Here is a 141,337-nt window from a genome sequence, read left to right on the forward strand (position 1 = left end):
ATTGCAGCAGCACAGTAAAACTTCCTCTTTCCATTCCTGAGCCTCTCCGTCTGGCTCTTGCTCTGTCATGATACAGTCAGACAACATACACATCTGTCCCCTTCAGCATCATCTGACAAGTTAAACTGGAGAGAGTTCGAGACGAGACGAGGGGCGGAGCAGCAGAAGTTCTGCTTGAGCGAAGCCTTAAGGCAGCAGATGAGACACAAAGATAATGTTGAGTGCTTTTAAACCACCACAGAGAGGTGTGGGCTTTGCCACCTTAAAAAATCAGATGTTTACTTTGAAAGTTGGCAGGTACGACTTGACGTGTACTGAGCATTAGTAATTCATGTTCTTTCAGATGTCAGATTTGCTTTTTACTTTTCTGTCAGATTGATGATTGGCTAATCCAATTCTGGTCATGTTTTATCTTTAAACTACTCATCAGAAGGTGAAAGAACAAAGTGACACCTTTTGGGTCATACACCCGTCTAAAAGTCAGACAACACAGTAGATTATGTAAAAGTTAACAAATGGCTTTGCAGAATTTACAAACAAAATCGAACACTGATGGGAAAGAAATGTTATGATAGATTTGAATGTGCTAAAAATTCAAGAAAAGAGTTTTTTTTTTGTTTTTTTTTGTTTCAGTCCAGTATTGTTATTGGATATGTTTTAAATATTTTGTTCAAATTGTGTCATCACAGATAGACTGTTTTTGCTAATAGTACCTATATTTTTGTGCCACTTCAAGTAGAAAGAAATTTGTTAAATAAGGATTGAAACAGACTGTAACGTATATATATTTCCATTTTGTTCCGGAGCTTGTCGAAGAAAATATGATGGAAAAGTTTTTGAAAAAAAATGAGTCTTTGACAATCTCAGACACAATTCTGCGACGAGCAAATCAAGGACGAGAGGAAAAACAGTCTGTGACCAAGAATGACAGGCCTGAGAGAATGTCACAGCAATTGTGGGGCCATCACTGGCAAGAGATGATGGCTGATTGCTTTGCGTTCCATGGCAAGTCCATCCTGGAGGACATTGCGCACCCTTGCTCATCTGTGGCCCAACCTTTGGCGCTGACATTTAAAGTGTTGATTTTGGAGCACTTATGCTAATTGTTGTAATTTTCCTGATGAAGCGCCATTCTGATACCTTGATGTGGCCAAGATAGTTTTACATTTTCTATGTGCTCCTCTTTGCCATTTGCTCCGTGTAGTGTCAGCTCAGAGTGCTACTGAAAGCAGACAAAATTGCAAGCAAATTGCATCAGATTGCCAACATTGTGAAAAGGTAAATTGCTTGCAAATCTATTTAAACCACTGGCCTATTTTCATCCGCTATGGTACTTGGTATTCATGATTGCTTAATTGACGACCTTTTCTATTGTGTAGTGCTTTATGGTGTGATGGAAAACAATCTTTACCAAACCAATTACCCTTTTTTCCCTCCTCACTACTACATTAGAGCTGTGATTGCTAAAGCTAGTCCTTTGTAAATGAACTTTCTGGTTTCAGAGTATAAAGTGTCATTTGTTTGATATGATGTTGTTCAGGGTAGGGTAGTTTTTTTTGTTATTGCATAAAGCTCTACTTAAAAAGACCATTTTAGTAATACTCAATTCATGTGTCAGTTATAAGCCTTTAATAATCTTGTCCATATAAAATACTTTTTACATTATATCGCAATTTATTGTCACTATAATCATCAGCATTTATCAACTGTTTAGGCTTTTCAAAGCTTTGAATTTGACCCTTGAAATGTAGCAGTTTTATTGTAGATAGCAATGGATTTAATGGTGTGACAAATTAATACAGAAATGCGTTCCTGTTGCTGAAATTTCCCTTATTAGTCAAACATATACTTTTCATATTTACAATAAAATGATTTATATCCCATGCAATTGTGAAAGGAATAAATATTGAATTCCATGAATGAGCAAGTTACACTAGCTAAGCCAACATGTTAAAGATCTTGAATGTGCTTGTGAAAGGGCTGAAGCAGGTTTCATTAAAATGGCCATTATTTTTTACGATTATTCTTGAAGTGTTTCTTAGAATAAATGTTGGCCACCTATAAGGAGATTGAGGTGTTATTCAAATGGCAACCTTCGGTGTTGAAAAAAATGAAGCTAATGCAGAAGTGTAAAAAACTTTCATTGTGTATTTGCTTGTGGGGGAAAAAAAAACAGACTCAAAAAGACTCAGAAGTTACACATACAACCATTCAAATATTCCCAATTGGAAAAAAAACAAAAAAAACCCATAAGTTTTGGTCTGAATAGTTTATAACTTTACCTGCACAAACTGTATGCAGTAGCTGGGTCAAGAGATTTTTGTTGTGTATATAAAAAGGGCAAATACATGATTTTATGCATGGAATTTGCATGTTCCTTTTCATGCTTAAGCATAGTAGGGGACATTTTTGCTAGTGTGAGTGCGCCTTCTCAGCTTCAACACAACACCATTACCATTTCCAAAATTGTGTCTTCTATTGTTGAGCTTCAAAAATTCCCTTCAGTTACCAATGGGTCACCATATCATCTCTCATTAACCAACACATTGGAGAACACCACCATAATGTCTGGTATTTAACAAAAAACTTTGAGTCAAAAGCACAGCCACACTCAAAACTTTTATAAACTCCCAACACTAGCAAGGACAAACACAAATTGCTACTTTGCTTCAGTAAAAAACCTTTAATCCATCAAGTGCTAGGAATCATTTTCATCTATGGCTGTATCAAAGGCTTGATTGTGAGAAGGTACCTCATCGCCCAGAAAGACTCTTTATTGTACTTTAGTGTTTATATGGACTGACTGCGCTCAAATGCTGTCATTTTGCTCACATCTCCTCTGCCAAGCAGGCCAACAAAATTAACCCTGGATTAACCCTCCAGGCCTGGGTGCAAGGTAATGGCCCTTGCTAATGGCTGTGTGTACCCAGTGCCAGGTACTATTGACTCTTGCTGGCACTGTTTGATTAATCTGAGGGGCAGCGTGACAGCATGGCCATTTCTGTACAGCTGGCATCCACGAACCCCTGCCAGATTGGGATAATACTCTGCCATGCCATCTCATTGAGATCGTAAGGAGCACTACTCTCTGGCCCTGTGTCCATTTTGATAAACATGGGAACAGATCCTTCAGGAGAACATGAGCTATTAACCAGGTTCACATGGTGGCCATCTTCCATTGACGTCACACCCAGGGTTTAAATGCCTAATACCCTATTGCTGTTTGCCAGGTTACAAGATTATAAAGGTAGTAAATCTGAAAAGGTGTTTTTCAGATATTTACTAGAGGAAGTAAAAGAGATGGTTACGATTGCAGTGGAGAAAGGCTATAGTGGATAAGAGAGAGGGAATTAATGTTTTGCAAGGAGATCTAAGAAACTATGTAGCAGTACTTAGAAGGGCAGAATATCTGATCCGAGATGTAAGACAAAGGAGAAGAAATTAGTCAGGAAAGCATTTTATGAGGACTTGTTCAACTTTTTTAAAGTGTTAAGTTGTGAAAAGGGAGGGCAACTCAAAGCACAAAAGCAAGAGGTAGAGGAAGGGTGCATTAAGATCCAGAGGAGAAAATAAGCAGAAACAGGGCTTCAGTGTGGAATAAAACCTGGTCCCAAAGTAAGAAGGAAGCTGGCATTGAAGCAAGTATGTCAACAAGTGAAGGTAGTAAGATGTAAGCAGGGGCAAGTGAACTTGGAAGTGTATAGAATAGTTAAAGAGACCTGTGAAGTATGGAAGATAGTGGTGTTAAATTTCTTACAAGAGCTACCAAAGCCAGCAGAACTAAAACACTGGATGGACGGGGAACCATCTTTTAGGCTGTAAAATTGGTCTGTCTCAAGAGCATCATACCCATGGTGTGATGCACAGTCTAACTATACTGATGGCTGAGAAGTATCCGTCCAGCCATCCATTCCACCTCTTATCCGGGGCCGGGTCGCGGTGGCAGCAGTCTAAGCAGAGATGCCCAGACTTCCCCTGCCCAAGACACCTCCACCTGTTCCCAGGCCAGCCGAGAGACATAGCCTGTCCAGCAAGTTCTATGTCTACCCCATGACATCCTCCCAGAGGGACATGCCCAGAACACCTTCCTAGGGAGGCGTCCAGGGGGCAACCGGACCAGATGCCCGAGCCGCCTCAGCTGACTCCTCTCGAGGTGTAGCAGCTCATCTCCCAGCTCCTATCTCTAAGGATGTGCCGAGCCACCAAACTCATTTCAGATGCTTGTACCTGGGATCTTGTTCTTTCGGTCATGACCCAAAGCTCATGACCATAGGTGAGGGTAGTAACAAAGATTGACTGGTAAATCGAGAGCCTCGCCTGATCAATACAGCGACCGCATGACTTTAAAGAACCCCTATGAAAAAACAGGGACTGCGACGCAGCCCGGTATGGCACAGCCGGGGCCCCACCCTGGTGCCAGGCCTGGGGTTGGGGCCTATAGGAGAAAGCCTGGTGCCCGTGGGGCTCTGCCGGGCTCAGCCCGAATGGGCAACGCTGACCCATCCTCCTGTGGACCCACCAACCACAGAGGAGACCGTAGGGGTCGGATGCAGTGTGGATCTGGCGGCAGTTGACAGCGGAGGCCTCTGCGACCGGATCCCCGAACATAGCTTCTGGCTGTTGGGACATGGAATGTCCCTTAATCAACTAAGAAGTACTTACATGTTCATTTTAAAATGTTGTATTTTCTAGAGACATCAGATTTTATAACTTGAGTTATGGCCTGACCCTCCTTAGTTTTCTTTTCACTTAGTGATCAATCAGGAAATGAAAACAATTTGTTGGATTCTCTACATTTATACAGCTTACTACCTGGAAGAGTTAAAACCACATTTGAGCCTTATATTTTAGTTTTGATAAAACATTGGAAAAAGCTGTGTAAAAATGTTAGTTAGTTTTTCGTTTTGTCCTTATCCTCAAACATATCCAAAAGGATCCTGAACTTCTAACAGGTCGTCATTTATGTCCCAGATTGATTCAATTGTCATAGGACTTGAGATATGATAGTCAGTCATCTTTAAGAAAATTGGCACTTCGGAGGCTGTGACAGGCTTTCATGTAGTCGAGTAATATTCTGCTCTGGCAGCTCAGTGTTGTTGCTCTTGTATATAAACAGCTCTCATCCTTAGTTCTTTTGTGCTTTATTCTTTGCCTGAGATGAGGGACTGTAGATGTAATGCAGACAGTGGAAGAGGCTGAGAGAGAGGACTCAAATCAGTCTGAATAAGGAAACAATTTCCTTTGTTGTAGATTAGCTATTTTCAAAGACGGCCAGGCTTTTACACACATAGGATGGGTTTAGTGTGTGTATATGGTGTGTGAGAGGTGGAGGCGGGCATATAACCTCTCCTGCCATTTAAGCAGACCCAAGCTCCCTGAATGTGGATGTTGGGGAGGGGGGCTGTGAATTTTCTCTGAGTCAGGGGAAAGCTGATTGATTTCTGAGTGTGAAATCAATAAAAAGACACTGTCATTTTTGTAAAGGATGAGTTGAAAAGAGAAAATAAATTAAGACTTCCCAGACTGAGCTAGATGTGCAACATGCTGAAGCTCTGCTTTCATTAATTCAGTGCAGCCCGGTGTTTTGGTAATATTGTGTCCACAGCTTCAATCTCACAGGTGCCTCTCTGTGGCTGCAGCAGGGCCTTTATTACACTATGTATATTTGATGCAGAAATCAGACTGTCCTTCCACCCAATCTATGTCGCGATTCCTGATTAATCTATTCTGTTATTTCCAGAGGTAAATCATGCCAGGGGTTGATTAAATCAAGAATTGAAAGCTATTGTCTTTCTTGCATGTCCCTTATCAGAACTAATGCAAAGGCTGTGGTCATTTGTCTTGAGTTGTTATAAGAAATAAAAGACTAGTGCACTTTTCTCTTCCGCCAGATATTGCAGGAAGATTAATTTACTACTTCTCATCTCTTAGCTCCTCCGTTTACTGTCTGCAATGTCTCCTGTGATATTTTTCATGCTTAGATATGCTCTTTTCACTTTTTCATTCCTGTTTCACCTTGATCTTCTCATCTATTATATTACACTTCTTGGTAGCACTGAGAGGATATAGTCCTCATGGCCTTATTAGATTGATGGTTGCAGAAAACATTGCATAATATCAACTTTCAGCAGGCCATTTTTCACTGTGTGCCCCTGTATGTTTCATTTGATCAGTGCTCATGATTTGCTTCATGATCACATCTCAAGCTAGTGTCTTTGTTTATACCCTTGTGCTTTGTGTCATGTAGGACAGCATTGACTGAGGCGGTATATGCATGAGCTGTGTGTGTGTGTGTGTGTGTGTGTGTGTGTGTGTGTGTGTGTGTGTGTGTGTGTGTGTGTGTGTGTGTGTGCGTGCGTGTGTGTGCATGTGGCTTTTATCAGATGGTCTCTAATGTGTCAGTTGTTGCAGAGGATCCACTCATCACCACCCTGTCTCTGCTGTTCAGTGGGCCCATTAAGGACACATCAAGCTATCAGGAGGCAGCTCTTCAGGACTGGCAGGCATAAAATACACCCTTTGGCCTCACTCTGACTAATCTTCAGGTCAGAGGGGCTTGGCATATAGCTTGGGGGCTTAAGAACAAGTGCCGTGGAACAGGGACCTGATGGGTTGAAGACTAAAACAGTCACACATCATATGTGTGGGTCAACCTTTTCATTTTGCAGACCTCCTGGATTTTTAACAGTAAGACATCATTAACAGACATTTGCTGTTTATTTCTTGACTTCACTCATAGAATGGATTTATCTGGTTGTGTGAAACAAAGCAAAACAGAAATACCCAAGAGGTTTGGAGACATCTATCCTCAGCAATGCAAAGTAATTCTCTAAACCAAAGAGGTGAAAGGAGATAATTTGTATGTGAAATACTCATTTAATTCACATTCACTAAGCAGGTTATCAAATTAAATCAGGGCTCTGTTAGGCCTGCCACTTGGGCTTTTGGGCCAGGCTTCATGTGTAAAATTGGCCAACAAGAGATTTGGGGGGGCGCTTTGCACGCCCCTGTCACGTCATCTCTTGGCTCCCCTCAGGAGGCCGATCCCGGGGTCAGCACTTGTGGAGGGATGCCTCTATGGACTGCCACAGGGCGACAGGGCCACAACACCACCTCCAGCTGGGCGACTTATTGCAGCCCCACTCTTTCTAGCCCCCTCCTCACCTGCCTGGCCCATTCACAACACCATCAAGCCATCACATATTCATGAAGCTACGGCCGGTGCTGGAGTGTGTTTGTGAGGGATGTGTGGTGGTGGTGGTGGTGGTGGAGGATGTTGCAATGGTGCAGCGATTGGGAGAGTGCAGTTAGGGAGACTGCAGGGGGGGGGGAGTCTGCAGGTGGCTGTCACATCCGTAATTGCCTCATACTTCCCTCTGCAGCGTAAAATTGTTTTCATTATGTGTCATGCACACAGTGCCAGGCAAGGGCCCCTTGAGAGCGTTCCCAAGAGCCAGAGGGAGGAGGCACTCCACTTAAACAGCCGCTTAGCTTCAAATAAGAAAGGAGAAAAGGAGCAGAGAGAGGAGGTGGAGGAGGAGGAGGACAGGAGAGAGGGAAGGGGTGTGGAAAAAACAGAGGAAGCTCATCATTAACTGTGTTCGAACAACAGCAGACAAGTGTGAGCTCATGCACAAAAACCCAGGCAGAGCTTATCCCAAACATCTCAGTTACCGGGGGGGAGTACAGCGGCTTCAACCACACTGTGAGCTCCTGGGGGGTGGGATGGAGTGGAGGGGCTTCCGTGGGCAGAGGGGGGGAGAAAAAACAAGGAGCGGGGAAAAGAAAAGGAGAAGAAGTTTCCACCTGACTGGAGTTCCCATGGTTTGCCATGCAGGAGGGTAAGCAGGTTTGAGCAATAAACTCAGGCATTGTCAGGCAATAATGCTCAGTCAGGTCCCTCCATTGGGATTCAAGGGTGTCTTTTTCTCTGCTCCCTGCGCTGCACTAATCACAGACCTACTTTGTTTAATTGCTGCAAAAGGGAGAAAATGTGTTCAAGAAGTCATCCTAATCCCTCCCCTCTACCCCCTGCTCCCTCACAGCTCTGCTCCTCCGTGGTCCTCTGCCCCCTCACTCCTTCTTTCCATTTTTAATGAGTTGTGGAACTTTACAGAGACAACAAACAGCAGAACCATGATAAATAAAGGACAGAGCAGAGGGAGGGATTGGGAAAGGTAAGACCCTGAGGTGTTGGCTGGTTGTCTATAAAAAAAATAAAAAAACACTTCCGCTGGATTTAAATGCCTGCAACAAGTGCCATTACTGTAGGTTTTGTCTGCTGCTGGTGCACAGGAGGATCAGATGGAAAAATTAATCCTGAGGGTAGCCCGCTGGGCATGCAGCCTTAAAATAACCATAGCTGTAAAAGCATGTCAAAGCATCCTCAATAGACACAAATTCACTTCTTCTATTTTTAAATTGCAGATTTAGAAACTTACGGTGCTGTGCATTATGCTTGATGACTCCGGGGTCACAGGCGCCAGGGGGGCAACGGAGGGGATTTATCAATCAGGACTCCTCGTCTTTCTAAAGCTGAATATAAAGCAACCCATGAAGAGACAAACCAGTCCCCTTTTAACTAAAGGCTTTTCTTATTCATTAGATCCGGATTCTGGCTTCTCCCTTTACCTCCTTTTCTAGAAATCGAGCCATCTCAAGCATAGAAAAGCATTCAGTGGAAAGAGGCAAAATTCAAAAAGATCCCTGGACTAAAGTTCAGGATAATGTCAGGCAGTCACCCTTTATGACTGACTGACTGACTTAGAATAATAATGATTATTAGATGTAAATAAACAGTTAACATTATGCCACATTGAACATAAATGGAACAAATTGTGGATATACCAATTCTTGAAAATAGAACCAGTCTCAATATGAAAAGATTGACAGTTTTTTTGATTTAAAATCTTTTGAAAAAAAAAGCCTGTCATTTTATGTTGTTCATATTGTTTTGCTGTCAATCATTTTCTTGTTGTATAGATTTTGATTGACAAAAGGAATATTTAAATCTCAACAATCTGTTCAGTAATTGCAGAGACAAGTGTGAAATAACCGTGAATAAAAGAAAAGAAAAAGCACGTGAAACCTTATCTGCACAACTTTAGCTCCAATACAACATTTTCCCACAGTTATATGTATAATGTGTGTGTGATTTCAAGTCTCTTTCAAAAAAAGAAGTAATAATGGTCCACTTAAATGCAATCTGTAACCTTTTTGATAAGCTAAACTTGCAAAGCAGTATTTGGACATTGTCTTCATTTCATGATTAGTTAGGATTTCAAAAAATGTTTTCTCATGATTCAGGAAAATCATTCCTCTAAAGTCATGAGAATTATTGACTTATGAATTTGCACTCCAGGCTTTTAGTGCAAATTTTCGTTTGTTTTTTTCCTCAAGACAAAATTCTCAGTGAAAACTTCATTATAATAATTTTAGTTTGAATAAAAATAAAATGTAATATCCGGAAATGAATGTAATAAACACTCTTTTCTGAGTGAATGAAGGTTTGGATTAGAAAATCCACCCAAAGTAAACGACTTCTTATGTGACCTGGGGCAAGTCACTTAACCTCTGTCTTCAAGCCCACCACCCAAGTTTGAACAAGAGGATTGCTCAGTTTCATCCCCATACACTCCTCCTGGCCCCTCAGACCACATAATTTTGCTCAGGGTGAAAAGCCCTAAACACAGAGCTCTAAGAGTAAACAAATATGCTTTTTATATTACAATGCCCAACTATTGACTACACAGAAGTCAGGTCTAAAACCAACATTGCAAGTTGTCACTGTCTCCCTTTCTTTTTTTGTGTAAAAAATTTGCCAAAACTGCTCTGCTTTGCTTTTGAACATATAATCAGAACTTAATATTTGCTTGTTATGTTTTTTTCCTGTCCCAAAAAGAGCAGAGCCTAGTGCTCTTCTTATATTATTCACATAATCGTAGTTTTGTGATTCTACCCCTGGTTTGTCCCTTAACCTTAGTGAATCCACCAGAGACTGTTGCGAGCCAATGAGCGCCTGCAGTTTCCTGTGAATGTAGCATTATGGCCCAATCTCTTTCTCCCACCCTGAAAGACTGTTTAAATGGTTTGGTTTATTATTGGCCGAGGAAGGCTAAAGGCTTCTGTCAGCATTCGGGGAGAGGGAATCACTGCCTCTTAACTGGACAGCTGTTCCGGCCTTACCCCACTTTTCATATGGATATGTATGTTAATGACAGGCAATGGACTGGAGATGAAGAGGCCTGAGCGCTAGGCCCTCTCTTCAGCGCACTTCTAAAGCTGCCACAAAAGGAGCAGTAAAAGAGGCTGCAATGGTGAAGCTCCCACTTTTGTGCCCTGAATTAGTTCTGCAAGCAATGAAAGTGATCTTTTCTGGACGACAGGGGAAGTCTGCCGATGGCTGGACCGGCTCATTAGCACAAAAGTCTGTTGGGAGGTATAATTGACTGATGCAGATCCCCTGCCTGTCACAACACGGGGCCGGCTGTGGGAGAGAACATACAGAAAAACACCTTTCCTCTAAAAAACTCACCTAACAGTTTACATTAGAGTGGCCCTCCCCCGGCTTTAGGTGCTGCTGTGTTTACTTCCTTCATGCAAATGTTGCATCCTACTGCTTGCTGACTGCTATGGAGTACTGCTTCCTCTTGCTGTCAACACTGTTGATATCATATCAATTGACTTTACTCAGCAGGAAGAGAAAAACAGATATCTCATCTTGTGTTTGGTTGTGAGAAGTGCTCCACTTGGTGTCGTTTAGATTAGAAAAATACTTCAAATATTTAATAATTTGTTATCTTCTAATTCAGCACACATCTGAATACTATGAAACAGATAAAACATGAAACCTTCCCGCTCAGTCCAAATTTGGCAAATATTTATATTTGTGTCATATGTATTTTTTTTTAGCATGATTACTTTTAAGTTTTAAAATGGATAAAATAAATACATGTGCTATCTGGAATGTCAGACTGGGTTTTCTTTTATGCAGCCCTAATCTCTCTCTTTTTTTGTTACATTTATCGATGGAGGCTGGAGCAACAAACATGCTCAGCACACCAGAAGCCCCTAATGGCTACATCATGGTTAAATTGACTGGAAAATGCTGTTTTAATTTCCATGTTAATTGAAATGGACTAATTGTTAATATATTCTGAGAGGAAAGTACCAAAATGGAATAATTTCCCAGAAATGTAATCCATTTACAAATGGCTTTGGAACCGATCGTGGTTTCACAATGTTTGTCTGGCCATGCATGAAAAATAAATGAATCAAACATACTAAATAATTGAAGTTTCATAAAGTTATTTAACTTTTTAGCATGGCAGACATTAAGAGTATTATTTTTTGGTTAAATTCAGAGACTTGGACAGTATAAAGGAGTCCACTTGAAAACAATTGCCATTGTTTTTCCATTTTTAAGCAAAAGAATTTTGTCAAGCAGCTAAATAGGGTATTCTTCATGGTCTCCCTTCTTCACAGCCAACTATAGAAATTAGCCCTACGTTTCTCGGCTCTCACACATGGATACACACGCTTGCATGGACACAAGAAAAATTTCTTTTCTTCTGTCAGCATTCCTGGCCAACAATGGCTAGATTAGTGGACGTGAGGGCCCCCTCGGGGGCATGCATTGTGGCACAGAATACCCTCGGCAGGAACAGCTGGTAGGGGTTAATGGCTACTGAACCTCTCAGCCGGAGCCCTTTCTCTATTGTGTGTTCTGCTCATGGGAAGGAAGGGGGCCGCTGACAGCTTCTGGGGTGTGAGGAACCCTCAGAACAGCACCCGGGTCACCCCAAATGGGGAGCAGGGGCAGAGGGTGGGGGGGAAGGAGTAATGGGGAGGGGGACCTTGATGCTGAGGGTGGTAGGAGGGTGGCAACAGGGAAGTCTCTGTGGACCAGGAACCAAAAAGCTGCACATCAACACAGCCAACAGCAGAATTAGCATCAGTGTATAATCAGCAGGTTACAATAAGGGCTGGACAAAGGGAGGGGCAAACTGTACACAAGAAGGGGGAGACGGGGAGGATGGTGGTGGTGGTGGTGGGGGGGAGGGTGTGTGTGTGTGTGTGTGTGTGTGTGTGTGTGTGTGTGGGGGTGGTTCTGCAGAGGATGAGTGACATCAGGTCATGTGAGTTTTGTGTTGTCGTGGTGTTATTACAACTTGTTGTTCCTGCCAGTTTTTCCAGCTTTGTGGTAATGTATAAAAATGTATATTTTTTGTTCAAAAATATTTTAACTCCTGATTGATTATTTTTCTGTTGTTGAAGTAACCATCCACCTTCGAGGATAATGAGTCGAACAATTTGTATGTAAATATATACTGGAATGAAGAAAAAACCCGTTCAGAAAGCTTTGTCAAAGCTCTGTCTCACAAACGATGTCTGGCTTAGTCTCGTTGCATCTTAATGATGTTGATGCCTCATTTGGGCGATAGTCTGATGTGATCTTGGGCTGGGGTCACTTTCTGTTCCTCTATCCTCCGTAATGGCCCCACACATTAGTATTCAAAGCTGCAGATTCACAGGAGCAAGCAGTCATCAGATGCTGCCGCTTTGCTCTATCTCCAGTCCTCCTGATGTGTGTATACATATATGTGTTAGTGTGTGTGTGTGTGTGGCCTGTGTCCCCCCCCTGTCTCATCAGCATCACAGCTCGAGCCTTGCCATGCCAGAGGAGCCCCCTCTGGCCCTTACATAGGGACCGCACCTCGGATTTAATCCCCCCCGCTGGGCAGCGTGGAGAAGCCCTTCTCCCTGATCCATCCGAGTCTCTCACACCAGCGGCCACACTCATTAGCCGGCTGATTATGATAGTGTGCCGGTGTAATGTTTAATCGAGTCTGACACCTGATTCGCTGTGTTACAAATCCTGTCATGCAAATTGAGCCATTTGTGTTGTTTGATATGGAGAGATGGGCTATGAAATGAAAGATTAGCCCCTGAAATGAGACACTGGGGACACGTGGCCTCTGCTCCTGCTGCTGTGATTACAAAGATCAGAACAAGCTCTTTTTTTATTCTGTGCTTGGACAGGACAATTTAAATTAACACGTGTCCCCCCCCCCACCCCCATCCCCCCCCCCCCACACACACACACACACACACACACCCGCAGGAGTCTGAAACACAGCCTTTCACTGAGAAAACATCTAATTTCTGCAAAGGAAAACGGTCTTCTGGGAGCATGCTCTTAGAAATGCGACATATGATAGAAATAATTCAGACATCCTTTCAGGTTTAAAGTCCTGGAAGAAACAATATACAGTAGCATCTTGTGTAGTTAAATTTTTGTAGACATAAGCATTATATTTTAGTGTGGAATAAAATTGGCTTCAATGACAAATCTTGCAATTTCATTTATAAAACTAAACAAAAAAATGACCTGAAGCCTGCACTGTGTTGAAATGGTCGGCCTCGGTGGACATATAGGTGGGGTTAATTAAATGTGAAAGAGAGCAACTTGCCATTTTTCAATGCCCTGTAATGACACCTGTTTAAAAAACAGCTGGAGCAAAAAGTGACAGTCTGTAGAAGGGTGTCTCATGTGGCCTCACTTATCAGCCCCCGTACTGTAAACATTTCATTTCCTCGCCCTGTCACAAATGTCTTTGTTGCTGCATGTTGCTCTGGTTTTAATCCGAAAGACAAAGTCAGCCCGATAGCCCCACCTCCCCTCCACCCCTACTTTCTATTTGTCTTGCGCTTCCTCCTCCTCTCTCATCTCTTATGACAACCTTGTCTTTAGAGCTACTTAAGTTCATGTTCCAGTATTTGTTGCCCTTTATCGAGGGTGTAAAGGTCCTGTAAAAAATGTTCCTTTAAGTGTCTCGCTGTTTGTCTCTTTGTCAATCTGAGGTTACACTGCTGATGTTTATCTCTTGGTCAACAATGGATTACATTACCACAAACATTGTCAGATGCCTTCAGTCTGAAGGGGACTTTTTTTCCCCCTTCTGTGAGCATATTTGTGCAAATTAAACACTGCTATGATTTCAGTGTGTCTGGGCAGGCGGCCAGAGCTCGGCTGTGAGTTATTGCAGCAGCAGAAGCCTTTTATGTGAGTCAATTCTGCTCTCAGTGGAAATCTACCTGTTTTTACAAGTCATCTCCTCTGAGAAACACCTGTACTGAGCAACAGGCTCATTGTTTTCCTCTCAGCTACATCGTAAAGATTGAGAGATGAGGGAGACAACAGCAGGCAGGTTTGCTGAATCACTCATCCTTTCTGGCGCCACTTGGCGAGTTCCTGTCAGAGACACTTCATCATAACTGAGAGCTGTAACTTGTTAGTACCCACATTACACTTAGCTGCACAGGAAACATAAGCTCATGTTTGGGAACCGTTACAACATACAGTTATTCGGTTGGATGATTGCAAAAATACAGTTTGCAATCATTACTTGATAGGCAATGAAGGAAAAGATTGATCGCTCAGTTGCATATTTTGCTTAGCAGGAATTTATCAGAATGACAGAAGTTTTTAGATTTTGTGCAGACATTTTAATGCAGACTGTTCAATATGCATCCAGTGGGCAAAATCAGGGTATAGAAGACCAACAGACTGCCATTTGATAACACAAATCTTTATTTATACTTCTCAAAAAAAAATAAAAAAAAAAAATAAAAAAAATTACATGGTGCTTCACAAGGAAAGCAAAATATAAAAGTCTGGTCATAAAATCGGAGCATTTTGTTTAGACAAATAAATTAATTGATTTCCATTAAAATCCCAGATAGTAATTGATTATATATTATGGGGAAATATATATTTTAAAATGTTTGGCAGAAGAAGATTTTTTTTTCCATCAAAAGATACAAGCTCTCACTGTTGAGGCAGCCATACAGACCTAATGTCAGTTCTTCTCTATGTACATGTTTTCATAGGCTATTTGCCCATTCATGTCTCATGTCAGTTAAACATAGCAATGCTGATTTTATGAAAGTGTTGTGAATGTTTGCGTAGAACTTCATTTAAAAATGTTTTAATGCAGCAATGTGTTTAGTATTAACATTAACAACATCTTTTATGATAACAAGGTTTAGCAAACTGCTTTAATTCTTAGTTTTCTTTAGAAAAAAACAAACAACACACACTCCGGTCCTCTTCTGTTGGTGAAACAGAATGTTTCCATTGTGTTATTGTGTAGGACAACAATTTCTGTCAGGACAGTGAAAAACTCATATTATAACTGAGGTATAACTTATCAGTTATTTTCACTTATAGTCACCATACATTACAGTTACGCTCATCTTGTCTGCACTTTGTTGAGTGTTAAAGAGTGACTTGCTCTTCTTTCTTAAATATAAATGTTACTGTTTTCCTAAACTACCCTGAATATTGTAACGTTATTGATTAGTTGTCATGTTTGGCGGCACTTTATTGATGGCATAAGAATGTGAAAGTAGCCAGTGACCTGGATGTAAAGATCAGGATTTATTGCCCAGAATCTCTTGAACAATTTTATCAAAAGCCCATTCCACTGTGACATTTTTTTTCTCCCATAAATCAGTGAGGGGAAATCTATCAGTGGACAGTAGTGAGAGATAGATGAGCGGAGGGATGAGAGGGTCAGCAGAGATTTTTCACTGGTCCTCCCCATCACAGCCGCTGCACCACTTTTTCACCTTTATGAATTGGTCCTTTACTGACTGGCCAGGCTTCTAATTTATCCCACATAACCACGGGAAATAACGGAACATTTACACATTTCACATAAGATAATGTATTGATTGTTAAAGCACTGGCTCAAAGATAGAACAACTTTTAGATAAATGGTTCTGTGGAGATGGATCAAAGCCTAAAGCATGTTATTAATATCTTAAATTAATTCCACTTTGGCAGCCAAGATATGAAGCATCAGAGGTCTTAATACAATTCCTAAAGTTGAAGTAGCAAAAAGACAGTATGTACATCAGTTAACATTTCGCAGTAATGACAAGGTAGAAATGACATTGTTAGTCAAATAGGCGTGCTTCTTCTTAGGCACATGCAAGATTTTGCAATATGAATGGAAAATATTAAGGGTAAGACAAGAAAAAAAAATGCACATAATGGTGCCTAAAAATCCTTACATTTAATTAACTTCTAAAATAATTAATATGTGAAGAAAAGAATGTTTATATGTACCACACATTACACACACTCTCTCTTTAAATGGGACAGACACACAAACTGTGCCTGTTTGTTTTATTGAAATGAGTCCAAACAAACTCTAATGTCATTTTTCTGTAAACAGCATCTTGTTCACCCTGAAAGTTTTTGTAGTTCCTTTTTTTTTCTTCTTGATTTGAAGGATTTATCTCTTTGTCATTACTCTCAGTGCTGTGTGTTGGTGCACCAGTAGTCCATCCACCCAATCTGACTTGATTGAAGGGCCACATTTGCTATGCGACCATGTAAAGTAGAAGCCTTGAAATATCACACTGACCTTGATGTTCCTTTCTGATTCATTTATTCCCTGACACCCCATATCTTCACACAGAGATTCTCCATAGTTACAGCTCGGGCCGATGTACTTACACTGTAGCTCTAAATGTAATTCTGAAATTAATTCAGTAATAAAATGCTGTTGAATTATTCTGCAGGATCACAGTGTTGTTCGGTGTTATATATTACACTTCGTGTGATGTAAAATTGGAATTGAAATGCATTTTTATGCACAAAAGAATAATGAAAATGGAAACATCTTTGATAGAAATACAATAACAAGAAAAATGCATTCTCACCTTTTTTTTTAACTGCGCAGATTGTTTTGCTTTTTTTTAGGTATAGGGCACATTTTAGGAGTTTGAGCTGCATCAAGAAATCTAAAGGGAAAGAGATTCAAGCTGAGAATGCAAACAGACATAAAAAGTCCCACATGACTGAATATAATATTAACTTAGTATTTTTGTCAGAACTTATCTTAATTTAGAGTAGATAAACATTAAAGTACTACTTTTACAGTATTTGGTGGTACATATTCATAAAATATGGACAAATCTCTCCATCTAGACTTTCCTTTTTCTAATGTGTGACTCCAGTTATCTAAGCTGTGTTACGGTAAGATTCTTTCTGTAGACACAATTCATGTCCACACACCTTCTCCTCTTCATAGCCTCTTCATACCTTTTAAAACGTTTTTGTGGTGGAAAGGCTCCATGTTGTTGTCAGGGGACATTGTTGGCATACTTGTTTCCTGTGCCCTGCAGGGACAGAAGCAGTGAACACAAGTGCAGAGTGAACCGCCTAGTGTCGTCTACCTGTCTGATTTACTGTCCTGCTGTGTTTGAAGTAGGACAGGCGGAATTCACTGCGCTCTGCATCTTTGTGATCAGTCCTTCCAGATTACAGCCCAGGTGAGGCCCCTCGCCATCAACCACAGGATATAGGAAGTATCTGTCTGTCGTAGCCCCTGGACATTGACCCTGAACTCGCTCTCATGTTGTTTGAATGTGTAACGTCTTGTTTAATGTTTGAATGTGCAATACTCATGCTTATTCATAATGACTTATACCTGCAGTGGTTTACTGTAAATATTTGTCATCTGCTGGCTCGGCACGCAGCCATGGGTTAAAATATGTTGGTAGCGTTAGAATAGCCTGAGGCTGTGGCACTGTGGTGTTTTAAACAGTTGTTCACCCAGACGGAGCAGCGCTAGCCTGGCGTCAGGGATATTTTCATTGTTAGACCTGTTCAACATGTGGAAACACAAGCCAGCACCAGCATTTGTCTTTGCTGAAGCTCTTTTTGACAACAAACAGCAACGGTCTCTGCTGCTAGCAACGATATCTCTTTGTTTTACTGTCAGCATGCCGTTTATGTTTCAGCATCAACATAACAGAAACAGTTTGAACCTGTAAAATTATTATTCTATTTTCAAATATTGAATTGCAGTCACTATAGGCCCAGCAGACTATATAAGATTGCACATAGATGCATAAAAAAGTGCCTTCCTTGTGTTAGCAGAGCATCAGGACATAATAAATATTTATGGTTTTTCCAATTCCACAGCTTCCCACCTAATCAGCCACAAGTGTTTCTAGGATTCAGGACAGAGGATGCTGGCAGGGTTTGGCTGATTAGAGTCAATCAACAGGGGGCGAAACCAGCATTTCCTTCAAAATAAGCACACAAACAGGTTTGGAATCTTTCCTCTCTGCACATCAACTAATAGCACAGCCAAAATTTTCATAGACCAAATAACAGCTTGATTGTAAGCAGCATGTTTTTGTGGAAATGGGACACTGATTCGGTGTAGTTAGAGAGGATCCATGAGGCAGAATATAATCAGCACCTCTAAAAGTTAAAAGAACACCAGAATCAAAGAGATTGATTGGGGGAGATTTTGTAAGGGACCTGATGTATCCCAAGAACAAACACAAGTAGCATTAAAGGTGACATTTTGTCTCCCTGTACAATCAGTGATAACTCAACAACGTTGTGTGTGAGATCATATTATGAAAATGAAACAAACCTCAAAATTGATATTCAGATTTGAGACCGCCAAACACATGCAGGGACTTTAGTCTCAGGCTTAGATAGAGCTTGCAGGTGAAAATAGTATCTTTTTTGGATCTTATTAATATTATGTTATTAACATGTTAGTTCAATCTCATTATTGTTTATATATCTCGATCAATTAATTAACCTTTTTCATTTATTATTAATTTTGAGCTCCAATTACAAATGAAGGTCCTCATATGGAGGATCTAAACAGCATAGCTAAATGATGCATGAGACTAAGCTCATGGCTTTGTAAAGATAATGCATTTATATTGTTAAGTGAGGGTTTCACATGTTCTGAAAATATTCTCCATAACTCCCACTTTCTAATATCTAGAGTTTGAAATTGAATATACAAACAAACATAGTAGGCTAATATCTTCCATTTGGCCATATTGGCGACTTTGACATGCTCATGGATAAACACACAACCACTTTGGACATTATTTGCAGCACAGGAAATGTGCACAATGTATTTTTGACGTGAGGATGAATTAGGTTGTCGTAAAGGCTGAAAAGCGGTGATTTGACACTGTAAAAATGGTAGTAATGTGATGGCTGTATGTTTGTGGCGTCCTGGCAGTTCAACTCTCCCTCTACACTGTTAGTAGTTAGAAATACAGACTGCACATGTGCTAAGATAATGATATGTCCCTTTTTATTTTTTAAAGAACAAATCAGTCAGGTGACTAAAATCTATCCACAGATTTTCTATATGTCTTTTGAATATACCATAATAAATTCAACTGAACAGCATAATAAAAAGAAAATGGTCTTTTTACTGTGATGAGGTCAAAGGTCAAATTCACAGTACAACATAAGACTTCTGATGCAAAAACAGCCTTTCACAATGAAGTGAAAGACTGCTGTGAAATAAACATCACGACAGTGACGTGCATTAGCATGTGTCAGATAAGAGACTTTCAAGTGTCTTTAGTGAACTAGATAAGTGCCATTGGTATGTTCGCATCTCAATGGCCCCTTTACTCTCAAAGCAGTCATTGTTCTTATTTAAGGTTTCAGGCCTTTGCTTCTGCTATCAGATGAGTTTCTCATTGAAGAGGAAATCAGAAGAAACCAACATTTAAATGAGGAATAAGAGGCTTGTGTGTCAAGAGCTCAAATGAGCTGTATTTGTCTTGCATTTATGTATTGCCACTTCAATACATGACCTCAAGGGATAACAAGGCAATAGTGACGGTGCTCATATTGTGCAGATTAACATATGGTTGTACACACTTTTTTTTCCATTGTGGGAAATTTAAGACAAAGGCTGATAATTGCACAAACATTTCACTTTATCTACCCTTTGACATTTCGCTTTACAATTAAAATCGTATCTCTTTTTCTGAGCGCAAACACTAAACATCTGAACAAAAAAAACAAGGGTTTGCATACTTACATTAGGTCAGTGTAGGTCAAACTTTAATTTTGTATACATTCTGAAAAACAAATTGTCACGTTCTTATTGATAAGTCAAGGTCACTTAACACAGATATAACATAAGATTAAGAATATCCTTAAACAAAAATAAGACGTTGAAATACAAATAATATACAGTATTATCCCCATAACCTATTAGTTTCTCCTAAGGTAACTTTCCAATACACATAATGTTAGAATTTATTATTTTTTTTTTTTTTGGCAACATATCTGTCACATATTTCTTTATTTATATAGGGCCTCAAAATATCTGTCACTTATATATGTATTTATGTATTTGTGTAGGGCCTCAAACCCTAAGACTCCAAATAAAAGGTTTTTAATGAGTCATTCCACTTTGTTAAAAGCAAAGGTGCACAACTGTTTTTATTAATATAATCAAATTAGATTTTAATGGCTTTCAGCAGGTTTTTCTCTTTAATGATGGTCGGCCTTTCAATGTATCATCTTATTTGAGATGCGGCGTGTTCTTTGCAGATCAGTCTGGTTTTCATCACCATTATCTACCTCAAGTGTTCCTGAACTTCTGCTGGATTGACGACACTCTGTTTGTGGGGTTCTTGAGGCAGCAGCTAGTTCCAAATTGAATTACATGCACATTTCTCAGCCACAAAGGGGAGCCATCACTAATTAAAACCATGTGATTGATGACACTGACGCTTCATGCCAAAGGAGGATAAATCACTCTCACAGTCACTTTGCTGCATTGCTTCCTGTCTCCACACCATCAGCTACTGTAAGTCCAACACTTCCTCAACTGAGGGGGAATAAACAACAGGAAAACACATTATTGTTTCAGATGTTGTGTTTGTAATGTTCTGTGTTTTATAATTATGTCCTCAGCACTGTAGCTCCTCAGTCATATATGGGAAATAATCTGAGGTAACAATGTCACCTGAGAAGGCCAAAGTCAGTGTATGTGTCTCTGCATAATGTATATAAATGTGTCCTTTAATGAGTACAAAGTACTGTATATTATCTGCATTGTGTTAAACCGAGTGAACTTTGACCCATTAAAAGGCAAGTTGCCATTTCATACATTCAGCCACAGCACTTTAAGAGTAATAACTGTCTAATGACTCTAACACTCAGTCTTTGTTTTTAACACACATACCTACATGCTGTTATATTCACACTTACTTACACCTGACGATTCTGTTCTGTTGAATTTGGAGTCTTATTTCTTGATCAGAATTCCAAATAGAGGAACCAAAGCTGTGCAGCCCAGAGACACACGATGATCAACTGTTAGTGTCAAGAAAGGTGTTCTTTTTTTAAAGGTTTAGTATTGAAATCCTCTAACGCATACAATGTGTTATTATTTTAAGGTTCTCTTTGGCATTTTTGTCTCTTTTTTATAGGGAGACTAGAGACACGGAAAAAAGTAGGCACACGTCAGGCAATCATTCAATGCATACTTTTTTATTTTTGTTGTGTAGTTTATATTGTGATTTTTTTTCTCTGAAAAGGATCTCGTAACATTACTTCTACTAAATCCTGAGGCCATCTTAAGACAATGCAAACATAATTCTTTCAACTTTTAAGATATCTGAATAAATGTTAATTATTTCACTGAGTTAAAGTGTTGTCTAGCACTTTGAGATTTTCTTTTAAATATAAGGTGCGCTACAAATTTATTATTGTCACAATATTGCTGTTGTGTCTAATATTATCATTCGAATTTTAGCCCAAGTCTGCCATGATTTAAAGTTTTCAATTCTTTTAAATTGTCAGAAAAAAGTTCCCTTGCCTTTATTAACCTCTTTGAATACGTTCTTCAGTATTTTGCCACCTTCCAGGGATTTTTCCATCTTGACTTTCCTATACACTAGACTTCAGCTATAGACTATTCAATGGGTTTAAAGCTGCTGTCTTTGGCCAGGAACAATTTTGCGCTCTTAAGCTACAAGTCAGAGCCTGTCAGTGGGTTAGTTTTGTTCAAAGGACCAATTAGTGGGTCCTACCTTAGCCTGCAGCTAAAAGGCCTAATGGTGGGGGCATCCACCTGAGAGGTGCAGCGCTCTCCCTACTGGGCTTTAATTTGACAGAGGGGTGGGTGGCTGCTTCTGAGGCTTTTACCATTACACAGGACTTCATTGTGGCTGCTGACCGTTTGATCTTAAAATAATTTACTTAATGATCTCACCACGGGAGCAATTGGTGCTGCTCGATTAGTCTGCAAGGTCTAATGGACATGGGAAAGAAAGAGGAGCATGAGGAGGATGGGAAGGAGGCAGAGGAGGAGGGGGGTGACACAGTGTGGGCTAAACGCTACTGTATGTAACCTTGGGAGGAACGTCTTTAGCAAAAATTCAGAGGTGAAATTCAAGCAGTGCAACAGAAATTCATTGGTATTAAAAGTCTTGAAGCAGTTTAATGAGCAAAAATAACAAGGACGATTACAAGTCTTGGATTTTCATGGATATTTTCACCATATCAAATAAACAAAAAATATTGTAAAGAGCCTATATATATTTTAAATCAAATAATTCTGTACACTCAAATTCCAACCTGTAACAACTATTTGAAAATAAATTAAGCATTTTAAAACATTCTTTCTTAATTTTGATATGATCTAAAATACTGCATGAAGAAGAGTTAAAGAATGCCCAAAACCACAACAGATTTAGGGATTGACAGTAAAGAGAGTTGAAAAGGTCACTCCACTTCCAGCACACACTCCACTGAAAGGCCTTACTGACTTCTGCACCAAGATAACAAGTCACAGAAGAAAAAGAGGAAGGAGAAGAAGAAGTGGGGGTCTAATGCAGCCATTAGATGACAAGATTGTTACAGGTAAGTTGATGCAGTTACAGCAATCCCTCTGGCAAAGTATGAGAAGCGGAAGAGGGAGGGTGTGGTGATTAACACAGATCACTGTTATTAAATCAAGCTGGAAGGTTGTTAGTGCACATGAAGTTGTCTGTGACATGTCATGACAAAAATCTTGGTTCCTGGCAGGAAGAAGCTGAATGAATCTCTAAATGGATTTTTTTTTTTTTTAAGATACAGCATAATTAGTGTTTAATGATGACCTACAGCTGTTTCTCTTGTCAGCGTTATGACCTTATTTAGAAAACTCCTACATTATAATAATAAGAGTCAAATAATAGCTTACTACGCCTATGGAGATTGGCATTGATTGTAAGTTTAAATATGTGCCAAAATGTGTGAACGAATTAATCCACATCGAAATGTAACTTATATGCACAATCATTTGTCAGAAAAGCCAGCAGGGTGTAATCCACTTTTTTCCCCCTCTCTCTACTCTTCAGCCTTGTCAGACATTGAAGAGATTCAAATTAAAACAAACCTTGCTAACAATTTACTCTGCATGATAAAAGAAGGATGTTAAGTAGATTCCCAATAAAGACTTGGCTGCACAGACAACAAACACTCGAGCTTCCAATGTTTGCACTCTTGATTTAATGCAGAGGCTTTTATTGTGAGAAGAGCAAAGGTCAACCTCTTCACTTTCAAGTGAGAATTAACTGCACGTTCAACAGTGCACTAATTTAAAGCTGGTAGTGCCAAGGCTTATGCAGGCCTTGTTTATGAGTGGTTTATGAATTTAAGAAATGTTCCTGTATTATATTATAACAAATAAAACCTAAATAGTCTTATACTTTATTGACCCAATGTGATACTCTACCTCTGCTGGGAAGACATGTATGTTTGCATAATCAGAGTGTAAGGCCTCAGATGAATTTTAAACATTTATTGATCCATCAACACCCCAACCACACACACACACACACACACACACACACACACACACACACACACACACACACACACACACACACACACACACACACACACACACACACACTGCAGACTAAATGGCAGTAATCCTTGTGAGGGGGCCCTGCCAGAGACCATGAGGTGTGCATATTAAAAGTTTTACTGAAGCTCCACAACACCTGTGATCCACTCACCATTGAGCCCTGCATCATAAGAACATAAATCACAGCCTGTGAGTGGAATATCTCATGGAGAGCCAGCATTCCTCTGCCTGTGCTGGGATTAGGAAATCAAAAGGGCACACACGCGCTCTGTAAACGCTGCACAAGGCTCCAAGGAAGTCAGCTCGTTGAGAAACAGCCAAGGAGTCTCAGTCAGCTCTGTCATTTATAATGGTGGCAGACTGACAGAAACCTCTGAGACATTACAGCTACAACCCCCAAACCACTGACTGTATGTACCATCCAAATGAGTACAAATTATGATCTAAATGAAGCGGAAGAGCTGATGCAAATTGCAGGAAGTGTTTTTGCATGTTTCTTCTTAGTGTTTCTGATAAATATATTTCAGCAAGATAAATATAATTTTTCCTACATGGACACGCTGAAGAAACGTGGTATTTGCACAAGACATTTAAAACAATTTATGTTTAAAAAGTTTTCTTGTACTGTCTAGAAATATGTTGGGATCATCATTGCAGCCTCCAGTAAGGCAATCTGTACTGTGAGAAATCATACTATTTGATATGCAAAATCCCTCTGTATCTATCCTTGTCCTGTGTTAGTCAAAACATTGATGAGATCATTTGCATTTATGGAGTGAATGATTACACAAGTACACTTTATGAGGAATAAAGGGCCCCGCTCAGGTTAAGGCTGAGTGACAGCAGCATTGTCTGCTGAGGCTACACTTCATTTTGAGCAGCCCGCGGTGACCCCAGGCATTATGGCCGTGGGGGCAGTGCCAGTCTCTCAGGATGCTGATTAAGTGGGATAAACCAGGCCCCTCAGACACAAGTGGCCCTGCTGTCCTCAGGGGAGTCCTACCTAACCGCCTGGGCCTGGCTTCCTGCACCGTAGCCCCCCCCAAGACACATTCGCATGCTTACACAGAAAGAAGTGCGAGGATACATACACAAAAAAATCTAAGATCTTTAAATCAGATTAAGTATATTCAGACAATAAAGCACACTCAAACTTTATTTACATATCACGTTTTTAAAGTATTTTAAAAAGCAGGGAAACTGTGAATTTAGAAAAAATACAATGACTAAAGCTAACAATATATCTCAACATATTTACATTTTCTTATTTTCTTTTGGTTAGCCACTAAAACCGGTTTGCTTTTACCTATGCCTAATGCATGGCATATGCTCTAATGTGTATGTGTGTGAACTGACTCAACAATGGGGATTGCACAACAATTCTAAGGTAATGGGTGCCCTTAAAGCCTTTGTTTCCCTGCAAAGCAGCACTTAAAACAAGCCTTTCAAGATAAGCGGCCTGCTGTTGTAGTGAGGCTTCCCCGCTCCCCCAGGACACCATATCCATCACCAGATGCCCCCGGGTGTGGGCTAACAAATTTGTCCATTCTGGGGGCTTACATGACACCCAGAGAGCTTTAGCACGATTTGTTGGGATTTTGAATGATATGCTGCTAACAGAGGTCACGTAGTCACACTGTTAGGGGGAGCACACAGCAGTTATTTTTATTGTAACATTTCTGTACAGGGACTTTGATTCACAATGGGACATTTATTTTTCACACGTAGGTCACAATTAGCCAAAAAGAATTTGAAACCCAATCATTGTTTCTGTGTTTACCTGCTGACTTGTCTCATGACGGGGTGATTGGAGATGTATTATTATTCAGTCATGGTGCACATAGGTCCTATCTATCTATCTATCTATCTATCTATCTATCTATCTATCTATCTATCTATCTATCTATCTATCTATCTATCTATCTATCTATCTGTCTGTCTGTCTGTCTGTCTGTCTGTCTGTCTGTCTGTCTGTCTGTCTGTCTGTCTGTCTGTCTGTCTGTCTGTCTGTCTGTCTGTCTGTCTGTCTGTCTGTCTGTCTGTCTAGATAGATAGATAGATAGATAGATAGATAGATAGATAGATAGATAGATAGATAGATAGATAGATAGATAGATAGATAGATAGATAGATAGATAGATAGATAGATAGATAGATAGATAGATAGATACATACATACATACATACATACATACATGTTAAACTACCTCTTAGCTGTCTGATTTCCTTGTTGGATCTACATTAGGTTCTGAGAAAAGAGAAAAGCCAGTGCCCTCTACAGGACACCTTTGATGGTGAAGGGTGGAGACGCGTACAAAACAAGAACCTTTTACAAACCATGCTTTACAAGACCACATTTTGGTCATTAATTTTAAGTACATGTAATTATTTGAATCAAGAAATAAAAAGTTGAAACTTTGAGACACATTACATTCTTTACTATATCATCAAAGAGAGCATCTGGGTCTAGGGAGCCCTCTGATGCATATTTGATATGTTGCATGAAATTAATGAAACCAAAGGATTTATCTATAGATATTCTTTTTATAACTTGCAATGATGGTCAACAATAAAACTTTAATCTTAAACCCACATAGTCCTGTAGGGGGCAACAATTGGGGTGTGGACACACAGGGGTCAGATGTCATATGCACATCAGGTGGCTGTTGTTATCAAGTATTATAGAAGCCACATTTTTTATAAGCTGCAACATAAAACATAATATTTTATTGTAAAGTCAGTGATCTGACTAAGAAACACAATGCTGAAAAAAATGCTGCTTTTTAGAATGCTGAAGAGATGACTGAAAACTTTAATTCACTGAACATAATACAACTTTGTGGTTACAGTCAACGAAGAAACCCTTGTTCAGAATTTAAAACAGTTAATCAAAAACATAAATTGAGTCTCAAATAACACATTTTCTCGCTCAGAGCTGCTGCCTCTTGGATTGACTGTCCTGTCATGATGGAGGACTGTTCGGTGATTCAGTTTAGAAATCAATGCAGTATCATCAACGGAATTCTGTTGACGCTGTCTGTCATTGATGAGCTGCTTCGTTTTACAAATGTACCCACTGCAGTTCTGAAGGCCAAAAGACAAAGTGCAACATTTACATTTATAGTACAAACCAACATATACACTTCATCTTATTTTCCACATAAAAATATGAGGTAAAAGGGTACAATCATTTTAATTTGATGACAATGAATAGTAGTGATAAATATATGCATTTTTTGTAATCAGATAAAAACACACCCTTTAGTATTACGGTCTCAAACAAACACACAATGGAATTTGATAGAAGAAGGTCTACCTCAGCATGTGTAACAACCCTTGGCAGGAAAATGGTCGAGATAGCAGGTACACTATCAGATTGTCAACAGTATTTCTACCCAAGAAATAGCATTTGGTTGTCTTGGAGCGCAAAAGTGCTGCACTCTTGGCAGAGGCAGCTTTCAAAGTAGTGATTTCTTCACCAAGAGTGGGGAAGACATATAAAGATGCATGCTGAGATATTATTGCACATGGAGTGGATTGCTTGATATTGATCTTTCTATTTTCATGTGGTGATGATTGCTTTGATTTGAGACTTTAAGGGTTTTCTTTTCTTAAGCCCTCAGCCATGTTCACATCTGTATATATGTAGATTACATCAGGAGACAAATTTATCTTAAGTGCTAGGATGCATTGCCTCCAACTTGTTATTTGCGCCACAGGCAGGTTATATCTTCTCTGTAGGTGGTCTTATCATTGTTAGGGATGAGGTCCAAATCGGGGGTGCGACCTGCAAAGCTAAGGATTTTACCTCCCTCTCCTCTGAGTTAAAAAAAGAAGGAAAGATCTGTTCCTCCATGTGAGAAAAAAAAAATCAAGTGCTATTTTCCCCAAAAGGATATATCAACAATTAGAATGCTTTAGCCAAATAACAATATTATTTAACCCCCCCCCCCCCCCCCCCAAAAAAAAACAGAATTTGTCAATGTTAATGTTAAAACTTCTCCTAAGCATAAGACCCCTTGTTTGCTTTGAAATGGGGAGCAGTAAAGGGCCCTGTAAATGGCAGTTGCTGGGTAAAGTGCTCTGCTGCTCAGACAACAGCCAAACTCGCCCCACACACATATATCACTTGCATTCTACTACAGTATGTGGCTCCAGTGCCTACACTCTTTCACATCTAGTCCTGTGATAAAAGACACCACTGATTTTCTCAGAACTTTAACTCAGGAATGCGGAAGTAGTATCTATATGAACTAAACATCACAACATCGTACAATTGAGGTCATGCTATGCATATGCCTGTGAAGAAAACCTTCAAAATGATTAGCTGTTGATGTGCTTGAACTAAATTGTAAAAATAGTTTGAAGACTTTTTTTAATTGGAAACTTTAAATGCATTATTATTAATTAAAGTTAAAAGTTTTAATCACATTAAACATGTTATAGATTCACAATAGATCATTTTTTAAAGATGTATTCCTTACTCTAATCATTTAAAAAAGAAGCACTTTACTATATTCATCATGCAAGAAATTAGACGTGCAAAAAGTGAAAAGGGAATGGTCCAAAGCCCCTGTAATTACATTTTTAAACAACCATATGAATTACAGGATATAAATGAGAGAAATGAGGCCTATCACTTACAAAGCAATAGCTAGACCTATTATTGTCATAGAAACAAGTAAAACCGTACAACCATTTTTATTTATTTTTATTTTATTAAATATCTATAACAGACAGTTTTAACAGACTTTTTTTAGGCTTTCCTTTGGCAGGAAAGTTTCTTGAAGAAAGTTTTTTGTTGCATCACATTTGATTCAGACCCCAGACTGTATTAACTGTGGTCCAGACCAGTCCAGAGACCAAGTAAAAGCACGCATGACATTGATCAGGCAGTGATTGAGGAGAGTGGTTGTTGCTTAGCAACGGAACGCTGAGCCGCCCTCATCCAAAACTGTAGAGCTCGGTCCAACTCTTCTTTCCACAGAGTTGTAGCTTTGAAACTCTTCCAATAATAAGTTAATACCTCACTTAGGAGGAAGGGCACCGGAGCTGACAAAATCCAGTTTTCTTTTTTTTCCTCCCGGTTTTGCTTAGGTTAATGAAGGAGCTAAAAGCTAAAGGCCTATCATGGTAGTAGAAAACCATGTCCGACGACGAAAGTGTCCCATCTTTTGTGGAGGATGTCAGAGTAAAGTTCGTGGAGGAGAAAGTTTGTCGATTATTGCAACTGAACCGTCAAACATGGGAGAAGTGCGTTGTGAACGGAGAATTTCAAACACTTCTGAAGGACTTCTTCGAGAAGGACTCCGTTATATATTGCTCTTTAACAAACAGGGGATATCTGGTCGCGTCCAAGGAGGTAATGTTATGTTTTCAAATCTACAAGTCATAATACTAGTATCGATCGCTACATTGCTATCAAGCTTGTTTAGTGGAAAGAAAAGTTCACCGTTTAGCTTGAGAGCACTCAGGATGTTGAAGCTGTCAGCATAGCATTATATGCCTATTTGTTTTAAAGTTGGATATCTTTTCAATTCAATACAGGTTCCCACTGTTGCTCAAAACAAGCACATATATATCATTAAGAAGACTGTGGTTACTGTCACGGCTGAAAACGTCACACAACTTTTACTTTTTGGACTGCTGTCTCCATCACTCCCTCTGCAGCTGATCCGCACAGTAGAGCAGGTGATTGATTCTTTCACGTTTGAATGTTGTTGTATTTCCTGTCAATTTTTATTGTCATGTAGATTTAAAATGAGCATTTTTTTTTGTTTTTGCACAACAGTGAATTATTTGTGCCCTTTTTCTAGGTGTGTTTTCCACTGCTTTCAAACAATAAAAACCATCAGATGTGGCCAAATGTTATGTCTGAAGACATCATACGACATGTTGAGAGAATGTGCTGCAAGACATCAGTCTTACAGGGGCAGATTTTGGGTAAAACTATCCTTCCTGTCCCAACTGCAGCTGATTGGACTGAAAATCCAAATGACACCATCAAAATGTAAGAACACAAACATTCATATCATAGATTAGGATTTTTGTTTACCCTGTAAATTAACACATACACTTTCAAACTTAGGTGCACTAACTATGATAGGGCACTGGCCCATGCCATTGAGACCCTGATCATTAACTGGACCAATGTAATCCAGAACATTTTAAGGGAGGACTCATCAGACATAATCATGACAGGCTGTAATCCAGGGCCTAATGCAGAGCTGACGTTTTGGGCTTCAAGGAAAAACAACATACGGGACATTTATCATCAGGCATGCTATCTTTCCCTTGGATCTTAACTGAAATGATGATTTAATTATCTTTTACCTCAATGCGAGTCATTCTCTGTAAAACCTTTGTTGGTATATTCCTCTTGTAGCTTCAGAGTCCTGTTGTTCAGAAGATGGTGAAGATATTAGAGATCATGGATAGCAGTTATCATGCCACAATCCAGACTCTAATAGGAAGAATATTCGATGGTAAGATATTTAAGACATGTTTAAAGTCACTGCATTACAAAATGTACAATATTTTATTTGAGATTGTTGTCTTAGCTTGATTTTTTTTTCTTCACGAAAAGCACTTCAAGAAGCACAAGACATTGATCTCCATCTCCAGCCACTTCATGCTCAGCTGTCTAAACTGGAAAAAGAAGAATTTTGTGACTTGGACACATTCACTCCTGCGCTGTTTCACACTCTCTATCTGATATGGACCAACTGCCAGTGTTATCAAAGACCTGCACGCATTGTGGTGTTACTACAGGAACTTTGTAATCTGTTCATTGAACAAGTAAGAAACTGTATTTGAAACTGTAAATTGTATTTAACAGCTGTATTGAGTTACAGGTGTTGAATTGACACGGTATGGAATTATGTCTCCTATAGACACGGCTGATGTTAGGCTTTAAAAATATACTATTCAGTTTCTTCCTGTTGGTGTGAACACAATGACAGATTCAATTTCTTCCACTGCCCAGGCTTCTTCATACCTCTCTGAAGATTTGCTTCTTAGAGAGGATCCTGTGGAAAATCTACAAATGGTGAGGAAGGTGATTAAAGTGTTGAGATGTTTCAGAAACAGTTACCAGACTCAGAGGGAGAGGTTGGCCAACCATGTGAAACATGCACCCTGGGATTTCCCATCTGCCATGATATTTGCATGTTTCAACCAGTTCCTAAAGCGTATGCTGCAGCTGGAGGTGAGATCAGAGTTTTGGTTTCGTTTAATGCAGCAAGGTTGTTTTTTTTGTTGTTTCCTACGTCATATTTTATCTTGACTCAGGACTTATTTGAAATCATGCTGGACTTTCAAAGAATGGAAAAACTGGAGTTTGGTGGGCTGAAAGGAAAACTCTACAGTGAGCATGCTGCTCAGATGTACAGAGAGTTTGCTGAGCATTGCAAAGCATTGCAGCACAGTGAAAACAGCCCACTTGACCTCTCTCAGGTAAGCCTTTATGTTGTTAATCTAATTCTAACCCTAACCCCTAACCCTAACCCTATCTAATTCAGTGATATATAATGCATGGTCGATAATCACTTGAATTGCCCCCCGGGGACAAATAAAGTTTTTTGAATTTAATTAATACTGTTGGAATTCTTTGTCATAAGGGTTTTGAAAATGAATACAATGAGTTCAAAAGCAAGATTGTTGACTTTGAATGGCGCCTTGGCAGCCTTCTAAGCTTGGCCTTCAAGGATTGCCCAGGAGTGGAATCAGCATGTAAAGTAAGCAAGACTGGATGAAAGCAGAATGATTATGATGACGACGACATTATTAACTGAACAAGGGAATAGTGAGAGAGAGTCTAAACAGGGGGTAACACTATATATTTTTGTCCTTTAGTTGCTAATTATCATTGGGCCCTTCCTTGAGAGAAGACAGATTCGACAGGTATTCAGTCACAACTTCCTTCTTCTGCGGCAGCATTTCAGAGAAGAGCTGGAGAAATGTAAACATCTATTTAAATCCCAGCTCAATCAGGTATAGTACTGTTAGCAGACTCAAATATTAGCAATAATCATTCAAGGAATGTTACGTTTTTGGAGCAAAAACCATTTCCCTTCTTTCCCTACAGATTGAGAGCGGTCTGACTAAAAGTATGGCTCCCACATCTGGAGCTTTAAAGTGGGCGACAATGCTCCGAAAACGCATTCAAACACCATGGGAAAGAGTCAGACCACTGTTTGACAAGTCAGTAAACAAATGATATTTGCAATGAACAACAAGTAGTCAGAAAGACTTTCAGATAAATAACGATGCAATATGTTCAGGCCTACCGAAGGTGAAGGGACAGTGAACGAGTACTTGGAGTTACTGAGTCTCTTGGACCAACATGAAGAAGACGTTTACTCTAACTGGTGTAATGGTTTAGATCGCAGCTGCCTGATCAACCTGCAGCAGCCCCTCCTCTCACGAGATGCCTCATCTGGTCTGATCTCAGTCAACTTTAATCCTAAGGTAATTAATGTTACGTCCCTTCAAACTAGAATCACTCATTGTTTAAGATAGATTATTTGTGTAACAGTCAATTTGGGTCATAATTTTCTTCTAGGCTTTCAAATAGAGACACACTTCACCACAACCCATCTTTGATTGTTCACTTTTCTCCTCCCTCTTCAGCTGACTGAAGTCTTGAAAGATGTGAAGTATATCCAGACTCTTGGTAAGACCAAGATCCCTGCGGCTGCTATGAATGTCTTTGAGAAGCGCTTCATGTTTACAAAAGTAAGAAACAAACACACCACCACAAGTGGTTGCTTTTACACTGATGAATTCCTACTTGAGTTGGAGAGTGAGCAATATTTCTTTCAATGATTCTTTGTAAATGCTGTCACTTAAACTTATATTTTTTCAACATTTTTATTTTCTAGTATATGAGCAGTCTGCAACTATTGGTGCAGGGGTACAACAAGCTGAAGCAGACAGTGCTAGAGGTGGAATTTCCTCTCATCAGAGCTGAGATGGACTCCATAGACTTGCAGTTGAAAAGGGCCGAGTCTGACCTAATGTGGCAGGATCCAGACTGCTGGAGCTTCATCAGCACCACCAAGGCGCTGGTCTACGGACTTGTTTGTCGATTCAGTAAAGCCAAGGAGAACTGTGAAGCCATCCAGTCAATGATGAAGGGATGGATCAGACAGGCTATGTTCTGCAGAAAGGAAAACAAGAAAGGCTCGCTCATACAGCTAGAGGACAGGGATGAGCAGGTCAACAAAAAATACTGCTCCATGAAGAAGGATGGAAACTCTATCCACTCGCTGGTCCAAGTGAGTGCAGCTTGAGTTATTACTGTATTTAACATATTTCATTTAGCACATTATAGATGTCCCCCCTCCCCCCATTATAGTATTCATTTATTAAATTAGTGCACATTATCATATCAGCATGTAGTATCCATGTAAAATTGTTGGAATTAGCACAACTTTTAGAGCTGATGAAATTCACTATTGGGATTCGGTCCATATAAATGAATATACTCTTGATACTTTGGAAGACAAATAACCATTGAGATTGAACAGAACAACCCACCCATCTCTTCAATTCAAAAGCGATACAAGTGAAGCGCAAAAACATTGAATGATTTATGTTCTCAACATCTCCAATATCCAAAATTCCATCAGGAGAATATGGCTCTATTCAATGCTGATCCTGATTCAGAAGCATGGCAGTCCTATCTGGAGTTCATGGATGAGATGGTGGTGGAGGGGCTCTTCAGCTACATCAGCCACTCTCTTCAGTTCTTTGTGGTTAATATGGAATCAGGGCCTAAACCACTGTTTGAGGCTCAGTTGATGCTGAGAAGCTCAGGAATGGTCTTCCTGCCATCGTTGGAGCGGGAAGCAGGCGATGGCTTCTATGAGCTGATGGAAGGACTGCTCAGAGACATATTTAAGACTTCAGAGAATATTTACAGAGTAGCTGCTCATCAGACCGCAGAGAACTACCAGGTACACAATCTTACATTTTGAGATGTAAGATTGAAACATCTACCTTCTTACTGTGCTCATCTCTTTCAGCTCATTACATCATGTTCTTCTACAAATACTACATACTCCTCATGCTATTTAATATAAATGAAACTTTTACAGGATGTGATGGACGGCATGCAAGATTTGTTGGAACTAAGGCAAGAAATAATGGAACAAGTGGACAAGGTTCTCAAGAAAGCTATACAATACCAGAGAAAGTTTGACTGCTACGCCCATCTCTGGCAAGATGACAGGGCGGAGTTTCTGAGCCAGTTCCTCCTGTTTGGACGTCTGCTTACAGCTGAAGAGATGGAGGCCTATGAAGCAGATGCACTCCCTGAGAGCCCGCCTACAATCAGTAACTTCAAAGAACAGGTACAAAGCTCTTTTAAAATAATTGACAGCATTGTGCTACACATGGAAGGTATTCTAGGTATCGTCATCTCTGTTTTTGGTCTTTGTTTTACAGATTGATTACTATGAAGATCTGTATTCTGAGATTTCCAAGATGGAAGAATTCAGAGTGTTCAATGGATGGTTTCGGGTAGATATCAGATTCTTCAAGGAGAGCCTCCTTAACACTTTGAAGAAGTGGAGCTGGCTTTTTAAACAACACCTCTTGACATACATCACAAACAGGTACAATGAATTCCTGCATGGCTGAAAAGCAAAAACAATGTTCTAGCAGTTTTCCTCACTGTTCATGATTCTCCTATCAGTCTCGATGAGCTGCAGAAGTTTGTGCGAGCCACTATTGAAGGACTCAGCCAGCCTATGGTGCAAGACAACCACCGTGGCTTGGTGGAAGTGATGAGTCACCTGTTGGCTGTGAGGGACAGACAAACATCCACGGACAAGATTTTTGAGCCTCTTCGAGACACAACCATCCTTCTGGAACAATACGGAGTGACTATACCAGACCAAGTCTACTATCAGCTGGAGGTCAGGAACGGAACGGGTTAATGCTGCTTAAGTTATGTGATAACAATATGTTAATGTGTTAAGATTATTTATTTTTATTTTATATACTTCGTTAATCCCCGATGGGGAAATTGTGGTTTGCACTCTCTTATTTTAGAGACATGCTTCTCACACACACATGCCTGAATCACACACATGCACAAGCAGGACCTGTGGACATGCAATGATGGGCGGCTGCCTCCCCCCCCCCCCCCCCTCCCCCCCGGAGGCGCCCCCTGAGCTGGTGGGGGTTTGGTGCCTTGCTCAAGGGTACATCAGCAGTGCTCGAGAATTGGTCTGGCACCTTTCCAGCTACCAGACCAACTTCCATATTTTGGTCCGCATTGGGACTTGAGCCAACGCCCCTCCGGTTCCCAACCCAGGCCCCTACGGACTGAGCTACTGCCGCCCCAAATTATAAATTTAGATTATAGATAACAAATTACAGATTAAATTAAAGTATATAAATAATGTTGCTATCAAACCTTTGAAAAAATTAAATACTTTTTGTCTGTAGGAACTTCCTGAGAAATGGAGTGAGGCAAAAAAACTAGCCATAAAAGTGAGGCATGATGTGGCTCCCTTGCAGAACGCAGAAGTAATGGTTTTACGAAGAAGATGCATGGCATTTGAGGTTGCTGGTTCCTTTTTGTTCTTATATACAGAGAAATAATGAATGCAATATGTTAAAGCTGTTGTATTAAAAACCCCAATGTGTCTTATTTTCCAGATGAAACAAAGCAAATTCAGGGACATGTTTGAAGAAATGGCACCCTTCAGTTACAATGCAGCGCATCCATACATGAGCCTGGACAAAGTAAGAGTTAAAGCTTTAATTAAGGAATAAAATCACTTTATATTGCACTATATTTTGGGACAACATATGCCATGTGTTTTGTTTTTCTAGTCTGAAAAAGCAATCCGAGAAATGGAGAAAGAGTTATCAGTGCTACAGGAGTCCACAAATCTATTTGACGTCACTATTCCTGACTTCAAAGACATCAAGCTCTGCAGACAGGAGATTGTTGTCCTCAAAGAACTATGGGACATTACTGTGTTTGTGCAGGTGAATGGTCAAACTCATTTAGTATTTTTAAATGTTTCTATTCTTAATGAAATTAAAATACTGCTTTGGGCCCCATCTCACCCTAAATAACTCAACAATCTAAGCCTCTGGATACTATCACTGATCCTTTGAATACCCTACAGCCTCTTAATGTCCCCCTTAAGCACCCTCAGCTCATTGACCCTTCTGCATTTGTCTTTATCTATACAGAGCAGTGTAGAAAAGTGGACAATGACCAAATGGAGGCAGATAAACGTGGACCAGATGGATACAGAATTGAGGAGGTTTGCCAAGGTGAGGTCACCAACAGAGCTACATCACACCAGCGCATCTCTCCTGCTGTCTTGCTGTCATGCTCCATTGCGGTTCGTAACAGATGCCCCTGATAACTAATTATGTTTACGTACCTTCTGTTTGTGTAGGACATGCGAAGGCTTGACAAAGATGCTCGCGCGTGGGATGTGTATTCTGGGTTAGACCTTTATGTAAAGAACCTGTTGACGTCACTGCTGGCTGTGAGTCAGCTACAGAACCTGGCAATAAGAGAGCGACACTGGGCGCAACTAATCAGAACAACACAGGTACTTAAGTATGCACAGCAGAGGTCTTATTGTGAAGCAATGTTTTCTTCCTGATTGACAGAAACCTGAGACTTTGCATAAAAATGAAAAAACTTTTGCAAACAGATGGACTTCACTGTGACTGACCACACCACACTGAACGACCTCTTGGCTCTGCAGCTCCATTCACTGGAAGACAAAGTCTGCTACATAGTGGATAAAGCAGTCAAAGAAATGGCTATAGAAAAGGTTCATCTTGGTTCATCTTCACTATAGATTATAGACTGCATAATGGTACTGAATTAGCTTTATAGTTTTTTTTTTTTTTTTTAATCAATGAGGCAAATATAGGAGCAAGTCTCATGAACAGTATCCATTATACTAATGTCATGCAAAGAAATCCAGAATTCCATCACGCCAGGTCTATCATCGGCCTTATGTCAAATGCAATTTTTTTAAATAATCGTGCAGATTCTCAAAAGTTTATTTTTCTGTAGAATAGTAAAATAGGACCAATCCATGAAGAAATATTTCTTCTATAATAACTAAAAATAAATAAATGCTTTTTTTCAGAACTACTGAGTAAAAATTGAATTTAGGTGTCACTCTATGACTAGATTTAGTAGTTAGTATTAAGACATTTTTTTTTTTTAATAAATGACAATTTTCTTTTCTGTACTTTTCAGGCTGTGACACAAATAAGTCAAACATGGGAAGCAATGGAGCTTTCATATGAAAATCATTACCAAACTCCTGTGCCACTACTTAAATGTGATGAGCAGCTAATTGAAACTCTTGAAGATCATCAGGTATCTAACTGAATTTCATGTTTGTACTCGGACATATTGTGTAACATTTATAGTGAAGAACAATGCATAATGATAAGTTCTCGAGACCAGTTGTCTGTGAGAAGCACTGATAGTAAAGGGCTGAATAGAAATGAGAGTGCAGACAGGGGCCGCTCCGTCTGACTGTCAAACAGCACAACTGAGAGAAGAGCGGTGCCTATTGAGTCCTCAGATTTATTGCTGCTGTAGGACACAGGGCATTGTTCCACCGAGGCAGTCTTTGTACATGTACACCAGATGTATTGGGAGGGGGGTTATAGTCAGCAATTAGAACTTTTGCCACTCTGCCTCTAGCTTTGTGTAAGTAGACTGCTTCCCTCCCCCATTTCTTTATGGCCTGGTATGCAGATGAGGTTGAATATGCACTTAAATTAAATTGACAAATGTCATAAGCATAAGGTTAACAACATATGACTTTCTCTGCCACTAATGTAATGATGGTTGGTTGCGTTTGAGTTTTAAAGGCTTTGGATATCATGACTCATATCTCCCTGTCCTCATACTCCTCAAGGTTCAGCTCCAAAGCATCTTTCAGAGCAAGCATGTGGATCACTTTCTGCACCATGTAGTGGAACTACAGAAGCAGCTGACTGTGGCTGACACCGTGTTGATGGTCTGGATGGAGGTCCAGAGGACATGGGTGTACCTGCAAAGCATCTTCAAAGGCTGCAATGACATCTGTCAACAGCTGCCTGCAGATGCATACAGATTCCAAGCAATAGATTCAGAATTTAAGGTCTGCACTTCAATGCATGTTATGTGCAGTTATGCACAGCTTATTGTTGTCTTTGTTGTAAACATGAAGATTTTGGTTCTTTTAGGAACTAATGCTGGACCGTGCTAAGACTAAAAATGTCATTGAGGCCACCAGCAAACTTGCTCTTTTTGAGAAGTTAGAGGATCTACAAAAAAGGTTCACGTTAATGTTAATTAACTTTTAATCCTTGTTTTGTTTGTAGCTGTAGTATGTTGCTCCTTATTCTCATATTCTCTCTCAACAGACTGGTGTTGTGTGAAAAAGCTCTTGCTGAATACCTGGAGACAAAGAGACTTGTCTTTCCACGATTCTACTTTATTTCATCTACAGACTTGTTGGATATCCTCTCTAAAGGGAGTCGCCCCAGGGAGGTACGTTTATGTATATACATTTTAGTTTTTTACATTAGTCAAGTGTCACTCTTTCACTTGTATAGTGACAATTATAAGGAGTAGTCATATTTTTTTTCAGGTAACTTTTCACCTCTCAAAATTATTTGACAACATGTCAGACCTTGAGTTTGCCGAAGATAAAGAGGTGGATAATCCTAAACGAGCCATAGGCATGTACAGCAAAGAGAGAGAATATGTTCCATTCAAGACTGAATGTTGCTGTTATGGGCCGGTAAGATTTCATTCAGTATCAAAGATTTGGAATTTGTGATCACATTACAGGAAACCACTCAACTAATTGTACTTATGCTTGACTTTAGGTGGAAGCATGGCTGACTTGTCTGGAGGAGACTATGCGAGAATGTGTCAGGGGTCACCTGTCTGAGGCAGTGTCTGTGTATGAAGATCGTCCCAGAGAGCAATGGGTTCTCGACTTCCCTGCTCAAGTGTCTCTCACTGGATCTCAGATCTGGTGGAGCAACGATATGGAGCTTGTCTTTAAAAGACTGGAGGAGGGATTTGAGTCTGCCCTGAAAGACTACAACAAGAAACAGGTTCACTTTTTAAATGAGTTTAGCCATAAATTTAAACTTTTCAATGAAGCAAACGAAGCTAAGCTGGCAACAAAGCTGAAATTTGGGTTGGAAAAAAAGAGAGGGACGTATTTGTAAATATTTTCTTAAAAGGGTCCAGACTTTGTTTTTCAGTCATATCACTCCAAGGTTACTGATGCTTCAGTTTAAGATGCTTGACCAGACGGTATTGATTCAGCACTGCTATAAATTGTGGTCTTTTAAATTGGATTATGTAACCACAATAGTGTTATGTAGGATCCAGTACAACAAAAAACACAAATCAAATCCTCAAGAACTCACACAAATCAATCTGTTTGGATGGAAATTATTTCTGTTATTATTTGGGTACATTTTTATTAGGTTTGAAGGAACCTTACTGTGACGTAAATATAAATATATTTTTTTATATATTTATAGATATATGATAGAGGTGTATACTGTTTATTTAAAACGTTAATTATATGATTGTATTCGACTGATTTGTGTGTAAATAGTGAGAGAAGAGGTTACAAATAAAGAAGGTGGACATGTTTTCCATAATGCCATCATAAGCACATCATAGTCCTGAGCCAGGTTTTTGCAGAGGCTCATCGTGGGCAAAGCTCAGTTATGTTATCACTCTTGTCAGTTTCATCAGCATTATTTAAGGTTAGCGTGTCCTTGGTTTCTGTTTGAATAATCTCTCCCTCCCTTCAAAGCACCGTGCTGCACTGATTGGATCTGCTGTCAAGGAGGGCCAGTGACAAATTCAGGACATCAAGTGATGTTTTGGTCAAAACAAGAACACAAAACTTCTAAAAATCTTAAAAGTAGCCATGTTTGAGAAGGTGTTTCTGCAAATTGTCCATGACTGTGTAAATGTCACTTCATCAATATCATTGATTATGAATGCGTAAACATGCAGCTATATAATAGTTGCTGACTCAGTTTTGTATATTTTTTTTAACTTTTGTCTGAATTTCTACCTTTATTCCTTAGATTTAATCTTGTCTGTCTTTCCCTCCCCAGAGTTCCCATCTCAACTTGTTAATCAGCATGCTGCTTGGAGAGCTTAGCTCGGGCGACAGACAAAAGATCATGACTATATGCACTATTGATGTCCATGCTCGAGACATTGTTGGGAGCCTCATTGCCCAAAAAGTAATGGCATTACACCGTTCCTTAACTTGCCTTTCTTTCTGGCCTAGCTGAACTAACTTTGGCTGAACAATTTTACTCATTTGGTAAAAGTGAAAAAGAAAGAATGACCGTTTTTTTTAAGTTTTTCTTTTGTAGGCTGGAATACAAATTATGGGTACAGGAACCACACAACAACAAAAAACCTTACTTAAAAGATAATATGAAACACCTAAATTTGAATAGTTAAGTTACTGGCTTCTAGAGGTTTAATCTTATGAGACAACAAAAACAGAGGCACTTCATACTATTCACCAAATTGAATTGACTCTAATATACTATAGTCAAATTGTAATGTTTTTTAAGAAGTTGAGATCAATTGCTGATCAACCTATTGATCTGTCAAGCTATTAAACAGTCATCTGTGTTCACAGGTCACAACCTCACAGTCCTTTCTATGGATTTCCCAGCTCCGACATTGCTGGTACGAGCAGCAGCATCACTGCTTTGTTAACATCTGTGATGCTCACTTCCTTTACTCATACGAGTATCTTGGTAACACACCACGTCTCGTCATCACTCCCCTCACTGACCGGTGAGTCTGCAGCACTCTATGCATGTAATGTCTCTATACGTCGCTTCATTCAGCTTTGCTACAGCATACTGTGTTTGTGTAACCGTGTGTGCTGTTGCCATGGGCGCATTTAGGTGCTACATAACCCTAACTCAGTCACTCAACTTGACCATGAGTGGAGCCCCCACAGGCCCTGCAGGAACAGGAAAGACTGAGACCACTAAGGATCTTGGCAGAGCACTGGGCATCATGGTATACATCTTCAACTGTTCTGAACAGATGGACTACAAGGTGAATCATTTCAGTAGACAATTCAAAAAGATTTCACTTTTTGAATTGGGTGATTTATTGAGTTGGTGTTCAAGTAAACACTTGCTTAAATGCACAATGTCTTATTTGTTGGGGTTCAGTCAATTGGAAATATCTACAAAGGCCTGGCACAGACAGGAGCATGGGGCTGCTTTGATGAGTTCAATCGTATTGCTGTGGATGTTCTGTCAGTGGTAGCAGTGCAGGTCAAAACTATTCAGGATGCTATTCGGGCTAAGAAGAAAAGGTAATCAAATTGAGACATTGAGACAACCTTTATGCTAAGAGTGGAAAAATGGTCTAAGTCTTTGTGGGACCTTGCAGGTTTTTGTTCCTGGATCAAGACATTGTCTTAAAGCCTTCTGTGGGGATCTTCATCACAATGAACCCCGGGTATGCAGGCAGGACAGAGCTGCCTGAGAACCTCAAGGCTCTTTTCAGGTAGGGGTGAGATGATAACTAGATTAAAACAGCTTCTTTACTCATCATAGGGTTATTTGGCTTGATTATCCTTGTCCCACTGCAGACCCTGTGCCATGGTGGTGCCTGACACTGAACTTATCTGTGAGATCATGTTGGTGGCAGAGGGCTTCCATGGTGCTAAGCCTCTAGCCAGGAAGTTTATTTCTCTGTACACTCTCTGCAAAGAGCTGCTCTCCAAACAGGTAGGTACATAAAGCGCTGTATATTTGAAGGCGATTATGCAAGCACAGTACTGCATGAAATTGTTCAATATGTGTTAGCACTTTGTATGATGAATGTATTTGAAGTTTAATTACAGGAATACACATCTTACTCTCTATTCCCGCATTTCCTCAAGGATCACTATGATTGGGGTCTGCGTGCTGTCAAGTCTGTTCTGGTTGTGGCAGGGGCACTGAGAAGGAGAGACAAAAGTAGACCAGAGGATCAGGTGAATTTCATGTGTGCATCATCTTATAGCCAAAAGCGGAAGACTTGTTGTTTTTGTGTAATATGCAATTAGATCTGTTTTTCAGGTGCTTATGCGTGCTCTGAGGGACTTCAACATGCCTAAAGTAGTGACTGAAGATGCAACAATTTTTTGGGGCCTACTGGGAGACCTTTTTCCAGGCCTGGAAGTGGAGAGAGAGAGAGACTTTGAATTTGAAAAGACCATCCGAAAGACCACACTGGAGCTCAGGCTCCAGCCAGAGGAGACGTTCATTCTCAAGGTTTGACACGATATGGAGTCCCTGATCAATACCCTGAAAATAATCTGAGTAATTCTTCTTAACCACTTTTTTTGTTGTTGTCAGGTGGTACAGTTGGAGGAACTCATGGCAGTCCGCCACTCTGTCTTTGTTCTCGGAAATGCAGGGACTGGGAAAAGCAAGGTTGGAGTGTATTAAATAAAAATGTGTTAAATAAAAGCCTTATTTGATTAGTAAGGTACATTAGATTAAAGGTATTTCTCTTGCAATAGATATTGAGAGTTCTTCATAACACCTATGTAAACTTGAAGAAAAAACCAGTATGGAATGACCTTAACCCAAAGGCTGTGGACAGAGATGAACTGTTTGGCTTTATTCATCCTGCAACTCGAGAGTGGAAAGATGGTAAACAGAGCTGATTTTATAAAGAAAAACAACATTACTCCGTAAACAAGTTATTTTGTTATTATTATTATTATTTTTATTATTATTAGATGCCTTTATCTTGTAATCTCAGCTGCTTTTGATATTCTTTAATCTCTTTGTAAGGTTTGCTTTCATCACTGATGCGAGAGCAAGCAAACATCTCCCACAAAGGACCTAAGTGGATTGTGTTGGATGGAGACATTGATCCGATGTGGATTGAATCACTCAACACAGTGATGGATGACAACAAGGTACCTCCCTCCTGTTCAACCATACACTATTGTACAACGCATAGCAACAAAGGTGGTGGAGAGATGGAAAAAGATGTTTTTCTCCCTCCTTCAGAAATCACTTCCTGGAGTTTGATTACTTGGAGGTCTTTCATGTCACATTTATCTCGTTATTTGAAATATCCTAAAGCAATCTGTCAAATTTTATGAGATGGGAGATGCTCCCCCTATAGCCTTGGTCTTGTACACAAACATTCAAATGTTGTATTTATTTTCTTACCTAATTACACATTTCAGGTTCTTACTCTGGCCAGTAATGAGCGTGTGCCACTGACTTCTTCCATGAGACTAGTGTTTGAAATCAGTCACCTAAGAACAGCCACTCCTGCCACTGTTTCCAGAGCAGGAATTCTCTATGTAAACCACCAGGACCTAGGCTGGAACCCGTGAGTTACACAGTTTGTATTTCAAGGTGTCAGTGCAATGCTGTTATAGTTTTATCTTTCATTTTTTTCCAGAAAAGAAGCTGTGTTGTAGTGGACATTGTCTAAAATCCAGTAAAGATCTGTGTACATGTGGTGGTACACCAGGAGAAGTTACACTTATTTAAATGCTTATAATATAGTAATTCTCCTTGGATTGTTGCTCAGGTACGTTGCCAGCTGGATTGACCAACGAGAACGTCAAACAGAAAGGGCTCACCTCACCATACTGTTTGAAAAATATGTTCCTCGTTGTGTAGATCAGATGCGAAACACCTTTAAGACCATCACTCCTATCCCAGAAAACTCTATGGTGCAGGTACATAATAAACAGGCACATACAATGATTTTCTTTCTTCTTAAGTATGCTTGTAATGTCATAAATGATAACAAAGAATGCATTTTCTCATCCTTCAGACACTTTGCACTTTGCTCAACTGCCTCCTTTTGCCTGAAAATATTCCACCAGATTCTCCAAAAGAGCTCTATGAAACATACTTCACCTTTGCCTGCATTTGGGCCTTTGGTGGGGCCCTATTTCAAGATCAGGTATTTCCAATCAATTGTACTTTCTTTTACATATCAACTCTTGTCAATCAATGAACAGGGATATTTTCAGCTCATTAGTTTTAATATTACAATGACATAATCTGCAGAGCTTTTAAATACTGAACATTTCTCCCTATAAAGAACTAGAACATGTTACATTGAATCTTGAATTTCCCTCGGGATCAATAAAGTATCTATCTATCTATCTATCTATCTATCTATCTATTGAAAAATGTCAATACTTTGGTCAATGTTTGAGGAGACATAAAGTACTGCTGGATAATGGTCTAAGCTAGTTTAAAAAATAGTCGACTTAGTTATCCCTCTACTCACTCTCTGTGTTGGTTTTCATTTATCTGTCATAAAGGTACACATTAAGGTTGAAGCATGACATGATAGTGTCTTTTGTTGAGGGACATATAAAGAGGATCGGGTGACCAAGAATAGTACAAGTTCTACTGGACTAATGGTGGGGCTGTCTTTTAAAACAATAAATATTAATGCTTTTTATTGAACCTCGTGATTTTTCTCAGCTCTATGATTATCGAGTAGAGTTCAGCCAGTGGTGGACCAAAGAAATGAAAACGGTGAAGCTCCCAGCACAGGGTACAGTGTTTGACTACTACCTTGAACCTCAAACCAGACGGTTTCTGCCATGGAGTGATGCTGTTCCTCCATTTGAAATGGAAACATGCGGTCCATTACAGGTAAGAGTCTAAAAGATTAAATACATCTGCACAGGCCCTGTGTAACTCTAGAAACACTTTTCAAAGAAGTTCGACAAATGATTAAAGAAAAATTACCAAAAATGAACAATGCACACATATAAAAATGTATGTAAGCCTCAGTGAACATAATAAGAGGGCAGAGTCAAGTCATGAGTTTATGGCAGGGGTACAAGAATGGATGAAAGGCTTTCCACTGTGTTTGATTACCATCTACTACACCCCATACCAGACTGTGTAGGGGTGAAGGCTTGAGCAACAAGGCTTGAGCTATCACCCACGCACTATTGTCTTTCTTTATGCTCCTGCGTGCAGCTGTGAATGCTCCAAAGGCTCTTGCTGAGCCGTAATTAGTAGGGTTGTGTTCTGAGCAAATGATGCTATTATGACAGAATAGTTGTAGTGTACTGGGGAAATTCAAGAAATTATAAATCACATACAACTCACTGAACACATGTCTGTCAATAAATCACACTCAAAGAAAGCCATAATAACTATGTATGTTTCTGTTCTCTGTCTTCCCGCTGGCTTTATGATTGCAGGCTGTTCTAGTACACACAGCAGAGACTGTACGTCTTCGCTACTTCATAGACTTGTTGCTGGAGAGGAGACAGCCAGTGATGCTTGTGGGGAACGCTGGAGTTGGGAAGACAGCACTCGTCAGGAACAAGTTAGGCTGTCTTCCAGAAAGTTACATGACTACAAAAATACCTTTCAACTACTACACTACCTCCCTCTCGCTGCAGGGTTAGTGGGTTTACAGATTATAATGATGCTGAGACTAGCATATCAGGTAAACCGTAGCACCATCTGGTGGTAATGTTCAGACTCAGTTAGTGTGGAAGGAGAGAAAACTGTTCTCTCCTTCTGCCTCCACTGCCTCTGCTGTGACTGCAATCGTTATCCAGGGGTGGTAAGAGATAAACAAATATACTGAAGTAAAAGTTATTATACATATTATTGATAAAATTTCACCCAATCACAAGTACAATTACCAGTCAATGAATCCACTCAGGTTAAAAAAAAGTAATTCATTTGAACTGTACTGCTTAGTGAGAGTTTTTTTTGTACCCCTTGTGGGAAGGGGAATGGGAATGAAAAATAAAATATGGTCTCTCCTTTCTGGTTTGTCCAAAATAAAGGTAAGAGAGTATGAAACACAAACCAGAATGATGCATCAAAGGAACAGCTGTGTTGCATGAAAGGCAGCTGCTGAATGTAATCAGGAGTTATATATGTTGCTCTAATCTATACCGTTTGAAAAGAAAAATATTCCCTCCATATTGTGTCTATTTTCTGATTTGAGGAAATGTTATTTATTACTTTCCACCCCTGTCATTATTGTAGTGTCATGAAACCCTCTGAGTTAGAAGTGTATGTAATTTGGAAAAGATGATTCTAGCCTTTTCAAAAACGCAACAAATAAATGAGGTCCAGTATGTTCAAGGCAACAGTAGTTTAGTTGACGTTTTTATTGCTGTTGATTTGTAATTGATCATTGTATTTTGCAGGGAATTTGGAGCAATTTTTAGAAAAAAGAGCAGGCAGAAACTTCTTCCCTGTGGCCAACAGAAGGATGGTCTACTTTATAGACGATCTGAACATGCCGGCTGTTGACGATTTTGGAACAGTACAACCTCACACACTGATACGGCAGCATCTGGATTATGGTCACTGGTGAGAAGACTCTACAAACAGTTATTCTATGTGTTAGCCTCGTAGGCCACATCACCAAACAGAACCTTTAGCCAAACTGCAATATTCTCTCATAAATAAACCCCACTTCCTTCTTTTTTGCTCTTTACAGGTTTGACAGAAATAAACTGACCCTAAAAGAAATACACAATACCCAGTTTGTTGCCTGTATGAATCCAACTGCTGGAAGCTTCAATATCAACCCAAGACTACAGGTTGTTCTACCTAAATCTTTAATTTACCTAAATCTGAGGTTCTAATGTTGGATGAAAAGAGGCACTTTTTACAAGAATTATTTGAATTTGTTATGAAAACTAAATAACCTAATTTTGTATTCTTATAAACATCCTTAAAGTTATAACCCATACTTAAAGGTATTACGTATATTATAGGTTTAACCCCTATTTAAACAAAAAAAAAAAAAAAAAATTCACAACCTCAAGATTAGTTTGCCTCAAGTCAAACTAATCTTGAGTCCTTCACTGTATGTGGCTTAGAGAAATATTGAACAAATAACAGATATTAAAAAAATATTTGATATTGAGCATGTAGATGAACTGGGAGACTTACAGTTGATGATTTAGCAGCTAAAACTGATTAAAAAAAAACCAACCCTGAAATGTGTTGATTAAATACATACTGTAGTGTTTATACACACGTTCATTCATATTCAAAGTATATAAAGTTTATAAGTCAATCCAGAACAAGCATCTGTTATAGAAAAGATAACACAGCCATATTTTCTGATCCTGTGTTGTCTGGTCCCCACAGAGACATTTTTCAGTGTTTGCGGTGAACTTGCCCTCCTCTGAGGCTCTGATGTCCATCTACACTCCAATCCTGTGTGGGCACCTTAAGCAGAATCACTTTAGTCCTCTGGTTCAGAGTAGTGCTACAGCTGTGATCCAAGCTGCCATACGTCTTCATCACAAGATCCTTCACAGCTTTCTGCCCACAGCCATTAAATTTCACTACACATATAATCTTCAAGACTTGTCTAACATTTTTCAGGTATAGTTGTCAGCTAGATTTGCAGTTTGATTTTTGACGAAAAAAGGTAATTTTTCACAATATTATTTTTGTTACTCAGGGCATCCTCTTTGCTGAGCCCGAGAATGTGAAAGAGAGCACTGACCTGGCACTGCTATGGATCCATGAGGCCTGCAGGGTGTACTCAGACAGGCTGGTAGATGTCACGGACCTGCGGCTTTTTCGGAAGCTCCAGATGGAAACTGTACATGAATGCTTTGAGGTGCAACACCGATACTGATGAATAGAGTATACAGTATACAATGCTGTTCTCCAACTTTTAAAAACAAAATCGATTGAATCCTGAACTGATTTATTATGCTTTCCCTCTCCTAGGGCCTGGAGGACAAAGAGATGACAAAGCAGCCCCTCCTCTATTGCCACTTTTCCCAAACAGGCAATGCAGCCTCCTATACTCCTGTTAAAGACTGGGCTACCCTCAAGTCTATCCTCACTGATGCTCTGGAGAGCTACAATGAGCTGAATGCAGCCATGAATCTGGTGCTGTTTGAAGATGCCATGCAGCACATGTAAGTATGGCGGGTATTATAATGAATATAATGATCATCACTAATTAAGATATTTTCCTTTGCAAATGTTCCTGGATCAGGACAATACACATAAACTATATACCATAATTTCTGAAAACCAACATAAAAAAGGTATTAATTAAAGATGAAATGCAATGGCAGTTAAATACATTAAGGGAAGCTGATATGTGAGTTAAAATAGCCACCATGCTCCTGAAGTGGAGGATACAAATTAAGTCTTTTTGGAGAAAATCTCTTTAGATAGAAAAAAATGTAGGTTTTGGTAAAGATAACTTATGACATAAAAAGATGTGTTTTTTTGTTTTTTTTAGCTGTCGCATCAGCCGCATCCTGAAGTCCCCAAGGGGTCATGGCTTATTGGTTGGGGTTGGGGGCAGCGGGAAGCAGAGCCTGACTCGTCTGGCTGCCTTCATATCCTCTGTGGAAGTCTTCCAAATCACTCTGAGTAAGGGTTACAGCATCAAGGACCTCAAGGTAAATGTTGTTAATATATTACAGTGGAACAGAGTGCAAAGAACAGTATAACCTATTTATTTATGAAAATGTATAGTTTTTATTTTGTTAAATCTCTCTTCTGGCTGCATGAAGGATATTGATATAAATCAGTTCTTCAGCTTCTTCACTGACATTTGAAAATGCATGTCTAATGTTATTAAATACCTCCATGAAATGTTTACATGTGTCATTGATGGAGAAAGTTTGTCAACTTAACCATTAATACTAGAGTGTACAGTGGACATTGTTTTCACGGCATGTGTTTATTTTCAGATGGATTTGGCAGGCTTGTTCCTAAAGACTGGTTTGAAGAACCAGCGAGTTGCTTTGCTCCTTACTGATGCACATATACCTGATGAACGCTTTCTGGTCATCATAAATGACTTGCTGGCATCAGGTCAGGACCATACACCTCACAACATGTCCTAGCTGTGTTTGATCAAAAAAATATACCTGCTGTCATTTAAGGAAGTAGCAATTTTGTCATGATGTAGCAATTTCGTGCATAGTCAAGCATCAAAACGGTTACACCTTTAAACATATTTCGATGTTTAATGTTGAATGAGTGAATATTGATCAAACAGGTCAATAATCTGTGATTAAGTTTATAAAGTTTCCTCCTTTGTAGGAGAAATTCCTGAGCTTTTCAGCGAGGATGAGCTTGAAGGTATCATGTCAGGTGTGAGAGCTGAGGTCCGTGCTCTCGGACTGCTGGACAACAAAGCGAACTGCTGGAGATTCTTTACAGACCGAGTTCAACTGCAGCTCAAGGTTTAGTTTTTCAGATTTCTCGCTAAAGTCAACATTATTCAGTTGTGTTTTCAGCTTTATCAAATTGACAATAAAAGATATGGATTTTATATTGCTCCTTCATTTAAGTGGAATATGTTCCAATATTTGTAATCACTGTTCTGTACTGGTGTAGTGATGAGCTGCTGACCTGCTAACATCCTATAGTTTCCTCTTTGTATATTATGAACCTGTAACTACAACACTTTTCCGTGTAAATCTTTTTTTTTTAAATAATAATTTCAGAACTGATAACCTTGTAGTTGGGTTGCGACTCATGTACAGAGGCAAAAGGCAATCCTCCAAGCGGGCAGCCCAGGTTCAAGCCATGACATATGATTACCAACTCTCACTCCAAATGGTTTGCACGATGAAGTAACAGAGCCAGATGAACTGGGGGTCAAAAGGAAGGAAATTCTTGTTTCAGTATACACGCATGCCATCCAGCCAATCTTCATGCCAGGGCCTCTGGTAGCGTCACCGTCTGCTCTAGCCAACTGGGAATGTGGCTGCCTGTCCTCATGCCAAGGCCATGAAAGTGGGGACTCAGATGTCTGCCAGTTATAATTTCCCTTTTGATATTTCTGCTCCATCTAGGACCTATGTTAATTTACATTTACATGTGTTCATGTGCTTTTTGGCTGTATATCTTGCCATTCGCATGAAAGGAGATGCAAGTTTGTACACACCTTTTTACTGTACGGTATGTATGTTTGATGGGGTTGACTGTGTCTATGTTTCTACTTCAAACCTTACAGGTGGTACTGTGTTTGTCTCCAGTTGGGGGCAGCCTCCGTGTTAGAGCCCACCGATTCCCTGCTCTTGTTCAGTGCACCACCATCGACTGGTTTCATCCTTGGACCCCAGAAGCCCTGCAGTCGGTCAGCTTCAGGTTCATTCAAGAGATTGAAGGCATTGAGGTCAGATCATTTAAACTGCAGTTTATTGTCTTTCAAACAAACAAGTATTATGTTTATTACTCCAAAATTGTGAGAACTTTGTAACATAGCACACAACAGTATTTGTTTTCAGTGTTTCCAGGCTTTATCTATGGGTTTGACTTACAGTAGAATTCGCCATGTACCCCTTCATTCACGACTGAGTTAGACTTTAATGAACACCTTCTAATTACTACAGTGCAGCTGGATTAACTTCTCCATAGATTCCTCATCATTAGTTCTCAGCTGAGCTTCTGACAAATTGCTGAACACATGCCTGGAGACTCACAGTGAGTGCAGGCATATCATTGTTTTCCATCATAGCAGTGGAACGATCACAACCCAGAATCATTCATGTTAATGAGAGAATAGTGATTAAGCACATAATGACCCACTAAGGAGGCACAGCTGTCACAACCAGGAGAGTGTCATCACATATGTGAACATGTGCCACACTATTGCTTTCCACGGCAGTCATCTGTCCTTGTTCAGAAATCCAGGTGTAGCAAAAAGTTGCAAAAAAAAATGAAAGACCTTATTGTATTGTGTAATTAATGACAGTGTATCTTTTTAAGGAGGCAGAGAAACAAGCTATGAAATCATCATTTATTTAAAGTTAAAAATGCACACACCACCATTAGTTGTCACAAAAGGCCAATCAATGAGAACTTCTGTCACATCTCAAGTAAACATAGCATGCTTTGTCAAAGAGCATTATGTCAGATCTTAATTAATAATGATTTTTTTTACCATCTGGCTCTGTGATCATTAACAATGGCTTTTTGTGAGTTATGGTCAGGTTTGATCCTTGTATTCTCTCCTCATTTGTTTTTGCTTTAATTGATTGCTAACTGTGTGATTAATAGAGGCTCTGTGTCATTACGCATCATAAGATGAATACTAAGTATTAATGTAGCCAAACAGCCGCTGTGCAAAGTGTTTAGAAAGTTGGGAGACACAAGACATCATGTAAACAGTGTGCATGTTTTACAAGCCACACGTCGGTGGTCTAAACATATTATTTTCCCCGAGGTTTCAAAGCCTAATCATTCTTGCAAGCTGCACCTAAATTTCAGATTGAGTAAGTCAGGGCCAGCCTAGTAAGATGGCAAAACTTGTAGATGAATTCAAAATTTATGAAGATAATATTTCAGTCTCCATCAGGTTGGGGATGTTAAACTCTACTCAATCCCACTCTCCGTGTTCTCCCCTCTCCCCCCTTGTCTGCTTATTTTTACAGCCTGCCATCCAGGAATCCATCAGTCTTTTCATGGCCTACGTTCATACTAGTGTCAACCAAGCAAGTGAAAAATACCAGTGCAATGAGAAGAGGTACAATTACACCACCCCCAAGAGCTTTCTCCAGCAAATCACCCTGTACAGGAACCTTCTGGAGAAGAGCCGCGCTCAGCTCCAACACAAGATGAACCGACTTGAAAGCGGCCTTCAAAAACTCCAAACCACTGCTGTCCAGGTAAACATGTTCATTATATACAGTGGAAGGGGGATAATATTAGGGTTTGGTTTAAGGTTCAAGGTTAGAGTATGAAAGTTATGAATAGTATTAGTCTTTAACAGTGTTGACTTTTGCCTGACATTAAGTTTATTACACATTAAGTATGTGTGATTTTTTTTCTTTTTTTCTCCCTCTGTTTTAGGTTGAGGATCTAAAAGCTAAATTGGCATCCCAAGAAGCTGACCTGACCTTTAAAAAACAGAAAATTGAGGCTCTAATTACAAAGATAGGACTGCAGACTGAGAAGGTTAGCAGCAAGAGGGAGGCTGCAGATGTTGAGGCACAAAAGGTGAGACATGCTACCGTATATTAGTTTCATACACTTCAAGTTCACACCGCTCATATCACACCGTTCACTGTATTGTTTATGATTTAGTTCATTATGTTTGCTCTGTACAGGTTGCTGTCATCCAGGCAGAAGTCTCTATCAAGCAGAGAGATTGTGAAAATGACCTCACTAAGGCAGAGCCCTCACTGACAGCTGCTACAGAAGCACTGAACACCCTCAACAAGGTACCTCATTTTACAAAACCTGGAAAAAAAATCAGCTTCACTCATTGATAAGATTAAATGTAAATGTGATAATGGTTTTTGTTTTAGGTCAATCTTACAGAGCTGAAGGCCTTTCCCAACCCTCCAGCTGCAGTCATCAATGTAGCAGCAGCTGTGATGGTCCTGCTAGCTCCTCGCGGTCGAGTGCCTAAGGATCGGAGCTGGAAGGCGGCGCGGGCCTTCATGGGCAAGGTTAAGCTGTCATCATGTCAATCACATCTGCCTGATTAATACCAATCTAATTTGTGTCTAGGCCTTGACCCTGGCCCTGCCCAGCATCTCTTCAAAGTTCACATTACAGCTGGGTGGCTCTATGAATATGCTCAGTCAGAAGGGGGCAAGTGTGTCTCAACCTTTAGCTGTTATTAATGCTAGAGTGGTCTTAAATGATACATTTTGTTTATTAAAAATCCTGTTAAATTGAGCATGTCAAATGAATCAATGCTTTTGTGCTGTATAGCATTTTAAACATCATAGATTTTACATTGTGTGAATTAGTTAATCAGAAAATCTTGACTGGTAAAAATGAATGGGTGTCTGTAAACCTCTGTGCTTACATAAAGCTTTATTTGTGTGTGCCTGTGGGTTGTTTATAGGTGGAAAATAGGAAAGGTCAGTGATAGTGCAGTGTGGTGTGCTGGAAAATGATAACTATTTTAAACATGGTGGGTTTTAGAGTGTATGATAGTTTAGTATAAAACCTTAATAAATGTTCATTAGTGATCCAATTCAGTTTGTTTCACATATCAATAAGAAGTACATAATTCAGTTTTCTGGACATACAATTCTAATTCTTTGAATGTATATTCAAATGTATAAAATGTATATGTTTTGTTTTAACATCTTCTGAATGTGTCTGATTTTAGGATTGTATTGTTAAACAGCACCTGAAATTTTTGTAAGACTAGAGTTCTGGTGCAGGTGTTAATTTGTGTTTTGTGTGTGCCAGGTGGATGTCTTCCTGCAGGCTTTGGTGTCATATGACAAGGAGCACATCCCTGAGTCTTGTTTGACCGTGGTGAAAAAAGAGTATCTGAAAAACCCTGAGTTTCACCCTGATCTAGTACAGACCAAATCTACAGCTGCAGCTGGTCTATGTGCCTGGGCTATTAACATTGTCAGATATTATGAGGTCAGAAAATGCTTTCATGTACTGTATGTTGTCGTAAGACATGTCTGTACTTTTCCTTTTTACTTTCTGCGAGATAATGTCTTCTTAATTTTGTTTTGTTTCATGCCTATGTCTTTTTTGCAGATTTATTGTGAAGTCATTCCAAAGAGGCATGCACTATCACAGGCTAATGCTGAATTAGAAACAGCAACAGCCAAAATGTTAACAGTTCAAAAGAAATTGGTGGTGAGTGCAAAGTTATTATTATACTTAATTAAGTCACTTAGTCTAAAAGTGGGATTCTCCTAATGGTGTGTTTCCATGGCTCCCTTTGGTTTGTTTCTTTAGGACCTTGACACCAGCCTCCAGAGCCTCACAGCTCAGTTTGAAAATGTTACAGCTGAGAAAATCAGCTGTCAAGAGGAAGTGACACTTACCAACCAGACCATTGAGCTGGCCAACCGACTGGTCAAGGGCTTAGAGGTAAACAAGAAGAGATGGGGGAGTTAATGGTGTCATTGTGGCTGACCTGACATAAGGTAAACTGTCTGCCAGGGCCATGCATGGTGAGGAGCTGGTGATGGAATTGCATCAGTAATCTGGACTAGAAGTTGTTATGTCCTGGCATGATAGCCTGATGGTTGTGGGAGAAGATCAGGCAGGGGGAGATTTTACAGCCTGGCCCAGCAGCATACTGGCCACTTGTGAGACAGGTAGACAGGGCTGGACCACAGAAATCGCATGACTGAACAGGGCAACTGGCTGGCTGAGCGGTTTCCAAATGGAAAATGGCAAAACACTACACTAACACTGTTCTCAGCCTGCGTGGTAGACATGTTTGCAATGTTTTTTTTTTCCTCTGTATTTGCTCTAGACATGACACATGGCTGTGTGGTGTACTAATTTTTGTGTGATGGAACTAAAGTCAGCTCTCAAGTTTGTTTGTTTGTTTTTCCAAATTGTAATGTTTTTTTGTTTTTTTTAAACTTTAGCTTTCTTGTTCAAGCCTTTTTCTTTCAAAACAAGGTATCCTGATGAATGCGAACTTAAAAAGAAGATGGTCATTTCAGTGGCCATTTTGTTACTTCGACTTTCTAATTCCAGAAAATAAATGTGGTTTGCATGAAACAGCTTGGCTTTTAAGCATATCAAGATAAATGTTTTGTCTTTATGGCATTGACCTGGAAGCAATAGTGCTCAGACTAATAAATCAGACCGTCTATATTTAATCATTAACTTATCTCAAAGCCTCAACAGCTGTTGGAAATTAACAATGTCTCACCCCAGACTGAGTGATATTACAGGCAATCCATAATACATTAGAGTAAAATTATAGTGATTTTTAACTGTCTGAGAATTTATTATGTGACATATTCTGGATCCACAGCCCCTTGTAAGAAAATGCCGTGCATGATTTATTGTTTCTGGTGCTGTCACAGTCATAGTATTGAAGGTTTAAATTAATGCTGAATTAATGCTGAGTGAATCTACAGCCAACTTCCAAAGCTATTTAAAGGAACCACAGTTGCATGCTTTATTGCTTACATATTCTGAACCACAACCTGAGTGAAAAAATGCCTTCAGATCGACTGGAATCATTGCCTGTGAATAATGTTATTTGTCTGTGTGTTTTTATTTTTCTTCAACATTCAAACCTGGTCTGTCTCTTAGTTAGAGAAGGAGCGCTGGTCCCAGACAACTGTCCAGTATGAAAAGCAGCAGAAAACCCTGTGTGGTGATATACTTATCACTTCAGCATTCGTCTCCTACATGGGTTACTTCACCAGGCAATACAGAGTCGAACTCCTGAACAAAGCATGGATCCCTTTCCTTCAGTCTTTGAAGGTAAAACCAGTTTTGTATGTGTTTTTTCTAGACTGAAGTTGTTTGGAAAGTAAAATTGTTTTCGACAAACAGACAGCAGATTCAACACTGGAGCTCATTGTAAGGCCACCAGTTCTCTAATTATAGTGACATCATTCTTTGTTTTCTGTTCCAGGTCTCTGTACCCCTGACAGACGGCCTGGATCCAATCCTCATGCTTACAGATGATGCCACTGTGGCTGCCTGGCATAACCAGGGCCTGCCAAATGATAGGATGTCCACTGAAAATGCTGCCATCCTGACCACCAGTGAGCATTGGCCACTCATCATTGACCCACAGCAGCAGGGCATCAAGTGGATCCGAAACTGGCTTGGACCAGAGCTGAGGGTGGTGCAGCTGGGACAGAAAGGGTAAGTAGGACTTCAGACTGTTAGAAATTAGAATGTGCTGTTTCGGTCAAAGAGGCTTGATAATAACAACCAACAAAGCATGTCATAAAACCTTCTCTCATTTTTTAAACGTGGTTGCTTTTAAGGTACCTTGATGTGATTGAACAAGCCGTTGCCTGTGGTCATACAGTTCTGATTGAAAATCTGCCAGAAAAAGTAGACCCAGTCCTGGAACCCCTACTCGGTAGAAACACCATCAAAAGAGGGAGGTATGTAGGGAAACTACAATTTTACATTTATACTGTTGTACTTAAAAAGATCCCAAACATGCAAACATGAATACATGAACCATCACACAAACTCAACAAAAAAGGATTCTACATTCTGCAGAGGCTTTTTAGGATGGAGCATTAAAGATCAATACATGGTTTTAGTATCCATGTAGGTTTCCAAGTCAATATGCCCACAACTTGTCCAGATGTCTGTGTTGTCAGACAATAGGAGCAGATTTGCCAGATGGTTGAATCTCACTGAGAACTGAAACACCAGTAAGACATGACTGAATGCATTATTATTGCCCGCTCTTCAGATTATAAATGAATTTGCAGCGCGTGTTCTGAATCCCTGAGGCCAACATATTGATCTCTCCCTCAACACAGGTGATAGATGTATATTTGTGTGTTCATATTCTTTAGGTGTGATGAATATTGAACAGCTGAGCCTGTGCTCAGTGTAAAAGCTGAATCGGGGGCAGTCATGGTTATGTATAAGGACTCCTGTCAGCCACAAAAAGATGGCATGCGACACACTAAATTCTGTGGTCCTCCATCATTATGGCAAACTCAATTCAGCTTGAATAAAATCTCAACGCTGATGATTTTGGTGATTTGTTGACATTTTTCTGCATTCAATTATTTTGGAAACTGACTTGATAACTATACTATATACTATATACTATACTTGATTTCTAAGTCAGCTTCACATTTACTAAGATAACTTCCTTCATCTGGAATATTAATTGTCATTTAATGACAAGCAAGGCATGCTGCAAATCATCTTTTAAAACATACTTTAGAAAATGTATGCGCTACGTTAAAACCGGCACTTGTTTGAAACAAATATTTGGTCAGTTTGGCTACAGTTAAAATCATGACTTCTGCTTCCTGCTGTAAACTACTACATAAATGTAACAGTGCTTAAGTACTGGTAACTGCTCTGTAATTACCGTTGTTCTGTTACCCTCAAACCTAACAAATGTGCAAAATGGGAGAGCGAACTACATAAAAAAATACCACATATTGACATTCTGCTTTGACTCCCACCTCAAAAATTTTTACATCTTGCTCTGATCTATGAACGACCATGAATATTGAATATCTGGTGTATGCTCATCGAACTTCCTCTGAAGTGCTGTCCATCCACACCTTACAATTCATCACAGTAAATCTGATTATAAGTTTATCCCTTGTAGATGACCCACACACTTGTTTCTGTCGATGATTAATACAACCTGCTAGGGCCGCCCTGATGGATCTGGTGGGGATCCACAGCTGAAGTTCATTAATAATTGGAATGTTGTAGAGTGTGAAGTAATGAATACTAATTATTCCTTTCATGGCTGACGGGAGACTACAAGCCAATCCATCAGCAAGGACTTTAATTTGGTGGAGTAATGGTTCTATCAATAGTACATTAATTCTGGCTTGTGAAGATATAGAGTTAAACCAGACCCAGGCCATGAGGAACCTCTGCTGTAAAATTGGGGCCCTGCCTGATCTCCAAAGGGTAATTAGAGAAAAATGAAAAGCCACCAGGTTTGTCATGCAGCCGCTAATTTAATTGAAATGCAGGAAGAGATAAATATTGGCTGCTGAGGTGATAATCTTTAGATATTTCAGATTTATTTCTCCACAGTATAAATGACATTTGGACCCAGAGAGAAGTTCTTTGTATACTTTTAAAGAGGCAAATTGAGCTAAAGTTGGTCAAAATGGCTTAAAAGAAGTAGAGCGTCTTAACTCCCAGTTCACATATTGATCATAGGGATCATTGTCATTGTTGTTGTTCCTATCATTTTAAAAAAAAAATGTGAGCCTCGAACAGACACTTGGGGCGATGTGGTATTCGCCTCATTTTTCAGCACTGAGGTTAACGTTGGTATTGTCTCATCGTCTCTGTCCTGTTTCCTAAAGAAGCACAAAAACATAGCCATGAAGTCACTGTTTGACGAGTTGCACTCTCCTGTTATCCAGGTACATCCGAATTGGGGGGAAGGAGTGTGACTATAACAGTAACTTTCAACTCATTATGCACACCAAGTTGGCCAATCCTCATTTCCCTCCTGAGCTCCAGGCCCAGACGACCCTCATCAACTTCACAGTGACTCCTGTGGGCTTGGAGGAACAGTTGCTGGGACAGGTAGTGTCTCGGGAAAGGCCTGAACTCGAGGCCCTCAAGGTAAATCCTTAGGTGGTTTGTGAGCAATGAAGAATGTTAAAGCAATGAACTCCAGATAGAAAATCTTAACTGTTTTGTGCACTTTTTACAAGATGGAGCTGACCACACAGCAGAACCACTTCAAGATTGAGCTCAAGAGGTTGGAGGACGACTTGTTGAGCCGTCTGTCTGCAGCCCATGGTAGTTTTCTGGGTGATATTTCTCTAGTGGAGCAACTTGAGAACACAAAAAACACAGCAGCTCACATTCAGCTCAAAGTGAGTTTATTAAAGGCCACAAGGTTCTTCTCAGTTTTCTCCCAGTAACCAAGTGCATGTGTGATTTTTTTTAAGTCACTAAAGTGTTTTTTCTGAATGTCACTTAGCCCCCTCATTTTAAAGCATTAACAGCAAATGGGTTTATGTGTCATGAGAAGATTTGGAAGCATTACGGTAAGCTCATGTGCGACTGCAACACACAGGTGGTGGAGGCCAGAGAGAATGAGACAAAGATCAACGAGGCTCGAGAACTATACCGCCCAGCAGCTGAGAGAGCGTCGCTCCTCTTCTTCATCATCAATGACCTCAGAAAGATTAACCTCATGTACCAGTTTTCTCTCAAGGTAGAACCTTTACCCCTGAAGTGTACTTTACAGAGTTTCAGCCAATGCTTAGAGTCTAATCTGACCAGAAAGTGGGTGCTGATGGTTGTTGCTACTTTTCCTGAAAGAGACATAAGGCAGGACATTGAAGTAATTTGTGTTTTACCAAAATCTCAGCTGGTTTCCATTAATGTGTTCTTTATTAGAGCTTTTGGTTTCATTTCAGACTTTTATCTCAGTGTTTCAAAAATCAATGGAGCGAGCAGAATGGGATGAGGATGTGAGGACCAGAGTGCACACCCTCACTGAGGCCATCACCTATTCTGTATTCCTGCACACCAGCCAGGGCCTGTTTGAGAGAGACAAGTTAACCTTCTTGTCACACACTGCCTTCCAGGTGAGGGACTCAGGGCCGCCTCAAAGGTGGGGCCCCCTGTCATCCTCATCAATCAAAGCATTTTTCTGCCCCCACATTAACTTCAATTAAAAGCAGTCAGCACCACCATACGCTGCTATTGATTACCTCTCACAGCATCCCTCATTGCTGCTGTTCAGACAGTTGGTTCTGACAGGGGGGTTGGTTCTGATGGCATAATGCAATTATGTGTCATTGGGCCAACTGTTTTCATCTTAGAAATAGTGCTGCTCTGAAGGCTGTCCTTCAAGCGCCTGTTTTACTTTCAGAGGCAATTATTCAACATTTAAGAGTTCTCCTACTCTCTTTAAAAGAGTTTTGTTGCAGTATTCAATCATTATTAAATGATTGAAAAGAGATCAATACAACCTGGATCATTACAAACTGCTCTTGGTTCTTCCCCTCAGATTCTGCTCAAGAAGGGCCTGATTGATCCCGAGGAGTTTGATTTCCTGCTGCGGTTTCCTGTGGAGGCCAGTAAAGTTAGTCCTGTGTCCTTCCTATCTCCTCATGCCTGGGGAGCCATCAAGGTACAGTTTAGTCTTTTGAACAGTTGTGATGTAGCGTGTGAATGGGAAACACTCCCTTCAACTGATCATGACCTCGTACAAATATCCACTGCTTACAAAGGTTACATATTCACATTTCATATAGACACTATCTACAATGGAGTACTTCAGTGGACTAGACAGAGAAGTGGAGAGCTCACAAAAACGCTGGAGGAAGATTGTGGAGTCCAGCTGTCCTGAAAAGGAAAGACTTCCCCTGGACTGGAAAAATAAAAGTTCACTACAGAAGCTTATCATCCTTCGAGCACTTCGCCCTGATAGGATTACATACATGTTAAGGTATATAAATGTGCCATTTACATCTTATTGCCGGTATTGTGTATAACTGTGTATTGTGTATAACTTCACTTTACACAATCTTGCCTTGCAGGAACTTTGTAGAGGAGAGCATGGGGACTAAATATGTGGAGGCTGTCAGGATGGAATTCAGCAAGTTGTATGAAGACAGTGGCCCATCAACCCCTGTGTTTTTCATCCTCTCTCCTGGAGTGGATCCACTCAAAGATGTTGAGAAACTAGGTACTATTTTTATCTTCTTCTATTGACACATACAGTATTACTTAATACTGCACAATGTTCTGATTTGTCTTTCTGTGCAGGAGGGAAACTAGGATTTTCCATTGACATGGGTACTCTGCACAATATATCTCTGGGACAAGGGCAGGAGAAAGTGGCTGAGAGGGTTCTGAAGATGGCCTCTAAAATTGGGCACTGGGTCATTCTGCAGGTAGGAAGAATTTCTATTTAGTAACTAAGCTTCTGGACTTTAGTGAGACTTGCTCTACCAGTCAGGCTGTAATGCACCTAATGATATTATCTCATCCTGTGAGCGGGAGAAGTAAACTCAATTTGGTTCAATAAAAACTATAATTGGCTGGATCAGCTCCATAAATGCCTTCTTTAAGAGGAGAAGCTTGCCGCCAAGAAAGTCACTGGAGGTTTTCTTAGTAATTTAGAGCATAGCAAGGTGTTTGTAAACTATATATTTATACAAATCGGAACAAATCTAACTTAACTACTAGTTAAAGAATTGTATTTTATCAACCTATAACAATATCGTTCTTTTTTTGTCATCTGGAAACTTTTTTTTGTCATGCAGAGCATAAAAGATAGCTAGTTTGAAGCAGATTTCAAACATCGCAGCTCACTGATGTTTGGTGTTTATTGTTGAAATTGTACAATCTGTGTAAGCATATACCAATTTTGAAGTGAACCTTAATAAGATACATACATACACAAGAATACAGCTCCTTCAATAGCCTTTTACATCTTTACATCAACTTTTGTTTTCTTGAAGTCTTTGTACGTGTAAAGGTACTCTAAAAACCTGATTTAGATTCTGACAGGTTAACACACAATAACGATCCGTCACGTAATTTCATTCTACTAACTCAGAACAATCTGTATAACATCTTTGAGATCTTTTAAAATATGATTTCTTCAGAATGTCCACCTGGTGGCTCGCTGGCTGCCCTTCCTAGACGCTCTTTTGGAGACGACAGCAATGGACAGTCACCCTAACTTTCGGGTGTTCATCACTGGGGAGCCAGCACCAAGTCCTGAGCAGCATGTCATCCCCAGAGGCATACTGGAGAATGCTATTAAAATCACCAATGAGCCCCCCACTGGCATGAACGCCAGTCTGCATGCAGCCCTCAACAATTTCAGCCAAGTGTGTTACAATTTTAATATATACAAATATTTGTACATGTGGTTTTGAACATATATATCTGCATATTAACTCTGTGTACTCTTTCAGGACACTCTGGATATGTGTTCCAGAGAACAGGAGTTCAACTCAATGTTCTTCTCACTCTGCTTCTTCCATGCCTGTGCCACTGAGCGCCGTAAATTTGGTCCCCAAGGGTGGAACCAGAACTATCCTTTCAGCACTGGAGACCTCACCATCTCAGCCAGTGTCTTGTACAACTACTTAGAGGCCAACAGCAAAGTAAATGTAACACTACTTTAAAAAAGCATTTAAAACATTTTGTTCAAATATTGATGATAACAATTTGTTTTTACTACTGCTTTGACAAGCGCTGTACATGAATATTGTGAATGGGTTTTGCAGTGGGATTGTTGTCAGACTTTAATTACAGAGCTATGTGCCGATAACTTTGTGAAATCTTTTGTTCTAATGTTATTTGTGAAAAATGTTCAGTCTCGTCTTTTATTCACATTTCTTCTCTTACAACTACACAACCTATAATTTAGCTTAATTTCATGAAGACAAAAAAATCCATTCTTGAGATGCTGCACCCCTCACAACTCGTAATGTATTTTTCCTAGAACTCCTATTACTCTGGTCACAACCAATTATGTCTTGTAGGTATTCTGCCCTCCAAAAACGAATGTCCTTCATTATGTTAACCAAACAGTAACCTGTATGTGCGTATACAGAGAATTCATTAGGAGGGCAATGAAGCGTAATCCTAAATGTAATTACATGCAGCCAATGTGACAGTTCACAACGCTACATAAGTGATCACTGCAATTAGAGCTGATGAAGGAAGCAATTTGCAAAACAATACAGGTACAAATGATTGTGAACCTCAAGCTTTTGTAATTTGTTATGAATCACAGGTTCTTTTCTTCCTCCTTCACCCTCACGGATCATAATCTCCCGCTGAGAAAAAGACTCTTCTGTCATACATTAGATCAGTGTGTGTAAAGAAACATAATTCTGTTACGTTTCCCTACCTTTATCATCATTATCGTGCCGGATCTCATGGTAATTGTTCAAAGTTTCAAAAGGGGAATGGAAAAAAGAAAAAAAGACATGTTGCTTTAAATGTGCTGAAAACTTTGTGTGATCCTATCCTAAATATAGTTCTTTCTCATGTTTCAGTTCTAGTTAATTATTGTTTAACCATATTCCTTTCATTTAGTCCATGCAGGTTCCCTGGCAGGACTTGTGTTACCTTTTCGGAGAGATCCTGTACGGAGGACACATCACTGATGACTGGGATAGAAGGCTGTGTAAGACCTACCTACAGGAGTTCATGCACCACAAAATGGTAAACCAGAGTTTTGTTTGTTTTTTGTAAGTAGGAGTTCTGGCCGCTTTTTTTTTCTTTTCTTTGTTGGTGTTAGGTAAAAAAACACACATTATACCAAGAAAACCTTGTTGAGATTAAAAGTCTCTTTTTCAACAGTATCCTGTCCAAGACAGGCAGCAGCACAGTTAACACAGTTTCTGACAAATGATGAGCTGCCACATATACAAACATAATACATGATTTGTGAGTACAGAACATTTAAAGACCAGAAATAACAAATTCCAATAGCAATATATTTCAAGATTGCCCACTTTCATACACTTATAACGGGTAATTCCAAGTCATGTAAAGTCACCTTCAAAGCATTCGATGAGACCAGCCCGTTACTTTTCAGGATTTTGTTCATTCCAAGTACAGGGAGCAGCAAAGTTCAGTTCCTACCCTTTGAACACACAGTGAGAAAAGTTCCTGAGACCCAAGATTGTAAATTCCTAACAGGATAACAAGAACCAAAAGAAGTAGACCTAAATACTCTTGTATATAATAGAATACATCAGTGTTTTAGTCTGTAAAGAAGACCATCTAACATGTATACAGAGGCCATGATGAGTGAGGGCATTACAATTCATGATGAATCTTAAAGCTCCTTAACATACTGCTCCCAAAGAATGTCAGCTTTGAGTAGAGGCGTAGTTCAGCACGGACATAAAAGTGGCAACGACATGATTCTTTTTCAGTAAAGAGAGATGCAGGCTTTGACTCTAAAGTGGAAAAAAAAATAGCTTCAGTTTTACCAGCTGCTGAATCAGAGGAGTAAACGAATCAGTTATAATACCAGGATATCTGTGGCTTGTCTGTGTACCATGAAAGGTGGAGATTGGAGGCACGTGAGGTGGCTGAGGTTTTCAAACAGCAGGACTTTGTTTTGTCTTCTTTTAAAACAGCTTTAACTCTTGTTTAAATGTAGAATTTTTAAGATCTTAAAAAAAGCACTTCTATGGGAAACAAATCAATGCCTGGTTATAAAAAAAAACATAATTTAAGTTTACAGAGCCAAGTTGTGAGTTAAATCCATCGAGCGGCTTTGAAACTTTATCATCTGTAGTTTAGGTAAAGGGTGCCCTCTAGGGACATATACCTAAACTGCATTTTTGTATTGAGCTTGGATTTTTTTCCATTGCTGATTTTTATGTTACCTTACTTTGTAATTCTCTATATTCTACATGTAACATTCATTAACTTTAAGAATGATCAGGTGAATCAATTCAGTGTGAGTTTAGTTTATAGATCAGTGTGAATGTTCTCTTTCCCTCACCACAGCACAGCTCTCCCTCTGCCTGTAAGTGTGCACAAGGGAGTGGTTAAGACAATGAGACAGCAGTCTGTGTAATTTGCAACAGACTTTTACTTGTGCTGTGATCAATCATGTTTTTCTTAGTGCTTGGATTATAGAGGTAGCGTTTGATGTAATAAATGATGTGTTGTACCATTTGTGTTTTCTGTTTTGGATCCTCAAATTTTACAATTGTAGTTTGAAGGTGAGCTCTCTCTGTGCCCTGGGTTCCTTGCTCCTCCGTTCATGGACTACAGTGGTTACCACAGTTATGTAGATGAACTTCTTCCCTCTGAGAACCCCACTCTGTATGGTCTTCATCCAAATGCTGAGCTGGAGTGCCTCACTGTCAGCTCCGAGAGCCTCCTAAGGTCTGTGCTGGAGCTGCAGCCACAGGAGTCCTCGAGAGGAGAGGGAGCCACTCAGAGCTCAGAGGAGAGGGTGAGGAGGCAGAAAAAAAAAACAGGGAAAAAAAAAGGGAACATTCATCTATATAAGGGACCTAAACATTGAATGTCATGTTTTCCAGGTCAGGTCTGTGATTGAAGATATCTATGAGAAGCTTCCTGAGGAGTATGACATGGCAGAGATTATCACAAAGACAACAGAGCGAAGCCCCTACATTCAAGTCTGTTTTCAGGAGTGTGAGCGCATGAATCTTTTGCTGGCGGAAATCAGGAAGTCCCTTCATGAGCTGGATCTGGGCCTGAAGGTATAGCCATAGTGGCATTTACTCAGTGATCTTTTATTAAGATTGCATCGTATTAATACAAAAAATTTTTATCCACAGGGAGAACTGACCATCTCCTCCGGTATGGAGACTCTGCAGTCAGCCTTGTTTAGTGACTCTGTTCCAGATTCCTGGGCCCGACTGGCTTATCCCTCCACTAAAACATTAGCACTGTGGTATTCACTTTGTTATTATATATTCTACTTTAATATATTAGAATATGTCTTCATTGAGATCTTGAGCTCCATGGGTTAATTACGTGGTTAAATAAATAAATGGATACAAATAATCACTGATTGTTTTTACTTTTTGTTTGTTGGTGTTTTTAGTTTTGTAAATAAAGTTAAAGGATGTCTTCACATACTGTACATGAAGCCTGTGTCTTGCAGATGAGATTGTTTTTACATACATTCTTACAGGTTCAGTGATCTGTTGTGTAGCTGTCGAGAGCTGGACAGCTGGATTCAGGACTTGGTTCTTCCTGCAGTTGTTTGGCTCTCAGGATTTTTCAACCCGCAGTCTTTTCTCACTGGTGAGGTCAAAATCCCCAAACCAAAGAAAGAGATGATTTAGATGAAAAGTGCAACAAAAGCATCAATTAACATGCAGACCCCCCCCCCCCCCCCCCCCCCCAGCTGTGCTGCAGAGCATCGCTCGCAAGAATCAGTGGCCCCTGGACAAGATGACTCTGACTGTGGACGTGACAAAGAAGACAAAAGACGACTTTGGACATCCACCGCGGGAAGGAGCTCTCATTCATGGATTATACATGGAAGGTCAGATTTTTTTATGACCTCTATGACCTTTCATTCCAGCTGTAATTAAGCGCAATGAGCAATGTCTTGAAGTCTGTAAGTTTAACATGTCCTGTGTCCTCGTAGGAGCTCGCTGGGACTCTCAGTCTGGACACATCTGTGAGGGGCATTTGAGGGATCTGACCCCAGCCATGCCGGTGCTGTATGTCAGAGCTGTGCCTGCAGAGGAGCACGAGCTGAAGAATACCTACGAGTGTCCGGTGTATCGCACAAAGCAGCGTGGGCCCACATATGTGTGGACCCTCCACCTCCGAACCAAACAGCCTCCTGCCAAATGGATCATAGCTGGAGTGGCTCTGCTGCTGTCTGTGTGACTCACCCGAGGAATTGTACTGACATATTTTACAGTGTTAATTATGTTATTCTTTAAACATTGTTTTAAATAGGAGATCTATCGTTCTGACACAGACAGTGTTAAATCATGTAATGTAATCATTTAACTTTTTCTGTAACGTTTTCCTGTAATTACTAACTCACCATAAACAATTGTTCTCTTTTATCTTGTGTTACTTTCAGTGGATCCGGTTTGGTTCATACTCTACAATGATGACTTTGCAGCGTGTTAATATCTTCTTGTTTTAGATGAAAAGACAAAGGAAACTAAGAAGAGCAGATGCATGTTTAGCCGCTCCTAAACCTGTTGTGTCTGTGTCCCACACTGTTGAACATCTCCCCTGAGATGCTTCAGTCTGGACATGATTTGTTGGGCGCTTATGTCTCCATTTTCAACCATGTAATTCTGGATTGGGAGCATATTTTATTGGAAGGTCAAGATTAAAAAAGCTCTCTGGCTGCCCTCTACTAACTGAATGATACACAATGCCGTCTGGAGGGTTCCCGGACAGAATTCCCAGGAGATGATGTGCATGGTCGCTATTGACTTTTAAATGAGGTGCATTTGACATTGACCTTTTGTAGGGCAGAGGCAGAATACTAACAGACTAGTGTAATTCATCCAGCCGGGGCCTGCTGGAGAAACCTATTTAAAGACACTGATAGCTTTCTATGAGAAGGAAACACATGAGATGGCCCATACTTTATCTATCTTTGACCTCAGTTAGAATCTGATGAACCTTCTACTAACCAAGTTAAACCTTTAACTGTGAATGACTCTAAGGAAACACTCATCCTGTTTAAAATCTTTTAAAACCAGTCTCATTGAGATCAAAGGAAAAAAAAACATAGAGGTTAAGAATGCCGTTTGTGTGTGATTATGCAGATTATAGAGCACAATGGGTGGCCTCCAGTATCTTGTTGGTCAGAGATGTATTAATATACTGAAGGCGTTCCAGAGTCTAGGTATTACATCTGCTGCAAAGTTATACACTGAAAAAAATCCAAACAGAAAAAGTAGATGTTCAGATGTTGATGAACTTGTGACATTAAATAGGTACATTAAAGGAAACAAAAGAACATGCTGCATATCATTCTATACCAGCATATTGAGTATAAGTATATATGCCTACAAATATTCAAAGGTAATGTAATATTATCCTCTGACTTAAACAAACATACAGCCGCTGAATCACAGGTGATTTCTTTTTGTTGATAGAGATCAAACTCTCAAATGAGATTTTTTTTTCTCCAACATTAATAACCGCTGTGTTGCTCTTAATTTCTCTGACTGAAGACACACCATGTATTGTATTGCATGGTGGAAATGAAAGACCCGTTTCCTGTAGTTTTTCTTCATCTGCCCTCTCTTCCTCTCATTAAACACGACACGGCAGCTAGCCAGTCATTTGGTGACAGGGAAATGATACAGTGCTGGCGGTGTTAGGGAGGAAATGGCAGGGTAGGAGGCCTCGCGCAGCAGGGGTTCAACCACAGATAGTCATGTTAAAGGCCACGCAGGACACCTGGCTAAATTCAGCAAAGGCATCTGGGTCACAGCTCCGCCTCACAGCAACCAAGAAACACTTTGTTTACTGATGGTTTTGTGATGCCATTTTTTTTTGTTTTTTAACAAAGGGTGCATGTTTTTAGTCTTCTTCAATCGTTGTTGTTGTGAGGAAACAGCTTGCCTCGTAAAACAGAATTAATTTTAATTTTGCATAGATCTTATCTTTTACATGCAGGAAGAATCCCTCTGTGTGATGAAAACAACCTTCTCAGAGACGAGTCAAGAAAAAAAAGATAAAGATTGAATCTTCTCACTGATGGTCTCATTAGCTTTTGTAGTTCGTATAAAGGTTTCAGTTTCCATTTCAGTTTTTTACTTTAAGCCAAACATTTCTCACAGAGGGGTTTACGTTTAGTTTCAGTTATGCATACAGTATTGAGAAATACATTTAATTACAATTTACAATATTAATAGTTAAAAATCTTTTTTTTTTTTCAAAGGAAATCGTGTTTTTGTTTTTTACACAGTGCATTCTTAATGTTTTGAAGGGGGTAAGTACCCCTTTGTAACCACAGAGAGGCAGCAGTCCTTCAGTAAAGACAGAAAGGGTCTGATATTTGATGAGAGGCCAGATGAACCAGTTTATGTTGACAGATGAGTTAGCAAATATTTTCTTGCAGTAAAATCCTTCTGCTTTATGAAAATCACCTTTTCTGACATCAATCTGTAAACCGAAGTGACAAAAACAAAACAAAAAATAGAGAAGGTAATGGGTTTTTTTTAGCTCATAAAGAGGATCAGTTTCATAACCAACTCCAGAATCCTCACAGGAGCTTTAACATGTAAAAATGAGGGTTTATTGAATGGAAAGTGAGAGAGAATTCAATATAAATGGTGCCATACTTAAAACATGCAAATCAAATTATCAGTGAGAGAGTGCCTCTTGGTGTCTTTCTGCGTTGAACTCAAGTGTCTCTTTGTTTGCTTGCTTCTGTCTTTACTGCTGTCCCATCAGAGCTGCTGGTTTAGAAAGAACAAACCATTCTCTCATTTAAACGTATTCATGGACGCAAACAGTGAAGTGAATATTGCACAACAAACGACTCCTCATGATGAAAAATATTTTATAATATGCACAGTTGACACTGGAGGTCAATCCATGGTTTCCCATGTCATGCAGACCAGCCAGATCAGTGTGGACAACAAAAACAAGAAATCAAACAAATCATCAAAACAGCAAATAAATAATTCTGTATTAAATAAAAATCCATATACAGAATTGAAACATATTTACAGTATAAACAACTATACAGTGTTGATGATACAAATGGAAATAAAAATAAGATAAATACTGTTTGCTTTTACTTTGAAATCTAAAATATATAAATCAAAGTTATTATTTAAAAAACAAACATCGACATGGCTTTCACAATGCCTATTTAAATGCCTTTAATTGTTATCAAAGCCTGTGAGGGACAGTCTTCTCTTATCCAATTTAAATAATAAACATTGCGTCTTCTATGACTACACACTTTACAAGTTTGACTACCTTTAGTTTTACTAGATGCTGAACTTTCTGTCTGTTTACTGAGGAGAACAGAGACTAGTCGTAGCTTAAAGCAGAAATAATAAGGAGACAGAGACTCCTCAGAGTGGCTCTGCTCGTATTGGAACTGATTGTCCACAGCGAAACTTATACCGAAGCTTTCAAAAATGACCAATTAGCATTTGTTCTAATGTGCATTCCTCTGGGTCTTAGCACTCGCATACATTTGATTACACTTCACACAGGACACACAACCTGTCACACCTCTAATGTCCTCTAACACCTCGCATGAAGCCTCGCTGAACACTCTGTACGTTATTCTTTATTAAAGATCGAATGCATTGAGAGAGACTAGAAAATGAAATGTTGAAGATTTAACGATCATTACTTTTTCTCTTATAGCTATACAGAGGTTGTTGTGCAGTTGTGAGCTGACTTGTAGCTATCTCTGTGATGTGGAGGAGAGAACATGTGGACTGTGTTCAGCTCTGAGGAAACTGAAGCGTTTGATGTACTAGACTAAAATACTCTTTGGTCAAATGAGATGGAACAAATCTCTCCTTTCAGATCTACCAACAGAGTGTGAAAATAGAAAACGCACATGTTCTGATCTCATGGTCATATCCTTCATGATCGGCAGCTGGCTTGTTTTCTGTAGCTCTTGATTAGATGCACGTTATCTGAAAACATGCTCGCCTGTACTGACTGCTGATTCTCCACAAGAGAGAGCTCTTGGGTCTTTATTAGAACAGCTCTAAAGCTGTCAACCTGTGCAGTTGGAGTTACACTACTGGTGTGCTGCTAAATTGCTGTGATGTAACATTTATCTTTGAATCATTCCAGTCTTGAATGATTTATTTACTCTTCTTGCCATCCCAAATGGTGTTTCCTGATAGAGCAGCTCCCTCCTGTGGTCGGTCGAGATCACGCAGCGTCTTCTGACTGCTGGCCTGAGAGATAAATTAGACTGATAGACTGTTCCTTGGCGATAGGACTGCGTGTGGAGTGCAGTAAGAGCTGCTCTCTAAGCACGAGGCTCTAGCCTGTGTGAGAGTTCAAACAGAGTCTGCTGATTGTCGATGATATGAAGGTAATCAATGTAGGATCGCACTTCTGGGCTGCTCTTCTGCATGATGCCGTTTCCTGGAGAGAGAGGACAGATTTGACTTTACAGATAAGACAGCTTCATCCAGCACAAGCCCTATCTGAACTACAAATGAGAGTAAACACCACAGAGACGTGAAGAAGTGTTGTTGAAATTAGGACTGGGCGATTTGACCTCCAATCAATATTACTATTAATTGGACATTTTACCTCGATTATCATTATTGAAAGATTTATTTCATTTTTGTTTTTTGCTCTCTACTGTAAATATGTTCCACTATTAAAGCTGGGATACTGTTTCTAATGAAAGAGTGCATACCTAACTATTTTGTGGTTATTTATTGAATATTTTGAACTGAAATCAAAGCATCGCTTGAAATGAAAACGACACATTTTAGTTTAAAGTAGAAATTAACACTTTTTCCGCAGTGTTTACATTTGACTTCTTTTTGGTCAGTGTCGTCTTCTCTAAAGACAAGATGTATTCAAACAACAGACATTGCTTCAATGTCACAGACTGCACGTGTTGTCACGTGACTCTGCCCTGAAAATAATCAAAATAATTGATTAAAGATTAGATTAAATCAATTAATTGTTCCGAAATCATTGTAAGTTGCCCTTGAGCAGATTAAAATTATGGAGATGGTGAGTTTAAAGCAACTGATGGTATTCTGTCTTTCAGTCTTTGACCCTCTATTTAAAATGCAATTCTATCACAGATAACAAACTGTGTCATCTGAATACTGACCCATGTGATCTTTCTGACACTGCCGGATGATGCGCACAGTCTCTGCTATCATGTGCTGGAAAAAATACACAAAAAATCATAGTCAACATTTCAATGTAATGTCAGTGTGGTTTCTGAATCTGCGCTCTTTAACACTCCCATGAACTCACCAGCTTTTCAAAATTGACCAAGTTGTCGTGAAACGTCTTGTTGCCTTCATGAATGAATGTGATATCTAAAACAGTAAGACATTTTGTTAAGACTCCAACAACAAGTTGTTCTTTTTATTATTTCTACAAATCAGATCTGCCTGATATAAATGTATCTCCCAGCGCTCTCTCCTCTTACACTGACACTCGTCACAGGGAAGTGAGGTGACGGAATAATGAGCCCACCTTTCAGAAGCAGAGGAATAAAGGGGATCTTTGGCGCCTTCATCTTCTTGAAGGAATCCCTGTAGGCTTTGTGATTCAGCGAAGGATCCTGTGAACACATTGTCAAAAACAATGAGTCCATTTCTCCAGAGAGGGCTGTGAGACTGTGCACGCAGGCTTTTGTTAAAGCTGAAAGATGGCAGCATTAAAGAGTAATGATCGTATAAAACGCCTGATGTTTCTCCTCATGTTAAGCAGCGAAAACATCTGTTATTTCCAAATCATACACAATAAAGAACAGCCTTTGTAATTTCTACGACAGTGGATTAATGTCACTGGCACTGAGGAGTCATGTAGAGCTATAATCTACACTTACTGTTATTGTCTCCAGCTCCGAAAAGAGCTTTTTGAATTTCCCAGGAATTTTCTGCAGAGAAATATGAAGAGAATATGTTTCACAGATAGTGTACATAAGACTTAGAGGAGGCACAGCAGAATTCATGTCTTTGAAAAAAAAGTAAAGGGACATCCTTACCTCCCATGTCTGACTAAGGCGACTGACTGCTGCCGCGTTAAGGCCCATTATAATGGCAAAGAAGCAGTTGAGGTTCCTCTGAGCTTTACAGCTGAAGAATCAGAAATGCATACATTTTAGGTACATCCTGGGATGCAGCTTAACAGTATATTAAGAAAAAAAAAAAAAAAGCACATGCAGTTTACTGATTTGCCACCAGAGGGGGGCAGCATCTCAATCCATAACTAAACGTCTCACTGACAATGCTGTCAAGTGGTCGTGTTGGCCAGCTGTGTGCTGTAACTTTACAATGAATAAATTTGTAATGACACAGCAGAAGGATCAGAGCTACTTACTGTGCAGCGATCTTGATGAACTTCTTGATGAGTTGGACTCTTTTGCAGAGCATGGGACACAGCAGCACCTCAGTCATCACCCACAACTGGACCTCATCACAGCGCTGTAGCAGCAGCTCCAATGCCACCGTGTTGCCACTGCTACTGTGGCGGCTGAAGGTAAAGTAGACCAGCTCTTGCTATCAAAAACAAAAACAAAAAAAAAACGACTAAGTAATTAAGCAGAGCTGGGAATATCTGATATATCTGGGTTTTTTAACCTACAGGCCTACTGGAAGGATCAACAAGAAACAGATAATGCGTAAATGATTCAGTTTTAGGACAAACCTCGTGCACTGAATCAAAGATGTTCCAGTCAAAGTTGGTGAGACCAACAGCCACGTCCCATGTGTTCAAACTGAGCATGCGAGCTGTCCTCTGTTGCAGCTCTGAGTTGTCTGTGAACGGGTTCTGAAGAACAAAAACAGATTTATGAAATAACATCAAAAAATGAAAACCTCAGTGCTGTTACCTCCTCTTGTTCTTTAAACATCATCACAGAATCTTCATGGATATTCAAGATACCTTTATTCCAGAAGTCATTTTATGTTAGCAGATTTATTTGTGCAGATAATTGAGCTGTCACATGACCTTAACTTTGCTGTTTCTTGGCTGTGTTAACTCTTAATTCATATATGTCATGTTACAGGAGACACTGTTTTCACTCCACAGTACATGTACAATGTTGTAAGTTGAAGGGACTCATGTCCTCACCAAGATTTCACCCAGGTCCTTCCTGCACACATGCAGCCTCCCCAGCGGTCGTGAAGAATCGGAGAAGACTCTGTCGTGTGGCTGCAGGAGGAGCCGACCTGCAGAGAGAGAATGTACTGTATCACAAACAGCAGAAAACTGTTCAGAATCTGTCAGCAAGAGGTAAGACCTCTACTCCGAGGTAGCCAGTCACTTCAGTCACTGATAACAGATACAGATTTTATATTAACAGACTCAAAATGTCTCTCTCTTGGGGACTTCAGTTAGTTATGTAGGTTAGTGCTGCTAATATGTATCTCAGCAGGACAAAATGAGATATTGTTGGAATATCTGACATTTCTTTGGTTTGATTAATTTACTCACCGTTTTAACTACTATAAAATGTTTCTAATGTACCAAACTTCAGAACTTCCTTAATAATGTAATTCTCAGGTAAAAGTATAAATGTTTCCAAAAGATATTTCTCATTTATCTTAAAGTACAAACATTGTTAATTGTGTGCCTGATCATTTGTTAACATCTCAGAAAGTGTCATTCATTTCAAAACCGTGTCCTCATTTCTGTGCAGACTGACAGCATTGTGAGTATGAGTTGTCAATGAACCCTGTGACATCAGTGATGATGAACTATTTATACTGTAACTGCTTGGTTTAAATGATGTTTACCTCCAGTGTAAGTGACAGCCACGAGCACCAGATCACCCTGAGGGACATCCATCCTGTCTGCCGCTGCCTGCAGCAGCTCCTGGGTGACGACGCCTGCATGGGCCTTCATACTTAAATAGGAGTGCACGGTGATGTACACATGACACAGCACTGGAACAGAGGAAACATCGCTTAACACCGTTACGATACAGTACACTTCATTGACCCTTTGGGGAAATTTGTCTTGGAATCAAAGTGCTGCCAAACATTCAGCTGCTTCCATTCGAATCCATACAATAATACCAATACAGAATAACACAACATATACTGCACATGATCAGCAAAAACACAGCATGAACACAGCAATAACAAGGGTAAGATGTTAAAGATGAAATAATGTAAAAGGTGAAAAGCATCCAGCTTGTGCACAACCAGGCACAGCTTTACGAAACTTATTGGACGTGAGAACAAAAATGTTTTTGAAGCAGTTCAGTTCACATCAGGGGACTGTGTGTGGTCTGCCAGAAGGTAAAAGCTCCTCGGGGGAGGTAGTGTCCTGCAACTATCCATACTAACCGTTATGAGGGTGAAAATATGCTCATTATCGTGTATCTCAACTTGCACTAGACTCAAGAGCAAATGTTAGCGACTTTATAAAGCCAGAGACGGGCAGGATGAGATAGAGGAGGTCTTGAAATTAGATTATATGAAATCTTTGGGATTTCCCCAGGGCTTTGAATGCCCCGTGGAGGCCTGATCATTTGCCCACTTTTCTGCGACATCCAGTGTAGAGTGTGTTGAGCTGGGGGGTTAACTCTAGAGCAGAGATAATCAGGGGAGAGCAGGGTTAGTGCGAGATTGTGTTCCAGACGTAGACAGGTTTTCTAACAGTTTAGCTCACCCGCAACAAGAAACAAACCAGTAAATTACATTGCATACTCTCGGAGACAGCAGAAGTGAGAGGCACTAACAGGCCTGTTTCATTTTGATAAGGTGACCTTGAACAAAGCAACTGATCCTTTAGCGCTCTAGTCAAAGCACTAAGTGACAAACTACAGAGAGCCAAGTAGTCAGAAAGACCAACGTGATTAGAAGCTATTACAACATACAGTATAGTCTCAAAAGTTATCTGCAAGATATCAAAAGACGTATAATTTTTTCATTTATATTTAAATCTGATTGGACCTGATATTTAAAAGAAGAAAAAACTGATTCTGTTATGTCAAAAGGAACTCTTCACTCAAAACTCAGGAATCTACATTTCATTTAATTTCTTGTTAGTCTTTCCCAGGAAAGTTTCCCATTGTTCTCCTGTTCAGACTAAATGTCTACTTTGAGCATCTTTGGAAACGACGTGTGATAGGAAGAATGTGTGCCTCACGTCATATTTTACGACCTACCTTCCTTGCCCTCCCTCTGTGTTCCTCTGGACTGAAGCCCGTTCTCCTTCAGGCTCAATTGGTGGAAAAGCACTTTGCTCTGTCAAAGGAGGGAAACACGTGGATTTTGACACACATTCATGTTTCTTGAGAACAGTTTGTATTTTGGTGGGACTGCTGGAAAAGGTCTTTAGCAGGATATGCGAACACAATAGCTCTGCCACTTGAATTCTGACCAGTTCTGCTCACTAAAACAATGTCTGTGACTTAAAAAGAGAGAAACATTAAGGTTAAGCTCACCTTACGCTGAGGGGAGTATTCATCTGACGTGCTGAAAATAAAGCAGAATAAATCAGTAAAGCATACAATCAGAAAAGAATAACTGAACTTAAGCTGCTGCCGGCATTTTTAATAAAAGAAAATGTACCGCAAAACAGTTTAAGACACTCCACTGTAAAGCAGTTTCTTTAAGATGTATCTAACTTGTTTTACTTGCTTCTCCAAACATCCGGGATCTACTTTCATTTGATGTTTTCTTCCCAGATCACTCATCATTTTCTTTCAGATGTTTCTAACATGTCGCAACAAAGCAATGATAATCTAATTTTGCATTTTTATTTCTATAAACTGTCAAGCTACCTACCTCTAATTAATAAACTACAAACTCCTTATTTATATTTAAAGGGTAATTTTAGACTTCTTTATTTGTTTTTTATCATAGTCCTTGTTTTTTTTCTGGCTTTTGTTCCAAAGCAGGCTGGATTTCATTCCCCATATTATTACACTCTTTTATCAGGGTTAAGTAAATTTACAATAATTCTCCCATGCAGTACTTTGTTCATTATTTAAGATACATGTCATGGCCAGATTTTAGTGCTATGCAGATTTTTAAGACCTTCCAAAATGAACTTTTCATTTCATCTTCCTGTTCTCATCAGGTAGCCCAGCTAGCATGACAGATAGCCCAGTGTCCATTAGCATCCCTCCGCTCTCACTGGGCTCTGCAACACAATAGGCATGTTGGCACAAAGCCTGCCCTGAGGGATCCCCTCTCACAGGCCAGCAGCAGCAGTACAGGACTAATGAAAATCTTGATTCAAACTGTCATGTCACAACAGAGCTTGCATGATCTAATTCATTTCCCCTCATCCTCAAAAACGTGCATCAGTGAATTATAACGACAGATCGAGAGGTTTTATTTGAGCTTTCTTTTGCAGGAAGGCCAGATGGAAAGGGACGGCAGCAAAAGGACTATATCAGTCGTCTTTCTCTTGAAAAAAAGAAAAGAAAAATGACACTTTTCAGCGCTTCACTCAGCAGCAGATTGCCACAAAGCAGTCAACCTTGTCCTCTTGCAGCGAGAGCTTGATTGTGAAAAGCTCATAAATAGTGGAGTATGTCAGTGAGTAACACCCACACAGAGTCCACTGCTCTAAAGGAGGTGGGTGTTGTAGATATAAACATGAATAAAACAGGCTGAGATAAAGGAAGCAGAGTCAGGTTGAATTATCTGCACTGCTTTCTAAATGGGCAGCAGGTTGGAACCTCCCCAGGGAGAAGATGGGATTGGAGGCTAAGCTTGTTTTTTTTTGGGGGGGGGGAGAGACATGGGTGTGTCTGGTGACCAAGGGGATTGTTCAACTGTGATGTCAAAGAGTATTGTGATGCTTATCTGTGTTATGCCGAGACATTGTAGCTAGGCAACTGATGCATTTAACCGACATCATGATGGGCAAGTTCTGATGTCTTCAAGAAATTAGCTGAATGAATGATGTCAATATGTTCAATATGTAGCATTTATTTTATGCACACAAACAACAATTCAATGATAATGTTTATTTTTGAGTATTGAGATAAGACAGCACGGTGTATGATGGCGAGAGAGGGACATACAATAGACTAACGGTAACCCAAATCCAAAGAGATTGAACATTGAAAAAGTTCAAGTTTAATGATAGCAGCCGTAAAGTAAATTGCAGGTACACGTTTTTATTTTAAATAACACATTTAAAGAATCTTAGCCTCTCTGCAACAGCCCTGGATTTTACACATTATCCTTCAAAGGTCACTATCACAGCTGATAACAACTGAGCTAACACACTGGACAACTTCCTCTTCTACACATGTTCAATAAGACAGTGGGCTATGTTACATAACCATTTAAACACTCAACCGAGTGTATTACTAAATTATTTTCATGCCAAACAGCAAGGCTGGGACAGCTTGTCACGATTTGTTCAAATGACTGCATTTCCTCATTTAAACGATTTGGACATAAAAAGCTTCATGACCTTCACGTTTCCGAGCATAACAGCCAGAACACTGCCGGTTAGTCTTCAATGTCTGAATGGATTCATTGATGAGAGGCTGCAGAAAGCCACTGAGCAGAAAAGAAGCTGATTATATCTTTCCAGTGAGTGGCTTTGACTCTTTTCATAAAACTGAGAGAGTTTCATCAATGCTTGCTGATGTAAACACACTAGATATCAATACATCCATCATCTGTTCCAATTTTAACATTTATAAATGTAAGTATTGAATTAACCTGTGACTACTAACTTAATGACAAAGTAAGTTATAATGGTCATGGTCACTCACTGTCTGCGTTGCAGCATGTACAGTTGCTGCAGCTCCCTCACATCCCTCTCCAGCGCCGGATGCTCGTACAGATCCTCCAACACGTAATGACACAAAGTCTGGAAGGAAATGTCCATTTTCATTTCTTCCACGTCACGTCCCACCCAGTCCCCCACCCTTTTCCTTGTTAAAGTAACATTTCATACCTTCATGAAGAGTTTGACATGCTCATCCTCCCTCAGGAAATCTCGGCAGAGAGACACCCACTGTGACACCAGGTGCAGGACTTTTCGCTTCCTCTCCAGAGCATCCTTTTTGTCCTCTTTCCCTCTGTAACGCTTGGAGCAATAGGTAGGATTCAGTTAAGGCTTCAGTCCAGATGGAGGTAGAGATCTTTTTACTGACATCAAATGAAGTATACAACAACATGGGAGTGTGTGTGATCTTGATAGAAGGATTAGATGGAAGGGGAGAAGCTTTGGGTCAAAAAGCACTCATGTTTTTTTGCATCAAAAAAATCTACAGTACGTCTGTCTGTAACATTTACACACGGTTTCATTAAGTTTGAGGGTATGTTGTAATATTCCTGAATTGAAGGATATTGTCTGAGCAGAGCTTGACAGAAATCATCGGTTGACATGAACACTGGGTAGGTCAGCAGAAAGTCATCCAGGAGTGTATCTGTAAAGAGACAACAGACATAAAAACTTCAGGGATATTACTTTAGAAAATAGTTCATATGTCATAACCGATAAGTGAAATAACAAGACACTTCAAACAGGAACTTGGTCTTTGCAGAGCATCATATACTCCACAAACTCTCCACTCATTGGATTTGTTAAACGATGCTGCAGGGTGGGTACACCAGTGACCTTGACAACAGTATGATTAATGACTGCTGCACAAACACAGAGTCCTGTACTTTTAATCAACAGAGGAAGACTTTTTCCCTTGTTTCATAATAAACCCAGAAGGGGAGCTTAGTCTCACTCTTTCAGTGGCACATTATACCTCATAGAAAGCCTCAGATCCTCACTGTGGGCGATTCCTCGAGTTTAATTTCTCTCCTACAAGTTCAAACAAGCCTTTTCTTGCTTTATCAATCTCACACATTGCAGGCTGTTTCACTGACGATAAGTCATTTATGTTAACATTTCCTTTGACTTTCTGTGACCTCTGATGATGTTTATGTTTTCGGTGTGATTCTCTCGAAAACAGAGAAGCAATCTGATGTTTCTCAGCCATCATCCTAATGTGTTTACATCATTTTCTGCCCCTGTATCCTTGCGTGGTTTCTTCTCAAGGTTACACATGAGGAAGTGTGTCAGTAAATGGATTAAATCAAAGCTGGTCAAATAGCTGAGGAGCTGACACGTCCCCGTAACATGAAGTGCACTTACAGCCTACATCATCACAACACTTGATCATCAACATGATACACAAAACACTAAGTGATATTTGTATTGTATCTGATCTCATTTATCTCTGAATTTCTAGTAAAAATGTAGAATATATTTTTGTTTTCATTCATCAGAGGGTTTCTGATATGGACAGAAAGCCTATAAAACATGTCTCTGGTTTTAATAGAGAAAAAAGTACAGTAACTCCCAGACACGATGCCCGGCTGCAAGTGACAAACCTTTACAAATCCTATTAGGGCCAGCCTCTCCTCAATCTGTCTGTAAGTGTGCCTCACATCCCGGATTGTAAATTCTGCTCTTTAATTTCACACTGGCTTCCCCAGGCTCTTTGTGTGCGTTCTGGTCCACAGGACTCCCTTACATCATTATGTTAATCCTGCTGAGCAGCTGTGCACGCATCACTTACTGCTCATGAGAGGTTACACATGTAGTTCCAATAAAAATGCAGCAACACCTTAAAACAAAGCCTGAAAACAACTCAAATAAATTGACCGCCCACATACTGTACCTCCTCCACCTGCACACACTGCTGTACATCACTCATTCAGTGCTTGGTGTTTGTGTTTACACTCCAAGCTATCTTAACTGAAACACTTTCTCAAGAGGAAACAACTTACGTATCATTCCCCCAAGGCTGTAGGGCGACTTTTTTGAAGTTTGAAACCAGAATGAATATTTGATTTACATCCTAAAATCATGTTTCTTTGTAAAAAAAAAAAGTATGAAAGCAGGGCATGTCCTGCAGAGTCTACTATTTACAGTCAATTTAGCTGAAGATGTGTTTGTTTCACTGAACCACAATAAAACAATAGAAGACTTGTGCTGTATGACTTACATATAATCTTCTCAAGATTTTTCATCATTATAATTTGTTGCTGGCCTGGATCAGAGAGTTGTTTTGAAACCAATATCCAAACATTGAAAAAGTGTTGGTGCCGGAAATGCATTGATTTCGGGCTCATTTTACCGATCTGGTAAGACTTAAAAATTAACGTTTGTCTCATTCTTCCATACAGTAGTAGACTACATACATTTTATATCATTGTTTCTCATTGGAATATATATATGTACATCATTGGAAAAGAATAACAGGTTTGGATTGAATTATCATGTGAAGATAGCAAACAAAAACAGCAGTGCAGTGCTAGCGAAGGGCTGCATTGAATGACACAGCTAATAAAGCATTAGCAGTTACATTACAAAGTGTTTTTCTATCTCCTTTTTTTCATTTAAGTTAAGACAATCAAAAACAGTCAAAAAAATGGTCCCACTTTGCAAAATTATTATTTTTTCCTCACAACAACAGATCTAAAAAGAGTTCTTGAGCTCAACTACTGCTAACATTAGCTTAGCTTGTTTAAGGTTGTCCAGTTCTTTGCACTGAGTCAGGAAATTTAATGAGAGCAAGCAAATTACGATTCAAACATGATTTATTGTGACTTATGCAATTTCTATAGTTATAGTATCTGATCCAAGAACACAGTTAACTACATGGGAATGTTGCAACAGAGAAGTAAATGAGGGAATCCTGCTTTTAGAGGCTTCCAATTTAAAATATTCACATTTTCAGTTTCATTTTCAGAGGAAATAAAGAATGGATTAATTGATCCAGTTTGTCAATCCACTGTCAAGCCATCATCCTGTCAATCAACCTGCCAATCCATGTTGCATTCCAATATGTACTCGTAAAACTGATCCATGCAACCTTTGAAAACAGAATTTTAACGTGTCACTTATTGGCTCTGTAGTCACCAAAAGCCAACCTCTTGTTGCCAAAGCCTTAAATTATGATCAGAGTAAACGTGTTGAGAAGTTGTTATTTGATATTTGCTGATTTAATATGCTGGTGTCTTACTACAAAATTAGCATTAAGAACTCACCATGTCAAGAAAAGAGCTGAAGCATCATCAAGAGAAAAACTCTAATGTTCCACTGCATGTTTTTCAGAACAAGCAGCACAGTGTGAATTTGTGCAGAGCAAGAAACGAAGGGCTGCACCCAGAGACAGCAACACTAAACACTTGTGAATCCTGCCCACAATGCAATCAGAAGGAGACTACCATGCATAATGGAGATCTCCACACAGTTTGGTCTACTACAGTGGTTCAGTCTTTTGCTTTCCCTCTAACATGCCTGTGGTGCTTCCACAAATGTGCTATCTCTTGCAGAAACCCAGAAAGCTCCACTGCATTCTTAATGTTGTGTATTCAGTATGAAAGGAAGCAAATGATGAGATACAAATGGCTTTCCTGATGTGCTGTGCTGAATGTAAGTCATAAAACTAACATCCATAATCTGCTGCAATTATCCGTCATGTTGCTGCATAAACTCTCTTTCCATGACCGAACACGGCTGCTTGGCCCATGTTCAAATAATTCTTCTTTTATTTTTTAAATAAAGGATACCATGCTGTTAGATTCTGCTTAGCTGAACCTCGAAGGACATACTCAGCAGCATCACCAGAGAATGTGAAGGATCAGTATTCACACAGAAAAAAGAAGCAAGGCCAGCAGGAGTCAGACTATTAACCATCACTGATTGGAGATCAATTGCTACTCAGGACTCGGGTCAGTCCTTCTCCTTGTCTGGAGCTCTTTGACCCTGGATATTGCTCAGCACCATGCTCAGGTCTTCAGCTCCCGTCGAAAGTATGATCAGAAGTCAACTTCAATACACTAATTGCAAGTCGAGCGAATGGTGAATGATTCTCAAACTAAGTGCATCGTAAATGAGCTAGCTTGTTTCATTCAGAATGTTCTGAAGAAGTAGAAGAGTTTCTTTAGGGTCTGCTTTACATCAATATTAATACTATACTAGAGCAATATCTCTCATGTGAATGTAAAATGCACCATTTTACATCAGCATGCACGTCTCCAGAGAAGACATTTCGATCAATTTCATTCACTTCCTCATCAAAATGAGTAATGATCCCTGGTATGAGGTAAAGCCTGCCTCCATTCCAATGAGAGATCATGTGTGACCACCTCTGTCTCCAAGGGAAAATTTGCATTTCCTCATTTTCTCCCCTTAACAACAAAAGGAAATTCTTTGTCTTTTATTCCTTGTCTGTTTTTGTTTGTTTATTCTACTTCTGCTCTTAAATATTATCTCCCATCGAACCATCCTTCCGGCTCAATCACAAAGCCCCTCTGCCTTGGCAACAGTGTCACATTAACATGTACCTGCTGGGATGAGAGGAAATGTGTTGATTTGTCGTCACTGGGAGGCTGAACTGCATATCACGCAGAACGCTACGGCATCGCTCATAAGATATGAGCAGTGTTTATATCTGTCAAAAGGCTTTTGAATGAACAGGCTCCAACTTAGTGGCATTTTGGGAATGATATCACATGATTAGCTTGGCAATGTTGCCCAAAGGGGGCTAATGTCCCAGCTCCTCTGGGAGAAAAAAAGAGAGAGAGCAGTGGGTAGGGTGGGGACAGTAAAATTAAAATATGCAAATTATTTCTCTATTTTCTTGTTATCCAAAAACACAGACATAAAAAGGTAAACCTGCAAAAGCACATAACCTTTACAATTATATAGTAATAAAGTATTTTTGTACCACATGACAAGAAGTTTTTCTTTTATTTCAATTTTTGATCTTGAAAATGTAAAAGAATCCTCTTATTTAAGGTTATTCATGCAAAACATGTTGACATAGAATTATGCATTCTAACCTGATTCTTTGCTCAGTGTTGTACCCTGCTCCTCGTCCAGAGTCATGTCATTCAGCAGGTGCTCGAGGATCTTCTCCGGGGTCCCTGATACCACCACGTACCTGTCGGACACAACAGAGTCAGTTGATGAGTCCTCATCGATCGAGGACAGAGAGCGGCTGCTGCTCCATTCCTCCTCTCCCTCTGTCCCCTCATCGTCTATGTAGCGAAAGTAGGGTACGTCAAAGGTGGGCATGGTCAGTGGCTCTGCCCGACTCGTGCTGTCACTGCTGCTCTCTTCGGAAGCCTCCTCGTCATCGTCATCCTCCTCTTGCTCCACCAGGGCAGCATGCAGCAGCCTGCCCTCCTCCTGCTGCAGGTTTAGAGACTGTGGACGAGATCCCATCCTTTTGGAGAGTCCCTGTGCCTTTACACACAGGGCAACGTTGCCGTGGTTACAGCTGCATGCCCTCTTCACCTATCCATCTTCGACCAGCAGCTGCCACAGCCCAGAGTTCACGGCTGTCAATCCCTCAAGCACACTGAGGATTCCCCGGTTTGTTCCCAGTTGAAAAAGCTTCTTTGCAGGATGCAGCTCACAGGCCTCACAGTCCCATTCTGGTCATTTCTATGTAATCTGTCTTAATGTAGTCATTTATGTGCAGGGAGTTGTGATGTAAGCATGCCAGAGTGAGTGTGTGATCCAGAGAGACGGAGAGGGAGAATGATGAGAGGGAGAGTGCTGATAGAGAGAGAGAGGGAGGGAAGAGAGAGAGAGAGATAGAGAGGGAATCTATGAGGGAGGGGGAGTGGATGCATGCTTACCTCCCGTTCCTCGTCTCCTCTCTCCTCCCTCCCCTCGCTGATGCAGAGGGGGCTGGCTGCTGTGACGACACTCTCTGGAGAATCAGCACGTCGTGGCCCCTCTCCTTCACACACAGACGGACTGCCTCGTCACTCTGTGGCTGGAGAGAAAGAAAACAGGGAGGGGGTGGTGGGGGGGTTATCACCAAGGAGATTCCCCTGAATTCTCTCCCTCTCACTCACACAAATCACTGCTGATTTCCATCATAATACACTGTCCAAGCCTGCACTATAAATGAAAGAGAATTTCCATACATCATTATTCAGTCCTTATCAGTGGAGCCCATTCAGGGATTAACATAAAAGACTTGAATTTTAATTACTGATTTCTGTGTAGAGCCTATTAAATTATGTGCTATCTGGAGACAGGCGATTTTCATGCTGTCGTATTAAGGTTAACCTCTGCACAACAACTATGGTCCAGTGGTTCAGTTACTTAAAGACTTTCATTCACATGGCAGGCCCTGGTGTGGACCACTATGGAGATTGGTCTGGGAGCTGGAGGGGTGCCAGACCACTTCCTGAGCACTGTCCTGGTGCCCTTGAGCAAGGCACCAAATCCCCCAAACTTGATTAATGCCTTGGTTGGTGGGGCCTCAGTCGACCGTTGGCATATGATGCCATATGTTCATATTTAGTATTATATTAATGTGTGCTTGTGGCCGAGTCAACTATAAAAAAAAAAACGAAACTTTGTACTTTTATACTTTGACTGAAGATTACATAGGACAGATCACGTTTGCTATTCCAATCTTTGCTAAAACTTCTTTTAATGTTGTTGTTTTTTCTCTCCTTTAGCTTGGTCTTGGCTACAAGGTCAAATTAAACTAAATCATTTCACTATCTTGACTTTTTCAAACCACGATCAAAGATAATTTCATCAGAGTATTCACCAACACTACTTATTTGTTTTAGTCTGATATTGGTTGGAGGCTTTAAATATATCACAAGTGTCACATTATTTTCAAAATCACTGGGTTGTTAAATGAAATTAAAAGTAAAGATGCTAAGATGAAAAAAAATAAAGCATATAACATAATACATAAGATATACATACAACCCATCCTAAAATTGAATATGGTGCTGAATCCCAGAGCAACCGCTTGATTCCCTCTGAATATTTGTTGTGCCAAATGTTTTTAACTTTATAACTTGTCTTTCATTTTTATGTTGCTAATGGAGCCACTGTGATGCAAGACACATTTTAGACTTTGTCAATCCATCCATCCATCAATCAATCAATCAATATATAAAGTGTTAAATGGTATGATTTAGTTCATCACTGGTCAGCCTAGACGATGAAAGATTTAATTGAAACTGAGCATTTTTAAGACTACATTTGAAACCAAATGTCTTTTTGCAGCGCCTCTTTGGTATAAAGATTGCTGGGAGCTGCTTGACAAAGGAGGCTCTGGATCAGCGATATTGGTCTTAATGAGGAGTTTACTGTATAGTGCACGCACATGCATCCTGCATCTGCCCCTACTACCCCCTTCACACTCCCCCCTCCTCAGCCATCAGTCAATGCAACACAAGCCTCCATGCATGCAATTAGCCAGGCAGACAGGCTGGAAGTGGTTGTGGTTTTTCTGCCCTAATTGCATCCAGGACCCTTCAGTTAAGCATGACTTCCTGGCACATTAACGCTTTTCTAAGATCTGCGGACATAAATACACAAACAAACATAGGTACACAACACATACAATGAAGAAATAATTTAAGTTTAAACAAACGTATGTAACGATGTATAGAATAAGTACACACAACTGTTTCCATTACTGAGAGCGACACATTTTCAGTATCACTTTTACATTACACAGTCCCAGTCATGAACATCCAACCAGCAAAAGGGACCATTAATGGTTATGTCTTCTGGCAGTTCATTTAGTGTTAAAATCATGGCCCATAACAATATCTAGATATCTTTGTAAGTGACTACTCAGGAATGTGTTCCTTATCTTAAAGAATGTGTGAATGAAGTGGGTTTCTCCTGTTCAGTCACGGGATCAAATAGGTGATATAGAATCATGTATAAAGTAAGCAAACACAACTAAAGACACATGATCAGGCAAAATCAGAGATAAAAAAAAACGGCTATGTCTTCGTCATCATATAAGATTAGAAATAAGGATACAACCAAGTTTCTTACGTAAGTGCTGTGTGCTTATAAAAAGGAGTCACAAAAAAGTTATCGTCATTTTCCAACTAAATCTCCTTTGGCAGGCTGAAGGAAACAACAAGCTACAAAATTCCCAAAAAGGAGAACTGTTCTGATAAGCTTCCTGATTCTCTGGAATAGTACATTTTGATTCTACTGTGTCAACACAGGACGTACACTGGCGCCCCTAATTTTTTTTTTTATAAAAGGAAAATGTTTTTTCTCATTAAATCTGACAGATGGGCAGGTTGGATCCTTGACTGTAATTAACAGAGTGACTCAGTGTACCGCTGCCGGGTCAAACAGCAAACAATCCTTTCCTCACAATGAATTATTGATCCAGCTTCTGCTGCCACTGCTGCTGCTGTTGTTCCCCTGTTATGTGCAAACTGGTCTATGAGGTTACCAGTGTCCCTGAAAAAAAACCCATAAGGAACAAGAGTGAACACTTAATGAGACAAAGTGCCTAAGCTGCACAGTTTCTACATTCGCCTTAAGGTGACCTGGATTCACGTCAGACTAGCCCTGAAGTCCCACCATGGACACAGTCAGTTAGCGAGTGGTTCATGCCAGAAAATCATGTCTTGCCAAATGTTTCACAGTCCTTCTCAAAGAACCTAATGCATTCCTCAGGCTGGAGGAACCCTTTTTGCCTGTGCGTCCACTCTCCTTTTACAGCAGCTTTAGCATTCATGGTATGAAACCTAGAAGCAGTCGGTCCTGACAGGCTGCTGATTTAGACTACATTCGCTCTCAAATAAGAGTGTGGATCATAGAGGTTGGAAAGAAAATGAGGAATACATCAATGTTATTTCCTACAAGCCTTTGATGCTGATTCACTTCATTATCTCCAAATGTAATTAGCTCCAGTTTTTTTTTTTTCAAGCTCTGAAAATACACTGTAAACAAGATTCTGTGCATAATATGTAAGATATTTGTAATCTAATACTTCATGCCTTGGCTGAGAACAACAACCCTGTTTTGTGATCAGTTGTGCAAAGCAAGTAAAGTTCCTGAATGAATGTTATGTAAGGTGTAAGAAAGTATCACACAGACCTGAATAATTGGTAATCCTGAAAAAGGAAAAGGTCAAGTAGTTTTCAACCAAAAACTGTAAGTTGCTTCATTTTAAGATTTCAAATTTCTTAAAGCTAAATAAATTATGAATGTCCAGAAAATACCAAAGGAAAAGACCTAGAAACATGTTTGGATTCAAAGTCAGGGGATTGCATAACATTTATGATCTCCCTACACAAGAATCTCAGACATATTTTCACATGAACATCATGCACACTGTGTATTAAGCACCAGTGAGTCTACCAACTGCAATTCCAAACCCTTTTATGTCCGGGCTTAGACATTTACACGAGTCACATGTGATTGGATTATTTTAAAAGCATCCTATAATCTAGAAATCCTGCCCGATAATCTCACACAATGTTTAGATGCGTACACAATGTCAAGAATTAAGTACAAGTTCTGCCCATTATCCGTTGGATTATATTATTCATTCATGTAAATGGGCTGTTAACTTGCTGTCCTGTTAAATGTACAACATGAGACTCATACTTTGCACATTGTTCTCGTCTATTACTGAAGGTTCAAACAGCAGAGTAAAAGATTGTTTTATTACGTAACACTACTTGAAGTAGATTGACGTTTGTTCAGTGCGCACGGTCATTTTGTTGAATAGAAACTCTGGAGATAGCACTTCTGTTTGCAGAAAAGGCCAAAGACCTGGTGCACTGGAATCCACCCTATAAAAACATACAGTGTCTTGGCACGGTGGTCCGAACGCTTGCGTCAACTTTTCCTGTCATTGTTGTTCAGTTCAGCGTGCAGATACAGCCAGCAGGAAGGGAGAAGCTGAGCCCACCATTAGGTCAGCCAGGCAGACGTCTCACACGCAGCTAGGTAGAAAATGATGTCAGCTTTAAATACCTGACTGAGGACCTGTACTGTTACCTTTGTCATACTTTTGCAACAGCCGCCTAAAACCCATGGCTTTAAATACCAACAGAACATTTACATCTCTCCCTCTTGAGCTCATGGCTACAGGGCAAAGCAAAGATTACACCTTTCAAATCTTGGTGGGAGCAAACAAATTCCCACCGACAAAATGATAGCTTCAGAAAAAAATGCGAATCTACTTGCCACTTTGTCAATATCGGGAAACGTTAACATCTCGTTTAAGAGATAAACATTACTACATCAAACTAACTAACTGGTTATTTATTAGCTTTTATGTAGCGCTTTAAAAATAGCAACATATCCCCTAAGAGATTTTGTCTTCATTTTCTGATCATCCAATAATTCTTTGGCTTATTTCATTCATTTCTTGTTCTTCTTCTTTTATGTTCAAAAATATAAACATTGTCAATAAATGACAGTATAGTGGTAATGCTGCCAGTGATTCCCTGTTCATAATTAATTTCACTTCATGCAGTGTTTCACTACAACTCTACATAGAACATTGAGTCTTATGAACTCATTACATTTATAAAGTGATATCTTGTGCACAGAACCCCACTGTATTCAATTGTACTATTAGAAAAAAACAACTGAGATACATCACACTAAAATCTCTTTTTCTGGTATGTTTAACAGGAGAAAGCTTTTTGTGGACAGATTATACATTTAAGTTCAGAGAAAGCAGAAACACTTAAACATGTAATGCAGCCATAAAAACAACAATTTCACATAACTTTGATGGATGAACACTTTAGGGTAAGCTAGACAACCAGTTATCAAAACACGATAGTCCAAACTGCAGCTTACAACACAACAGAATAGACCAGAGCATAACAAACTATGCCATTGTAGAGGTCATAATGACATAAAGAGGACAATCAGATTAGCAGCTTGATAGACAAGGCAGCATAGAGCGGTGCAGGAAAATGCCTTTCACAACAAGGTTGTGGTTCTACATCATTATCAGAATAAAGCTATAAAAGTTGTGAAATGCAAAAAAAGAATCTGACTGCATCGGTGTTGTTGTTATATATCTCACCTCACTTGTCCTCTCAAGGCCTTTACTCTGGTTCTGCAAAAAGCGGCAGCCATCCTTGGCCAGTCTTTGGACCATCTCCAATCTGGATAGGTCCTCCTTGTCATGCAGGATGCACATGCTCGCTTGCTGCAGCGCAGGGGGCACGGAGAACATGTACCTGAGGCCACAGTCCCACGACATTGTCAACAAATGCAGAAAGACTCCTTCCCTTGAGTTCAAACTACTCTTAAAAAAAGTGTAAGAGCAGGTGAGAAACTTAAAATAAAAGGAGTAATGAATGGAGTGTGTTTCTGTGTGTGCTGCTCAGGTGAGTTACAGCGTCCTCTGTCACTGCAGCCAATGTCCCAATCCCTAAATGCCTCGGTCAGCTCTGCAGAAAGACACATGCAGAGAAGTCTGTCTCTGTTGGACTCCAGGTATCCCTTTGTGCCTGGCTTTACTGAGAGTGAAGGATAGATTCCCTCTCACCACTGAGGAGGGGAGAGAGTAAGGGACGCAGTGTGTTCAGGAAACATCTGGTGAGCTAGACAGCCCCAAAAAAGGAAGTTTCAAAATCTCACGAAAGCAGGAGAGAATCTCCATTCAGTACTGGGCAGGGCACATTAGAAGGTCAAATGCTTGTTAGGGTGGAGATCTATAAAGTGTGAGTGTGTGGTTCTGTGGGATTTTATTCAGGCACAGACTATAAAACTGCTCTCTTTTTAGTCAGAATTAATTCAATCGCTGAAATCAATGTAACCTTACAGCAGCTCCTAAAATATTCAGTGTTATATAGTAACAGTGTTTTTTATTTATATTTGTAACGACTAACAGCATAAAACCTGAATATCTCGATTACAATGAATAAAAAGCACTTTAACTTCACATAGCATGAAGCAAAGATTATTGATGCTTTGGCTTAAAATTATAAAATTGTCACTGATTTCTTTCTAGCTGATCAAGTATATCATTTACACATACAACACATCTTTATTTGTATAGCGCCAATTCAAAACAAATGTTATCTTACAAAAAGCAGGTAAAATACCTTACTCTTTGTTTTTCAGTGTAGACCTATTGCTGAATACGCTCATGTTGAAAGTTGCTTGTCCCCTATTACAAGCTGTTTCAGTGTCTGATATACCTTTCAAGACCCTGCAGTATTATTATTATTTTTTTTACTACCAGTGCTGCTAAATTGTTGAATGCCAAGAAAGTGTCTGTTTTTAAAAAGATCACTAGCTTGTGTGACACGTGCTGCCGGTCAGTTGCTAAGCATAGCTTCAGAGGGATCTACGTGGTCATACATTTATTGAACAAGGTAAAGCAAGGACATTAATTCTGTCTATGAACACTTAATCTATTAGCGTTATATATTTTCCCCCTGTCAGCACTGTGATGCTTGACTGGGTCCTTCCAAAGCCATTCAATTGTGGTGCCGTTCAAAAGTGCTGATAAAGCACACTGCAGAATGAGAAAAGGTCCCCATGTCTTCTCTAGTAGCTGTTTTTGTCATTCATGTAAGATTGAGACTCATCATTTGACAATTCTCTTATTATTTTTCTTTTGAAGGGACTGATTGTGAATCTACACATTGCACTTGATATATAATGTAATGTCAGTATGTATTTCAATGCATACAGTTATCAACCTTAATATATTTTTCAATTATGATTTTCATATTTTGATAGGTAGATCTACTGTATAGCCACTGCAATGCATGTTACTGCCATTTTGCAGTATGTTATATGATCTATAAAAGGTATAGCTTTTCACTAGGTAATATTAAGGAAATTAGTGGTCTGCCCTATATCTTAAAACAACCTCTTCTTTCTTCCTACGCCTTCCTTATGAATGCTCCTCAGTGGAAACAAAGCCAGGAGGACATCTCCAGCTCGAATGTGCTACACTGACCCAGTTTTTCAAGTAACTGAATTGCAAAGTGAGAATGCCTAAAGTCAGACTTGTTAGCGAGCTCGCTCTGTTTCAAACCAGGGACTACCATGACAACCACAGGACTTGCACTGTTACTCTGTGCCTATGGCGCTGCAAAAGAAGGACAATGTGATGAAATGCTGGTAAGCTTGTTGCAGAATATTTTTTCAAAAATCATTCTCTGGTCTATTTGTTGGTTTGGGAGGTTATTTTATAGGGCCACTGATACTGGGTTTTTGAATGTTTCCAAGGGGGAACATTTTTTTGACTGCATAACAATTTGTCTTGAACTTTGTAAAAAAAAAAATAATAATACTAATTTTCTGTCCAAGCTCAAGAAAATAAAGGAAGATATCAAACAACAAAAACAATAACATCAACATATAGCATGTGAATGATAAATAAAACCTGTATTTTAATTTTGAAAATCTATCCGAACTTTCCAAGCTCAAACGTGTTCCCTGAAGACATTTCTTTTTTCTCATAGGAGACAGTATAACCTCAGAGCAACTACAGAAACTATCCGGTCTTCTACACCTCTGAGTAAAAACAAGGCAAATGTTTTCTTCTAAAAGGTAATAACCATAGACTGTAAATAGGTAATAACCCCAAATTTGGAATAAAACCCAGCACTGTTAAACCAATTAAAATAATATTGTGCATAATTAGAAGTCAGTCAATAGAAGAATAACACCTTCTAAAAATAAATAATGACTGTAATGGCTTGCCATCATCACTGCTCTTAAACACTCCCTTACAGTTCACCAGAACACATTTACACAGCCTCCACATCTGAGTGAAACTTTGTTGACTTAATAAGCATCATTCTGATGAACATGAAGTAGAAATGGACTTCCCTAGTATCTATTAAAAGGATGTTGGATTCTGTTAGATTTTTCAGGTGTTCCTCCTTTTCAGGGGATTGGGAGAGTGTGTCTGTATTTAACATGCAAAGTAGTTCAATTTATTTTTGTTCTTGCCGAGATTGGAAGATTATTAAAGAACCAACTCTGGCTGCATACGTTTTCAAAGAGAATCTTCTAAGTGTACATGCAACCTGGAAGCCTCTAAGACTGAAAATGGATGTAAGGGAGAGTGAGGAGGATAGGGAACAGGCACTTCTCTCATTCTACAAACAGCAACAGACATGGGCATGTTCACTTCATTGTACCCTTGATGGTTAGTAGAATAGAGTTCATAATGTAAATATATCCTGTTACATAATTATCAATGATATGCCTTATATGGAATGGCATTATGTTAATGTCATGCATTTTAAAAGTTAATTGTCTGATTTTCATCCCTGCTCTGTTGGTACTTACAGGAGGAATGACAGAATTATGTCCTGCTGTTATTCATGTACTGTTCAAGGGACCCTGAAATGGCAACAATAGTTGTCGAGGACTGTCCTGATCTACACATCAGGAGTATTATAAAAATGGTATGTAAGACACAAACAAAAATACTTTTGCTTTGCAAAATTACTGGACGGGTGTAATACCTTGTATAATCTCAATTCTAGCTTGAACTTGAAGAACTTATTCAGGAACAGAAGGCCACAATATCAGATCTTTCCCTGTCTTGCGATATCCCAGCTGTCACGATTGTCTAATTTACTGAGCTGGATAATTTCTGTAGTCTGTAATCTATATTCCTTTTCATCAGCACTGAATTATAAATTGTCCTAGACACCAAGATGTATTTCAAACTCTTTTTTTCTTCAGATGTTCCTCTACAAAATCACACGGCCTGTGGAAGACAGTGATGACGAAGATGAAGAACTTGACAAGTGCAAGAGCCGCATCACTGGTTTTCTACAAATGTTCATTATCTTATTTTGCAATTCATTTTGATGTTTACCAATGTCTCTATGTCCCATAAACATCTCCTTTAACACTGTTGAACAGGGGTCTCCAACCTTTCTTCATCTGAGAGCTACTTTGAACAAATGAACGTGGCCAAGAACAACTTTCATCACATCATTTGCATTTATTCACAGCACATCAGCTGAATTAAGCTACTGTTTGTGCATTTTGTGAAATTGCAATAAACCAGTGTTTATCAATAATCTTAATCTTCACATCAAGGTCCAAGAAAAATACATTAATATTTTACAGTTGTTATTGTGCAACATAGCCAGCTAAAGGCTGGTTCACAGGGCAGGATTTTAAAATTGTCAGCTAATTTCCCAAACTTTAGAGACCACACACATGGCGATAAATAATCGGAGGAAGCTACTGAAAATTCAGATTAATGTCCAAGAATATATATACTAAATATATAGTGTGAAGAGGTGCATTTTCTTTCGCTCATTTTTTTTTTTACACATTCAGTGAACCTATAGGCAAGCTACTGAAAACCTGCAGACGAGCTACCAGTAGCTCCCAAGCTACCTGCTGTAGAATATATCAAGTTGCTGCCATTGAAAGTGCACACACTGTATTTGGTAAGTATTTTCAGGAAATGATGTTGCCATGCTTTTATTCAGTAGAAAAGGTTAATGTGAGTGAGTTCAGTGTTTTTCTAATATTTTAAGTAAAGTGCAGTATTGTCATTCCCTTATTTAACAAATCCAGTTGACTAGTTCATAGGTGACATCTGCACATGCTTAATAGGCCTACAATAAAACGCCTGGTTAAGATATCAGTCTCCAATGATTCTTGACAATAATTGCACCGTCTTCAAATATGATCCAATTGCATCATTTAAAGAAACTCCTGAAACTGGCTACCTCTTCATCTCAGAGCTCACGGGCGATCTGAATCTCAGAGTGCAAAACAAAGACAAGGATGAGATCTGAATCTCAGAGTGCAAAACAAAGACAAGGATAAGGACCAACACGTTGACTATTTAAAGAAAATTTTGAATTTGGATAAGACCATTAAATCAACGAAAACAAGAACAAAGTGATAACAGAAACCCTTTTAAAATATACAGCTGTTTGCTTTAATTGTCAAAGTGTGAGCAGTGCAAAATGCATTGCAAATAGTTAAATGTCGCCATCTAGTGCTCATTATGAGTTTTGCATGTTTGGCTGGTACTACTCTCACATATTGTCAAAAATCAAATGGGGAAAAAAACATTAAAACAGTTATAAAACCTTTTTAGAATGATTTGAAATGTGAGGTCTAGGGCAGGGGGATATGACCCGAAATGAATACCATGATTGATTGAACATTTACCTCAGCGCCATATAGTGAGTTGTAATTTCTTTTTTTTTTAAAGTTGCGAGTCAATGTGTCCTCTGAAACATTGCACCTGTCACACAATGGGGAAACAGAAGTAGTTGTAACTTGTGAAGAAGAATAGTGAAGCTGTGGACAACCTTACATTGAGTCAGCTGGTGTCTACTGTTCACAGAACAAGAATTTTTAATAGACAGACTTTATGCACAGAGGTCTCCAGTAGATTTAAAAAGCTCCTGATCTGGTTTAAGATTCTGATAGAATCCTAGCCTAGAGCCTGGACTCCAGTTTCACTAGCTTGGAAAATAGCATGGCTGGCAAAGAAGAGCTGCCAACCAAGACAGCCTCCATGTCAAGCCTAAAGGGTGCCCAAATCACCTTACTGTGCCAAAACATAAAGAGTTATTATTAAAAAGACTTCCAATGAAATGAAATTTAAACGTCCAAAATGGGAGGGGGAAGTAAGTTGTGCCAGCGTATCAAAGGGTGTGTTCAAGAAGTGCAACTACTGACCTCGCAGCAAACAGGTACAAATTATTGTGTGCTGAATCCCACAAGGAAATTTTAGTGTTTTGAAACAGTTGAAAGATAAATAACATTTTAGTACATAGTCAGTCAAACTACATTTACTTTCTGAAGGAAATGAGGATAAATAAAGTACTTAGGATGAATTACAGTACACTATAATAAATGATTAAGTAGTCATGTACATTTAACTTAAAATATTTGTTAAATGCATGCAATATAAATGTGTCCTTGATTTTGAGGCTTCAGTTCCCTAATTTTAGTTGCCCTCAGTTCAGTTTGCTTCAGTTGCCCTCATGTCAGTTGGCTTCAGTTCAGTTGCCCTCAGTTGAATTCGCTTCAATTCAGTTGGCTTCAGTTCAGTTGCCCTCAGTTGAATTGCCCTCAGTTCAGGTGGCTTCAGATCCCTAATTTTAGTAGCTCTCAGTTCAGTTGGCTTCACTTGACTTCAGTACAGTTGCCCTCAGTTCATTTGCCCTCAGTTAAATTTGATTCAATTCAGTTGGCTTCAGTCCAGTTGGCTTCACTTGCCCTCAGTTCAGTTGGCTTCAGTTCAGTTGCCCATAATTCAGTTGGCTTCAGTTCAATTGCCCTCAGTTCAGTTGGCTTCACTTGACCTCAGTTCAGTTGCCCTCACTTCAGTTGCCCTCAGTTGAATTGCCCTCACTTCAGCTGGCTTCAGTTGAAATCAGTTCAGTTGGCTTCAGTTTCCCTCAGATCGTTTGCCCTCAGTTCACTTGGCTTCACTTGCCCTCAGTTCACTTGGCTTCAGTTGAATTGCCCTCAGTTCAGCTGGCTTCAGTTGACCTCAGTTCAGTTGGCTTCAGTTTCCCTCAGATCGTTTGCCGTCAGTCCAGTTGGCTTCACTTGCCCTCATCTCAGTTGGCTTCAGAACAGTTGCCCTCAGTTGAATTGTCCTCAGTTCAGTTGGCTTCAGTTTCCCTCAGATCATTTACCCTCCGTTCACTTGGCTTCACTTGCCCTCAGTTCACTTGGCTTCAGTTCAGTTGGCTTCAGTTCAGTTGCCCTCAGTTGAATTGCCCTCAGGTCAGGTGGCTTCAGTTCCCTAATTTTAGTTGCCCTCAGTTCAGTTGGCTTCAGTCCAGTTGGCTTCACTTGCCGTCAGTTCAGTTGGCTTCAGTTCAGTTGACCTTAATTCAGTTGGCTTCAGTTCATTTGCCCTCCGTTCAGTTGGCTTCACTTGACCTCAGTTCAGTTGCCCTTAATTCAGTTGGCTTCAGTTCAGTTGCCCTCTGTTCATTTGCCCTCCATTCAGTTTGTTTTAGTTGGCTTCAGTTGCCCTCAGTTGAATTGCCCTCAGTTCAGCTGGCTTCAGTTGACGTCAATTCAGTTGGCTTCAGTTTCCCTCAGATCGTTTGCTCTCAGTTCACTTGGCTTCACTTGCCCTCAGTTCACTTGGCTTCAGTTCAGTTGCTCTCAGTTGAATTGGCCTCAGTTCAGTTGGCTTCAGTTGACCTCAGTTCAGTTGGCTTCAGTTCAGTTGCCCTACGTTCATTTGCCCTCCGTTCAGTTTGCTTCACTTGCACTCAGTTCAGTTTGTTTCAGTTGGCTTCAGTTGCCCTCACTTCAGTTGCCCTCAGTTGAATTGCCCTGAGTTAAGCTGGCTTCAGTTGACCTCAGTTCAGTTGGCTTCAGTTTCCCTCAGATCATTTGCCCTCAGTTCACTTGGCTTCACTTGCCCTTAGTTCAGTTGGCTTCAGTCCAGTTGGCTTCACTTGCCCTCAGTTCAGTTGGCTTCACTTGCCCTCAGTTCAGTTGGCTTCACTTACCCTCATTTCAGTAGGCTTTCCTTGCCCTTAGTTCATTTGGCTTCAGTTCAGTTGCTCTCAGTTGAATTGCCCTCAGTTCAGCTGGCTTCAGTTGACCTCAGTTCAGTTGGCTTCAGTTGACCTCAGTTCAGTTGGCTTCAGTTTCCCTCAGATCGTTTACCCTCAGTCCAGTTGGCTTCACTTGCCCTCAGCTCAGTTGGCTTCAGTTCAGTTGCTCTCAGTTGAATTGCCCTCAGTTCAGCTGGCTTCAGTTGACCTCAGTTCAGTTGGCCTCAGTTTCCCTCAGATCGTTTGCCCTCAGTCCAGTCTGCTTCACTTGCCCTCAGCTCAGTTGGCTTCAGTTCAATTGCCCTCAGTTGAATTGCCCTCAGATAAGTTGGCTTCAGTTGCTCACAGTTCAGTTGGCGTCAGTTCATTTGACCTCAGTTCAGTTGGCTTCTGTTCAGTTGCTCTCAGTTGAATTGCCCTCAGTTCAGTTGGCTTCAGTTTATTTGCCCTCAGTTCAGTTGGCTTCAGTTCAGTTGGCTTCACTTGCCCTCAGTTCAGTTGGCTTCAGTTCAGTTGGCTTCAGTTCAGTTGCCCTAAGTTGAATTGCCCTCAGGTCAGGTGGCATCAGTTCCCTAATTTTAGTTGCCCTCAGTTCAGTTGGCTTCAGTCCAGTTGGCTTCACTTGCCCTCAGTTCAGTTGGCTTTAGTCCGGTTGGCTTCACTTGCTCTCAGTTCAGTTGGCTTCAGTTCATTTGCCCTCAGTTCAGTTGGCTTGAGTCCAGTTGGCTTCACATGCCCTCAGTTCAATTGGCTTCAGTCCAGTTGGTTTCACTTGCCCTCAGTTCAGTTGGCTTCAGTTCATTTGCCCTCAGTTCAGTTCGCTTCAGTCCAGTTGGCTTCACTTGCCCTCAGTTGAGTTGGCTTCAGTCCAGTTGGCTTCACTTGCCCTCAGTTCAGTTGGCTTCAGCCCAGTTAGCTTCACTTGCCCTCAGTTCAGTTGGCTTCAGTTCAGTTGGCTTCAGTTCATTTGCCCTCAGTTCAGTTGGCTTCAGTTCAGTTGCCCTCTGTTGAATTGCCCTCAGGTCAGGTGGCTTCAGTTCATTTGAACTCAGTTCAGTTGGCTTTGGTTCAGTTGGCTTCAGTACAGTTGGCTTCACTTGCCCTCAGTTCAGTTGGCTTCAGTTCAATTGGCTTCACTTGCCCTCAGTTCAGTTGGCTTCAATTCATTTGCCCTCAGTTCAGTTGGCTTCAGTTCAATTGCCCTCGGTTGAATTGCCCTCAGGTCAGGTAGCTTCAGTTCATTTGCCCTCAGTTGAGTTGGCTTCAGTCCAGTTGGCTTCACTTGCCCTCAGTTCAGTTGGCTTCAGTCCAGTTTGTTTCATTTGCCCTCAGTTCAGTTGGCTTCAGTTCATTTGCCCTCAGTTCAGTTGGCTTCAGTTCATTTGCCCTCAGTTCAGTTGGCTTCAGTTCAGTTGGCTTCACTTGAGTTGGCTTCAGTTGGCTTCAGTTCATTTGCCCTCAATTGAGTTGGCTTCAGTCCAGTTTGCTTCACTTGCCCTCAGTTCAGTTGGCTTCAGTTCCTTTGTCCTCAGTTGAGTTGGCTTCAGTCAGGTTGGCTTCACTTGCCCTTATTTTAGTGGGCTTCAGTTCAGTTGGCTTCAGTCCAGTTGGCTTCACTTGCCCTCAGTTCAGTTGGCTTCAGTCCAGTTTGTTTCATTTGCCCTCAGTTCAGTTGGCTTCAGTTCATTTGCCCTCAGTTCAGTTGGCTTCAGTTCATTTGCCCTCAGTTCAGTTGGCTTCAGTTCAGTTGGCTTCACTTGAGTTGGCTTCAGTTGGCTTCAGTTCATTTGCCCTCAATTGAGTTGGCTTCAGTCCAGTTTGCTTCACTTGCCCTCAGTTCAGTTGGCTTCAGTTCCTTTGTCCTCAGTTGAGTTGGCTTCAGTCAGGTTGGCTTCACTTGCCCTTATTTTAGTGGGCTTCAGTTCAGTTGGCTTCAGTCCAGTTGGCTTCACTTGCCCTCAGTTCAGTTGGCTTCAGTTCATTTGCCCTCAGTTGAGTTGCCTTCAGTTCAGTTGGCTTCACTTGCCCTCAGTTCAGTTGGCTTTAGTCCGGTTGGCTTCATTTGCCCTCAGTTGAGTTGGCTTCAGTCCAGTTGGCTTCACTTGCCCTCAGTTCAGTTGGCTTCAGTTCATTTGCCCTCAGTTCAGCTGGCTTCAGTTGACCTCAGTTCAGTTGGCTTCAGTTTCCCTCAGATCGTTTGCCGTCAGTCCAGTTGGCTTCACTTGCCCTCATCTCAGTTGGCTTCAGAACAGTTGCCCTCAGTTGAATTGTCCTCAGTTCAGTTGGCTTCAGTTTCCCTCAGATCATTTACCCTCCGTTCACTTGGCTTCACTTGCCCTCAGTTCACTTGGCTTCAGTTCAGTTGGCTTCAGTTCAGTTGCCCTCAGTTGAATTGCCCTCAGGTCAGGTGGCTTCAGTTCCCTAATTTTAGTTGCCCTCAGTTCAGTTGGCTTCAGTCCAGTTGGCTTCACTTGCCGTCAGTTCAGTTGGCTTCAGTTCAGTTGACCTTAATTCAGTTGGCTTCAGTTCATTTGCCCTCCGTTCAGTTGGCTTCACTTGACCTCAGTTCAGTTGCCCTTAATTCAGTTGGCTTCAGTTCAGTTGCCCTCTGTTCATTTGCCCTCCATTCAGTTTGTTTTAGTTGGCTTCAGTTGCCCTCAGTTGAATTGCCCTCAGTTCAGCTGGCTTCAGTTGACGTCAATTCAGTTGGCTTCAGTTTCCCTCAGATCGTTTGCTCTCAGTTCACTTGGCTTCACTTGCCCTCAGTTCACTTGGCTTCAGTTCAGTTGCTCTCAGTTGAATTGGCCTCAGTTCAGTTGGCTTCAGTTGACCTCAGTTCAGTTGGCTTCAGTTCAGTTGCCCTACGTTCATTTGCCCTCCGTTCAGTTTGCTTCACTTGCACTCAGTTCAGTTTGTTTCAGTTGGCTTCAGTTGCCCTCACTTCAGTTGCCCTCAGTTGAATTGCCCTGAGTTAAGCTGGCTTCAGTTGACCTCAGTTCAGTTGGCTTCAGTTTCCCTCAGATCATTTGCCCTCAGTTCACTTGGCTTCACTTGCCCTTAGTTCAGTTGGCTTCAGTCCAGTTGGCTTCACTTGCCCTCAGTTCAGTTGGCTTCACTTGCCCTCAGTTCAGTTGGCTTCACTTACCCTCATTTCAGTAGGCTTTCCTTGCCCTTAGTTCATTTGGCTTCAGTTCAGTTGCTCTCAGTTGAATTGCCCTCAGTTCAGCTGGCTTCAGTTGACCTCAGTTCAGTTGGCTTCAGTTGACCTCAGTTCAGTTGGCTTCAGTTTCCCTCAGATCGTTTACCCTCAGTCCAGTTGGCTTCACTTGCCCTCAGCTCAGTTGGCTTCAGTTCAGTTGCTCTCAGTTGAATTGCCCTCAGTTCAGCTGGCTTCAGTTGACCTCAGTTCAGTTGGCCTCAGTTTCCCTCAGATCGTTTGCCCTCAGTCCAGTCTGCTTCACTTGCCCTCAGCTCAGTTGGCTTCAGTTCAATTGCCCTCAGTTGAATTGCCCTCAGATAAGTTGGCTTCAGTTGCTCACAGTTCAGTTGGCGTCAGTTCATTTGACCTCAGTTCAGTTGGCTTCTGTTCAGTTGCTCTCAGTTGAATTGCCCTCAGTTCAGTTGGCTTCAGTTTATTTGCCCTCAGTTCAGTTGGCTTCAGTTCAGTTGGCTTCACTTGCCCTCAGTTCAGTTGGCTTCAGTTCAGTTGGCTTCAGTTCAGTTGCCCTAAGTTGAATTGCCCTCAGGTCAGGTGGCATCAGTTCCCTAATTTTAGTTGCCCTCAGTTCAGTTGGCTTCAGTCCAGTTGGCTTCACTTGCCCTCAGTTCAGTTGGCTTTAGTCCGGTTGGCTTCACTTGCTCTCAGTTCAGTTGGCTTCAGTTCATTTGCCCTCAGTTCAGTTGGCTTGAGTCCAGTTGGCTTCACATGCCCTCAGTTCAATTGGCTTCAGTCCAGTTGGTTTCACTTGCCCTCAGTTCAGTTGGCTTCAGTTCATTTGCCCTCAGTTCAGTTCGCTTCAGTCCAGTTGGCTTCACTTGCCCTCAGTTGAGTTGGCTTCAGTCCAGTTGGCTTCACTTGCCCTCAGTTCAGTTGGCTTCAGTTCAGTTGGCTTCAGTTCATTTGCCCTCAGTTCAGTTGGCTTGAGTCCAGTTGGCTTCACATGCCCTCAGTTCAATTGGCTTCAGTCCAGTTGGTTTCACTTGCCCTCAGTTCAGTTGGCTTCAGTTCATTTGCCCTCAGTTCAGTTCGCTTCAGTCCAGTTGGCTTCACTTGCCCTCAGTTCAGTTGGCTTCAGTTCAGTTGGCTTCACTTGAGTTGGCTTCAGTTGGCTTCAGTTCATTTGCCCTCAATTGAGTTGGCTTCAGTCCAGTTTGCTTCACTTGCCCTCAGTTCAGTTGGCTTCAGTTCCTTTGTCCTCAGTTGAGTTGGCTTCAGTCAGGTTGGCTTCACTTGCCCTTATTTTAGTGGGCTTCAGTTCAGTTGGCTTCAGTCCAGTTGGCTTCACTTGCCCTCAGTTCAGTTGGCTTCAGTTCATTTGCCCTCAGTTGAGTTGCCTTCAGTTCAGTTGGCTTCACTTGCCCTCAGTTCAGTTGGCTTTAGTCCGGTTGGCTTCACTTGCCCTCAGTTCAGTTGGCTTCAGTTCATTTGCCCTCAGTTGAGTTGGCTTCAGTCCAGTTGGCTTCACTTGCCCTCAGTTCAGTTGGCTTCAGTTCATTTGCCCTCAGTTGAGTTGGCTTCAGTCCAGTGGGCTTCACTTGCCCTCAGTTCAGTTGGCATCAGTCCAGTTGGCTTCACTTGCCTTCAGTTCAGATGGCTTCATTTCACTTGCCCTCAGTTCAGTTGGCTTCAGTTCATTTGCCCTCAGTTCAGTTGGCTTCAGTCCAGTTGCCTTCTCTTGCCCTCAGTTCAGTTGGCTTCAGTTCATTTGCACTCAATTGAGTTGGCTTCAGTCCAGTTGGCTTCACTTGCCCTCAGTTCAGTTGGCTTCAGTTCATTTGCCCTCAGTTCAGTTGGCTTCAGTCCGGTTGGCTTCACTTGCCCTCAGTTCAGTCTGCTTCAGTTCAGTTGGCTTCAGTCCAGTTGGCTTCACTTGCCCTTAGTTGAGTTGGCTTCATTCCAGTGGGCTTCACTTGCCCTCAGTTGAGTTGGCGTCAGTCCAGTTGGCTTCACTTGCCGTCAGTTCAGTTGGCTTCATTTCACTTGCCCTCAGTTCAGTTGGCTTCAGTCAGGTTTGCTTCACTTGACCTCAGTTAAGTTGGCTTCAGTTGATTTGCCCTCAGTTGAGTTGGCTTCAGTTCAGTTGGCTTCACTTTCCCTCAGTTGAGTTGGCTTCAGTCCAGTTGGCTTGAGTTCATTTGCCCTCAGTTCAGTTGGCTTCAGTTCATTTGCCCTCAGTTGAGTTGGCTTCAGTTCAGTTGGCTTCACTTTCCCTCAGTTGAGTTGGCTTCAGTCCAGTTGGCTTGAGTTCATTTGACCTCAGTTCAGTTGGCCTCAGTTTCCCTCAGATCGTTTGCCCTCAGTCCAGTCTGCTTCACTTGCCCTCAGCTCAGTTGGCTTCAGTTCAATTGCCCTCAGTTGAATTGCCCTCAGATAAGTTGGCTTCAGTTGCTCACAGTTCAGTTGGCGTCAGTTCATTTGACCTCAGTTCAGTTGGCTTCTGTTCAGTTGCTCTCAGTTGAATTGCCCTCAGTTCAGTTGGCTTCAGTTCATTTGCCCTCAGTTCAGTTGGCTTCAGTTCAGTTGGCTTCACTTGCCCTCAGTTCAGTTGGCTTCAGTTCAGTTGCCCTAAGTTGAATTGCCCTCAGTTCAGTTGGCTTCAGTTCATTTGCCCTCAGTTCAGTTGGCTTGAGTCCAGTTGGCTTCACATGCCCTCAGTTCAATTGGCTTCAGTCCAGTTGGTTTCACTTGCCCTCAGTTCAGTTGGCTTCAGTTCATTTGCCCTCAGTTCAGTTCGCTTCAGTCCAGTTGGCTTCACTTGCCCTCAGTTGAGTTGGCTTCAGTCCAGTTGGCTTCACTTGCCCTCAGTTCAGTTGGCTTCAGCCCAGTTAGCTTCACTTGCCCTCAGTTCAGTTGGCTTCAGTTCAGTTGGCTTCAGTTCATTTGCCCTCAGTTCAGTTGGCTTCAGTTCAGTTGCCCTCTGTTGAATTGCCCTCAGGTCAGGTGGCTTCAGTTCATTTGCCCTCAGTTCAGTTGGCTTCAGTTCATTTGCCCTCAGTTCAGTTGGCTTCAGTTCATTTGCCCTCAGTTCAGTTGGCTTCAGTTCAGTTGGCTTCACTTGAGTTGGCTTCAGTTGGCTTCAGTTCATTTGCCCTCAATTGAGTTGGCTTCAGTCCAGTTTGCTTCACTTGCCCTCAGTTCAGTTGGCTTCAGTTCCTTTGTCCTCAGTTGAGTTGGCTTCAGTCAGGTTGGCTTCACTTGCCCTTATTTTAGTGGGCTTCAGTTCAGTTGGCTTCAGTCCAGTTGGCTTCACTTGCCCTCAGTTCAGTTGGCTTCAGTTCATTTGCCCTCAGTTGAGTTGGCTTCAGTCCAGTTGGCTTCACTTGCCCTCAGTTCAGTTGGCTTCAGTTCATTTGCCCTCAGTTGAGTTGGCTTCAGTCCAGTGGGCTTCACTTGCCCTCAGTTCAGTTGGCATCAGTCCAGTTGGCTTCACTTGCCTTCAGTTCAGATGGCTTCATTTCACTTGCCCTCAGTTCAGTTGGCTTCAGTTCATTTGCCCTCAGTTCAGTTGGCTTCAGTCCAGTTGCCTTCTCTTGCCCTCAGTTCAGTTGGCTTCAGTTCATTTGCCCTCAATTGAGTTGGCTTCAGTCCAGTTGGCTTCACTTGCCCTCAGTTCAGTTGGCTTCAGTTCATTTGCCCTCAGTTCAGTTGGCTTCAGTCCGGTTGGCTTCACTTGCCCTCAGTTCAGTCTGCTTCAGTTCAGTTGGCTTCAGTCCAGTTGGCTTCACTTGCCCTTAGTTGAGTTGGCTTCAGTCCAGTGGGCTTCACTTGCCCTCAGTTGAGTTGGCGTCAGTCCAGTTGGCTTCACTTGCCGTCAGTTCAGTTGGCTTCATTTCACTTGCCCTCAGTTCAGTTGGCTTCAGTCAGGTTTGCTTCACTTGACCTCAGTTAAGTTGGCTTCAGTTGATTTGCCCTCAGTTGAGTTGGCTTCAGTTCAGTTGGCTTCACTTTCCCTCAGTTGAGTTGGCTTCAGTCCAGTTGGCTTGAGTTCATTTGCCCTCAGTTCAGTTGGCTTCAGTTCATTTGCCCTCAGTTGAGTTGGCTTCAGTTCAGTTGGCTTCACTTTCCCTCAGTTGAGTTGGCTTCAGTCCAGTTGGCTTGAGTTCATTTGACCTCAGTTCAGTTGGCCTCAGTTTCCCTCAGATCGTTTGCCCTCAGTCCAGTCTGCTTCACTTGCCCTCAGCTCAGTTGGCTTCAGTTCAATTGCCCTCAGTTGAATTGCCCTCAGATAAGTTGGCTTCAGTTGCTCACAGTTCAGTTGGCGTCAGTTCATTTGACCTCAGTTCAGTTGGCTTCTGTTCAGTTGCTCTCAGTTGAATTGCCCTCAGTTCAGTTGGCTTCAGTTCATTTGCCCTCAGTTCAGTTGGCTTCAGTTCAGTTGGCTTCACTTGCCCTCAGTTCAGTTGGCTTCAGTTCAGTTGCCCTAAGTTGAATTGCCCTCAGGTCAGGTGGCATCAGTTCCCTAATTTTAGTTGCCCTCAGTTCAGTTGGCTTCAGTCCAGTTGGCTTCACTTGCCCTCAGTTCAGTTGGCTTCAGTCCAGTTGGCTTCACTTGCCCTCAGTTCAGTTGGCTTCAGTTCATTTGCCCTCAGTTCAGCTGGCTTCAGTTGACCTCAGTTCAGTTGGCCTCAGTTTCCCTCAGATCGTTTGCCCTCAGTCCAGTCTGCTTCACTTGCCCTCAGCTCAGTTGGCTTCAGTTCAATTGCCCTCAGTTCAATTGCCCTCAGATAAGTTGGCTTCAGTTGCCCTCAGTTCAGTTGGCTTCACTAAGTTGAATTGCCCTCAGGTCAGGTGGCATCAGTTCCCTAATTTTAGTTGCCCTCAGTTCAGTTGGCTTCAGTCCAGTTGGCTTCACTTGCCCTCAGTTCAGTTGGCTTCAGTCCAGTTGGCTTCACTTGCCCTCAGTTCAGTTGGCTTCAGTTCATTTGCCCTCAGTTCAGTTGGCTTCACTTGCCCTCAGTTCACTTGGCTTCAGTTCAGTTGCTCTCAGTTCAGTTGGCTTCAATTCCCTAATTTTAGTCGCTCTCAGTTCAGTTTGCTTCTCTTGCCCTCAGTTCAGTTGGTTTCAGTTCCCTACTTTTTGTTGCGCTTATTTCAGTTGGCTTCAGTTCAGTTGCCCTCCGTTCATTTGCCCTCCCTTCAGTTTCCTTCAGTTGCCCTCAATTCAGTTGACCTCAGTTGAATTGCCCTCAGTTCAGTTGGCTTCAGTTGACCTCAGTTCACTTGCTTTCACTTGCCCTCAGGTCAGGTGGCTTCAGTTCAATTGCCCTCAGTTGAATTGCCCTCAGTTAAGTTGGCTTCAGTTGCTCCCAGTTCAATTGGCTTCAGTTCATTTGCCCTCAGTTCAGGTGGCTTCAAGTCAGTTGGCTTCAGTTCAGTCTCCCTCAGTTGAATTGCCCTCAGTCCAGTCTGCTTCAGTTCCCTAATTTTAGTCACCCTCAGTTCAGTTTACTTCTCTTGCCCTCAATTCAGTTGGCTTCAGTTCATTTGCCCTCAGTTCAGTCGGCTTCTGTTCAGTTGGCTTCACTTTCCCTCAGTTGAGTTGGCTTCAGTCCAGTTGGCTTGAGTTCATTTGCCCTCAGTTGAGTTGGCTTCAGTTCAGTTGGCTTCACTTGCCCTCAGTTGAGTTGGCTTCAGTCCAGTTGGCTTCACTTGCCCTAAGTTCAGTGGGCTTCAGTTTCCCTCAGATCGTTTGCCCTCATTTCACTTGGCTTTACTTGCCCACAGTTCACTTGGCTTCAGTTCAGCTGCTCTCAGTTGAATTGTCCTCCGTTGAATTGCCCTCAGTTAAGTTGGCTTTAGTTCATTTGCCCTCAGTTCAGTTGGCTTCGGTTCAGTTGGCTTCAGTTCAGTTGCCCTCAGTTGAATTACCCTCAGGTCAGGTGGCTTCAGTTCATTTGCCCTCAGTTCAGTTGGCTTCAGTTCAGTTGGCTTCAATTGCCCTCAGTTCAGTTGGCTTCAGTTCATTTGCCCTCAGTTCAGTTGGCTTCAGTTCAATTGGCTTCAGTTCATTTGCCCTCAGTTGATATGCCCTCAGGTCAGGTGGCTTCAGTTCATTTGCCCTCAGTTCAGTTGGCTTCAGTCCAGTTGGCTTCACTTGCCCTCAGTTCAGTTGGCTTCAGTTCAGTTGCCCACAGGTGAGTTGGCTTCAGTCCAGTTAGCTTCACTTGCCCTCATATGAGTTGGCTTGAGTCCAGTTGGCTTCACTTGCCCTCAGTTCAGTTGGCTTCAGTCCAGTTAGCTTCACTTGCCCTCAGTTCAGTTGGCTTCAGTTCATTTGCCCACAGTTCATTTGGCTTCAGTCCAGTTAGCTTCACTTGCCCTCAGTTCTGTTGGCTTCAGTTCAGTTGGCTTCAGTTTATTTGCCCTCAGTTCAGTTGGCTTCAGTTCAGTTGCCCTCAGTTGAATTGCCCTCAGGTCAGGTGGCTTCAGTTCAATTGCCCTCAGTTGAATTGCCCTCAGTTAAGTTGGCTTCAGTTGCTCCCAGTTCAATTGGCTTCAGTTCATTTGCCCTCAGTTCAGGTGGCTTCAAGTCAGTTGGCTTCAGTTCAGTCTCCCTCAGTTGAATTGCCCTCAGTCCAGTCTGCTTCAGTTCCCTAATTTTAGTCACCCTCAGTTCAGTTTACTTCTCTTGCCCTCAATTCAGTTGGCTTCAGTTCATTTGCCCTCAGTTCAGTCGGCTTCTGTTCAGTTGGCTTCACTTTCCCTCAGTTGAGTTGGCTTCAGTCCAGTTGGCTTGAGTTCATTTGCCCTCAGTTCAGTTGGCTTCAGTTCAGTTGGCTTCACTTGCCCTCAGTTGAGTTGGCTTCAGTCCGGTTGGCTTCACTTGCCCTAAGTTCAGTGGGCTTCAGGTCATTTGCCCTCAGTTCAGTTGGCTTCAGTTCAGTTGGCTTCACTTGCCCTCAGTTCAGTTGGCTTCAGTTCATTTGCCCTCAGTTCAGTTGGCTTCAGTTCAGTTGCCCTCAGTTGAATTGCCCTCAGGTCAGGTGGCTTCAGTTCCCTAATTTTAGTTATCCTCAGTTCAGTTGGCTTCAGTCCAGTTGGCATCATTGTCCCTCAGTTCAGTTGGCTTCAGTTCATTTGCCCTCAGTTCAGTTGGCTTCAGTTTCCCTCAGATCGTTTGCCCTCATTTCACTTGGCTTTACTTGCCCACAGTTCACTTGGCTTCAGTTCAGCTGCTCTCAGTTGAATTGTCCTCCGTTGAATTGCCCTCAGTTAAGTTGGCTTTAGTTCATTTGCCCTCAGTTCAGTTGGCTTCGGTTCAGTTGGCTTCAGTTCAGTTGCCCTCAGTTGAATTGCCCTCAGGTCAGGTGGCTTCAGTTCATTTGCCCTCAGTTCAGTTGGCTTCAGTTCAGTTGGCTTCAATTGTCCTCAGTTCAGTTGGCTTCAGTCCAGTTGGCTTCAGTACAGTTGGCTTCACTTGCCCTCAGTTCAGTTGGCTTCAGTTCAATTGGCTTCACTTGCCCTCAGTTCAGTTGGCTTCAATTCATTTGCCCTCAGTTCAGTTGGCTTCAGTTCGGTTGCCCTCAGTTGAATTGCCCTCAGGTCAGGTGGCTTCAGTTCATTTGAACTCAGTTCAGTTGGCTTCAGTTCAGTTGGCTTCAGTTCATTTGCCCTCAGTTCAGTTGGCTTCAGTTCAATTGCCCTCGGTTGAATTGCCCTCAGGTCAGGTAGCTTCAGTTCATTTGCCCTCAGTTGAGTTGGCTTCAGTCCAGTTGGCTTCACTTGCCCTCAGTTCAGTTGGCTTCAGTCCAGTTTGTTTCATTTGCCCTCAGTTCAGTTGGCTTCAGTTCATTTGCCCTCAGTTCAGTTGGCTTCAGTTCATTTGCCCTCAGTTCAGTTGGCTTCAGTTCAGTTGGCTTCACTTGAGTTGGCTTCAGTTGGCTTCAGTTCATTTGCCCTCAATTGAGTTGGCTTCAGTCCAGTTTGCTTCACTTGCCCTCAGTTCAGTTGGCTTCAGTTCCTTTGTCCTCAGTTGAGTTGGCTTCAGTCAGGTTGGCTTCACTTGCCCTTATTTTAGTGGGCTTCAGTTCAGTTGGCTTCAGTCCAGTTGGCTTCACTTGCCCTCAGTTCAGTTGGCTTCAGTTCATTTGCCCTCAGTTCAGTTGGCTTCAGTTCATTTGCCCTCAGTTCAGTTGGCTTCAGTTTCCCTCAGATCGTTTGCCCTCATTTCACTTGGCTTTACTTGCCCACAGTTCACTTGGCTTCAGTTCAGCTGCTCTCAGTTGAATTGTCCTCCGTTGAATTGCCCTCAGTTAAGTTGGCTTTAGTTCATTTGCCCTCAGTTCAGTTGGCTTCGGTTCAGTTGGCTTCAGTTCAGTTGCCCTCAGTTGAATTGCCCTCAGGTCAGGTGGCTTCAGTTCATTTGCCCTCAGTTCAGTTGGCTTCAGTTCAGTTGGCTTCAATTGCCCTCAGTTCAGTTGGCTTCAGTTCATTTGCCCTCAGTTCAGTTGGCTTCAGTTCAATTGGCTTCAGTTCATTTGCCCTCAGTTGATATGCCCTCAGGTCAGGTGGCTTCAGTTCATTTGCCCTCAGTTCAGTTGGCTTCAGTCCAGTTGGCTTCACTTGCCCTCAGTTCAGTTGGCTTCAGTTCAGTTGCCCACAGGTGAGTTGGCTTCAGTCCAGTTAGCTTCACTTGCCCTCATATGAGTTGGCTTGAGTCCAGTTGGCTTCACTTGCCCTCAGTTCAGTTGGCTTCAGTCCAGTTAGCTTCACTTGCCCTCAGTTCAGTTGGCTTCAGTTCATTTGCCCACAGTTCATTTGGCTTCAGTCCAGTTAGCTTCACTTGCCCTCAGTTCTGTTGGCTTCAGTTCAGTTGGCTTCAGTTTATTTGCCCTCAGTTCAGTTGGCTTCAGTTCAGTTGCCCTCAGTTGAATTGCCCTCAGGTCAGGTGGCTTCAGTTCAATTGCCCTCAGTTGAATTGCCCTCAGTTAAGTTGGCTTCAGTTGCTCCCAGTTCAATTGGCTTCAGTTCATTTGCCCTCAGTTCAGGTGGCTTCAAGTCAGTTGGCTTCAGTTCAGTCTCCCTCAGTTGAATTGCCCTCAGTCCAGTCTGCTTCAGTTCCCTAATTTTAGTCACCCTCAGTTCAGTTTACTTCTCTTGCCCTCAATTCAGTTGGCTTCAGTTCATTTGCCCTCAGTTCAGTCGGCTTCTGTTCAGTTGGCTTCACTTTCCCTCAGTTGAGTTGGCTTCAGTCCAGTTGGCTTGAGTTCATTTGCCCTCAGTTCAGTTGGCTTCAGTTCAGTTGGCTTCACTTGCCCTCAGTTGAGTTGGCTTCAGTCCGGTTGGCTTCACTTGCCCTAAGTTCAGTGGGCTTCAGGTCATTTGCCCTCAGTTCAGTTGGCTTCAGTTCAGTTGGCTTCACTTGCCCTCAGTTCAGTTGGCTTCAGTTCATTTGCCCTCAGTTCAGTTGGCTTCAGTTCAGTTGCCCTCAGTTGAATTGCCCTCAGGTCAGGTGGCTTCAGTTCCCTAATTTTAGTTATCCTCAGTTCAGTTGGCTTCAGTCCAGTTGGCATCATTGTCCCTCAGTTCAGTTGGCTTCAGTTCATTTGCCCTCAGTTCAGTTGGCTTCAGTTTCCCTCAGATCGTTTGCCCTCATTTCACTTGGCTTTACTTGCCCACAGTTCACTTGGCTTCAGTTCAGCTGCTCTCAGTTGAATTGTCCTCCGTTGAATTGCCCTCAGTTAAGTTGGCTTTAGTTCATTTGCCCTCAGTTCAGTTGGCTTCGGTTCAGTTGGCTTCAGTTCAGTTGCCCTCAGTTGAATTGCCCTCAGGTCAGGTGGCTTCAGTTCATTTGCCCTCAGTTCAGTTGGCTTCAGTTCAGTTGGCTTCAATTGTCCTCAGTTCAGTTGGCTTCAGTCCAGTTGGCTTCAGTACAGTTGGCTTCACTTGCCCTCAGTTCAGTTGGCTTCAGTTCAATTGGCTTCACTTGCCCTCAGTTCAGTTGGCTTCAATTCATTTGCCCTCAGTTCAGTTGGCTTCAGTTCGGTTGCCCTCAGTTGAATTGCCCTCAGGTCAGGTGGCTTCAGTTCATTTGAACTCAGTTCAGTTGGCTTCAGTTCAGTTGGCTTCAGTTCATTTGCCCTCAGTTCAGTTGGCTTCAGTTCAATTGCCCTCGGTTGAATTGCCCTCAGGTCAGGTAGCTTCAGTTCATTTGCCCTCAGTTGAGTTGGCTTCAGTCCAGTTGGCTTCACTTGCCCTCAGTTCAGTTGGCTTCAGTCCAGTTTGTTTCATTTGCCCTCAGTTCAGTTGGCTTCAGTTCATTTGCCCTCAGTTCAGTTGGCTTCAGTTCATTTGCCCTCAGTTCAGTTGGCTTCAGTTCAGTTGGCTTCACTTGAGTTGGCTTCAGTTGGCTTCAGTTCATTTGCCCTCAATTGAGTTGGCTTCAGTCCAGTTTGCTTCACTTGCCCTCAGTTCAGTTGGCTTCAGTTCCTTTGTCCTCAGTTGAGTTGGCTTCAGTCAGGTTGGCTTCACTTGCCCTTATTTTAGTGGGCTTCAGTTCAGTTGGCTTCAGTCCAGTTGGCTTCACTTGCCCTCAGTTCAGTTGGCTTCAGTTCATTTGCCCTCAGTTCAGTTGGCTTCAGTTCATTTGCCCTCAGTTCAGTTGGCTTCAGTTTCCCTCAGATCGTTTGCCCTCATTTCACTTGGCTTTACTTGCCCACAGTTCACTTGGCTTCAGTTCAGCTGCTCTCAGTTGAATTGTCCTCCGTTGAATTGCCCTCAGTTAAGTTGGCTTTAGTTCATTTGCCCTCAGTTCAGTTGGCTTCAGTCCAGTTGGCTTCACTTGCCCTCAGTTCAGTTGGCTTCAGTTCAGTTGCCCTCAGGTGAGTTGGCTTCAGTCCAGTTAGCTTCACTTGCCCTCAGATGAGTTGGCTTCAGTCCAGTTAGCTTCACTTGCCCTCAGTTCTGTTGGCTTCAGTTCAGTTGGCTTCAGTTTATTTGCCCTCAGTTCAGTTGGCTTCAGTTCAGTTGCCCTCAGTTGAATTGCCCTCAGGTCAGGTGGCTTCAGTTCAATTGCCCTCAGTTGAATTGCCCTCAGTTAAGTTGGCTTCAGTTGCTCCCAGTTCAATTGGCTTCAGTTCATTTGCCCTCAGTTCAGGTGGCTTCAAGTCAGTTGGCTTCAGTTCAGTCTCCCTCAGTTGAATTGCCCTCAGTCCAGTCTGCTTCAGTTCCCTAATTTTAGTCACCCTCAGTTCAGTTTACTTCTCTTGCCCTCAATTCAGTTGGCTTCAGTTCATTTGCCCTCAGTTCAGTCGGCTTCTGTTCAGTTGGCTTCACTTTCCCTCAGTTGAGTTGGCTTCAGTCCAGTTGGCTTGAGTTCATTTGCCCTCAGTTCAGTTGGCTTCAGTTCAGTTGGCTTCACTTGCCCTCAGTTGAGTTGGCTTCAGTCCGGTTGGCTTCACTTGCCCTAAGTTCAGTGGGCTTCAGGTCATTTGCCCTCAGTTCAGTTGGCTTCAGTTCAGTTGGCTTCACTTGCCCTCAGTTCAGTTGGCTTCAGTTCATTTGCCCTCAGTTCAGTTGGCTTCAGTTCAGTTGCCCTCAGTTGAATTGCCCTCAGGTCAGGTGGCTTCAGTTCCCTAATTTTAGTTATCCTCAGTTCAGTTGGCTTCAGTCCAGTTGGCATCATTGTCCCTCAGTTCAGTTGGCTTCAGTTCATTTGCCCTCAGTTCAGTTGGCTTCAGTTTCCCTCAGATCGTTTGCCCTCATTTCACTTGGCTTTACTTGCCCACAGTTCACTTGGCTTCAGTTCAGCTGCTCTCAGTTGAATTGTCCTCCGTTGAATTGCCCTCAGTTAAGTTGGCTTTAGTTCATTTGCCCTCAGTTCAGTTGGCTTCGGTTCAGTTGGCTTCAGTTCAGTTGCCCTCAGTTGAATTGCCCTCAGGTCAGGTGGCTTCAGTTCATTTGCCCTCAGTTCAGTTGGCTTCAGTTCAGTTGGCTTCAATTGTCCTCAGTTCAGTTGGCTTCAGTCCAGTTGGCTTCAGTACAGTTGGCTTCACTTGCCCTCAGTTCAGTTGGCTTCAGTTCAATTGGCTTCACTTGCCCTCAGTTCAGTTGGCTTCAATTCATTTGCCCTCAGTTCAGTTGGCTTCAGTTCGGTTGCCCTCAGTTGAATTGCCCTCAGGTCAGGTGGCTTCAGTTCATTTGAACTCAGTTCAGTTGGCTTCAGTTCAGTTGGCTTCAGTTCATTTGCCCTCAGTTCAGTTGGCTTCAGTTCAATTGCCCTCGGTTGAATTGCCCTCAGGTCAGGTAGCTTCAGTTCATTTGCCCTCAGTTGAGTTGGCTTCAGTCCAGTTGGCTTCACTTGCCCTCAGTTCAGTTGGCTTCAGTCCAGTTTGTTTCATTTGCCCTCAGTTCAGTTGGCTTCAGTTCATTTGCCCTCAGTTCAGTTGGCTTCAGTTCATTTGCCCTCAGTTCAGTTGGCTTCAGTTCAGTTGGCTTCACTTGAGTTGGCTTCAGTTGGCTTCAGTTCATTTGCCCTCAATTGAGTTGGCTTCAGTCCAGTTTGCTTCACTTGCCCTCAGTTCAGTTGGCTTCAGTTCCTTTGTCCTCAGTTGAGTTGGCTTCAGTCAGGTTGGCTTCACTTGCCCTTATTTTAGTGGGCTTCAGTTCAGTTGGCTTCAGTCCAGTTGGCTTCACTTGCCCTCAGTTCAGTTGGCTTCAGTTCATTTGCCCTCAGTTCAGTTGGCTTCAGTTCATTTGCCCTCAGTTCAGTTGGCTTCAGTTTCCCTCAGATCGTTTGCCCTCATTTCACTTGGCTTTACTTGCCCACAGTTCACTTGGCTTCAGTTCAGCTGCTCTCAGTTGAATTGTCCTCCGTTGAATTGCCCTCAGTTAAGTTGGCTTTAGTTCATTTGCCCTCAGTTCAGTTGGCTTCGGTTCAGTTGGCTTCAGTTCAGTTGCCCTCAGTTGAATTGCCCTCAGGTCAGGTGGCTTCAGTTCATTTGCCCTCAGTTCAGTTGGCTTCAGTTCAGTTGGCTTCAATTGTCCTCAGTTCAGTTGGCTTCAGTCCGGTTGGCTTCACTTTCCTTCAGTTCAGTTGGCTTCAGTTCATTTGCCCTCAGTTCAGTTGGCTTCAGTTCAATTGGCTTCAGTTCATTTGCCCTCAGTTGATATGCCCTCAGGTCAGGTGGCTTCAGTTCATTTGCCCTCAGTTCAGTTGGCTTCAGTCCAGTTGGCTTCACTTGCCCTCAGTTCAGTTGGCTTCAGTTCAGTTGGCTTCACTTGCCCTCAGTTCAGTTGGCTTCAGTTCATTTGCCCTCAGTTCAGTTGGCTTCAGTTCAGTTGGCTTCACTTGAGTTGGCTTCAGTTGGCTTCAGTTCATTTGCCCTCAATTGAGTTGGCTTCAGTCCAGTTTGCTTCACTTGCCCTCAGTTCAGTTGGCTTCAGTTCCTTTGTCCTCAGTTGAGTTGGCTTCAGTCAGGTTGGCTTCACTTGCCCTTATTTTAGTGGGCTTCAGTTCAGTTGGCTTCAGTCCAGTTGGCTTCACTTGCCCTCAGTTCAGTTGGCTTCAGTTCATTTGCCCTCAGTTCAGTTGGCTTCAGTTCATTTGCCCTCAGTTCAGTTGGCTTCAGTTTCCCTCAGATCGTTTGCCCTCATTTCACTTGGCTTTACTTGCCCACAGTTCACTTGGCTTCAGTTCAGCTGCTCTCAGTTGAATTGTCCTCCGTTGAATTGCCCTCAGTTAAGTTGGCTTTAGTTCATTTGCCCTCAGTTCAGTTGGCTTCGGTTCAGTTGGCTTCAGTTCAGTTGCCCTCAGTTGAATTGCCCTCAGGTCAGGTGGCTTCAGTTCATTTGCCCTCAGTTCAGTTGGCTTCAGTTCAGTTGGCTTCAATTGTCCTCAGTTCAGTTGGCTTCAGTCCGGTTGGCTTCACTTTCCTTCAGTTCAGTTGGCTTCAGTTCATTTGCCCTCAGTTCAGTTGGCTTCAGTTCAATTGGCTTCAGTTCATTTGCCCTCAGTTGATATGCCCTCAGGTCAGGTGGCTTCAGTTCATTTGCCCTCAGTTCAGTTGGCTTCAGTCCAGTTGGCTTCACTTGCCCTCAGTTCAGTTGGCTTCAGTTCAGTTGCCCTCAGGTGAGTTGGCTTTAGTCCAGTTAGCTTCACTTGCCCTCAGATGAGTTGGCTTCAGTCCAGTTAGCTTCACTTGCCCTCAGTTCTGTTGGCTTCAGTTCAGTTGGCTTCAGTTTATTTGCCCTCAGTTCAGTTGGCTTCAGTTCAGTTGCCCTCAGTTGAATTGCCCTCAGGTCAGGTGGCTTCAGTTCAATTGCCCTCAGTTGAATTGCCCTCAGTTAAGTTGGCTTCAGTTGCTCCCAGTTCAATTGGCTTCAGTTCATTTGCCCTCAGTTCAGGTGGCTTCAAGTCAGTTGGCTTCAGTTCAGTCTCCCTCAGTTGAATTGCCCTCAGTCCAGTCTGCTTCAGTTCCCTAATTTTAGTCACCCTCAGTTCAGTTTACTTCTCTTGCCCTCAATTCAGTTGGCTTCAGTTCATTTGCCCTCAGTTCAGTCGGCTTCTGTTCAGTTGGCTTCACTTTCCCTCAGTTGAGTTGGCTTCAGTCCAGTTGGCTTGAGTTCATTTGCCCTCAGTTCAGTTGGCTTCAGTTCAGTTGGCTTCACTTGCCCTCAGTTGAGTTGGCTTCAGTCCGGTTGGCTTCACTTGCCCTAAGTTCAGTGGGCTTCAGGTCATTTGCCCTCAGTTCAGTTGGCTTCAGTTCAGTTGGCTTCACTTGCCCTCAGTTCAGTTGGCTTCAGTTCATTTGCCCTCAGTTCAGTTGGCTTCAGTTCAGTTGCCCTCAGTTGAATTGCCCTCAGGTCAGGTGGCTTCAGTTCCCTAATTTTAGTTATCCTCAGTTCAGTTGGCTTCAGTCCAGTTGGTATCATTGTCCCTCAGTTCAGTTGGCTTCAGTTCATTTGCCCTCAGTTCAGTTGGCTTCAGTTTCCCTCAGATCGTTTGCCCTCATTTCACTTGGCTTTACTTGCCCACAGTTCACTTGGCTTCAGTTCAGCTGCTCTCAGTTGAATTGTCCTCCGTTGAATTGCCCTCAGTTAAGTTGGCTTTAGTTCATTTGCCCTCAGTTCAGTTGGCTTCAGTTCAGTTGGCTTCAATTGTCCTCAGTTCAGTTGGCTTCAGTCCGGTTGGCTTCACTTTCCTTCAGTTCAGTTGGCTTCAGTTCATTTGCCCTCAGTTCAGTTGGCTTCAGTTCAATTGGCTTCAGTTCATTTGCCCTCAGTTGATATGCCCTCAGGTCAGGTGGCTTCAGTTCATTTGCCCTCAGTTCAGTTGGCTTCAGTCCAGTTGGCTTCACTTGCCCTCAGTTCAGTTGGCTTCAGTTCAGTTGCCCTCAGGTGAGTTGGCTTCAGTCCAGTTAGCTTCACTTGCCCTCATATGAGTTGGCTTGAGTCCAGTTGGCTTCACTTGCCCTCAGTTCAGTTGGCTTCAGTCCAGTTAGCTTCACTTGCCCTCAGTTCAGTTGGCTTCAGTTCATTTGCCCACAGTTCATTTGGCTTCAGTCCAGTTAGCTTCACTTGCCCTCAGTTCTGTTGGCTTCAGTTCAGTTGGCTTCAGTTTATTTGCCCTCAGTTCAGTTGGCTTCAGTTCAGTTGCCCTCAGTTGAATTGCCCTCAGGTCAGGTGGCTTCAAGTCAGTTGGCTTCAGTTCAGTCTCCCTCAGTTGAATTGCCCTCAGTCCAGTCTGCTTCAGTTCCCTAATTTTAGTCACCCTCAGTTCAGTTTACTTCTCTTGCCCTCAATTCAGTTGGCTTCAGTTCATTTGCCCTCAGTTCAGTCGGCTTCTGTTCAGTTGGCTTCACTTTCCCTCAGTTGAGTTGGCTTCAGTCCAGTTGGCTTGAGTTCATTTGCCCTCAGTTCAGTTGGCTTCAGTTCAGTTGGCTTCACTTGCCCTCAGTTGAGTTGGCTTCAGTCCGGTTGGCTTCACTTGCCCTAAGTTCAGTGGGCTTCAGGTCATTTGCCCTCAGTTCAGTTGGCTTCAGTTCAGTTGGCTTCACTTGCCCTCAGTTCAGTTGGCTTCAGTTCAGTTGCCCTCAGTTGAATTGCCCTCAGGTCAGGTGGCTTCAGTTTCCCTCAGATCGTTTGCCCTCATTTCACTTGGCTTTACTTGCCCACAGTTCACTTGGCTTCAGTTCAGCTGCTCTCAGTTGAATTGTCCTCCGTTGAATTGCCCTCAGTTAAGTTGGCTTTAGTTCATTTGCCCTCAGTTCAGTTGGCTTCGGTTCAGTTGGCTTCAGTTCAGTTGCCCTCAGTTGAATTGCCCTCAGGTCAGGTGGCTTCAGTTCATTTGCCCTCAGTTCAGTTGGCTTCAGTTCAGTTGGCTTCAATTGTCCTCAGTTCAGTTGGCTTCAGTCCGGTTGGCTTCACTTTCCTTCAGTTCAGTTGGCTTCAGTTCATTTGCCCTCAGTTCAGTTGGCTTCAGTTCAATTGGCTTCAGTTCATTTGCCCTCAGTTGATATGCCCTCAGGTCAGGTGGCTTCATTTCATTTGCCCTCAGTTCAGTTGGCTTCAGTCCAGTTGGCTTCACTTGCCCTCAGTTCAGTTGGCTTCAGTTCAGTTGCCCTCAGGTGAGTTGGCTTCAGTCCAGTTAGCTTCACTTGCCCTCAGATGAGTTGGCTTGAGTCCAGTTGGCTTCACTTGCCCTCAGTTCAGTTGGCTTCAGTTCAGTTGGCTTCAATTGTCCTCAGTTCAGTTGGCTTCAGTCCGGTTGGCTTCACTTTCCTTCAGTTCAGTTGGCTTCAGTTCATTTGCCCTCAGTTCAGTTGGCTTCAGTTCAATTGGCTTCAGTTCATTTGCCCTCAGTTGATATGCCCTCAGTTCAGTTGGCTTCAGTCCAGTTGGCTTCACTTGCCCTCAGTTCAGTTGGCTTCAGTTCAGTTGCCCTCAGGTGAGTTGGCTTCAGTCCAGTTAGCTTCACTTGCCCTCAGATGAGTTGGCTTCAGTCCAGTTAGCTTCACTTGCCCTCAGTTCTGTTGGCTTCAGTTCAGTTGGCTTCAGTTTATTTGCCCTCAGTTCAGTTGGCTTCAGTTCAGTTGCCCTCAGTTGAATTGCCCTCAGGTCAGGTGGCTTCAGTTCAATTGCCCTCAGTTGAATTGCCCTCAGTTAAGTTGGCTTCAGTTGCTCCCAGTTCAATTGGCTTCAGTTCATTTGCCCTCAGTTCAGGTGGCTTCAAGTCAGTTGGCTTCAGTTCAGTCTCCCTCAGTTGAATTGCCCTCAGTCCAGTCTGCTTCAGTTCCCTAATTTTAGTCACCCTCAGTTCAGTTTACTTCTCTTGCCCTCAATTCAGTTGGCTTCAGTTCATTTGCCCTCAGTTCAGTCGGCTTCTGTTCAGTTGGCTTCACTTTCCCTCAGTTGAGTTGGCTTCAGTCCAGTTGGCTTGAGTTCATTTGCCCTCAGTTCAGTTGGCTTCAGTTCAGTTGGCTTCACTTGCCCTCAGTTGAGTTGGCTTCAGTCCGGTTGGCTTCACTTGCCCTAAGTTCAGTGGGCTTCAGGTCATTTGCCCTCAGTTCAGTTGGCTTCAGTTCAGTTGGCTTCACTTGCCCTCAGTTCAGTTGGCTTCAGTCCGGTTGGCTTCACTTTCCTTCAGTTCAGTTGGCTTCAGTTCATTTGCCCTCAGTTCAGTTGGCTTCAGTTCAATTGGCTTCAGTTCATTTGCCCTCAGTTGATATGCCCTCAGGTCAGGTGGCTTCAGTTCATTTGCCCTCAGTTCAGTTGGCTTCAGTCCAGTTGGCTTCACTTGCCCTCAGTTCAGTTGGCTTCTTTTCAGTTGCCCTCAGGTGAGTTGGCTTCAGTCCAGTTAGCTTCACTTGCCCTCAGATGAGTTGGCTTCAGTCCAGTTAGCTTCACTTGCCCTCAGTTCTGTTGGCTTCAGTTCAGTTGGCTTCAGTTTATTTGCCCTCAGTTCAGTTGGCTTCAGTTCAGTTGCCCTCAGTTGAATTGCCCTCAGGTCAGGTGGCTTCAGTTCAATTGCCCTCAGTTGAATTGCCCTCAGTTAAGTTGGCTTCAGTTGCTCCCAGTTCAATTGGCTTCAGTTCATTTGCCCTCAGTTCAGGTGGCTTCAAGTCAGTTGGCTTCAGTTCAGTCTCCCTCAGTTGAATTGCCCTCAGTCCAGTCTGCTTCAGTTCCCTAATTTTAGTCACCCTCAGTTCAGTTTACTTCTCTTGCCCTCAATTCAGTTGGCTTCAGTTCATTTGCCCTCAGTTCAGTCGGCTTCTGTTCAGTTGGCTTCACTTTCCCTCAGTTGAGTTGGCTTCAGTCCAGTTGGCTTGAGTTCATTTGCCCTCAGTTCAGTTGGCTTCAGTTCAGTTGGCTTCACTTGCCCTCAGTTGAGTTGGCTTCAGTCCGGTTGGCTTCACTTGCCCTAAGTTCAGTGGGCTTCAGGTCATTTGCCCTCAGTTCAGTTGGCTTCAGTTCAGTTGGCTTCACTTGCCCTCAGTTCAGTTGGCTTCAGTTCATTTGCCCTCAGTTCAGTTGGCTTCAGTTCAGTTGCCCTCAGTTGAATTGCCCTCAGGTCAGGTGGCTTCAGTTCCCTAATTTTAGTTATCCTCAGTTCAGTTGGCTTCAGTCCAGTTGGTATCATTGTCCCTCAGTTCAGTTGGCTTCAGTTCATTTGCCCTCAGTTCAGTTGGCTTCAGTTTCCCTCAGATCGTTTGCCCTCATTTCACTTGGCTTTACTTGCCCACAGTTCACTTGGCTTCAGTTCAGCTGCTCTCAGTTGAATTGTCCTCCGTTGAATTGCCCTCAGTTAAGTTGGCTTTAGTTCATTTGCCCTCAGTTCAGTTGGCTTCGGTTCAGTTGGCTTCAGTTCAGTTGCCCTCAGTTGAATTGCCCTCAGGTCAGGTGGCTTCAGTTCATTTGCCCTCAGTTCAGTTGGCTTCAGTTCAGTTGGCTTCAATTGTCCTCAGTTCAGTTGGCTTCAGTCCGGTTGGCTTCACTTTCCTTCAGTTCAGTTGGCTTCAGTTCATTTGCCCTCAGTTCAGTTGGCTTCAGTTCAATTGGCTTCAGTTCATTTGCCCTCAGTTGATATGCCCTCAGGTCAGGTGGCTTCAGTTCATTTGCCCTCAGTTCAGTTGGCTTCAGTCCAGTTGGCTTCACTTGCCCTCAGTTCAGTTGGCTTCAGTTCAGTTGCCCTCAGGTGAGTTGGCTTCAGTCCAGTTAGCTTCACTTGCCCTCATATGAGTTGGCTTGAGTCCAGTTGGCTTCACTTGCCCTCAGTTCAGTTGGCTTCAGTCCAGTTAGCTTCACTTGCCCTCAGTTCAGTTGGCTTCAGTTCATTTGCCCACAGTTCATTTGGCTTCAGTCCAGTTAGCTTCACTTGTCCTCAGTTCTGTTGGCTTCAGTTCAGTTGGCTTCAGTTTATTTGCCCTCAGTTCAGTTGGCTTCAGTTCAGTTGCCCTCAGTTGAATTGCCCTCAGGTCAGGTGGCTTCAGTTCAATTGCCCTCAGTTGAATTGCCCTCAGTTAAGTTGGCTTCAGTTGCTCCCAGTTCAATTGGCTTCAGTTCATTTGCCCTCAGTTCAGGTGGCTTCAAGTCAGTTGGCTTCAGTTCAGTCTCCCTCAGTTGAATTGCCCTCAGTCCAGTCTGCTTCAGTTCCCTAATTTTAGTCACCCTCAGTTCAGTTTACTTCTCTTGCCCTCAATTCAGTTGGCTTCAGTTCATTTGCCCTCAGTTCAGTCGGCTTCTGTTCAGTTGGCTTCACTTTCCCTCAGTTGAGTTGGCTTCAGTCCAGTTGGCTTGAGTTCATTTGCCCTCAGTTCAGTTGGCTTCAGTTCAGTTGGCTTCACTTGCCCTCAGTTGAGTTGGCTTCAGTCCGGTTGGCTTCACTTGCCCTAAGTTCAGTGGGCTTCAGGTCATTTGCCCTCAGTTCAGTTGGCTTCAGTTCAGTTGGCTTCACTTGCCCTCAGTTCAGTTGGCTTCAGTTCATTTGCCCTCAGTTCAGTTGGCTTCAGTTCAGTTGCCCTCAGTTGAATTGCCCTCAGGTCAGGTGGCTTCAGTTTCCCTCAGATCGTTTGCCCTCATTTCACTTGGCTTTACTTGCCCACAGTTCACTTGGCTTCAGTTCAGCTGCTCTCAGTTGAATTGTCCTCCGTTGAATTGCCCTCAGTTAAGTTGGCTTTAGTTCATTTGCCCTCAGTTCAGTTGGCTTCGGTTCAGTTGGCTTCAGTTCAGTTGCCCTCAGTTGAATTGCCCTCAGGTCAGGTGGCTTCAGTTCATTTGCCCTCAGTTCAGTTGGCTTCAGTTCAGTTGGCTTCAATTGTCCTCAGTTCAGTTGGCTTCAGTCCGGTTGGCTTCACTTTCCTTCAGTTCAGTTGGCTTCAGTTCATTTGCCCTCAGTTCAGTTGGCTTCAGTTCAATTGGCTTCAGTTCATTTGCCCTCAGTTGATATGCCCTCAGGTCAGGTGGCTTCATTTCATTTGCCCTCAGTTCAGTTGGCTTCAGTCCAGTTGGCTTCACTTGCCCTCAGTTCAGTTGGCTTCAGTTCAGTTGCCCTCAGGTGAGTTGGCTTCAGTCCAGTTAGCTTCACTTGCCCTCAGATGAGTTGGCTTGAGTCCAGTTGGCTTCACTTGCCCTCAGTTCAGTTGGCTTCAGTTCAGTTGGCTTCAATTGTCCTCAGTTCAGTTGGCTTCAGTCCGGTTGGCTTCACTTTCCTTCAGTTCAGTTGGCTTCAGTTCATTTGCCCTCAGTTCAGTTGGCTTCAGTTCAATTGGCTTCAGTTCATTTGCCCTCAGTTGATATGCCCTCAGGTCAGGTGGCTTCAGTTCATTTGCCCTCAGTTCAGTTGGCTTCAGTCCAGTTGGCTTCACTTGCCCTCAGTTCAGTTGGCTTCAGTTCAGTTGCCCTCAGGTGAGTTGGCTTCAGTCCAGTTAGCTTCACTTGCCCTCAGATGAGTTGGCTTCAGTCCAGTTAGCTTCACTTGCCCTCAGTTCTGTTGGCTTCAGTTCAGTTGGCTTCAGTTTATTTGCCCTCAGTTCAGTTGGCTTCAGTTCAGTTGCCCTCAGTTGAATTGCCCTCAGGTCAGGTGGCTTCAGTTCAATTGCCCTCAGTTGAATTGCCCTCAGTTAAGTTGGCTTCAGTTGCTCCCAGTTCAATTGGCTTCAGTTCATTTGCCCTCAGTTCAGGTGGCTTCAAGTCAGTTGGCTTCAGTTCAGTCTCCCTCAGTTGAATTGCCCTCAGTCCAGTCTGCTTCAGTTCCCTAATTTTAGTCACCCTCAGTTCAGTTTACTTCTCTTGCCCTCAATTCAGTTGGCTTCAGTTCATTTGCCCTCAGTTCAGTCGGCTTCTGTTCAGTTGGCTTCACTTTCCCTCAGTTGAGTTGGCTTCAGTCCAGTTGGCTTGAGTTCATTTGCCCTCAGTTCAGTTGGCTTCAGTTCAGTTGGCTTCACTTGCCCTCAGTTGAGTTGGCTTCAGTCCGGTTGGCTTCACTTGCCCTAAGTTCAGTGGGCTTCAGGTCATTTGCCCTCAGTTCAGTTGGCTTCAGTTCAGTTGGCTTCACTTGCCCTCAGTTCAGTTGGCTTCAGTTCATTTGCCCTCAGTTCAGTTGGCTTCAGTTCAGTTGCCCTCAGTTGAATTGCCCTCAGGTCAGGTGGCTTCAGTTCCCTAATTTTAGTTATCCTCAGTTCAGTTGGTTTCAGTCCAGTTGGTATCATTGTCCCTCAGTTCAGTTGGCTTCAGTTCATTTGCCCTCAGTTCAGTTGGCTTCAGTTTCCCTCAGATCGTTTGCCCTCATTTCACTTGGCTTTACTTGCCCACAGTTCACTTGGCTTCAGTTCAGCTGCTCTCAGTTGAATTGTCCTCCGTTGAATTGCCCTCAGTTAAGTTGGCTTTAGTTCATTTGCCCTCAGTTCAGTTGGCTTCGGTTCAGTTGGCTTCAGTTCAGTTGCCCTCAGTTGAATTGCCCTCAGGTCAGGTGGCTTCAGTTCATTTGCCCTCAGTTCAGTTGGCTTCAGTTCAGTTGGCTTCAATTGTCCTCAGTTCAGTTGGCTTCAGTCCGGTTGGCTTCACTTTCCTTCAGTTCAGTTGGCTTCAGTTCATTTGCCCTCAGTTCAGTTGGCTTCAGTTCAATTGGCTTCAGTTCATTTGCCCTCAGTTGATATGCCCTCAGGTCAGGTGGCTTCAGTTCATTTGCCCTCAGTTCAGTTGGCTTCAGTCCAGTTGGCTTCACTTGCCCTCAGTTCAGTTGGCTTCAGTTCAGTTGCCCTCAGGTGAGTTGGCTTCAGTCCAGTTAGCTTCACTTGCCCTCATATGAGTTGGCTTGAGTCCAGTTGGCTTCACTTGCCCTCAGTTCAGTTGGCTTCAGTCCAGTTAGCTTCACTTGCCCTCAGTTCAGTTGGCTTCAGTTCATTTGCCCACAGTTCATTTGGCTTCAGTCCAGTTAGCTTCACTTGCCCTCAGTTCTGTTGGCTTCAGTTCAGTTGGCTTCAGTTTATTTGCCCTCAGTTCAGTTGGCTTCAGTTCAGTTGCCCTCAGTTGAATTGCCCTCAGGTCAGGTGGCTTCAGTTCAATTGCCCTCAGTTGAATTGCCCTCAGTTAAGTTGGCTTCAGTTGCTCCCAGTTCAATTGGCTTCAGTTCATTTGCCCTCAGTTCAGGTGGCTTCAAGTCAGTTGGCTTCAGTTCAGTCTCCCTCAGTTGAATTGCCCTCAGTCCAGTCTGCTTCAGTTCCCTAATTTTAGTCACCCTCAGTTCAGTTTACTTCTCTTGCCCTCAATTCAGTTGGCTTCAGTTCATTTGCCCTCAGTTCAGTCGGCTTCTGTTCAGTTGGCTTCACTTTCCCTCAGTTGAGTTGGCTTCAGTCCAGTTGGCTTGAGTTCATTTGCCCTCAGTTCAGTTGGCTTCAGTTCAGTTGGCTTCACTTGCCCTCAGTTGAGTTGGCTTCAGTCCGGTTGGCTTCACTTGCCCTAAGTTCAGTGGGCTTCAGGTCATTTGCCCTCAGTTCAGTTGGCTTCAGTTCAGTTGGCTTCACTTGCCCTCAGTTCAGTTGGCTTCAGTTCATTTGCCCTCAGTTCAGTTGGCTTCAGTTCAGTTGCCCTCAGTTGAATTGCCCTCAGGTCAGGTGGCTTCAGTTTCCCTCAGATCGTTTGCCCTCATTTCACTTGGCTTTACTTGCCCACAGTTCACTTGGCTTCAGTTCAGCTGCTCTCAGTTGAATTGTCCTCCGTTGAATTGCCCTCAGTTAAGTTGGCTTTAGTTCATTTGCCCTCAGTTCAGTTGGCTTCGGTTCAGTTGGCTTCAGTTCAGTTGCCCTCAGTTGAATTGCCCTCAGGTCAGGTGGCTTCAGTTCATTTGCCCTCAGTTCAGTTGGCTTCAGTTCAGTTGGCTTCAATTGTCCTCAGTTCAGTTGGCTTGAGTCCGGTTGGCTTCACTTTCCTTCAGTTCAGTTGGCTTCAGTTCATTTGCCCTCAGTTCAGTTGGCTTCAGTTCAATTGGCTTCAGTTCATTTGCCCTCAGTTGATATGCCCTCAGGTCAGGTGGCTTCATTTCATTTGCCCTCAGTTCAGTTGGCTTCAGTCCAGTTGGCTTCACTTGCCCTCAGTTCAGTTGGCTTCAGTTCAGTTGCCCTCAGGTGAGTTGGCTTCAGTCCAGTTAGCTTCACTTGCCCTCAGATGAGTTGGCTTGAGTCCAGTTGGCTTCACTTGCCCTCAGTTCAGTTGGCTTCAGTTCAGTTGGCTTCAATTGTCCTCAGTTCAGTTGGCTTCAGTCCGGTTGGCTTCACTTTCCTTCAGTTCAGTTGGCTTCAGTTCATTTGCCCTCAGTTCAGTTGGCTTCAGTTCAATTGGCTTCAGTTCATTTGCCCTCAGTTGATATGCCCTCAGGTCAGGTGGCTTCAGTTCATTTGCCCTCAGTTCAGTTGGCTTCAGTCCAGTTGGCTTCACTTGCCCTCAGTTCAGTTGGCTTCAGTTCAGTTGCCCTCAGGTGAGTTGGCTTCAGTCCAGTTAGCTTCACTTGCCCTCAGATGAGTTGGCTTCAGTCCAGTTAGCTTCACTTGCCCTCAGTTCTGTTGGCTTCAGTTCAGTTGGCTTCAGTTTATTTGCCCTCAGTTCAGTTGGCTTCAGTTCAGTTGCCCTCAGTTGAATTGCCCTCAGGTCAGGTGGCTTCAGTTCAATTGCCCTCAGTTGAATTGCCCTCAGTTAAGTTGGCTTCAGTTGCTCCCAGTTCAATTGGCTTCAGTTCATTTGCCCTCAGTTCAGGTGGCTTCAAGTCAGTTGGCTTCAGTTCAGTCTCCCTCAGTTGAATTGCCCTCAGTCCAGTCTGCTTCAGTTCCCTAATTTTAGTCACCCTCAGTTCAGTTTACTTCTCTTGCCCTCAATTCAGTTGGCTTCAGTTCATTTGCCCTCAGTTCAGTCGGCTTCTGTTCAGTTGGCTTCACTTTCCCTCAGTTGAGTTGGCTTCAGTCCAGTTGGCTTGAGTTCATTTGCCCTCAGTTCAGTTGGCTTCAGTTCAGTTGGCTTCACTTGCCCTCAGTTGAGTTGGCTTCAGTCCGGTTGGCTTCACTTGCCCTAAGTTCAGTGGGCTTCAGGTCATTTGCCCTCAGTTCAGTTGGCTTCAGTTCAGTTGGCTTCACTTGCCCTCAGTTCAGTTGGCTTCAGTTCATTTGCCCTCAGTTCAGTTGGCTTCAGTTCAGTTGCCCTCAGTTGAATTGCCCTCAGGTCAGGTGGCTTCAGTTCCCTAATTTTAGTTATCCTCAGTTCAGTTGGCTTCAGTCCAGTTGGTATCATTGTCCCTCAGTTCAGTTGGCTTCAGTTCATTTGCCCTCAGTTCAGTTGGCTTCAGTTTCCCTCAGATCGTTTGCCCTCATTTCACTTGGCTTTACTTGCCCACAGTTCACTTGGCTTCAGTTCAGCTGCTCTCAGTTGAATTGTCCTCCGTTGAATTGCCCTCAGTTAAGTTGGCTTTAGTTCATTTGCCCTCAGTTCAGTTGGCTTCGGTTCAGTTGGCTTCAGTTCAGTTGCCCTCAGTTGAATTGCCCTCAGGTCAGGTGGCTTCAGTTCATTTGCCCTCAGTTCAGTTGGCTTCAGTTCAGTTGGCTTCAATTGTCCTCAGTTCAGTTGGCTTCAGTCCGGTTGGCTTCACTTTCCTTCAGTTCAGTTGGCTTCAGTTCATTTGCCCTCAGTTCAGTTGGCTTCAGTTCAATTGGCTTCAGTTCATTTGCCCTCAGTTGATATGCCCTCAGGTCAGGTGGCTTCAGTTCATTTGCCCTCAGTTCAGTTGGCTTCAGTCCAGTTGGCTTCACTTGCCCTCAGTTCAGTTGGCTTCAGTTCAGTTGCCCTCAGGTGAGTTGGCTTCAGTCCAGTTAGCTTCACTTGCCCTCATATGAGTTGGCTTGAGTCCAGTTGGCTTCACTTGCCCTCAGTTCAGTTGGCTTCAGTCCAGTTAGCTTCACTTGCCCTCAGTTCAGTTGGCTTCAGTTCATTTGCCCACAGTTCATTTGGCTTCAGTCCAGTTAGCTTCACTTGCCCTCAGTTCTGTTGGCTTCAGTTCAGTTGGCTTCAGTTTATTTGCCCTCAGTTCAGTTGGCTTCAGTTCAGTTGCCCTCAGTTGAATTGCCCTCAGGTCAGGTGGCTTCAGTTCAATTGCCCTCAGTTGAATTGCCCTCAGTTAAGTTGGCTTCAGTTGCTCCCAGTTCAATTGGCTTCAGTTCATTTGCCCTCAGTTCAGGTGGCTTCAAGTCAGTTGGCTTCAGTTCAGTCTCCCTCAGTTGAATTGCCCTCAGTCCAGTCTGCTTCAGTTCCCTAATTTTAGTCACCCTCAGTTCAGTTTACTTCTCTTGCCCTCAATTCAGTTGGCTTCAGTTCATTTGCCCTCAGTTCAGTCGGCTTCTGTTCAGTTGGCTTCACTTTCCCTCAGTTGAGTTGGCTTCAGTCCAGTTGGCTTGAGTTCATTTGCCCTCAGTTCAGTTGGCTTCAGTTCAGTTGGCTTCACTTGCCCTCAGTTGAGTTGGCTTCAGTCCGGTTGGCTTCACTTGCCCTAAGTTCAGTGGGCTTCAGGTCATTTGCCCTCAGTTCAGTTGGCTTCAGTTCAGTTGGCTTCACTTGCCCTCAGTTCAGTTGGCTTCAGTTCATTTGCCCTCAGTTCAGTTGGCTTCAGTTCAGTTGCCCTCAGTTGAATTGCCCTCAGGTCAGGTGGCTTCAGTTCCCTAATTTTAGTTATCCTCAGTTCAGTTGGCTTCAGTCCAGTTGGTATCATTGTCCCTCAGTTCAGTTGGCTTCAGTTCATTTGCCCTCAGTTCAGTTGGCTTCAGTTTCCCTCAGATCGTTTGCCCTCATTTCACTTGGCTTTACTTGCCCACAGTTCACTTGGCTTCAGTTCAGCTGCTCTCAGTTGAATTGTCCTCCGTTGAATTGCCCTCAGTTAAGTTGGCTTTAGTTCATTTGCCCTCAGTTCAGTTGGCTTCGGTTCAGTTGGCTTCAGTTCAGTTGCCCTCAGTTGAATTGCCCTCAGGTCAGGTGGCTTCAGTTCATTTGCCCTCAGTTCAGTTGGCTTCAGTTCAGTTGGCTTCAATTGTCCTCAGTTCAGTTGGCTTCAGTCCGGTTGGCTTCACTTTCCTTCAGTTCAGTTGGCTTCAGTTCATTTGCCCTCAGTTCAGTTGGCTTCAGTTCAATTGGCTTCAGTTCATTTGCCCTCAGTTGATATGCCCTCAGGTCAGGTGGCTTCAGTTCATTTGCCCTCAGTTCAGTTGGCTTCAGTCCAGTTGGCTTCACTTGCCCTCAGTTCAGTTGGCTTCAGTTCAGTTGCCCTCAGGTGAGTTGGCTTCAGTCCAGTTAGCTTCACTTGCCCTCATATGAGTTGGCTTGAGTCCAGTTGGCTTCACTTGCCCTCAGTTCAGTTGGCTTCAGTCCAGTTAGCTTCACTTGCCCTCAGTTCAGTTGGCTTCAGTTCATTTGCCCACAGTTCATTTGGCTTCAGTCCAGTTAGCTTCACTTGCCCTCAGTTCTGTTGGCTTCAGTTCAGTTGGCTTCAGTTTATTTGCCCTCAGTTCAGTTGGCTTCAGTTCAGTTGCCCTCAGTTGAATTGCCCTCAGGTCAGGTGGCTTCAGTTCAATTGCCCTCAGTTGAATTGCCCTCAGTTAAGTTGGCTTCAGTTGCTCCCAGTTCAATTGGCTTCAGTTCATTTGCCCTCAGTTCAGGTGGCTTCAAGTCAGTTGGCTTCAGTTCAGTCTCCCTCAGTTGAATTGCCCTCAGTCCAGTCTGCTTCAGTTCCCTAATTTTAGTCACCCTCAGTTCAGTTTACTTCTCTTGCCCTCAATTCAGTTGGCTTCAGTTCATTTGCCCTCAGTTCAGTCGGCTTCTGTTCAGTTGGCTTCACTTTCCCTCAGTTGAGTTGGCTTCAGTCCAGTTGGCTTGAGTTCATTTGCCCTCAGTTCAGTTGGCTTCAGTTCAGTTGGCTTCACTTGCCCTCAGTTGAGTTGGCTTCAGTCCGGTTGGCTTCACTTGCCCTAAGTTCAGTGGGCTTCAGGTCATTTGCCCTCAGTTCAGTTGGCTTCAGTTCAGTTGGCTTCACTTGCCCTCAGTTCAGTTGGCTTCAGTTCATTTGCCCTCAGTTCAGTTGGCTTCAGTTCAGTTGCCCTCAGTTGAATTGCCCTCAGGTCAGGTGGCTTCAGTTCCCTAATTTTAGTTATCCTCAGTTCAGTTGGCTTCAGTCCAGTTGGTATCATTGTCCCTCAGTTCAGTTGGCTTCAGTTCATTTGCCCTCAGTTCAGTTGGCTTCAGTTTCCCTCAGATCGTTTGCCCTCATTTCACTTGGCTTTACTTGCCCACAGTTCACTTGGCTTCAGTTCAGCTGCTCTCAGTTGAATTGTCCTCCGTTGAATTGCCCTCAGTTAAGTTGGCTTTAGTTCATTTGCCCTCAGTTCAGTTGGCTTCGGTTCAGTTGGCTTCAGTTCAGTTGCCCTCAGTTGAATTGCCCTCAGGTCAGGTGGCTTCAGTTCATTTGCCCTCAGTTCAGTTGGCTTCAGTTCAGTTGGCTTCAATTGTCCTCAGTTCAGTTGGCTTCAGTCCGGTTGGCTTCACTTTCCTTCAGTTCAGTTGGCTTCAGTTCATTTGCCCTCAGTTCAGTTGGCTTCAGTTCAATTGGCTTCAGTTCATTTGCCCTCAGTTGATATGCCCTCAGGTCAGGTGGCTTCAGTTCATTTGCCCTCAGTTCAGTTGGCTTCAGTCCAGTTGGCTTCACTTGCCCTCAGTTCAGTTGGCTTCAGTTCAGTTGCCCTCAGGTGAGTTGGCTTCAGTCCAGTTAGCTTCACTTGCCCTCATATGAGTTGGCTTGAGTCCAGTTGGCTTCACTTGCCCTCAGTTCAGTTGGCTTCAGTCCAGTTAGCTTCACTTGCCCTCAGTTCAGTTGGCTTCAGTTCATTTGCCCACAGTTCATTTGGCTTCAGTCCAGTTAGCTTCACTTGCCCTCAGTTCTGTTGGCTTCAGTTCAGTTGGCTTCAGTTTATTTGCCCTCAGTTCAGTTGGCTTCAGTTCAGTTGCCCTCAGTTGAATTGCCCTCAGGTCAGGTGGCTTCAGTTCAATTGCCCTCAGTTGAATTGCCCTCAGTTAAGTTGGCTTCAGTTGCTCCCAGTTCAATTGGCTTCAGTTCATTTGCCCTCAGTTCAGGTGGCTTCAAGTCAGTTGGCTTCAGTTCAGTCTCCCTCAGTTGAATTGCCCTCAGTCCAGTCTGCTTCAGTTCCCTAATTTTAGTCACCCTCAGTTCAGTTTACTTCTCTTGCCCTCAATTCAGTTGGCTTCAGTTCATTTGCCCTCAGTTCAGTCGGCTTCTGTTCAGTTGGCTTCACTTTCCCTCAGTTGAGTTGGCTTCAGTCCAGTTGGCTTGAGTTCATTTGCCCTCAGATCGTTTGCCCTCATTTCACTTGGCTTTACTTGCCCACAGTTCAGTTGGCTTCAGTTCAGTTGCCCTCAGTTGAATTGCCCTCAGGTCAGGTGGCTTCAGTTCATTTGCCCTCAGTTCAGTTGGCTTCAGTTCAGTTGGCTTCAATTGCCCTCAGTTCAGTTGGCTTCAGTAATGTTGGCTTCACTTGCCGTCAGTTCAGTTGGCTTCATTTCACTTGCCGTCAGTTCAGTTGGCTTCAGTCCGGTTGGCTTCACTTTCCTTCAGTTCAGTTGGCTTCAGTCCAGTTGGCTTCACTTGCCCTCAGTTCAGTTGGCTTCAGTTCAGTTGCCCTCAGGTGAGTTGGCTTCAGTTCAGTTGGCTTCAATTGCCCTCAGTTCAGTTGGCTTCAGTCCGGTTGGCTTCACTTGCCCTCAGTTGAGTTGGCGTCAGTCCAGTTGGCTTCACTTGCCGTCAGTTCAGTTGGCTTCATTTCACTTGCCCTCAGTTCAGTTGGCTTCAGTCAGGGTTGCTTCACTTGCCCTCAGTTAAGTTGGCTTCAGTTCATTTGCCCTCAGTTGAGTTGGCTTCAGTTCAGTTGGCTTCACTTGCCCTCAGTTCAGTTGGCTTCAGTTCATTTGCCCTCAATTGAGTTGGCTTCAGTCCAGTTGGCTTCACTTGCCCTCAGTTCATTTGCCCTCAGTTGAGTTGGCTTCAGTTCAGTTGGCTTCACTTGCCCTCATTTGAGTTGGCTTCAGTCCAGTTGGCTTCACTTGCCCTCAGTTCAGTTGGCTTTAGTCCGGTTGGCTTCACTTGCCCTCAGTTCAGTTGGCTTCAGTTCATTTGCCCTCAGTTCAGTTGGCTTCTGTTCAGTTGGCTTCACTTTCCCTCAGTTGAGTTGGCTTCAGTCCAGTTGGCTTGAGTTCATTTGCCCTCAGTTCAGTTGGCTTCACTTCAGTTGGCTTCACCTGCCCTCAGTTGAGTTGGCTTCAGTTCAGTTGGCTTCACTTGCCCTCAGTTCAGTTGGCTTCAGTTCATTTGCCCTCATTTCACTTGGCTTTACTTGCCCACAGTTCAGTTGGCTTCAGTTCATTTGCCCTCAGTTCAGTTGGCTTCAGTTCAGTTGGCTTCAATTGCCCTCAGTTCAGTTGGCTTCAGTAATGTTGGCTTCACTTGCCCTCAGTTGAGTTGGCGTCAGTCCAGTTGGCTTCACTTGCCGTCAGTTCAGTTGGCTTCATTTCACTTGCCCTCAGTTCAGTTGGCTTCAGTCCAGTTGGCTTCAGTTGCCGTCAGTTCAGTTGGCTTCATTTCACTTGCCCTCAGTTCAGTTGGCTTCAGTCCGGTTGGCTTCACTTTCCTTCAGTTCAGTTGGCTTCAGTTCATTTGCCCTCAGTTCAGTTGGCTTCAGTTCAATTGGCTTCAGTTCATTTGCCCTCAGTTGATATGCCCTCAGGTCAGGTGGCTTCAGTTCATTTGCCCTCAGTTCAGTTGGCTTCAGTCCAGTTGGCTTCAATTGCCCTCAGTTCAGTTGGCTTCAGTCCGGTTGGCTTCACTTGCCCTCAGTTGAGTTGGCGTCAGTCCAGTTGGCTTCACTTGCCGTCAGTTCAGTTGGCTTCATTTCACTTGCCCTCAGTTCAGTTGTCTTCAGTCAGGTTTGCTTCACTTGCCCTCAGTTAAGTTGGCTTCAGTTCATTTGCCCTCAGTTGAGTTGGCTTCAGTTCAGTTGGCTTCACTTGCCCTCAGTTCAGTTGTCTTCAGTTCAGTTGGCTTCACTTGCCCTCAGTTCAGATGGCTTCATTTCACTTGCCCTCAGTTCAGTTGGCTTCAGTTCATTTGCCCTCAGTTCAGTTGGCTTCAGTCCAGTTGCCTTCTCTTGCCCTCAGTTCAGTTGGCTTCAGTTCATTTGCCCTCAATTGAGTTGGCTTCAGTTCAGTTGGCTTCACTTGCCCTCATTTGAGTTGGCTTCAGTCCAGTTGGCTTCACTTGCCCTCAGTTCAGTTGGCTTTAGTCCGGTTGGCTTCACTTGCCCTCAGTTCAGTTGGCTTCAGTTCATTTGCCCTCAGTTGAGTTGGCTTCAGTCCAGTTGGCTTCACTTGCCCTCAGTTCAGTTGGCTTCAGTTCATTTGCCCTCAGTTCAGTTGGCTTCTGTCCGGTTGGCTTCACTTGCCCTCAGTTCAGTCTGCTTCAGTTCAGTTGGCTTCAGTCCAGTTGGCTTCACTTGCCCTCAGTTGAGTTGGCTTCAGTCCAGTTGGCTTCACTTGCCCTTAGTTGAGTTGGCTTCAGTCCAATGGGCTTCACTTGCCCTCAGTTGAGTTGGCGTCAGTCCAGTTGGCTTCACTTGCAGTCAGTTCAGTTGGCTTCATTTCACTTGCCCTCAGTTCAGTTGGCTTCAGTCAGGTTTGCTTCACTTGCCCTCAGTTAGGTTGGCTTCAGTTCATTTGCCCTCAGTTGAGTTGGCTTCAGTTCAGTTGGCTTCACTTGCCCTCAGTTGAGTTGGCTTCAGTCCAGTTGGCTTCACTTACCCTCAGTTCAGTTGGCTTCACTTGCCCTCAGTTCAGTTGGCTTCAGTTCATTTGCCCTCAGCTGAGTTGGCTTCAGTCCAGTTGGCTTCACTTGCCCTCATTTCAGTTGGCTTTAGTTCATTTGCCCTCAGTTCAATTGGCTTCAGTTCAGTTTGCTTCACTTGCCCTCAGTTCAGTTGGCTTCAGTCCAGTTGGCTTCACTTGCCCTCAGTTCAGTTGGCTTCATTTCACTTGCCCTCAGTTCAGTTGGCTTCAGTTCATTTGCCCTAAGTTCAGTTGGCTTCAGTTCAGTTGGCTTCACTTGCCCTCATTTGAGTTGGCTTCACTTGCCCTCAGTTCAGTTGGCTTCAGTTCATTTGCCCTCAGTTCAGTTGGCTTCAGTTCAGTTGGCTTCACTTGCCCTCAGTTGAGTTGGCTTCAGTCCAGTTGGCTTCACTTGCCCTCAGTTCAGTTGGCTTTAGTCCGGTTGGCTTCACTTGCCCTCAGTTCAGTTGGCTTCAGTTCATTTGCCCTCAGTTGAGTTGGCTTCAGTTCAGTTGGCTTCACTTGCCCTCAGTTCAGTTGGCTTTAGTCCAGTTGGCTTCACTTGCCCTCAGTTCAGTTGGCTTCAGTTCATTTGCCCTCAGTTGAGTTGGCTTCAGTCCAGTTGGCTTCACTTGCCCTCAGTTCATTTGCCCTCAGTTCAGTTGGCTTTAGTCCGGTTGGCTTCACTTGCCCTCAGTTCAGTTGGCTTCAGTTCATTTGCCCTCAGTTGAGTTGGCTTCAGTTCAGTTGGCTTCACTTGCCCTCAGTTCAGTTGGCTTCAGTTCATTTGCCCTCATTTCACTTGGCTTTACTTGCCCACAGTTCAGTTGGCTTCAGTTCATTTGCCCTCAGTTCAGTTGGCTTCAGTTCAGTTGGCTTCAATTGCCCTCAGTTCAGTTGGCTTCAGTAATGTTGGCTTCACTTGCCCTCAGTTGAGTTGGCGTCAGTCCAGTTGGCTTCACTTGCCGTCAGTTCAGTTGGCTTCATTTCACTTGCCCTCAGTTCAGTTGGCTTCAGTCCAGTTGGCTTCAGTTGCCGTCAGTTCAGTTGGCTTCATTTCACTTGCCCTCAGTTCAGTTGGCTTCAGTCCGGTTGGCTTCACTTTCCTTCAGTTCAGTTGGCTTCAGTTCATTTGCCCTCAGTTCAGTTGGCTTCAGTTCAATTGGCTTCAGTTCATTTGCCCTCAGTTGATATGCCCTCAGGTCAGGTGGCTTCAGTTCATTTGCCCTCAGTTCAGTTGGCTTCAGTCCAGTTGGCTTCAATTGCCCTCAGTTCAGTTGGCTTCAGTCCGGTTGGCTTCACTTGCCCTCAGTTGAGTTGGCGTCAGTCAGGTTTGCTTCACTTGCCCTCAGTTAAGTTGGCTTCAGTTCATTTGCCCTCAGTTGAGTTGGCTTCAGTTCAGTTGGCTTCACTTGCCCTCAGTTCAGTTGTCTTCAGTTCAGTTGGCTTCACTTGCCCTCAGTTCAGATGGCTTCATTTCACTTGCCCTCAGTTCAGTTGGCTTCAGTTCATTTGCCCTCAGTTCAGTTGGCTTCAGTCCAGTTGCCTTCTCTTGCCCTCAGTTCAGTTGGCTTCAGTTCATTTGCCCTCAATTGAGTTGGCTTCAGTTCAGTTGGCTTCACTTGCCCTCATTTGAGTTGGCTTCAGTCCAGTTGGCTTCACTTGCCCTCAGTTCAGTTGGCTTTAGTCCGGTTGGCTTCACTTGCCCTCAGTTCAGTTGGCTTCAGTTCATTTGCCCTCAGTTGAGTTGGCTTCAGTCCAGTTGGCTTCACTTGCCCTCAGTTCAGTTGGCTTCAGTTCATTTGCCCTCAGTTCAGTTGGCTTCTGTCCGGTTGGCTTCACTTGCCCTCAGTTCAGTCTGCTTCAGTTCAGTTGGCTTCAGTCCAGTTGGCTTCACTTGCCCTCAGTTGAGTTGGCTTCAGTCCAGTTGGCTTCACTTGCCCTTAGTTGAGTTGGCTTCAGTCCAATGGGCTTCACTTGCCCTCAGTTGAGTTGGCGTCAGTCCAGTTGGCTTCACTTGCAGTCAGTTCAGTTGGCTTCATTTCACTTGCCCTCAGTTCAGTTGGCTTCAGTCAGGTTTGCTTCACTTGCCCTCAGTTAGGTTGGCTTCAGTTCATTTGCCCTCAGTTGAGTTGGCTTCAGTTCAGTTGGCTTCACTTGCCCTCAGTTGAGTTGGCTTCAGTCCAGTTGGCTTCACTTACCCTCAGTTCAGTTGGCTTCACTTGCCCTCAGTTCAGTTGGCTTCAGTTCATTTGCCCTCAGCTGAGTTGGCTTCAGTCCAGTTGGCTTCACTTGCCCTCATTTCAGTTGGCTTTAGTTCATTTGCCCTCAGTTCAATTGGCTTCAGTTCAGTTTGCTTCACTTGCCCTCAGTTCAGTTGGCTTCAGTCCAGTTGGCTTCACTTGCCCTCAGTTCAGTTGGCTTCATTTCACTTGCCCTCAGTTCAGTTGGCTTCAGTTCATTTGCCCTAAGTTCAGTTGGCTTCAGTTCAGTTGGCTTCACTTGCCCTCATTTGAGTTGGCTTCACTTGCCCTCAGTTCAGTTGGCTTCAGTTCATTTGCCCTCAGTTCAGTTGGCTTCAGTTCAGTTGGCTTCACTTGCCCTCAGTTGAGTTGGCTTCAGTCCAGTTGGCTTCACTTGCCCTCAGTTCAGTTGGCTTTAGTCCGGTTGGCTTCACTTGCCCTCAGTTCAGTTGGCTTCAGTTCATTTGCCCTCAGTTGAGTTGGCTTCAGTTCAGTTGGCTTCACTTGCCCTCAGTTCAGTTGGCTTTAGTCCAGTTGGCTTCACTTGCCCTCAGTTCAGTTGGCTTCAGTTCATTTGCCCTCAGTTGAGTTGGCTTCAGTCCAGTTGGCTTCACTTGCCCTCAGTTCATTTGCCCTCAGTTCAGTTGGCTTTAGTCCGGTTGGCTTCACTTGCCCTCAGTTCAGTTGGCTTCAGTTCATTTGCCCTCAGTTGAGTTGGCTTCAGTTCAGTTGGCTTCACTTGCCCTCAGTTCAGTTGGCTTTAGTCCAGTTGGCTTCACTTGCCCTCAGTTCAGTTGGCTTCAGTTCATTTGCCCTCAGTTCAGTTGGCTTCAGTTCAGTTGGCTTCAGTTCAGTTGGCTTCACTTGCCCTCATTTGAGTTGGCTTCACTTGCCCTCAGTTCAGTTGGCTTCAGTTCATTTGCCCTCAGTTCAGTTGGCTTAAGTTCAGTTGGCTTCACTTGCCCTCAGTTGAGTTGGCTTCAGTCCAGTTGGCTTCACTTGCCCTCAGTTCAGTTGGCTTTAGTCCGGTTGGCTTCACTTGCCCTCAGTTCAGTTGGCTTCAGTTCATTTGCCCTCAGTTGAGTTGGCTTCAGTCCAGTGAGCTTCACTTGCCCTCAGTTGAGTTGGCGTCAGTCCAGTTGGCTTCACTTGCCGTCAGTTAAGTTGGCTTCATTTCACTTGCCCTCAGTTCAGTTGGCTTCAGTCAGGTTTGCTTCACTTGCCCTCAGTTAAGTTGGCTTCAGTTCATTTGCCCTCAGTTGAGTTGGCTTCAGTTCAGTTGGCTTCACTTGCCCTCAGTTCAGTTGTCTTCAGTTCAGTTGGCTTCAGTTCATTTGCCCTCAATTGAGTTGGCTTCAGTCCAGTTGGCTTCACTTGCCCTCAGTTGAGTTGGCTTCAGTCCAGTTGGCTTCACTTGCCCTCAGTTCAGTTGGCTTTAGTCCGGTTGGCTTCACTTGCCCTCAGTTCAGTTGGCTTCAGTTCATTTGCCCTCAGTTGAGTTGGCTTCAGTCCAGTTGGCTTCACTTGCCCTCAGTTCAGTTGGCTTCAGTTCATTTGCCCTCAGTTCAGTTGGCTTCAGTTCAGTTGGCTTCAATTGCCCTCAGTTCAGTTGGCTTCAGTAATGTTGGCTTCACTTGCCCTCAGTTGAGTTGGCGTCAGTCCAGTTGGCTTCACTTGCCGTCAGTTCAGTTGGCTTCATTTCACTTGCCCTCAGTTCAGTTGGCTTCAGTCCAGTTGGCTTCAGTTGCCGTCAGTTCAGTTGGCTTCATTTCACTTGCCCTCAGTTCAGTTGGCTTCAGTCCGGTTGGCTTCACTTTCCTTCAGTTCAGTTGGCTTCAGTTCATTTGCCCTCAGTTCAGTTGGCTTCAGTTCAATTGGCTTCAGTTCATTTGCCCTCAGTTGATATGCCCTCAGGTCAGGTGGCTTCAGTTCATTTGCCCTCAGTTCAGTTGGCTTCAGTCCAGTTGGCTTCAATTGCCCTCAGTTCAGTTGGCTTCAGTCCGGTTGGCTTCACTTGCCCTCAGTTGAGTTGGCGTCAGTCAGGTTTGCTTCACTTGCCCTCAGTTAAGTTGGCTTCAGTTCATTTGCCCTCAGTTGAGTTGGCTTCAGTTCAGTTGGCTTCACTTGCCCTCAGTTCAGTTGTCTTCAGTTCAGTTGGCTTCACTTGCCCTCAGTTCAGATGGCTTCATTTCACTTGCCCTCAGTTCAGTTGGCTTCAGTTCATTTGCCCTCAGTTCAGTTGGCTTCAGTCCAGTTGCCTTCTCTTGCCCTCAGTTCAGTTGGCTTCAGTTCATTTGCCCTCAATTGAGTTGGCTTCAGTTCAGTTGGCTTCACTTGCCCTCATTTGAGTTGGCTTCAGTCCAGTTGGCTTCACTTGCCCTCAGTTCAGTTGGCTTTAGTCCGGTTGGCTTCACTTGCCCTCAGTTCAGTTGGCTTCAGTTCATTTGCCCTCAGTTGAGTTGGCTTCAGTCCAGTTGGCTTCAGTTCATTTGCCCTCAGTTCAGTTGGCTTCTGTCCGGTTGGCTTCACTTGCCCTCAGTTCAGTCTGCTTCAGTTCAGTTGGCTTCAGTCCAGTTGGCTTCACTTGCCCTCAGTTGAGTTGGCTTCAGTCCAGTTGGCTTCACTTGCCCTTAGTTGAGTTGGCTTCAGTCCAATGGGCTTCACTTGCCCTCAGTTGAGTTGGCGTCAGTCCAGTTGGCTTCACTTGCAGTCAGTTCAGTTGGCTTCATTTCACTTGCCCTCAGTTCAGTTGGCTTCAGTCAGGTTTGCTTCACTTGCCCTCAGTTAGGTTGGCTTCAGTTCATTTGCCCTCAGTTGAGTTGGCTTCAGTTCAGTTGGCTTCACTTGCCCTCAGTTGAGTTGGCTTCAGTCCAGTTGGCTTCACTTACCCTCAGTTCAGTTGGCTTCACTTGCCCTCAGTTCAGTTGGCTTCAGTTCATTTGCCCTCAGCTGAGTTGGCTTCAGTCCAGTTGGCTTCACTTGCCCTCATTTCAGTTGGCTTTAGTTCATTTGCCCTCAGTTCAATTGGCTTCAGTTCAGTTTGCTTCACTTGCCCTCAGTTCAGTTGGCTTCAGTCCAGTTGGCTTCACTTGCCCTCAGTTCAGTTGGCTTCATTTCACTTGCCCTCAGTTCAGTTGGCTTCAGTTCATTTGCCCTAAGTTCAGTTGGCTTCAGTTCAGTTGGCTTCACTTGCCCTCATTTGAGTTGGCTTCACTTGCCCTCAGTTCAGTTGGCTTCAGTTCATTTGCCCTCAGTTCAGTTGGCTTCAGTTCAGTTGGCTTCACTTGCCCTCAGTTGAGTTGGCTTCAGTCCAGTTGGCTTCACTTGCCCTCAGTTCAGTTGGCTTTAGTCCGGTTGGCTTCACTTGCCCTCAGTTCAGTTGGCTTCAGTTCATTTGCCCTCAGTTGAGTTGGCTTCAGTTCAGTTGGCTTCACTTGCCCTCAGTTCAGTTGGCTTTAGTCCAGTTGGCTTCACTTGCCCTCAGTTCAGTTGGCTTCAGTTCATTTGCCCTCAGTTGAGTTGGCTTCAGTCCAGTTGGCTTCACTTGCCCTCAGTTCATTTGCCCTCAGTTCAGTTGGCTTTAGTCCGGTTGGCTTCACTTGCCCTCAGTTCAGTTGGCTTCAGTTCATTTGCCCTCAGTTGAGTTGGCTTCAGTTCAGTTGGCTTCACTTGCCCTCAGTTCAGTTGGCTTTAGTCCAGTTGGCTTCACTTGCCCTCAGTTCAGTTGGCTTCAGTTCATTTGCCCTCAGTTCCGTTGGCTTCAGTTCAGTTGGCTTCAGTTCAGTTGGCTTCACTTGCCCTCATTTGAGTTGGCTTCACTTGCCCTCAGTTCAGTTGGCTTCAGTTCATTTGCCCTCAGTTCAGTTGGCTTAAGTTCAGTTGGCTTCACTTGCCCTCAGTTGAGTTGGCTTCAGTCCAGTTGGCTTCACTTGCCCTCAGTTCAGTTGGCTTTAGTCCGGTTGGCTTCACTTGCCCTCAGTTCAGTTGGCTTCAGTTCATTTGCCCTCAGTTGAGTTGGCTTCAGTCCAGTGAGCTTCACTTGCCCTCAGTTGAGTTGGCGTCAGTCCAGTTGGCTTCACTTGCCGTCAGTTAAGTTGGCTTCATTTCACTTGCCCTCAGTTCAGTTGGCTTCAGTCAGGTTTGCTTCACTTGCCCTCAGTTAAGTTGGCTTCAGTTCATTTGCCCTCAGTTGAGTTGGCTTCAGTTCAGTTGGCTTCACTTGCCCTCAGTTCAGTTGTCTTCAGTTCAGTTGGCTTCAGTTCATTTGCCCTCAATTGAGTTGGCTTCAGTCCAGTTGGCTTCACTTGCCCTCAGTTGAGTTGGCTTCAGTCCAGTTGGCTTCACTTGCCCTCAGTTCAGTTGGCTTTAGTCCGGTTGGCTTCACTTGCCCTCAGTTCAGTTGGCTTCAGTTCATTTGCCCTCAGTTGAGTTGGCTTCAGTCCAGTTGGCTTCACTTGCCCTCAGTTCAGTTGGCTTCAGTTCATTTGCCCTCAGTTGAGTTGGCTTCAGTTCAGTTGGCTTCACTTGCCCTCAGTTCAGTTGGCTTCAGTCCAGTTGGCTTCACTTGCCCTCAGTTCAGTTGGCTTCAGTCCATTTGCCCTCAGTTGAGTTGGCTTCAGGTCAGTTGGCTTCACTTGCCCTCAGTTGAGTTGGCTTCAGTCCAGTTGGCTTCACTTGCCCTCAGTTCAGTTGGCTTTAGTCCGGTTGGCTTCACTTGCCCTCAGTTGAGTTGGCTTCAGTCCAGTTGGCTTCACTTGCCCTCAGTTCAGTTGGCTTCAGTCCAGTTGGCTTCACTTGCCCTCAGTTCAGTTGGCTTCAGTCCAGTCTGCTTCACTTGCCCTCAGTTGAGTTGGCTTCAGTCCAGTTGGCTTCACTTGCCCTCACTTCAGTTGGCTTCAGTTCATTTGCCCTCAGTTCAGTTGGCTTCAGTCCAGTTGGCTTCACTTGCCCTCAGTTCAGATGGCTTCATTCCACTTGCCCTCAGTTCAGTTGGCTTCAGTTCATTTGCCCTCAGTTCAGTTGGCTTCAGTCCAGTTGCCTTCTCTTGCCCTCAGTTCAGTTGGCTTCAGTCCAGTTGGCTTCACTTGCCCTCAGTTCAGTTGGCTTCAGTTCATTTGCCCTCAGTTCAGTTGGCTTCAGTCCAGTTGGCTTCACTTGCCCTCAGTTGAGTTGGCTTCAGTCCAGTTGGCTTCACTTGCCCTTAGTTGAGTTGGCTTCAGTCCAGTGGGCTTCACTTGCCCTCAGTTGAGTTTGCGTCAGTCCAGTTGGCTTCACTTGCAGTCAGTTCAGTTGGCTTCATTTCACTTGCCCTCAGTTCAGTTGGCTTCAGTCAGGTTTGCTTCACTTGCCCTCAGTTAGGTTGGCTTCAGTTCATTTGCCCTCAGTTGAGTTGGCTTCAGTCCAGTTGGCTTCACTTGCCCTCATTTCAGTTGGCTTTAGTTCATTTGCCCTCAGTTCAATTGGCTTCAGTTCAGTTTGCTTCACTTGCCCTCAGTTGAGTTGGCTTCAGTCCAGTTGGCTTCACTTGCCCCCAGTTCAGTTGGCTTCAGTTCATTTGCCCTCAGTTGAGTTGGCTTCAGTCCAGTGGGCTTCACTTGCCCTCAGTTCAGTTGGCTTCAGTCCAGTTGGCTTCACTTGCCCTCAGTTCAGTTGGCTTCAGTCCAGTTGGCTTCTCTTGCCCTCAGTTCAGTTGGCTTCAGTTCATTTGCCCTCAGTTCAGTTGGCTTCAGTTCAGTTGGCTTCACTTGCCCTCAGTTGAGTTGGCTTCACTTGCCCTCAGTTCAGTTGGCTTCAGTTCATTTGCCCTCAGTTCACTCGGCTTCAGTCAGGTTGGCTTCACTTGCCCTCAGTTCAGTTGGCTTCAGTTCTTTTGCCCTCAGTTCATTTGTCCTCAGTTCAGTTGGCTTCAAGTCAGTTGGCTTCAGTTCAGTCTCCCTCAGTTGAATTGCCCTCAGTTCAGTTGGCTTCAAATCAGTTTGCTTCAGTTCAGTGTGCTTCAGTTCTCTAATTTTAGTCGCCCCTAGTTCAGTTTGCTTCTCTTGCCCTCAGTTCAGTTGGCTTCACTTACCCTCATTTCAGTTGGCTTCAGTTCAGTCTCCCTCAGTTGAATTGCCCTCAGTCCAGTTGGCTTCAGTTCCCTAATTTTAGTCGCCCTCAGTTCAGTTTGCTTCTCTTTCCCTCAGTTCAGTTGGCATCACTTACCCTCAGTTGGCTTCAGTTCAGTTGCCCTCAGTTGAATTGCCCTCAGTTCAGTTGGTGCGGCACTTCTTTCCCGCATTTCATCACCCCCCCCTCTCTCTTTATCTCACTCTCACTTTATCTACTGTCCTGTCTCTAAAATAAAAGCATAAAAAGCCCAAAACTAACCTTAAATAAAATGTCCATCCATTCAGCCATCATCTATCCTGTTGGCGGTCTCAGGGGGACAGAGTTGATCTCAGCTGTCACTCGGCATGAGGTGAAGCCTGCCCTGGACTGACCGCCAGGCAGTCACAGGGGAACAAGATCAGTGTTATTGAAATGACCGAGGACTGTTCAATGTTTGGAAAAAATAATAATCAATCATCAGACCGCAAGATGGGACGATGCATTGCTGGCTTTTTTATCACTTAAAACAAATATTAACAATTACTGTACTGGAAAAATATACTGTTTGTTATTAAACTGTATGGAACAGAAATTGGGGAAAGTGGGGGGAAAAAAGCTTTTTGGTTCTGTTTTTTTTTAAAGAAATCTGACTTTAATCTCAGAATTCGAACTGTGAGAACAAAAAAAAGTTTTTTGAAAATAATACAATAAAAATGTGAGAAATGGTTAAATAATCTACTCATGGACAATTCTGCTACTTGTCATAAATTATGAATATCAAAAACTGACGTCAGTTTAATCTTAAAATGAGATATATAATTTACATATGTTTTAAATGGTTAATGCACAAAAGGGTGAACCATTTAGCCAGCATCCACTCAGTAAAACACAGAAAACTTGACTTTATCCTGAATTTTTTTTTGAAAATGTAGTTCACTTTAGTGAACCGAAGCGACCAAAGCAACAGCTGAATTCAGTTCTTTCCTGCAGGAGAAAAACATAAACACTGAGTCTGTGCCATGTATGTAACCTCCTGTGTCCTTAAGTGACACTCCTGGTTAAACATTAGGACAAGTGGCTGATTGTGTTTGCCCTCTTGGAGTGGATGTTTGAACCATAGACTGTCACGACATGGGTGCTATTACTGGTATAGATTTGAGTCCTAAAACCAGGAAGTGAGTTTGGAAAGTTTGGAATTATCTATTTTATTTGACTAAGTGCAGTTAGAGAATTAGCTAAACTTTGAAAGAACATTGTGTGATTTTTGTTGTTGTTGTTGTTGTAACCCAAAGCCAGGTTTACATGCACAAAAGAAGTTGAAATGTTTGATTGATTCATCCACAGAGAAACAATATATATGCTGCTACAGTATATATCTATCTATCGCACAGGTGTCAAACTCCAGTCCTGGAGGGCCGGCTTCCTCAGACTTTTAGATGTCTCCCTGCTCTAACACACCTGCTTTACACCAATGTGTTGTCATCAAGCTCTGCAGAAGCCTGATAACGAGTCACTCATTGGATTCAGCTGCATCCGAGCAGGGAGACATCTAACAGTCTGAGGAAGCCGGCCCTTCAGGACTGGAGTTTGACACCCCTGATATCGCGACAAGGTCTGTTTTCTTCCCAATAGCTGGTATTGGTGGTGGCTAACACTCCAGAGCACTTGAGGTCCACCACAGCATGTCAAACCTCTAAAGCCAAAAAACAAGTCCCCCCCCCTTCCCCCTACAAAGAACAGACCCAAACTTCAGGGATTAAACCTCACTGTGTTCACCTTTACCTGTAGAGACACAGATGAAACTTTTGTATCACTGTATGTAGTGCTTTTCTTGTTTTTAGTGCTACCTGCTTCTGGGACCTTACCAAGGGATTAATAAAGTTCCTATCTGTGGTTCTATTATCTGCCATGCACCACTATGACTTTATTATTTAGTATCTACCTACTTTATTTCCAATTTACTGCACTATAGTTCTGTTTACCACTGCATATGTTTGTTTAATCCAATCACTCTCCACCTACACCTTATTTTTTGTAAATAAACTTTGTACTTAAATCTTGACACTTTATTCTTTTGTTAACACTTTATCGTTGGTTACATTTTTTGTATCGCTGCATTGCCAGTCATTTACTGCTCTGTGTGCCTTCGAATGGCCCACGGGGAAAAATAAAGTTCTTTGCATTGAATTAAATCCATCTAATCCTCTTTGTTTAGAGTTATTGCCAGATTGTGAGTGTAAGGATTGTTTGGATGATTTTTTCTTTTTTTTTTAATTTAACCTTTATTTATCCATCCAGGAAAAGTTCAATTGAGCTGTAGTGGGGATATTGAACAAAACATTTTTAAAAAAGGAGAAACATCTTCCATACAGGTATGCTTCTAGTAATTTAAAGTGACACTGATCTCTACTGGCCTTAAAGAGACATTACATTTTGTTTCAATTGATGAATTGTTGGGCTGGCAGACAGACAGACAGACAGGAAGAACAACTCCCTATTAAGTCTTGACAGGACTTTTTTTTTTAAGTCCTCTACATTTTTTAAAATCTGTAAATGTTTTTTTATTTTTTTTATTTTCTGGACTTGCATTGTCTCCTTTACACTTGAGGTTTTTTCTGCAAACAACTATAACCATGTTTTCAGTGTTACGGCTCAGCGCTATTAACTGAGGTTATAATTCCACAGTTGGAGTTTAAGTTCAGCATTATTAAAGGTGAACGCTGGGAGTAAATGTATCTATTAAATATGCAGAAATTATGTAGCTGTCGTTCACTGGAATGATTTCAGTACAAACACATTTTTTTTAAAGTTGAGCTT

At 42.5% G+C, this 141,337-nt stretch overlaps 2 protein-coding genes across 3 annotated transcripts; one reads left to right on the plus strand and one right to left on the minus strand.

Annotated features, from left to right (window-relative positions):
• Positions 1 to 28,831: 28,831 nt before the first annotated feature.
• LOC306823551 (dynein axonemal heavy chain 11) lies at positions 28,832 to 67,387 on the plus strand. Of its 2 annotated transcripts, XM_079343143.1 has the most exons (82): positions 28,832 to 29,085; positions 29,271 to 29,414; positions 29,540 to 29,733; positions 29,812 to 30,001; positions 30,109 to 30,208; positions 30,310 to 30,521; positions 30,709 to 30,930; positions 31,014 to 31,178; positions 31,343 to 31,459; positions 31,578 to 31,715; positions 31,810 to 31,925; positions 32,006 to 32,192; positions 32,355 to 32,459; positions 32,606 to 33,001; positions 33,356 to 33,682; positions 33,824 to 34,078; positions 34,173 to 34,342; positions 34,423 to 34,645; positions 35,181 to 35,297; positions 35,394 to 35,480; positions 35,571 to 35,729; positions 35,940 to 36,023; positions 36,152 to 36,310; positions 36,416 to 36,538; positions 36,976 to 37,098; positions 37,649 to 37,873; positions 37,959 to 38,050; positions 38,139 to 38,265; positions 38,366 to 38,518; positions 38,607 to 38,840; positions 39,870 to 40,001; positions 40,412 to 40,572; positions 40,686 to 40,842; positions 40,962 to 41,107; positions 41,185 to 41,301; positions 41,387 to 41,525; positions 41,681 to 41,773; positions 41,859 to 42,053; positions 42,138 to 42,215; positions 42,305 to 42,437; positions 42,582 to 42,709; positions 42,986 to 43,134; positions 43,339 to 43,489; positions 43,588 to 43,719; positions 44,253 to 44,426; positions 44,987 to 45,191; positions 45,956 to 46,121; positions 46,252 to 46,354; positions 46,911 to 47,150; positions 47,230 to 47,391; positions 47,505 to 47,698; positions 48,031 to 48,193; positions 48,488 to 48,611; positions 48,843 to 48,985; positions 49,762 to 49,923; positions 51,182 to 51,415; positions 51,600 to 51,746; positions 51,857 to 51,970; positions 52,058 to 52,201; positions 52,959 to 53,141; positions 53,265 to 53,366; positions 53,469 to 53,603; positions 54,792 to 54,965; positions 55,120 to 55,355; positions 55,481 to 55,603; positions 57,587 to 57,791; positions 57,884 to 58,048; positions 58,252 to 58,392; positions 58,598 to 58,768; positions 59,194 to 59,316; positions 59,441 to 59,634; positions 59,726 to 59,874; positions 59,955 to 60,082; positions 60,800 to 61,027; positions 61,115 to 61,306; positions 62,256 to 62,375; positions 63,889 to 64,131; positions 64,220 to 64,402; positions 64,481 to 64,596; positions 64,840 to 64,952; positions 65,056 to 65,196; positions 65,302 to 67,387. In XM_079343143.1, exons 1-82 carry the CDS (start codon positions 28,870 to 28,872, stop codon positions 65,547 to 65,549), a joined length of 13,359 nt encoding a protein of 4,452 aa, XP_079199269.1. In that variant the 5' UTR covers positions 28,832 to 28,869; the 3' UTR covers positions 65,550 to 67,387. The 2 variants fall into 2 exon arrangements, with proteins under 2 accessions (XP_079199269.1, XP_079199270.1); XM_079343144.1 differs by lacking the exons at positions 63,889 to 64,131; positions 64,220 to 64,402; positions 64,481 to 64,596; ... (1 more) ...; positions 65,056 to 65,196; positions 65,302 to 67,387 and adding an exon at positions 62,752 to 62,844.
• An 806-nt stretch (positions 67,388 to 68,193) lies between these two features.
• On the minus strand, positions 68,194 to 88,604 carry LOC306823552 (rap guanine nucleotide exchange factor 5-like). The gene is made up of 18 exons (XM_079343145.1): positions 88,165 to 88,604; positions 82,958 to 83,097; positions 82,154 to 82,254; positions 77,655 to 77,733; positions 77,259 to 77,403; positions 77,074 to 77,171; positions 74,776 to 74,806; positions 74,497 to 74,575; positions 73,118 to 73,267; positions 72,453 to 72,550; positions 72,027 to 72,149; positions 71,700 to 71,878; positions 71,365 to 71,455; positions 71,206 to 71,256; positions 70,851 to 70,938; positions 70,626 to 70,690; positions 70,477 to 70,531; positions 68,194 to 69,767 (listed from the first exon to the last, which is right to left on the minus strand). The coding sequence occupies exons 1-18, from the start codon at positions 88,342 to 88,344 to the stop codon at positions 69,649 to 69,651; spliced, it is 1,872 nt and encodes a 623-aa protein (XP_079199271.1). The 5' UTR covers positions 88,345 to 88,604; the 3' UTR covers positions 68,194 to 69,648.
• Positions 88,605 to 141,337: the final 52,733 nt, after the last annotated feature.

The sequence above is a fragment of the Symphodus melops genome (genome assembly GCF_947650265.1).
Source record: "Symphodus melops genome assembly, chromosome: 5".
Classification (NCBI taxonomy): domain Eukaryota; kingdom Metazoa; phylum Chordata; class Actinopteri; order Labriformes; family Labridae; genus Symphodus; species Symphodus melops.

What these genes read in the sequence shown, in the direction of transcription:
- LOC306823551 (XM_079343143.1), top strand. Translation starts at nt 28,870, where the DNA reads ATGTCCGACGACGAAAGTGTCCCATCTTTTGTGGAGGATGTCAGAGTA. An exon ending in AAGAGCTGCTCTCCAAACAG is followed by an intron (nt 41,526 to 41,680) that starts GTAGGTACATAA and finishes CATTTCCTCAAG; the next exon opens with GATCACTATGATTGGGGTCT. An exon ending in CCCGCAGTCTTTTCTCACTG is followed by an intron (nt 64,953 to 65,055) that starts GTGAGGTCAAAA and finishes CCCCCCCCCCAG; the next exon opens with CTGTGCTGCAGAGCATCGCT.
- LOC306823552 (XM_079343145.1), bottom strand. Translation starts at nt 88,344, where the DNA reads ATGTCGTGGGACTGTGGCCTCAGGTACATGTTCTCCGTGCCCCCTGCG. An exon ending in TACATGCTGCAACGCAGACA is followed by an intron (nt 74,807 to 77,073) that starts GTGAGTGACCAT and finishes CTTTATTTTCAG; the next exon opens with CACGTCAGATGAATACTCCC. An exon ending in ACAGAGGGAGGGCAAGGAAG is followed by an intron (nt 73,268 to 74,496) that starts GTAGGTCGTAAA and finishes CCTCTGTTCCAG; the next exon opens with TGCTGTGTCATGTGTACATC.